This window comes from Pipistrellus kuhlii, unplaced genomic scaffold, assembly GCF_014108245.1.
Source record: "Pipistrellus kuhlii isolate mPipKuh1 unplaced genomic scaffold, mPipKuh1.p scaffold_m20_p_60, whole genome shotgun sequence".
In the NCBI taxonomy this organism is placed as follows: Eukaryota; Metazoa; Chordata; class Mammalia; order Chiroptera; family Vespertilionidae; genus Pipistrellus; species Pipistrellus kuhlii.
Window position 1 is genome coordinate 1,382,625 of NW_023425563.1, and position 121,896 is coordinate 1,504,520.

Sequence of the window (121,896 nt, forward strand, 5' to 3'; positions counted from 1 at the left end):
AGTGCCCACAGCCAATAAGGAGGGAATATGCTAATTACTGCCATGCCCTCAAAGATGGCGGCACGTACAGCACAAAATGGTGGCGCCCAGTCCCCTCAGCCCCACCGGGGTAGCAGACACGTGGCTCGGCATGGCCTGCCCCCAGGCGGGTCTGGCCGCTCCATGAACCTGCCTACAGAGTCTCCAGTCCCCTCAGCCCTCCAGCTGCCCAGGGCCAGCCTGAGGCACAGGCAAACCTCGAATGGTGGCTGCCCAGCTGCTCTTGGCTGCCCAAGGCTCAGGTAACCAGGGCCAGCAGAAGCTTGCGCTGCCAGCAGTGGCAGCAGCAGAGGTGTGATGGGGGTGTCACCTTCCCCTGATCACTGGGTCCCCTCCCGCCCCTGAGGGCTCCCGGACTGTGAGAGGGGGCAGCTGGGCTGAGGAACCCCCCCTCATGCACTGGACCTCTAGTCCTAATAATAAAAGCCCAGGGTTGCAACTTGTCACGACTGATCATGACCAAAGGCTGACCAACCGGAAGTCAGTGCTGGGTTGCCGTTGTGAACTTCACAGCCGCTGTCACATGCTGTGGGCTTGACTGATTGGCTCTCCCCAGCCCATAGGAAACTGGTGAGCTGCAGCTGGTGAAAAGCAGTGAGCTCAGGTCGAGCCGCCCCACAATTACGGGGTGAACAGGCCAGGCCGAGCAGCCCCAAGATTCCGGGGCGAAGAGCCCAGGCTGAGCCGCCCCTCAATCACAAGGCAAATAGTTTAGGCTGAGCTGCCCCATAATCCCAGGGCGAAGAGCCCAGGCCAAGCCTCTCCTCTATCATGGGGTAAACAGGCCAGGCCGAGCCGCCCTGTCATTACAGGGCAAACAGGCCAGGCTGAGGCTGGCCAAACTGCCCCACAATCCCAGGCGAAGCCACTCTGCTGACCAACCTGCACTGGGGACCTGTTCAGATGTGTGGCACGGAGTGTGGGGCCTCTTGCCTGCAGCCACGGGAAGTCTCTCTCTCCAGAGTTAGGAGCACCAGCCCAAGTCCACCCAGCGGCCTAGTCCTGATTGCAGGCGGTAGTTCCTGCAGGCTGGGGCTTGATCCCCACGCATTAGCAGTAGAAGACAGTGCCTTTGTTATTGCTGTGTGTCCGGGTTTTAATTGGACAACTGCCCGGCGTCCAGGGCGCCAGCTTAGCAAAAATCTTTTAGGAGGAGAATTCTGTCTGGGTTTCCTCAAATTCCCTCAGCCCCTACTCACCCCTCTGAAAAGGCGAAGAACAAGTGAGGCCCTTAAAAAAAAATCAGAGGTCCCAGCAACAGTGGGCCTCTCTCATCAGTCATTTGGACTGGATGGCATTTGAGTATTTATCTAGGCACCCTGACAGAGAAACACAAGCTCAAATCATGATCTCTGCCCTTAAAAAATTTACAATCTTATTAGAGTGAGCGGATGATAAAAGCACATTAATAACATCAGAATGTAAGGCAACAATTCAGAGAGGAACAGAGGCAATTGCTGGGATGATTTTCCAATAATTAGTACAAAGAGTATGTGCTGTGAATTAAATAAAAAAAAAATGTGTGGAAGTAGCTGCTTCATGACTATTTTAAAGGAAGCTGAGTTCCATGTGAACTGTGCACTATGCTATGATACTTGAGGCACAGGACAAGGGAGGCCCTAAGTGTACTATGCTTTGATATTTGAGTTATTCTTTATTGTGCAATGTGATTATTTCTGTAAACCTCAGTTTTATAACAGTTTAATTACTAGAATAACACATCTTGCTATAAAATATTTATAGAAGATCAAATGAGCAGGTGACATTTATTGTTATTTTCTATAAATGAACACAATTTCTGGTATGCTAAAGTGACAGGTATTATAGAAATATTCAGCTAGGGAGACCTACAGGCTTGATTATAAGTGAGGCTTACTATCACAACCCAAATTTATTGCTAAAAAAAAAAAAAAAAAAAAAAAAATGCAGGGAGCCAACTAGAAACTGAACCAAATATAAGCCCTTGAAGGGAAAAACGTAAACTGGATAAGCTTCACTATTACAAGAGCAAGAAGAAAAAATTCAGATGCAAGAATGAAAACCACATTGCATCCACTCTAAGTAGCTGTTAAAGAAAAAGAATGGTATACTATGAAAATACTTAATATAGATTGTAAAGACATTTGTTCAAAGATGATTCCTAGAGTAGGTGACATTTCAGTTAATTTTTTAAAATGTGAAGAGGTTAGCTAGATAAGAAAAAGGTGTAGGGGTCCCAAATTGCAGAGGGTGCAGGCAGGGCTGAGGGATGCCCCTTCGTGCACGAATCTCCTGCACTGAGCCTCTAGTGTGTGTGTGTGTGCGCGCACGCGCGCGCATATATATATATATATATATATATATATATATATATATATATATGCATGCCTAAGAGACCTAACCACCGGCCAGTAGCTATGTTGAGCACTGACCACCAGGGGATAGACTCTCAATTCAGGACGCACACTGACCACCAGGGAAGTGCCGCTCAGCTGACTGACACACCAGACACTGGGCCACAGCTGGCGAGCACCTCCCACCTCTACAGCAGCCCAGTGGAGCCGGGATGAGTGGGAGTGGCTTTTAGTTTATCGATAAATAAAAACAGCCCTGTCCTAGTTGGGTTTGCTCAGTGGATAGAGCATTGGCCTGGGGACTGAAGGGTCTCTGGTTGGATTCTTGTCAAGAGCACACGCCCAGGTTGTGGGCACATCCTCAGTAGGGGGTGTGCAGGAGGCAGCTGGTCGATGATTCTCTCTCATCATTGATGTTTCTCTCTTTCCCTCTCCCTTCCTCTCTGAAATCAACAAAAATATGTATTAAAAAACAAACAAAACCCAAGTGTGCAGGGCAGTGTGCTCAGGTGTCACTCGGGCCCCACATTCCCCTTGCCCACATCCCACATTCCATTTCTTATCTCACTGTGGCCTTGGTGACTATGTCATGCTTTCCCTTCCTCCCTATGGAACTATCACGAGGCAAGGACCGGCAGTGGGGGGGGCTCGTGGGGTGGTGGGGGTAGGCTGGGGTCCCCTGAGTTGCTGGCCTCCCACATCTCTGCTGCGGATTGCTCTAGGCCAGAGGCCAGGCGGGGGCACAAGGAAGAGAGAGGGAGGTGGAGGGGGTAGGGAAGATGAGGGGAGGCGATGGAGAGAGAAAAGTAGAGAAGGGAGAAAGGGAAGGGGGAGAGGTGAGGGTGGGAGGTGCAGGAAGCTGTGGGCCTGCATTGGAGGAGATGGATTTTAGCAGGATTCTGAGCAGGTCGGATCTGGGGAAAATTCCCCATCCTCCTTCATGTCTGTACCCAGGGTCACAGCTTGGGCCAGGGCCTGAACCAGCTCTCTGGGCCTCCCAGCTCCTTTACCTGCCTCGTGACCCCTTCAACGCCAGCTCTGACCTCCCCGCCCCGCCACTGCAACCCTCAGCTCCCTCCCATTCCTGGCTCCAGCTCCCAAGGTGAACATCTGTCCTCCCTGGGCAGGTACTGGAGGAGGAGGGGACAGGCCAGGTCCTGTCTCACTGGTTCAGCCCTACATTCAGACCACTGCCTTGATTTCTGCTTGTCTGTGGGCCACCTACTATTATTACTTTAAAAAAATTTATTGATTTTTAGAGAGGAAAAGAGAAAGAGAAACATTGATGTGAGAGTGGAACATGGATAGGCTGGCTGCCTCCTGCACACCACCTACTGGGGTTGAGCCTATAACTGGGGCATGTGCCCTGACAGGATTTGAACCAGCAAGCTTTGGTGCATAGAACAATGCCCAATCAACTGAGCCATACTGGCCAGGGCTGGACCTATTTTCAACATTTCTTTAAATCAATTCACCTGTTCTGTTTTCTCCTCCTAAGCAATACCTGTGAGAACAATGGTCATCTGGTCATTCTTCCTGAAGTTGTATGTTGTCACCTGCTGCAGGACAGTGGCTGTGTGACTCTAGCTAGACTGGTGATGACACCCAGGACAATCACACCTGCTTTTCCCCTCTTCCCTTTTAATCCTCATCCAAGGAACGATGATTTCCATCAACTTCCAGAAACAATGGAAGGAAAGAAGAGGGAGAGAGAGATGTACACATTCAACAGTTGCCTCCCGCATGCAAATCTGAAACCCAGGCACATGTCATTGATTAGGAATCCAACCTGCTACCCTTTACTGAGCCACACAGGCCATGGTGCACCTGCTTTTATTAGGGACTGCTTCTCCTCCTACATACAGTAGGCACTTAATAAGTGGCCCAAAGTCGCAGTGAAAACCTCGCCAGCTGTCTCAGTGGTCCTCTCCTTACCAGATCTCTGATGTGTGGGCCCCTTGGCCTCTTTTCAAACCCCTTTACAGGACTGTATTCTGGGGTCCTCCCATCCACCAGGGAGACAGGTAGGTGAGCTATAAGCTCCATTTGGTAAGTGGAGAAACTGAGGCAGGGAGCCTGACCTGCCCAGGGTTTTTCAGCTTCTCACCTCATCTCTCTACACCCCTTTAGCTCAAGACTGGCTGGGCACCATGAAGAGCTATTTAAGGTGAAGGTGTTTGGTAGGTGTGTCCTGCCTGGAACACAGGCCACATCAATTGGCTTCTGGGTTAAGTTTAGGTCCCAGCCCAATTGCTCCCCTTCTGGGACCTTTGGCATTCTGGGCAGGACACCACAGGGTGAATGGGAGGACCAGTGTTCCGGGGCCTGTGTGCCATGTCTATTTTAAGCATCTGCCCTGCCTAGGTATTTGCTCTGTGGCCAATGTCCTCAGGAAGCCACCTGGCTGCACCCACACCCAGGAGCCTTGTGAGCTCTGAGTCTCTAGGAACTGCACCCCGCCCTGGTTCTGGGGCTCTGGACCCAACTCCCTTTTCCAAGATAGAATCAGCTCCTGCTAGTGAAGAAAGCAGCCTACCCCAGCACACACAGCAACTTTGGCTCAGACACCAGAGGCCTGAAAGAGCATCCTTGACCTTGGGCAAATCATGTTCTGGTCCTGCAAGTGGGGGGAAGGAGGATGTGAGATGCTCTGGAGAACCAGGGCTGCACCTACTCCGAACAGGCGCACCCCTGGGGAAGGGTGTGCTGTGCTGAGGGAGGCCCATGTCATTGATCTCTCACTGGGGCTGGGTGACTCTGTGGCTAGGCTGCTCCTTTGCCAGTGAGTTTCCAGGAGCCAAGAAGCAATTCTGGAAAATACAGGTACATTTTGGGAGATAAATTTTGAAGATGTTTCCCTTTTCTCAAACTCATTACTGTTCTCCTACTAGGTATTGCTGGGTGCAGGAGACCAGGGTTTACAAAGGGCTGGAGCCTGCCCCCCTCAACTATTCAGGAAAAGGGGAGTCAGTATGCCTACCTTGCTTAGTAGGTAAGTTCTCTGCCACGATTCCCCCTAGTACTTACAAATACATTCACCTCTTAAGCAAGTACTTAAATACTATGTATAAGCAAAATAACTGTTTCACAAAGCAAAACTCTAGTATTTTCTTAGTCTGTTTTATTTTTATAAAATACTAGTCATTACCCAAATGTTTTATTCCAGGACCCCAAAGCAGTCCCTGATCTGACGTGCACAGTCAAAAGAGAGAGAGGCAGACAAAGAGTGAGCGCGCACATGCCCTAACTGGTGTGGCTCAGTGGATAGAGCCTCCGCCTGTGGACTGAAGGGTCCCAGGTTTGATTCTGGTCAGGGGCATGTACCTAGGTTGAGGCACATCCGGCAGGAGGCAGCTGATCGGTGTTTCTAACTCTGTATCCCTCTCCCTTCCTTTCTGTAAAAAACAATAAAATATACTTTTTAAAAAATTGAGTGCACATTCACTAATGGAGCTGAGCGCTGGACGGGAACGTGACTCCAAACGGACTGAGGGCAGCCACTTCACAGCCGGGGATCCGGCCAGGCTGGGGCAGCCGGGGCAGGCCCGGTCAGGCGGGTTCTGAGGCATCGGTGGCGGGTGGTATGGGAACGCAACCCCAGGTTTGGGAGGGGAGCAGGGTTCAATGAGAAGATGCGTTCAGCTCCTTCTATTCAGCGGCTGACGCCCCCAAAGTGCTCTTTACCGCAGCCGCCACTGAACCCCAGGCCGCGAGAGCCACTCTGGGCCTGCCCTCAGGACAGGGCCCTTCTCCCGTCTTCCCCCCACCCCCACAGGGGCCCCAGCCTTCGTCCCGCGGAACAGGAACCACCCCAACCTGGCTTCACCCCCGCCCCCAGGACAGGGTCCCGGCGTCGCCCCCCAGGACAGGGTCCCGGCGTCGCCCCCCAGGACAGGGTCCCGGCGTCGCCCCCCAGGACAGGGTCCCGGAGTCACCTCCAACCCGGCATCACCTCGCCGCGCATCCCAGCCCGCAACCCCGCCCCGCGCACGCGCGTTCCGCACCCCATTTCCCCGCTCCCTTAACTCCCCCCGCCGCGCCTCGCGCTGCGGCCCCGCCTCAGTCCCCCGCGCAGGGCCCGCCGGGAGCCGCCGCGAAGGGCGGGGAGAGGGAGAAAACCAGCTGGAACTGGCGCGCCGACTGCGCAGGCGAGCGGCGAGGCCCGCCCCAGGCAGCGGCGCGGCCATATTTAAAGGGGAGGCCCCGCGCTGAGCCAATGGGCGGCGAGCGTGCGGGGCGGGGCGTGGCGAGGCCCCGGATGTGGCTGTGCGGCCCCTCCTCCCCCGCGCTCCTCGGAGACCCCGGTCGCGCGGCTGCTCGCCAGCCGGTCTCCACACGGGCCCTCGGCGGCGGGGAGGCGGCACGGAGGCAGGGCGGACGGCGAGGCGACCGCACGGAGGCGAGCGGGCCGGGCCCGGCCGGGCGGCCGTCGCCATGAGCGGTTCCTCGGGCACCCCGTACCTGGGCAGCAAGATCAGCCTCATCTCCAAGGCGCAGATCCGTTACGAGGGCATCCTCTACACCATCGACACCGACAACTCCACCGTGGCGCTCGCCAAAGGTAGCGACCGCGGGCGCCCCAACCGCCCGCCCCCGCCCGCCAACAGCCCGGCCCCACCCCCACCCCGGGGTCCCCGCGGGGTCCCGGCCCGCGTCACCCCTCCGGCCTTCACTCTGAGCCCTTCCCCCCGCGGGCCGTCTCCCGGGCAGCCCCCACCCTCGGCCATCTTCTCCCGGGCCCTTCTTCCCGGCCTCCCCTCCCCCTCGCAGGGCACACCCCCTGCCCGTCCCCTCCCCGCAGGCCCTCCCCCTCCCGCCACCCCCTCCCTTCGCCCCTTCATTCCGCCCCCCGCCCCGGGTGCCGCTTCCCTCCCAGGCCTCCCCTCGGAGCTGCGCTCGCCGGCACAAAGGTCTCCCCGCCCCGGCGTCATTGTGTGCCGTGGCCGCCCCGCCTGCGGGAGCGGGAGGGGGGCGGGCCCAGCGCGGTGCCGCCCCCTCCTCGCCGCCCTCCTGCAGGTGGGGGTCCGTAGCCGGGCCGCCTCCTCCCCACCTGGCTGAGGGGCAGCTGCGCCCGCCGCCCGGTCCCGGCGGGAGTGGGGCGAGGGCCAGAGGCCCCTCCCTCGGCCCCGGCCTCCCCTGGAGGGGAGAAAACCCGGCTCTGGGAGCCCTTCTGGAAAGCATTAAGCAGCCGTGGCCTTGAGCCTGAACAAATACCGCTTCTTATCGGAACCTCCTGTCAGCATAGAGCCTTGGCAGCTGGGTGCCCCCTCTAAAGTGCTTGCTGACCTACCCCAGGCGTGGTCTGTGGGCTTGCCCTGTAGTGACAGATCGCTCCCTGGGAGCGCTGGGAGCCACACTGAGCCTCCGGGACACTTCTGGAAGGAAGGTGGTGGAGGCAGGAGGTGGCCTCAAAGTTTCTTTGTCTACATCCTCCGAGAAAGATGGCGAGTGCAGCCAGGTCTACAGAATCCCCGTTGGTTTGGACCTGGATAGGCCAGCGATACCCCCAAAGGCCTTTCAGCGGGCAGAGCCCCCTCCATGCCAGGGAGCCCGGGCCTCGGGGCTCACACTCCTTAAAGCCTAGTGCTCCAGGCTGGCGCAGACTGCCCTGCGCAGGGAGGTAGTTAAGTGTCAGGAAGTGCGCGCTCCCTTGTACTCCGCAGGCACTTTGCTACATTAATATGACATTCCAGTTGGAGAAACAGACCCAAAGTCGCCCCTGGTCCGCAGGAGTTATGCTCAGATTAGATAGAGGGCGCCGAGATGTAAGGAGTCCTGGTTGGGCTCCAGCCCGTGGGGATAGAGAAGTCCCTCCAATAGACACAGGAGCTGGTGGGGTGGGTCAAGTTCTGGAACCCCTCTCTGAAGGCTCCGCCCAGGCTGGTGTGGGTAGGAGGGCGGAAACGGAAACGGTACTGTCAATGTATCCACTGCTCTCCCAGAAAAGGGGGACTGCCCAGGGCTAATGTGTCCGCAGGTTCCTATCAAAAAGCAGCTGTCGGGCTTTGACTGTCAAGTGAGATGTGACGGGGCTCTGCAAAGCCCCTTGTTCTACTGTGAGCACATGGAGCTTCGTGTGGCTGCCGGGCCCCGGAGTTGTTCCTTGTGGTTTTTGAGACCTAGAACTTTTTGGTGCTTTGCCAACTGGGGTCTTCCCCGTTGAAAATTGGAGAGGGGAGTAGTTGAAGTGTGGAAACCGGGGCTGGGCTATGGGTGGCACCCAAGGAAGGGGGTTGAATGTGCTTGGCTAGGACAACTAACGCGTTTTCTCCTCTGCTCCTAAGTGAGGTCCTTTGGTACTGAAGACCGTCCCACAGATAGGCCTGCCCCGCCCAGAGAGGAAATTTATGAGTACATCATTTTCCGGGGAAGCGATATCAAAGACATCACAGTGTGTGAACCTCCAAAAGCTCAGCACTCTCTCCCTCAGGACCCTGCCATCGTCCAAGTGAGTGCGGGCTCTGGGCCTGTGGGACCGTCTCTGAGGGCGCTGGAGGCCAAATGGAACTTGGTGTCGACTGTTAGGCCAGAGCGCTCAACTCGAAGGATGGCCTTTTAATGAAAAGTTGTTTAGTTTTTGTCAAGGAAAGCCTTAACTCCTGCAGCATCAGTTTTGTGTGTGGAGTGAGATAATGCTGTGGGGGGGGCAGGTGGGGGGGAAGGGGCAAGAGAGTGCGCCCAAGGAACTGGTGGTCAGTCTAAATCCCCAGCACTATGGTGTGCATGGCATAAGATGCTAGCAGGGACAGCAGGACTTGTTCTGTTAACTCTGCCCAGATGTTAAGTTGCAGTGCTGTGTTATGGTGTGTTTTGCCCCGGATTACCAGAGAGCCCAGGTTAATGTTTTCTCCTGACTTGTAAATTAAGTATTCACCAACTCCTTTGGAGCACCAACTGCAGGGAGAAACCCCTAAGTGGGCCTGAGAGAATGGGGATTCTTGGCCTCATTCCCTTTGGGGGCAGGGCCAAGCCAAGGATGGTGTGTCTTCTCTCTTGCAGAGCCCAGACTACCTGGTGCAGGCAGTGGGGAGCCGTAGAGGGCTTAATTAAGTTAGGGGAAGTTTGAGTGAGGATTACCTGGGCAGGTGGGGCTGGGGATAAAATGTGGAAAGGCAGCTGTAAGCTCCCTTATATCATCCTGGGAGCTTATCCCCCTTAGGGTCACCCAAGCTTCCAGGAAGCAGGCTGGCAGACTGGGGTGTCTGTCCCTGTCTGAACCGGCTGGGTGACGGGGGTCTGGCGCTGCTCTTACCTGTGTATCCCCTTGCTCAGTCTTCCCTGGGCTCGGGCTCCTCTTTCCAGCCGCACATGCCTTACAGCCCCTTCAGAGGGATGCCACCCTACAGCCAGCTGGCCGCCAGCTCCCTGCTCAGTCAGCAGTACGCAGCTTCCTTGGGTCTAGGTGAGTAACTTTTCTTTCTGCTAACCTGCCGTGCTGTGGCCTCCAGGAAGTGGGCTTCCGCTCCTGATGGGGACACTGTGTCCTTCGAGTGCTAGGCCGTTCAGTGACTACTCACTGAGAGTAGGAGAGGCAACAGTCTGGGTCCTGGAACAGGTGAACCAAATCCATGTTCAGTTGGTGTCAGCCCAGGTCTGGGGGAGGCCTGGTACATTGCTTCAAAGACCTGATAACTTCCAGGTGTAATCACATGCGTCTGATTCCTTGCACATTTGTAAGCCTGCAAATGTGAAACTTAAATACAGCATTGCCAGGTTACTTCTTCTTCATTCTCCTGTCGATGCCTCACTCAATTGAAAAACCCTGGAATAAGACTGTCCTAACCGTAGTGAGGGTCTGCCTGGGCCTGGCCGAAGCTCTTCTGAGCAGTCAGGCCGTGGGGTTGGCAGCCTCACCCACCTCGCTCCTGCTCTGACGATAGGGTGTGATCAGGCCCTCAACGGTTGTGTGGGTCCCTTGCTTCTGAGTCCTGTCGTCTTGGCTGCTGCTCCTACTGGTGGCAGTGCCCTCTCGGCCCAGCTCCTTGTGTTTCTAGAACAGGTTTGTGTGAGCAAAGTGTCCTAGGAGAGATGCTTGGCTCTTTCCAAGCCTGCTGAAATGCAAGACAAGTATCTCATTACTTATCTGTGCCCTTTCTTTTTGCTCTTTTCTCCTTTCTCTTCTTTTAGAGAAGCTGGTAAGCCCTCCAGCCTCAGCCGCAGCCTCCAGCCCTAGCTCCTCTCCATCTCCACAGCCCGTGTCAGAGCCTGACATGTCCTCAGAGCCACACCAGCTCACTTCCAAGGGTAACGGCAGTTTGGGAGAACTGCACGCTGTCTTTCCATCCTGAGAGCAGGGGGGTAAACCATAGATAGCCCAGAGGGACACTGGCTGTGACAGGATTGGCTGAGCCTGTGGATCAGCTAAACTGTGTTTCTGGTTCAGCACATGGTCCTGCCTTAGGAACTCTGGTTTTAAAGAAGGGCTAGAAAGCCCTTCGCTTGCTGTGCTGTCACTGCCACGTGTGGGCACTGCCCTCTGCTCAGGTCCTCCGTGGTCTGGATTGCTGGGGAAGACTGCAGGGGAGCCTGCTGAGCAGCTGCATGCAGCTCTGGGACCTGGGAAACATTCCTCACTCACAAAATTGGCCTCACATGGCTGAGTATGACGAAGCCACTTTAAAGCTGGGTGACCAACCCGAGCTCTTGACAGGTGAACAATGTGGGCTGATGACGGCCTGTTAATGCTGGTGGTGGGGGTTTCTGGCCTTGCCTGGCATTGGTTCTTTGCGTTTGCTGGGGGTCTGGAGTTGACATGCATGACTGGAGGCAGAGCTCTGTGCACACCGTGGAGACTCACTAGTCCAGGATAGTGCCTGTCAGCCTGTGTTTTGCATGTGCCCTGCACGGGCGCCAGTGCACTTGCGGTACCAAGGAGTGATGCTCTCCCTCCTTAAATGTTACGCAGACACTCTGTTCTCAAAACCCTGAGAACTGCGCCTAGGCAAGATGGCATAACTGCTCCACCGGTGTCAGAGAAGGCCAAGAGGCCCACGGTTCTTAGAGTGTGAGGACTCAGTTGGGCTGTGTGGCTCAGGAAAGGTTGTGCTGGGGAGGTGACAAGCCAGAGGAAGTGCTCTGGGGCAGTGCCCATTGTAGGGACACTGCAGTTGCCTGTGACAAGGCTGTTCCAGTCAGCCCCTGGAAGTACTTTGATCCGGTGACAAGGAATTCGTCACAGTAATTTCTCTGGTTTTTTGTCCCATTGAAAAAAAAATTTGTAATCTTCACTTATCCGGGCCACCCTGTCAGTCTAAGGACCCCAAGGTTAGGGCTGGTCTTTTCTGCCTCAGACCTTGGTGCACTTCCACCCACAGACCCAGGACCGGGTGAGAGGGGAGCAGACAGCTGATTAGTAAGGCACATCCCTCTGTCCTCTTTCTTTAGAGGACCCTCTTGTAAGGCTCTGTTTCTGAGCATTGGTGTCCTGTGCTCAGGGCTGGGAGTGCAGCTCCATTGCCCAGGGCAACCTGGAAGCCTTTGTTCTTCAGGACAAGCCTGGACCCTCAAGAACACCGCAGGCTGCACTCCTCTGTAGTCAGCGCTGCTAGTCTTTTCCGCTTTGTTACGCCTTACGCAAAAATAACAGTATCCTAAGACTTAACTCCAGTGGCTGGCCACTATGTTTTCTGGACAATCCCAGACTGGGATGGCTCTTGCTCGGTGGGGGCCAGTGTGGAACAAATCCTCATACAGCATCTTGGGATCACAAAGCCCCTTGGGGTCAGAGCCATTTCTAAACCACTGGGAGGGGCTCCTTGTGGCCGGGTGTTGTCCCTCTGTGGGGGTTTCCTCACAGAGCCTGGGGCTCAGCTTCCAGGCTGAGCTGGCCTTGCTGCTGGAGCTGCTGCAGAGGTGTGGCATGCTGAGGGGGCTGGGACTGGGTTGGGTAGACCCCTTCTGGGTTGTTGCCTCTCCCCCTGCTTGAACAGAAGTGTCTTCGGGGACCAGGGAGCTTTCTCCTTTTCTCTGTTGTCAATCTGCCTTCTCTCCCCAACTCAGGAGCTGGTTTTCCATCCATCCCAGTTGGCAAGAGCCCCATGGTGGAGCAGGCTGTCCAGACTGGTTCTCTTGATAACCTGAACACCAAAAAGCTGTTACCTGGTGGCAAGGGCACTGTGGGGGTGCAGCTCAACGGGCGCCCAGCCCCGCCAAGCGGCAAGAGTGCCAGCGGTACTGAAACACTCGCTCCCTGGGTGTGCTCCCTCTCTCACCGTGCACACTGCTGCCTGGGGCTTTGTAAAAGGAATTGCACCCCTCCTAAACCACGTGCATTTGCAGGGCAAGCCCCTGTCGCATGTCCCCTGGGGTGGTGCCATCTGCTTCCGTCCCAGCTTCTGCTCTGGCAGGCGCTTGCCTTACTATCCCCTTTTGCGCCTTAGATGTAGTTCAGCCAGCCGCTGTGCAAACGCCAGGGCAGGTGAACGACGAGAACAGGAGGCCCCAGAGGAGGAGATCAGGTAACAGCTGCTGCCACATTTTGGCGTGCTCTCCCCCCTGCCATCCCTCCCCGACCCCCCCGCCTGCTTCTCTGGGCACAGTTTCAGGGGTGCCAGGGCTTGATGGTGGCTTCAATGTGCTCTCTTCTCTTTTCCTCTCTTTGTCATCTGTCTCACACTCAGTAATATGTTGGTGGCTCATCAGCCATGTCTCGTTTCTCCTCAAAGGGAACAGAAGAACAAGGAATCGCTCTAGAGGGCAGAGCCGCCCAACCAGCGTCAAGGAGAACACAATCAAGTTTGAGGGGGACTTTGACTTTGAGAGTGCAAACGCCCAGTTCAACCGCGAGGAGCTAGACAAGGAGTTCAAGAAGAAACTGAACTTCAAAGGTCTGAGTCCTCGTGTGGAAATTGCCCTTGTTCTTCATGGAGTATCCACAGAGTGGGTCAAACAGCTGGAGCTGTGAAATGGGGGGGGAGGGGGTGATGGGGGCCAGTGGGGGAGCTGTGCCCCGTAGGGTGGGTGGCATGGGCTTGGGGGGGAAGCCACTTAGCCCAGAGCACTCATTTGGCTGCTAAGTGACAGCGGCCCTGCCAAGACAGAGCTGCTTTTCCTGCCTCCAGCATTTCAGTGGGCTCCACTTCTCTGTGCAGATGACAAAGCTGAGAAGGGGGAAGAGAAGGACCCAGCAGTGGTGACCCAGAGTGACGAGGCGCCTGCTGAGGAGGACCACCTGGGGCCCAACTGCTACTATGACAAGTCCAAATCCTTCTTTGACAACATTTCCTCTGAACTCAAGACCAGGTCAGAGGGCGGGGGTGAGGGGTGGAGGTCCGGGTGAGCTGGTGGGAAAACACACTCTGCCTCAGTTTCTAGGACTGGGATGCACTCTCTTGTTGATCACTCAGCTCTCAGGTTTGGGCCCTACTCACATGTCTGCCACAGTGGACACATCAGTCCCCGTGGTGGCAGCATGGGAGGCCCTGGCAGTCACAGGCCCCGAGCCACTCTCTCACTTCCCTCCTGGTTTCTCTGCCCTGCCCATGGAGGCTGGGCTGGCCCCACACCCCAGCTGAGTGACTATGGACTTACTTCCTGGTTCCCAGCTGACCCTGGAGGCCTGAGGTCCTTGCTACCTGAGTCAACTTGCCTGAGTGTCAGGAGTGTTCTGTTCCGGATGCTCTTTCACCTGACGCTTGAGGCTGGGACCCCTGGTGTGGTATGTTTTCAGCACCTGACGGCTGGTTACTCAGGTGTTGCCCGTGAACAAGCTGGACTAGGAGAGAACTCTGCCGAGCTAGGCATGCTGCAGAAACTCCGATCCATCTCCTGGCAAGCAGAGTGTCAGGCACACTGCTGAGCATGGAGGGTGCAGCAGAAAGCAAGCTGGGCTCCGCACTGCCCTGCGCTGGGAAAGTGGATGAGGAGAGCAAGATACACACACAAGACTGAAATGCATTGAGGAGAAGCGAGTGGTGACTCGAAATGGGCTGCGGATGCTGTGGGCCAAGAGAGCAGGTTTCCAAACCTGTTCCAGTGGGCAGGGCCGGCAGCTGTCAGGTTGGGAGCCCAGGATTGAAGCCACCTGACCTTTTACCTCGTGGGTCTTCGGTGAGAGTGGCTGCAGGTGGCCGCTTCCCAATAGTTCAGGTGTCTCACCTGGGGCTGGTGATAGAGAGAGGCTTGGCTTCTGAACTGCTTTGAAGGTGGAGCTAGTGGTTTGCTGGCAGGATATGAGGAGAGCCGGGTGGCCTCAGTGGCAGCTGGGACACAGCTGCTGTTTCTTTAAATGAGAAGGGTTGTTAACAGTTGTGGGTCTGTACTAGAGATGCTTGGGGAACATGGGCTCTGGAGCCGGGCTGTGCTGGTTCCCAGCACCCATAAAGTATAAGCACATTCTCAGGGGACCCTGCCTATTTAGCCCAGCCCCTTTCTCGTCTGGTAGAAGCCTGTTTGGAGGGCTCATGGTCTGCTCCAGGACTTGGAGACCGTGCAGGCCTGAGCCCAGCATCAGGGAGGCTTCCATTGGAGTACAGTATGCCACGGGCTTGTCTGGGGGACAGGCATGAGCTCTGTGCCCAGCAGCCTAGTTCCGTGAGCAATGGGCCTGGAGCTCCTGCATTGTTGGGTGTCGAACTGCAGGGGACTAGCTGGGTCACCCCTCCAATGGCTCCAGGAACACAGTGTCTGTCTGTTCTTCCTCACAGGCCCAGAAAGTTGGGATGGCTGCCCCGGCAGTCGGTTTTCACAGCCTTTGTCTGGTTCAGTTCCAGGCGGACCACGTGGGCTGAGGAGAGGAAGCTCAACACAGAGACCTTCGGGGTGTCGGGAAGGTTTCTTCGTGGCCGTGGATTCCGAGGTGGACTGCGAGGGGGCAGAGGCAGTGGCACCACCCGGCGCAATCCGACTTCCCACAGAGCCGGGACTGGCAGGGTGTGAAGAGCAGCCAGAGGTGGGTGGGGGACCTGAGGGTCCTCTAAGGGGGGGGGGGCATGGGGATGCAGTACCCCCCTTCCATCCCCCCCAGCCTCTTCAGGAAGAGTGCAGAGCCGAGGGCCGCCCTCCAAATCTCCAGGGGGCTTTTGGGGACCCCAGGCCCAGCTTTGTCAAAGTGGGTTCCTGTGCAGGAAGGTGGGTGCTTGCTCCTCAGGGGAGGGTCATCCAGGAGAGCTTGACAAGCCAGGGTCTCAGTGCAGCCTGGCTCTGGCTTTTTCACGAGGTCCTAGGTGACGTGTACGCCCCTAGGATCTGGTGGTAAGTGGGTCTTGGTGGATGGGACCCAGAGCTGCCTGCTGCGGCATGCGTACAGGAAGAATTTTCCTGGTGGGCTGTGATGGAGTTTGGGAAGCCCTGGCTGACACGGGGGACGCCTGCTGAGAGCACTTACATGGTGTCATGTTCCCCTCAGGCTCCTGCAGAGGCAGCGGCAGAAACGAAGCTGAGTGAGGACGCTGCACTTGGACAGACAGACGATGGGTCACCGTTTATTATTTGTTTTGACGTCATGGAACTTGGACATGGTCTGAGTTAGAACTGCTCACGTTCGAGAGTGTTTGGGTGACCTCTCTGAGGTCTCTGGATCTTTCCTCTTCAGTTATGCACAGTCTAACCTAAGGTTTTGGTGTTTTGCAAAAAGTTTTCTAGAGTGAAAGCTTGATCCTCACTTTGAAAATTTTTTTTTTACAACTTTCACTATTAAAGTGGACCGTGTGGCAGCCAAGCACAGCTGTCACCCAACTGGCCCGGTATCCCCACTGCCACTGGTGAGCCTCAGGAGCAAGGTAGGGCCAGCCCAGGGGGTGTGGGGTCAGGTGGGCCCCAGTAGGGAAAGTGGAGGTCCTGCAGATCATGTGTGAGCAGACAGACCACCTGATGTCCAGGGTGGCAGTGTCGAGGTTGGGACTGGCATGATGACACACTTGGAGGCACAGTAGGGGCCTGAACATGAGCTGGGAGCTGTTGCTCAGCCTGGCTTCCACAGGAATCAGGGTTGGGTTGGGGTGGCCTACCCATCCTTTCTGTCCTGCCAGCCCCTGCCAGACAGTGTTGGACTCAGGCCACTGTTCGAGTCTGATCCACTTGGAAATGAGTCAGTCTTTTTTGCAAGCTCGGCTGATAGAGCTCCGAGTTGTAAATAGTTTTGTTTTGTAGGAGGGTGGAGGGAGGTGGGATGTAAACTGTTGCATGAGTCAATGGGTCACCTTAGTACAAGCATGCTCCCCCCTGAAGACAGGGCATCTTGGTGGACAGAAGCACCTTGGTAACTAAATTCCCTAGATAGCTGTAAAGATTTTGGTTCTGTATTAAGTTACTGTAAAAGCTTGGGTTTATTTTTGTAGGACTTAATGGCTAAGAATTAGAATGTAGCAACGGGGCTGCTCTGTTGGAGTAATGTATATTGTAATTAAAATAAACACGCAAACTTTAAAATTTTCTTCTTTGCTTTGAAAGTAAGTGGTCCCATTGATTCTGCCTGAATCCCGTCATACCTGACAGGCGGACCTTAGAGGACCTCTGATGCTCGTCTCAGCTGGACTGGGCAGTGTCAGGCCCATTCACTGTGGGCCACCCTTTTGGGATGAGCGGCTCTGCCTTCCTGACACAAAGTAGTTTCTAAAACTCAGTTCACAAATGAACCTGATTCAGAAATGGTTCCTTGGTCCATCCCTTACACAGCTTCTAAGCTGCCAAGCATCCCTGTTCTCAGTGCTTTCAAACCTGTTCTAGGGCTGGGCCACGTTTTTGGCAAACTTCCTTTTTTTTTTTGGACAACATCCTTGACCAATAAAAATAATCCTCCCAGGTGTGCACATGCTAGATTTGAAATTAGTTGGGAACAGTTGGACTAAAGTATTTTCTGTGCTGAGATTCTACATATTGTCAATTCTGTTACCATATGTAACCAACCTTGCTGCTCAAGTCTTGAACTGAAAACCATTGACAGTTGCGTTTTAGGCTGAACTAAAATATCTTGGCCTCTTGACTCCTTTTCATAAGATAGATTACATGTGCCCTCAAGGGGAATGTGGAGTAAGAAAGCTACTGTTGGAGGCAGAAAGGGGGACCCTAGAATCCTAGCAGAGTTGTAAGGGGCAACTGCCCAGGGGCCCAAAGGCCACCTGTCACAAAAACCAGTAGCCTCCAGAGTGGCAGGCCAATGTGCTTGTTAGGGTTTTCTGTAGGGACATTAAGACTATGACTTACACTGCTAATGGCTTAGAGCACATGTGTCAAACACAAGGCCTGCGGGCCAAATCCGTCCTGCCAGGCCTTGCAATGTGGCCCGCACCGCGCTGTCATCACTGCACTCCGCTGCGTTTCCATCACAATGACAGTTTATGACTGTTGGCCTGCGATTTAGGCTGGATTTTAGATTTTGGCCCCTTCTCTGAGTTCGACACCCCTAGCTTAGAGGCTAGGATTACAGGCTTTCTGGTAAAAAGTGAACAAGGCACTGGGTGGCTTGGTCGGTTGGAGCTTCATCTTGTACACTCAAGGACTATGGGTTTGATTCCTGGTCAGGGTGCGTGCAGGAGACAACTGGTCCATGTTTCTGAACACTGCCCCCCTTCCCCTCTCTCAAAATCAGTGAACGTCTTCAGTGAGGATAAAAAGATTAGAAAGTGAGAGGGTGATAACAGTAAGCACCAGAAGTCTTAAGGGAGACAATATGAGAAATGTTGACTTGACCTAGAAAAACCATAAACACAAGGCTAGTTCTAAATGCAACTGCTACTATGCAAAATTCTGAGGTAAACACTTTAACAGTGCTATTTGTGCTCCTGTCCTTGACCTTACGTTAATTAGGAGCTTGGACAAAGGTCAGAAGAACAATCAACCTATTTGGAACATGAAAAGGAGGGTTAGAAGTGCCAGGTGCTCCTTCCTACTGCAGCCCTGACACCTCTGGTACTGCATGCGCTCAGACTCCTTGCAGCCCTTCCACAGTCCCCAAGGGACAACCCCCACTCAGCCTGTGGCTGCTGTCTTGGAGCCTGGCAACAAAGGGGAGGAAAGCTTTCAGAGACTGACCACGAGGCGTCAACTCCATTTCCTCAAGAGCTACGTACTAGAATTCCAGGCCTGGCCGGGTAGCTCAGCTGGTTAAATATGCCAAGGTTGCAGGATGCCAGTCAGGGCACATACAAGAATCAACGCATAAATAAGTGGAACAAATTAAAGCTTCTCTTTCTCCCACTCAAGTCGATAAAAATAATTTTTTTTTTTAAAGTAGAGCTATCATAAATCCACCCAAAAGACACGTGGCTTGTAAAAAGGCAAGGTTAAAAACATGGAATTTATTGTGGGACACAGACGACGGGATGTCAGGGCCTGCGAGTTGCTTGGTTCTCACATCAGCCATGATTTGCATTTAAAAATTGCTCCCCGCAAGATTTGATCATGATGCTTTCTTTTGTTTCTTCTTTTCATTTTCTTCTTTTTCTTTTTCAATCTCAGCCACATATTTCTCAATTTCTTCAGGATTTAAAATCTACCAAAAGAGAGTTTCTGGTTAGCCCCTCAGCCTCGGAGGTGCCCCAGTGCAGTAAGGTCCCACCCTACAGCTGCTTCAGGATGACAAGGCCATGTGGCTGGTGGGGATTAGTGAGAAGCAGAAACCAACCTGCACAGCTGCTGACAGCTTGTCCATGTGCCAGGAGCACACGTGATTCCCCATGTGTGACCATGCCGTCAGCCCTGGCGTGCTTGCTTCCCACCCATTTGTGAGGAGCCTTGCCTGATGCTAAAGCCACAGCAGCGTGAGCCAGCACCGCCCTGCCTGTCCCAGGAGCGCTCCACTGTGAGAACAGCAAGAGACGTGGGTTTACCTTGAGGGGCTGGTCTCGCCTCATGACAGCCAGCTCAATGTTTTTGCCGCCCGACTGAACCACCTTGGGAGGAGAAGAGGGCGAGAAGAGAGCATTAGATAGCCAAGCCCACCCCAGGACCAAATAGGGTTGCCAACCAGTGGCCCATGAGGTCCAAAAGGTTGGCAGCCGCTGCTTTAGACAATCACCTGTGCACCCAAACACAGCACTGCCGGGCACACTGCAGTCCCAGCACCCACAGCTTCTGCGCTGCCTCCTGCCTCCTGGCAGTCAGACCTTGGCTGGGTCTCTGGTCCCTGCTCCTGCACAACAGCTGGGCTCCTGACACCAACCCCCTGCTCTCTACCCCAGCCTAGCCTCCAACTAGCCCCTCTCTGCCTCTGGCTTTACCCTTTTTAGCATCTGTAAGATGCTAGACCCTACAACTCCCAGCAGTACTCCTAATTTCTGCTCTCCCAGTAGCCGGAGCCCCAGGAAGGCTGAGTGTGGTTGTAAGCTGTGCCCTGACTCTGCCAGTCACATGTAGGAGCTGGCTGAGCAGAGCAAACCCTTGTAGCATGCCACCAGGGAACACCTTTAGGGCATGGGTGTCCTCACCGGCTTGCCCAGATGCAAAGGCACACTTACTTCCAGGAGGGCCTTGATCACCAGCTTGATGGTCAGATCGTCCGTCTCGATGGCTTCGTCAGTGTAATTCTTCTCCAGAAACTCACGCACTGACTTGGCACCCCGGCCTATGGCATTGGCCTGATAGGGAGTATTCTACGTCACAGGACAACCCAGACCCAAACCAACAACACAGGACAACCCAGACCCAAACCAACAACTCTGCCACTGTGTGGGCCAGCCAGCTGCCCCTGTGCTGTGCTTGAGGGCAGCCTGGGCTCCCGGGCCTGCCCCGATTCTCCCCAATAGTAGATACCGTATCGGTGCTGACAGACTCGTGGCCACTTCACTTTAAGCCATGAGTCCTTACAGCTCACTGCCCTTCCCCCCAAACAGTGCTGTTCCATAGGCTGTGTGCACGCACACCCTGGAGGGAGGCAGCCCGCAGGGCCTCCCAAGCCCCTTTACTGTGGCAACACAGCCTGCAAGCCCTCTCTGCCGGGGACTCACCTTCCAGGCATGGTATGTGCCCGACGGGTCAGTCTGATAGAGTCTGGGGGTGCCATCAAAGTCGAAACCCACAATGAGGGCTGAGATGCCGAACGGCCTGCGCCCATTGCTCTGTGTGTAGCGCTGACAGGAAACAGAACACATCACTGTGCCATCTCAGCACCACAAGCCCGCCCACGCCCATGGGAAATCTCCGCTGCACTTAGGGACGAGGACAGCCCCGGGTCCCCTCCTCAGCTTACTTCTAAGGATGAGCAAGAATAGCAATCGCTCCCTCTCTACTTTTCTGCATTCTCATCCATCCAGCCAGGCTGGGCGCAGGGCCGCCCCATGGAGCACAGCTGAGGCTGTGCGGAGGGTGAGACAGCAGACACACATTCTGGCTGCACAGCTGGTGTGAAAGGCGACCAGCAGTTCACTTTAGGGCAGGGGTGGCTTCCAGCCCCTCCCAAGTCCTTAGTGACCATCACTCAGAATGGCAAGATAAAACTAACCCTTCCCTCCAGAAATAGGCATGTGGAGCCCCAATCCCATCAACAAGAACGATGCCACCAACATGGGCAAGTGACAACAAACACATGCCCCAGACGAGTGCAGGCCTCAACCTTCCACAGTGACGTGTGCCAGCACCCACACTAACAGCAGGACACCCTCCAGGACCTAGCGGTGCCCACACGTGTCCAGGCCGAGCCGCAGTGGGCCTACCTGCTTCAGGCTGGCGATGTAGCGGGTAATGTACTCCACGGTGACCGGGTCCTCCACTGTCAGCCGGTGGCTCTGGCACTCCACCCGTGCCCTGTTGATGACTATCCTTGCGTCAGCGGTAAGGCCTACAGGACAGCAGAGCATCACCGTGTGGCCATGATCAGAGACACAGATCACATGAGCAGACAGCAAGGGTTCCAAAACCAGTCCTCTAAAGCAGTGGTCACCAACCGGTGTCCACGGGGTACTGGTGGTCCGCGAGGTCCGAAAGGCAGGCGACCATTGCTCTAAAACTCAGCACGGGGTCCACTGGCAGCACCGACCCCAGACTGGGTGGACCGCTCAGCCTCTGGGCTGACCAAGAGCTGTGTGTGCCAGGCCCCGTGAAGTCAGGCAAGTCACCCTCGTTTAGCACAGGGTAACTGGCATGTTCCCTAAATGGACCCACCAAGGGAGGAGAGCTGAGAACACAGTTCCCACCAGCCCTGCTACACAGGCGCAGTAGCTGTAGAAAGCCTGACCTCTCTCTAGACTAGGGGTGTCGAACTCAATCAGAGAAGGGCCAAAATCTAAAATCCAGCCTAAATCGCGGGCCGAATGGTTTACTGAACAGTCATAAACTGTCATTGTGATGGAAACGCAGCGGAGTGCAGTGATGACAGCGCGGTGCGGGCCACATTGCAAGGCCTGGCGGGACGGATTTGGCCCGCGGGCCTTGTGTTTGACACATGTGCTCTAGACAGTAACTATAATCAGGGACATGGCGATGACAGTGGAGCTGATGGCAAAGCCATATGTCCTGGGGTACCTATTCCTGCAGCCTCTGCTCCAGCCACCAGGGGCAGCGAGCCTCCTCACCAAGAAACCACCGCCAACCCTTTAAAGGCCCAAACCCATTGCTTTAAAGGACGTGGGTTTACCCAGTTCACACGTCTCTCAAAGCTCCGCTTGGCCCCAGGCTCACCTGCGAACGCCATGCAGACATTGTCGTCCAGGGCACAGATCTTCCGCACTGTCCTCTCATCCTGCAGTTTGGCCACCGACTTCTTTTCCACACCAAGAACAACAATGTCTTTTCCTCGAACACCAACCTTCAAGAAAAACCAGCACAGCACTAAGTGACCTGAGGGTGTGCAGCAGGCATGGAGCTCTGAGCAGGTGTTCAGGGTCCTGGGTCACGGCTGTGGGTGCCACGCTGGCCAACCACGCTACTGATCTGCTGTGGTGGAGCTCCCCAGCTGTCGTGACTGTGCCCAGACCTGTAGCTTCAATGACAACACCTGTGGTGTCACCAGTGTGTATGCGTGTCACTCAACCCACTGAATCAGTCATACAAAAAGGCTCGCAGCCCGAGATCCTAGGACCAAGCCAGGTGTTCTGAAAGTCGTGGTTCAATGCTTATGACCTACACTACAACCCACCCTTCCCTTTGAATGTGTGCAGGACACCTGTGCCAACTATTCCTGGGAGGTTAGCACCGCTTATGGCTGGCATTGAACAGGGAAGGACACATTAAAATTACCACTAACCCCTGACCCCTGGCAATGCATGTGAAAGACAAATGGGGTCAATCCCTCAGAGAAGCTTAGTTCAGAGCAGGGCTCCTCAGCCTGGGAGCTGGGGCCCTGGGCTGGCTCACTCTTTGAGGTGGGGGCTGCTGTGCTCTAAGGTGTTTACCCCTAGATGCCAGAGGCACCCTCTAGTCTTGCACATGGAACAATGTCTGCGCAGGCTACCGAATGCCTCTGGGGGTGCAAAATGACTGGTCTGCCGTGTCAGATTTCAAGGCGCTTTCTTCAGAGCTCCCAGGACTGGCAGGCCGGCCCTGAGGTGCTAGGGGGTTAAGCAAAGCCAGCCTCATCATATGGGGGGGAGGGAAGGGTCAGTAGACTCTCACTCCAGTGCTCTTTAAGCTGAGTTAGGTCACAAGATGGATTCCGATCTTAATTTCAAAAGATGTTCAAGAAACAGAAACACCAAAATTCACAGAACTGTGTGCTTTCTTTGTTTTGCTTGCTCACATCTCTGAAATACCAGATAATAAAAGGAAACCTGGCCAATAAGCAAACTGACAATGATGTGAAGAATTTCAAACCGAGAGGAAGGCTCAGGACAGTGGGTCAGCGCATTGCCCCGCTCCTTACCCAGGAGAGAACCTCCAGCTCAGTGGAAACTACTCAGCTCATACGGAGAACCTCGCTTTTTTCTGGAAGCCCACCTGTGCCTGAGGACAACGCTCTCCCTAGTGGGGAAGTCCCCTAGCTGGGACCTATCTGGATGCACTTAAGTCACCTGCGTACTTAACGTTCACGGAGCCAGTGAGCAGCCAGCCCCGCCTGCTCACACGCAGGGGCCTCGGCACAGCCCACACCAGCCACCCGGGTTCAAAGGCAGGGCGGGGCGGCGCAAGATGGCCGGCACCTCCCGGCCCGCTCTGCGCTACCGGGAGGCAAGAGGAAGGTGGCACTGTGAAGCTCATCAATCGCACCCTATTTGCTGGTTTGCAAAGCACCTGACGGATCACCATTAACACCCCCTCAACGGCCCTTGTTGCGAACCCAGTGTTCAGAGGGCAGCCCCATCAGACTGTCCCGTCCTGCCGTTCCCGCCCGGCTCCACAGGGCCCAGCGTGCCCTTTCCGTTTCCTTCAGGGGTCCCCACCCTCGGCCCCTGTGACCAACTGACGCCCATCGGACACAAAGCACTGGCGGCAAAGAGGAGCTTGTCAGCGCGGCCGGGCTCAGTGGCAGGAGCACCGGGCCTCCGGGCCCCATGGGAACGCTCCGTCCACGACCGGGTCCCGTTCGATTGGGGGCATCCTCCGCCCCGGCAGAGACCGGTCCGGGCCTCGCGGATTCCTAGGTGCCCCCAGTCCGGGGCCTCCCCGATCCCCCAGCCGAGGCCCTCCGGCTCCCCGCGGCCCCGCGGCCCGGGCCGCCCGCTCCCCGCTGCACCCCGGCCCGCCTGCTTCCGGCCGCCAGCGGGCCCGGCGCAGAGCGCGCGCTCACCGCGGTGGAGCCCTTCTTCACGGCCTCCTGCGCGTACTCCACTTGGAAGAGGTGGCCGTCGGGCGAGAAGACGGTGATGGCGCGGTCGTAGCTCATGCTGGCGAGCGGCGGGCCAGGCCGGGAAAAGCGCACACTCACCGCCGCGCGGCCCGCGACACCCCTGCGCCCGCCGCCCCGCCCCGCCCCGCCCCGCCCCGCCCCGCGTCCGCAGCGTGCGCGAGCGTGGCGGCGTCGGCGGCCGTGCGCGCCGGGGCGGGGCCGGGCCGAACCACCGGCGCCGGGGCGGGGGGCGGCGAGGCGGCGGCGGGCCGCGCGCGGGGCGGGGGCGCGGTCCCCCGGGGGCGGCGCGCGGGGCCGGCCGTGGGGCCCGGCGGGGCGGGGGCGGCGCGGCGGCGGGCCCGGGGGCGGCGCGGCGGCGGCGGGCGGACGAGCCCACGGCGGGCTCCCCCGCGCTCCCACCCCCAGCGCCTGCGGAGAATGAGCACCTCGGGCCGCCGAGCGCAGCGGGAGGAGAAGCCCCGATGATCTGGTGCTGAGCTCGCGCCGCGACCATGTCGGTGGCCTTCGCGTCCGCCCGGCCGAGAGGCAAAGGGGAGGTCACGCAGCAGACTATCCAGAAGGTAGGCGGGCCCCGCCGGCGCGGGCGGTGCGGGGCGCGGGCGTGCGCGGCGGGGCCGGGACGCGGGCAGCCGGCGGGCTCGGGGCGCGAACAAAGCCGGCGCAGCCGATGGCCGTCACCCCGCCGGGCCCCACGAGACCCCGCCACCAGCTGCGCCCAGGTGGGCGGGGGCTGCGGTAGGGGTGCTGGGCGACGGGGCCGCGCGACCTGGGGGTGGTGCCCGAAGGGTCGTGCTCGCGGACGCAGCCGGGCGCAGTGCGAACCCGCCGCCTTCGGGCACCCGGCGCCGCGGATAGGGGCTTAGGGCGGCCGGGATGGTGCCGGCGGGGTGCGGGTCGTGGGCTAAGCCCGGGGGTAGCCGGGCCATACCAGGCGCAGAGGGCTTTCCGTCGGACTGGCTGAGGCTGTGGCGCAGCCCCGCGGGCGGCCCCTGGCCCCGGGGCCCAGCTTGGCGAGTGGAGGGGGCCCACAGCTGGCCACACTCACCCCTCAGTAAGGGCCGGCACGTCCCGAGTGTGCGATGCCCTTCCGGTTCGGGCTCCTCCGCGGCCCTGTGAGGAGTGCTGGCCGCCTTGAGCTCGACCTGCTGGCCACGCTTTGCTGCGTTAAGCGCGTGTCCAGTTGTTTTCCAGCCGGCACCCTTACCTGTCAGAAACTGGACGGGTTCGCTTTGTGACCTTCTAGAGATAACGTCTACATGGAGTTGGGGCACCTTTAACAAAACCCTTAAATTTTGAAGTTAGATTTAGTATTTTCTGCTGTTTCTCCAGCGTTTTTGGTAGATTTGTTTATTTCTTTCTAAGCTTGGAATTCCTGGGGGTAACGGCAGTATTCCTTGGTTCCCAGGAGCCTCTCCTTTCCCTGAGGGGATTCACCCCAGTGCCCTGCCCCTCTCCTTGATGATGCCAGGGTCTGTGAACCTTGTTTGCTTGGCTGGTTTTGACAGATGAGTCTCAGTAAACTAACCAGGAAAGAAGCTAGTTGAGAAGCAGCAAAAACACATACTTTAAAATCTGGCATTTTTGTTTGACATTTTGTACTTACGTGGTGCTTACTGATACCAGGCACTGCTCTAAGGCTTTACAGATCGTGGCTTATTTAATTCCTGTAGTAGTTACTATCATTCTCATTGTATAGATATGGAAACGGAGGCAGAGGGAAGCCAAGTGCCTGATGGTTAGTGATGGATCCAGGAGTTGAACCCAGACAGGCTTCAGGATTTGCCCCAACCATGACACCTGATGTGGGAACACTTGGTGCAGGTCAAGTGCTTGCTCAGAGACACACTCGGCAATCACCAGGGCCTCAGTGTGAAGAGCAGAGGCCAGCTTTTGCCTTCAACATTCATCCAATTATTTACACCTTGCGCTCCCTTCTTAGTAAAGCTCACCACATTGCCAGGCAAAGCTCTGCTCCTGAACATTAGGTCAGAGAGAAGGGAGCTGCTGGTTGGAAATGGGTCTTCAGTTTAGGTTGTCATCTGATTTGACCTGAGTAAGCCAGCGATGTGTAGACTCACCGTGGTGTGTTGACAGTGAATCTATGTACCCAGGAGTCTTTTACTTGCAGTGTGAGAAAGCCAAAGAGTTATGTGACTCACACTCACAGGAGCTGTGTCCACAGCGTGTGCTCATGCTCAGAGCATTGAGAAAAGCTAGGGTTTTTCAGAAGCTGCTTGGTAGTGAGAAAGCAGGAAGAATACAGCTTGTCCTTGGAGCATATTTGCATAGAATTCTGCCAGGCAAACTCCTACTCAACCTTCAAGGCCCTACTCAAATGTCCCTTCCCTCATTCTCCTTTGGCAGTCATGTGCTGGGTTTTGACACATTGCCTGGGCTTGCACGTTTGCATGTCACTGACTTATTTGCAAAGTCCCAACCTGTCAGTGCCCAGTGTCCATGACACTGGATCTGTCAGGGGAAGTGTTGGGATAGTAGATGGATTTGTTCTTTTGGCTGCTGTGGCAGGTTACCACAGACGGGTGGTTTAAAACCAGAAGCATTTTCTCAGTTCTGGAGGCTGGAGGTCAGGGCTGGTTCCTGTGTGGGGGTCTGGGGGAGGATCGCTCCCATGCGTTCCTCTGAGCTCCAGTGGTTCCTGGCAGTACTCCGCGTCCCTCCCTGCTGGGTGTGTCACCCCATCTCTGTCTTTTCTCATGTGGCCTCTCTTCTCTGTATGTCTGAGGGTCCAAATTCCCCTCTTCTTGTAAGGACACTTTTCATGGGATTTAGGACCCACCTTAATCTGGACTGACCTCATTTATCCGAACTTCACTGTGTTTGCAAAGACCCTGTTTCCAAATGAAGTCGCATCTACAGGCACCAGGGGTTAGGGTCAAACCTATTTTGAGGGTCACAATTCCACCCAGTACAGAGGCTGTATGGAGAAGGGGTGTTCCAGGCAGGAGAACTGAGGAGCAGAAGCAGAAGGGTCTGGAAGATCCAGGGAGTTGCAGGTGGTCCTGCCCATGGTCTTCATAGAGCAGGCATGAGGTGCAAATTAGAGGTGCAGGCAGTGCTGCTGACCTGGGGAGCGGCGGGTGCAGGTGGTAGCCTGAGGTGACAGACAGTTCTGATGCAGGTGGCACTGCGCTTTGGTGAGAAGCACAGGGACCCGGAGGTGGAGATGGGCGGGGTCCCAGCAAAGTCTATGGCCTGCGGGCCAGGACCTGCCCTGCACGCTCTCCCTGCTGTCCAGGGCTGTGCTCCCGACACCTCTAGCCGTCTCCCTGGACTGCGAGGCTGGGTTTGGGCTCCTTGGAGGGCCCCTGGGCACTAGGCCTTGACTGGCATGCAGGTGCCTCCTTGCTCCTTAGCACAGGCAGTAGAGAGTGGAAGAGAGAGGGAAAGACAGAAACGTCAATGTAAGAGAAACACATAGATTGGTTGCCTCCTGCATGAACCCCAACCTGCCCAGACCTTTTGGTCTTCCTGTTGATACTCTATCCACTGAGCCAAACCGGCTAGAGCTTCCTGAGTGTTTTTAACTTAGCTGAGACAATATTCTGTGTCCTACTTCTTTCTTTGTTTCCTTTTCTCTGTCTGTCTTAGTATTTTGTAACATTTTCTCATGGTAACAGATTTTGTAACATTTTCTCATGCTGATAAACTTTATAGCATTTTCTCATGCCCTTAAAGACTAAAGAAACATTTGTAATGCTGCTGAGCATCGCCCATTAGCTCCTCCACACTCAAACATGGGTGCAGAAACTGTTTCAGTCCTCAACTTGGTGAGGTCCTGGGAGGGAATTCTTGCCGGGGGGCTGGAGCCTTCCAGGGAAAGAAGCTCTGTTCCAGTGTTTTCCTGTCTTAACTTATCTGGAGGAAAGAGTCACAATGTGTGAAGGACCGGAATGCCTTTCCTGGTGCGTTTGAGCATCCTTCACCCCTTCACGGGTCCCCAGGTAAGCGTGGCAGGCAGTTCTGGGCTCACAGCGCCCCCTGGTGGCTCCCCGTGTTGGCAGGCTGCTGGGTCAACTTGGGAATTGCTGTACTTGGGGCCCCACCTCCACAGTGGGGACAGAGTGGGAAAGCCAGGGGAGGAGGAAGTTGTAATGTCAATAAAAATCAGTCTGGCTGAAACTGGTTAGGTTCAGTGGAATATCGGCCTGCGGACTGTGTTCGATTCTGGTCAAGGGCATTTACCTTGGCTGTGGGCACATCCCCGGTAGGGGGTGTGCTAGAGGCAGCTGGTCAATGTTTCTCTCTCATCAATGTTTCTAGCTCTCTATCCCTCTTCCTTCCTCTCTGTAAAAAAAATCAATAAAATACACTTTTAAAAAAGATATAAATAAATAAAAAAAGAACCTTCTTCTTAAAAAAAAATAAAAATCAGCCTGGCTGACGCGGCTCAGTGGTTGAGCATCATCTATGAATCAGGAGGCCACAGTTCCATTCCAGGTCAGGGTATGTGCCCAGGTTGCATGTGCAGTGGGGGCGTGCTGGAGGCAGTTAATCACTGGTTCTCATCAATGATGTTTCTTTCTCTCTCCTTTCTGAAATCAATAAAAATGTATTTCTTAAAAAATTAAAGAGAGGAACCAGCCCTGAGGACTTGGAGGCTGAGGGGCTGCTGACCGTAGCCCTGCAGTGTGCTGGGGCCTGGCCCCTGCCTCTTCTTCAGGCTCCAGAGGATAGGATCACTAGCAGAGACCAGTGAGGGGCATGTGGCACACTGAGGGAGTGGCGCTGGGGTCCTGTGCTGGCGCCAGCACAGTGGCAGGTAGGTGGGCCCCTCTGCCCCCTCACTGCAGGGCTTACCCGCTCAGCGGCCAGCGGAGCTGAGCCTGCCTGGAGGAACCACTGGGGCCAGATGACTGGGCACAGCCTGGTGGGAAGAAAAGGCTTTTCCTCTGGCGATAGTCTCCGACAAAGGCCTTTCTACTGGAAGTGGCTTGCTGTGGGCTATTATGCTGCTCCTTCCCAAGCAGGGAGGGTCCTGAAGGGCAGCCGGGAATGACCGCATGTTTCTCCATCTCTTCACGTCCAGGCAGAGAATGGTGCCCTGGATCCACCCCTGGCTGGCCTATGTGCTCACCAGACATTGCACCTGCCAGTACCTGCCCCAGGGCCCTCCCCTCCCACCCTCTCATCCCCGTTAGGCCGTCCTCCCTCTCCCTCTCCTTCCATCACCTTCTCCTGGGTCCCCCCGGTGGCTGTCCTGAAGAGGTGGCTCTTGTAGGTCTTTGTGACACTCTGTGGGGATACAAGCCGCCTCCCCTGGGAAGGACGGCTGTGTGGCTGGCATTTGTGGACCTCACACCCTCCAGACAGGTCAGAGGGTCCCCACTCCCTGTTGTAGGTTTTTAACACCCCCTGCTGGACACATGCTCCATGCTCTGGGCCCTAGATGGAGGAGGGGAGCGTCCTGGGACTGTGGGACCCCATCTGCAGGTGACGAGAGAACATGGGACCGCCCCTGGAGGGGGCGCTGTGGAAAGGGCTCGACTGAGGTCACACAAATGAGTGGCAGTGTGTTTGTAGAATGCTGACAGCAGGCATTGTCACATCGAGTCAGCGACTGAGCCCGCACCCCCAGCCTCCGGCAGGCACCGTAGATGCACCACATCCTGCACTCACGTCTGCTTCTCCCTCAGATGCTGGATGAGAACCATCACCTGATTCAGTGTATCCTGGACCATCAGAGCAAGGGCAAGACGGCCGAATGTGCCCAGTGAGTGAGCTCTCCCGCAGCTCAGCTGTCAGGCGGTACAGACTGCCCAGCGCTGGAAATGCCTCCTGTGGGGGTGCTGAGTGGCCTGGGCATATTGGGCTTTGGAGGTCACTTAAGCCACTGAGCGTCACCCCTGGAGGGTGATCGCATTGCCCCCCCAGTTGCTCCCCAGAGAGGTGAAGGGAAATGGAAGTATGGGAGGAGAGGGCCCCTGGCACCTCTGTGAGCAGTTGAGGACACACTGGGGACAGGGGGCTCCATCCAGGGAAGACCTCCAGGGCTGGACACAGAGTCAGTGCACAGGCTGGGCATCAGAGCTCCCTGGCAGGAGACTTGTGTGAGTGGCCATCACACCCCCTGGGCACTCCTCCCAACGCCTGTATGCCAGGGGCATCTGCAGAGGGCTTGTCCGTACCTCTGAAGAAGCCGGGTCCCCCTTGGCCACCACCTTGAGTTTGTTGTTGGACGGGCACCCACTCCCCACCTGCCCATCTGGGACTGCAGAGCACTGCTGCTTGCCTTGTCCCCAGGTGCCCAGTGTCCCCGGGCGGATGCAGGGTAAGCTGTCCTGGGTGAACTTTGCTTTGGGTTGGCCTGCGGGCTCCCCTGCTTACCACACGCCCCTTGCCTGCAGGTACCAGCAGATTCTGCACCGGAACCTGGTCTACCTGGCCACGATTGCGGACTCCAACCAGAATATGCAGTCCCTGCTGCCCGCCGTGAGTGCCCAGGGGGCGGGGCGGCTCCCACCCTGCCTGGCACAGTCAGGCACTGCCTCAGACCGCCAGCGAGGGAGCATAGGTCTGAGGTCTTGCCTGGCATTGCCAAGGTCACCAACGGGGTGAGAAGGGGCAGGCCCTCCCTTGATGAGGGAAGTCAGCTGGACAAGTCCCTGCAGTGACTGCTGGTTGGTGGTCGTTATTTGAACTGACCCTCCTCCCCGTAACCTCCTTTTGCCCACAGCCGCCCACCCAGAACATGAACCTGGGCCCCGGAGCGCTGTCCCAGAGCGGCGGCAGCCAGGGCCTGCATTCCCAGGGCAGCCTCAGTGACGCCATCAGCACCGGCCTCCCCCCCGCCTCCCTCATGCAGGGCCAGATCGGCAACGGTAAGCACCCTGGTTTGGGGTTAGGGTTTGTGGTTGGTTCTGGCAACAGTGTCACCAATGCAGGATCCCAGGCAGCCACCTGGGACAGAGAAGGAGGCCCCTCTCTCCAGAGGCTCTGGCTGCGGGCCAGCTGCAGTGCCAGGTGCAGGGGCGGGGTGACACTCAGTCCTCCTGTCCTCCTGCTGAATGTGCACCTCAGGTTAGGTCCCGAGGGACTTTCTGGGGAGAATGGGCATGCTCCTGTCTGCAGCAGCACTGCTGGCCGCTGGGGCTGTTAGTGACGGCACAGGGCGTATGCCTGAGGAAGCGGGTGCCGGGCAGAGAGCCCTGGTCTGCCGTCAGCGGTGGCTTTGGGAGGGCTGAAGGCATCCTCACCTGTCTCTCCTGGCAGGTCCGAACCATGTGACCTTGCAGCAGACAGCACAGAGCACGCTGCCCACAACCTCCATGAGCATGTCCGGCAGCGGCCACGGCTCCGGGCCCGGCTACAGCCACTCCGGACCCTCCTCGCAGAGCGTGCCCCTGCAGGGCCAAGGTGCCATCAGCAACTACGTGTCACGGGCCAACATCAACATGCAGTCCAACCCAGGTAGCACCCCGCCCGGGCCCAGCCCGCGTGCACACCCGTCCTCGGGGCCCTCCAGAGCGTGCAGGTCACACACAGACTGCCCTGCTAGGCGCGGGCTGGTGCTGAGGGGGAGCTCCCCAGGGTCGGGGGTTGGTGAATACAAGTCAGGCAGTGCCCAGCTTTGGGGGACTGGGAAGGCTCTGCAGAGCATGCCTGGGTTCTGCTGAGAGGACAGGACCGGGCTCACTTGGGTGGGGGGAAGGCACAGTGGGGCAGAGAACTACAAAGGCAAAGGGGTGGCCAGGGCCCCCAGAGCTGGGCTGTCCAACATGGTGGCCTCAGGTGCTGAGTACTCCGGGAGCATCAGGTGCAAACAAGTGTCCCATGAGAATCAGACACGGGTTCCAGAGCCAGCCCAGAAAAACGGTGTGAGGCGTACTCAATGTGCTAGTAATAATTATATATGGACATGATCATATTTCGGGTCTATTAAGTCAGATGGAGCCTATTACTAAGACATAGCTCATCTGTGTTTTTCCACTCGTTTGTTAATCCTCACACAGAATATTTCCCATTGGTTTTAGAGGGAGTGGAAGGGAGGTGGACAGCAGTGTGAAAGACATTGGTTGCCTCCACGCGGGCCCCTGACCTGGGCTGGGGATCAAAGCCGCAGCCCAGGGACATGCCCTTGACCAGGAATTGGACCTGTGACCCTTTGGTCCACTGGCCAATGCTCTGACAAGTGAGCAACACCACCTAGTTAGGGGTCTCTTAGCTTTTTTTTGTTTTAATTCTCACCTGAGGACATTTTTCCACTGATTTTTAGAGAGTCAAAGAGAGCGGGAAAGAGAGAGAAAAACTTCTATGTGAGAGAAACACTTAGATTGGTTGCCTCCCACATGCACCCCGACCAGGGCCTGGGCCGGGGAGGAGCCAGCAACCGAAGTTAGTGCCCTCAACCAGAATTGAACCCAGGACCCTTCAGTCTGCAACCAACGCTCTGTCCACTGAGCCACACCAGCTGGAGCTCTTTTCACTCTTGACGTGACTCACATCCGTTATGCTGGGCGTTGCTGAGGGAGAACTCTGAGCAGGGTGACGGAGTGGACAGGCAGGTGGTGGGTGTCCAGATGGCCTGGGAGCCTGTGGCATCCTCGGAATGTCACCGGTGAGAGCTGGTGCAGAGGCTAGCTGGTAGGCAGTGAGACAGGGAAGAGAGGAGACCACCTCTAGGTAGGCAGTGTCCCAGGGGTTCCGGGAAGGCTTGCCTGGGAGAACAGCGCCTTCGGGCCTGGGCGAGGGGGTGAGTGCTGCCCTGGGAACTTCTCGGGGTTATTCGGGTCTGTCGTGTCGCCCAGTGTCCATGATGCATCAGCAGGCTGCCTCGTCCCACTACAACTCGGCGCAGGGCGGGAGCCAGCACTACCAGGGCCAGCCCATCGCCATGATGGGCCAGAGCGGGCAGGGGAGCAGCATGATGGGGCAGCGGCCCATGGCACCTTACCGGCCCTCCCAGCAAGGTACCACCATGCGCCCGCAGTCCATGTTCTCCCTTCCAGTGTGTGTGTGTGTGTGTGTGACGCCACACGTTTTTGGTGTTGCACAAGGAGGGTGCCGTGAAAGAGTGTGTGTGTGTGTGTGTGTGTGTGTGTGTGACGCCACACGTTTTTGGTGTTGCACAAGGAGGGTGCCGTGAAAGAGTGTGTGTGTGTGTGTGTGTGTGTGTGTGACGCCACACGTTTTTGGTGTTGCACAAGGAGGGTGCCGTGAAAGAGTGTGTGTGTGTGTGTTTGTATGTGTGTGAGACACCACACATTTTTGGTGTTGCACAAGGAGGGTGCCGTGAGTGTGTGTGTGTGTGTGTGTGGCACCACACGTTTTTGGTGTTGCACACGGATGGTGCCGTGAGTGTGTGTGCGTGTGAGACACCACACATTTTTGGTGTTGCACAAGGAGGGTGCCGTGAGTGTGTGTGTGTGTGTGTGAGACACCACACGTTTTTGGTGTTGCACAAGGAGAGTGCTGTGAGTTGGAGCCTCGCGGGGCCAGGAAACATGGAAGTTTGAAAGCTGTCTCCGCAGGGGGTGGATGAGGCTGGAGCGCTCAGTGGGGTCACGGGTGGCTGGTGGCTGCAGAGGGGTGGGCAGCTATGGCTAAGCCACAGCCCAGGGTGTGGAGGGCTGCGTGTGGGGCAGTGCATGGTACCCCCAACGGCAGTGTGGTGGGGCGTCTCCACGTGTGGCCCGTCGAGGTGGTGTGGTGTGTTCGCTCACAGCCCGCCTGCCCGCAGGCTCGTCGCAGCAGTACCTGGGCCAGGAGGAGTACTACGGGAGCGAGCAGTACGGCCACGGCCAGGCAGCGTCGGAGCCGCTCAGCCAGCAGTACTACGCTGATGGTGAGCCCCGGCACGCCTCTGCCCACCGGCATCCGGTCCCTGTGTCTGAGTGACGGCACCTGTCTCGGCCACTCGCCTCCGTGGGCTGCTGGTCCCTTCCTCAGAGACGGTGAAGCAGGGCAGCTGGGGGACACGGAGCAGGTAGCTGCAGCTGCTCCAGGGGAGGGCGCAGTGGCCTGGGAACTGCCTCCAGGAATGTGATGGGCCGGCCGCTGCTCATGTCTGTGACACTCGGCTCCCAGCTGTCAGTCTCTTCCCGCCGAGGGTTTTCCTCTTCATCGTCCTCTCAGTAGTCCCGGTGTGGCAGGTGGCATTACGGGGTCGGAGGGGATGGCTGGGGAGGACTCCCAGACAGCCAGCCGGCAGGATCAGGTTGGGGTAGTGGAGACTAGCACGGGGCTAGCCAGGCTCGCCACATAGCGTCAAGGTCTGCGGGGCACAGCACCCCAGATGGGATCCCCCATAGCAGACAGCGGATCTGGTGCCAACGGCCATGGTGCCTGCCGAGACTGAATGTAGTCAGTCCTCAGGGCACCGAGGGCCGTGTGGCCATCTGCGTTTCACTTACAGGGACCATCGGTGGGCTCCGTCATGGGCTCCGTCTGTGGGAAGCTGATTGTGCCCGGCTCTGGCCACTACCCCACCCCAGAGCACTGCCCGCCCCTGGTCTGGTGGGTAAGTCCCTGACTGCCAGCCGTCCGTCTGCTTGCAGGGCACAGCGATTATGCCTATCAGCAGACGTCCTACTCAGAGCAGAGCTACGACCGGTCCTTCGAGGAGTCCACGCAGCACTACTATGAGGGCGGTAAGCACAGCACCACGCGGGAGGGTGGTGTGCCCTCTGAGATGCTGGTTCACGGGCACCGGGCATGCTCAGAGCAAGGCCAGGGCTCTGTGGGGCCACATCGACTTCTGGAAGTGGGTGGGCAGGCGGGGTCCTGCTCGCCTAGTGTGGTCATGCAACAGGAGTGTTGGCCACGGGGCCAGGGAACCAGGCTCTGCTCTGTGACAGGCTGTGTGTGCAGAGCAGCCCCCAAATGCTGGATTTGCCAAGAGACCGAAGAGAAGGCAGACGAGGCCAGCTGAGGGTCAGTGGTTTCACAGGGTACTACATGCAGGGACAGGTCCTGGATGGCTGCAGGGTTTTCAGATCTTCGCACCCCGCACCCTTTACCCCAGTCCACCCACTCGATGCCCCTGGAGATGGAACCACAGGTCAGGAAAGCAGTGTAGAGGGTCGGAACCAGGAAGCCAGGTTCCGGAGGCCCTGGCACCAGGGTGACCCAAGAGGTAGATGGCTAAGGGATCTGCAGCCCGTCCTGCTGCAGACACCGCTGCCTTCAGGCCGCCAGCATGATTCTCCAGACGTGGATTTGGGAGGAAATACTTGAGTTGGTTCTCGGGTGGGTGCCCGCTGCCCGGCGCCACCTCACACCCGAGAGAGGAAAAGCAGTGAACTCCCAGGGGGTGTGGCCTGGTCTGGTGGGTAAGTGCCAGGCTTCCTGCACCGGAAGTCAGAGTGGGGAAAGCAAGGCTCCTGACAGCCCCGACAACAGCAGAAATCACCCGCGTCTCCTCCACTCTGCAGGGAACTCCCAGTACAGCCAGCAGCAGGCAGGCTACCAGCAGGGCACAGCCCAGCAGCAGGCGGGGTACCAGCAGCAGTACCCCAATCAGCAGAGCTACCCGGGCCAGCAGCCAGGCTACGGTAAGAGGGCGCCCAGCCCGCACCCCCTGCACTGACGGGTGGTTTAGGGTTTATTGTGGGAGAGTTGTCGTTGACAGTCACACTAAGGGCCCGTGTCGGCCCACAGTCGCAGTCCTAGCCCTCGGGGCTCAGACCTCACTGGTTTCCCGGAATGTCCTTTCTGGCCGGTACCCGCTGGGCCCACAGACTCCCCGCTCCTCTGGGCTCCGACAGTCACTCCGACTTTCTCTTTGATTTTTGTTTTTTGTTTTGTTTTAAGTCCTCTCCCGTGGATATGTGTTTTTTTATTTTTTATTTTAGAGAGAAGAAGGGAGAGAGAGAGAGAAACATTGATATGAGAGAGAAACAGCAATTGATTACCTCCTATACTCGTCCTGATCGATAATTGAACCCAAAACCTAGGTGTGTGCCCTGACCGGACCCACACCCGCAACCTGTCCTTGGTGTGCGGAGCGATGCTCAGCCAGCCGCCCGCCAGCTCTTCTCTTCCCGCCGGCTCTCCTCTTCCTGCCGGCCGGCTGTGAGGCGGGCCGGCAGGGACTGTGCAGTGTGTCCCTCAGGCTGGGTTTGTCTGATGTTTTCTCAGGACGAGACTGGCCTGTGGGCTTTGGAAAGACCATGGAGGTGAGGTGCCCTTGTCACCTCCTGTCAGCATGACGCCTCCGATGCTGATCTCGGTCTCTGGGGTCAGGGGGGCATCTGCCAGTTACAGCTGCTTCCTCCCCCTTCTGTAATATTTGGGAGTGAGTCCCCAAGTGCAGCCCACACTCTAGGGGGGGTCTGCATGGATTATTTGGCATCCTGTCGGGAAGGTCTGTCTCCTCCACTGAGCCATTAATCACCATTTATACAAAGACTACTTCATGATCAGGCCTTGGGGGCACTTTTAGTTAAAACAGAAATGTCACAAAAATCAGTCACATGGAGAAAATGCAAAAAAAAAATAAAAAAAAATGAATTTGTAAATATAAATAATTCTATGTAGCACATTCTCAGATTATAGCGAAGTAACACTCAAACTATAACAAGGCCAGGCTAGCATGGCTAGGTTGAGCATCGATCCAGGAGCCAAGAGGTCACTAGTTCAATTCCCTGTCAGGCACATGCCTGGGTTCTGGACTCCATCTCCAGTGCAGGAGGCAGCTGATCGATGACTTTCATCATGGATGTTTCTATCTCTTCCTTCCTCTCTGAAATTAACATTTTTTAAAAGTAGTTCACACACACACACACACACACGTATAGTAAGAATGGAACTAAATAGTGAACAACAATGTAGAATGTTTAAAATTCTCATAAGTTACACCCAGGGGTCAGGGAAGAAATGCTATACAAAAATTACAGAATATTTTATAATGGAAACATAAAGAATTTCATAATATATGAAATGCTGCCATGTAAATGCCTGTGAGAGAGAGAGAGAAATATAACAAACTAAATCTCTAAATCCCTTTAAAGGGAAAGCAACCCACAAAATATAGAAATAGAAAAGCCAGATAAAAATCAACAAAACAGCCCTAACTGGTTTGGCTCAGTGGATAGAGAGCATCAGCCTGCAGACTGAAGGGTCCCAGGTTCGATTCCGGTCAAGGGCATGTACCTTGGTTGCGGGCACATCCCCAGTAGGGGGTGTGCAGGAGACAGCTGATCAATGTTTCTCTCTCATTGATGTTTCTAACTCTCCCTCTCCCTTCCTCTCTGTAAAAAATCAATAAAATATATTTTAAAAATAACCAGCAAAACAGAAAGAAGTCGTTATTTGTATTAGGTGACGTGGATGTTGGTCTCACATTGGGCTGTAATTCCGTGCTTATTTATTTTGTGTCCACGCCATCCCAGCGCTGGCTGCGGTGCCTGTGCTTTGTTTTCCGAGCACTTGCTTACTTACTTGCTCACAGCCAGTCTGAGCTCTCCCAGAGCTTAGCGTCCACTGTCTGCACATGTGCTCACTGGTTGCTGTGAGCGCATGTGGACCACAGGGACCACCGTGACGTGAAGCTCTCGGGGCAGCAGGCCACGAACTGGACAGCAGCTCAGCCAGCTGAGCGCACTCGCTACAGACTTGCCCAGGAGGCCTGGGTCTGCTGTCTGGAGCCTTCCAGGGGACTGGGCGTGGTGGGGTGGCTCACCACAGCTGGTGTGTCCCCAGGGCCGGCCCAGGGAGCCCCCTCACAGTATTCCAGCTACCAGCAAGGACAAGGCCAACAGTACGGGAGCTATCGGACGTCGCAGACTGGCCCGTCCGCGCAGCAGCAGCGGCCGTACGGCTATGAGCAGGCAAGCTTTCTGGATGTTTCCCCACACGTAGGTCTGCATGTCTGTCAAAACATAACAGGTTCTTCTGTGGTCACGAATAATGAGGTGGACCAGCCGTCTTCCAGGGCCCCTTCCAGGGTGTTATTCTCTGACACTGTGATGTTTTAAAAATTACCTGGTCAGACAGCTGGCTTTGTGCATGCTCAGCTCACTCAGGGTCTGGCGTTCTCTCCTGCCTCGGAGGCTCACATGTGCCCTCTCTGTGTGCCAGAGACACGGCAACTAGACACAGGTGGCCACACTTGTAGAGCTTGGGTCTCATCCCACAGAGCTGGCTGCTTGCGAGCAGGAAGGAGCCGGGCAGATAGTGCTGGAAGAGGACCTGGGGGGCTGAGGGCTGGCTCAGACCACCATAAGGCCCTCTGCTGGGAAAGCCAGTGGCTGCCCTGCCCGCTTGTTTGCCTGTTACACCTCCTTCCTGTCTCATCCTGCACAGTGGCTGGGCGGGCCTTGTGCGTGTGTCTGGGAGTAATCTCTGTCCTGGTCTCTTGCAGGGCCAGTATGGGAATTACCAGCAGTAAGGACAGCGTTCTTGTGGAGCCTTGCAGCGGTGTGTCCATTTGGCATGGACGGACCTGTGGCGGTTCTGACAGACTGTGGCCCATCAGTTCCCCCTTTGCCCCACATGTGTCGCATGTGAAGTGTGCACATTTCATGCTGGGTATGACGCCGAGTGTGCCAGAGGCTTGGGACTGCACACCGATGGTGTGATCTACCTGGTGCTGAGTATGACCACGTGGTGAATGGAGACGTTGATGTTTCTAGCTAGCTTTAGGGTGCTCTTGCCGTCGGAGTATTCTGTGCCCAGCGACGGAAATCTGTAAGATGCCATAGTCAGTGTGTCATGTAAACAGGTCGTAGGTCCAGCTCTCCTCACGCAGGGTCACATGGGTTGTAAAGCTGTCACTGGGACCCCGCAGCTGGACATGCTCACACAGCCCTGGGTGCAGCCTCTTCCCGGCCTCAGTGGGGAGGGGCTTTGTCTGTGTTTGGGGTCTGTTTCTTGTTTCTTTTAAAGGCTGCGTATGTTTCATGCGGAGAAGCTGCGAACAGCCAGGTACCTCTCGGAGTTCATTACCTATGTCTCTCACTGAGTCCATCTATCCAAAAAGTGACCTGCTCTCCTTTTAAAGTGTGAAGCTGCAGATACGAGTCCATGAAGGCAGCCATCTTTAGCCTATCCCCAGGAGGCAGTGCCAGCGGGCAGAGGAGCTTCTCTGACATGGCTTGGGCTCCAGCCCATGTTTACCTGATGGTCATTCTGGGGGTTTGGACATTAAATGTGCCCATTCTAAATTTTTCCACACAGTTGGCAAGTTCGCTTTGTTATTTCTTCCGGGACTGCTCGTGTAGGTCTGCAGGCAAGCCTCCTTTTCTTTTAGGGACGTCTGAAATGCACGCCTCATTTTAAAAAGAACCCCACTGAAGGTATTGTGGTGTTCCTAGTGAAAAGGAAAGTTTTTACATAGAGAAATGTGAATAATTTTTACGTTCCCAGGATGTTAAATCCTATTTAAATTCTCGGCAAGCATTACTGATAGCTCACTTGGAAAAGGCTGGTCAGAGGAAAAAAAAAATCCTACTTTCACTAAGTAATACTGACATTTTATCAATCTCAACTTGGGTGATTCCTGCTTTTACTGTGAATTCTTTAAGAACATCTTTGGGTGAATGCTGACATTTCCAAGAACAACCAAGAAAATACAAAACATATCCAATTCTTGATATATCAGCTATACTAAGATAGAAGCGTTTATTTTAGAGGTATATTGGTTTTAAAAACCCTAAACACTTGTAAGGGCTTAAAAATATATATCTATATTAAGTGGCTGAGATGAGAGTTCTTATTTGGTAAATGACACAGACATTAGTAGTGTCATCTCCTTTGATTTTGTTTTGTTCTTCCCTGACAGTTGTCATAAAACTAATTTGTAGACACAATCAGGAACTAAAATTTCCCATTGAAAATGTTAAACATTTTAGATAACAGTGAAACTAGGTTATTTTTATTTCTTGCTATCCTGGGAATATGCCTTTTATGTGTGTAGGTTGGCTTTTTTTAAATGAACACTTTTTTGAAAGAAAAGGACACTTGAAAGTTATCCTGAAACTTCAAACTGAAATGTCTTACATTAAGAATTTCTTGAATGTTGTGTATATATTTTAAAAAGCACTTTGTGAAATAGTTTGTACATTTATTTCCTTATTTATACATGATTTTTGGTGTTAATATATTTAAGGAGTAATAACAGAATGTTTATTTAATGCAGGGGTGGGGAACGTCTGGCCCAAGGGCTGTATAAGGTCCGAGAAATCATTGGGTCTGGCCCTGCCAAGGCAATCAGGGGGGAGTTAATTAAATGTTTGACCAAATAGAGCAGGCTGATTTTTAAGTTGATAATTTTGCATGGCCTGTGAATGATGTTATAAATACCCAGATGGCCATTGGCAGGAAAAAGGTTCCCACCCCTCGTTTAATGTGTTGTCTGTGTTTATGTGACATTGTAGAGAAAAAGTGATGCCAGCAATTCGTTGTTGTTAGCTGTGTAATATTTTCTCTTCTGTGATGTGACTGTTTGCAAAAATTAGGCTAAAATGAACTGTCTGTGCAGTGGGCGGGCTTTGTTTTTATGATTACTTCTGCAGGTCAATGCGAGGCAGAGGGAGATGTGGGAAGGGGTGCTGGTCCTGCCTTCTGTTGTTCCTGACACTCAGCAGGTCTTGAACTTGAAAAATGACCTCAGTTTTCAGAAGTGCCGACAAATTCATACTGGTGTGCAAAAGCTCAGCACCCATTGGGGTTTGTTTGGGATCCACAGGTGCTGAAAGTACTTGGAACTCATGTGGAGAATCGGGGGCCTCACATCGAGGTGTGCATGGTCTCCAGACCCTCCAGGGACGCCTTCCTGTGCTCCTGCTGTTGGAGCCTAAGTGGGCCTCGGAGTTTGCCAACGTATATATGTATTTGAATATTGGGCACCCGCTCAGAATTGCACAAAATGGAAGACCATTTTCATTTCCATTTTAAAATGTTTAGCCATTACTTCATTTCTACTTACTGAACAGGTCAAACTCATCTGTGAGCACAGGACTTTTTCAGAGATCATCCTTATTGTGTGTTTTTTTCCAGCCGGCAGAGTTTGGTGTATAAATTGTTTATGCTTTTGGTGTAATTAATAAACTGTTTCTTCAAAAGTCACTCTAAAAAGTGAGTTTTCATGACGTTAATGGGATGCTGCGTGACTTGTAGCTGGACCCAGGCGTCTGTCTCCATGCTGAGTCACCTTCCTGGGAAACCTGTTACCTGGGTGCTGTCCAGCGGGCACCTCCGGGCAGGCTGTCCTGTAAGGCCTGACAACCACAGCGGCAGGGAGCTGACCCAGGACACTGTCGCATTGTCCCCTACAACGGCACCCCTCCCCGGAGCTCCGGCCGGTGGTCAGAGGGAGGGGGATGCTCGGAGAGTGTGAAGGTCGGGTATGCGATGGGAGGGCCGGTAAGGTCATCGGAGACCACACCCAGACGAGACGACGGAGAAGGTTGAGACCGGCTGGTGGGCCGGGTCCAGAGCAGATGCCCGGAGGTTGGAGGGACACCGCTCCGCGGGGCGGGATACGCGCGGGGAGGCGCTGCGCGTGCGCAGTCCAGGCCGGCCCCCGGAAGGGATTCGCGCGGCCGCGGCCCCGGAAGTGACGAGCCCTCCCGAGTAGGTGAGTGCGTGCCAAGCGGCCGCTACCTCGGGAGCCCTGGCCGGGGGCGCCGGGAGGAGGGAGGAGGCCGTGAGCGGCACCGCGGCCCGAGCAGGCGACCCCCCAGCCGCGTCCCGCGTGTGGCGGGTCAGCCGCCGGGCGTGAGCGCGGCCCTGGGAGCCGGCGGGCGGCGGTGCGCACGTGCGACCCGCCCGCGGGGCCTGCGCAGGCCCCGCTCCTGGCCCCGCGGTCAGGCTCCGGTTTAAGGAGCTCAGATGTTCTTTTTGGCGCACGGACCTAAATACCAAACATTGTCCTCTGGGTGCTTCTTTGTATGGTTGTGGCACAGAATAACGTCAGCAGCACCTGTTCTTAGAAACATTTCATTAAATTCTTGTTGCAAGGGCGGTTTTCCATGAATTCCCTTACCACGGCCGCCCTTGGCGGAGGGAGGCGGTGCAGTTCCGCTCTATGGCCGTGGGCGGCGGTCTCGTGCTCACCCCGCGGGCGGGCGAGGATCGGCGTCCCAGAGGCGGTGCCTTTGTTTTGTGCAGGAGAGGACCCCGCGGAAAGGAGGAAGGGGAGGCAGAACGCGATTCTCCTAAATGCAAGTGTGCTTTCAGACCTGTGTAAGCAAAAGCTGAGAAGCGGAACACTGGTTCCTTTGAAGTTACCTTGGGAAATGGCTGTGTGTGCACACTTCATTTTGAAGATTCCTGCTGTGAGTACAGGCCCAGCGCCCTGCCGGTGAGGCCAGAGGTCACTAACTTTGGGCAGGTCGCGTCACCTCTGAGCCCCAGCCTCTCCCGCTTTAAAACTGGCATTAAAAATGTAAGCTCAGGAATCACGGCCCCATCACATTGGATAATTTAAGGAGGTTTATAAAGGGAGAGGAGGGAAGCGGTAGAGGTGGTGTTTCAACCTGGAGCAGTGACATTGGAGTTGCTTCCACCACTAGAGGCCAAGGCAGAAGGGGCGGGGCAGTTACCGGAGACAGCAGGGATTGAAGGGGGGCAGGGAAGTCACCCTGCTGGCCTCCTGCTCCTCCAGTCTCTGCCAGAGAACAGGGCAGCCAAGGGCAGGTCCCTGAAGCAGCAGGATGGGAAGTGGGTCTGGAAACCCAAACAGGGTACCCGCTCATACAGTTGCTGTAAGGAATAAATATGAAAATTTCCATACAACAAGGTTTAGCAGAGGTTCTCATGGCCCAGTAGAACTGAACTTCACACTCTAGGGAATAAAGTAGTTGTATCTGAAGCATAGCCCTTGCTGAGTTGACTCCCCAGTCTTCCTTAAAAAAAAAAAAAAAAAAAAAAAGTTTTTTTTCATTTCAGAGAGAAGAAGGGAGAGGGACCCTGCGAGGGGTAGAAAGAAACATCAGTGATGAGAGAACCAGCTGCCTCCTGCACAGCCTTTCTCTGCCCTGACCAGGAGTGCTCATCGATGGAGTCATGAGCCACAGCAGCTGGCGCTCTAGTGTTTCTAAAGCCTCACCCTGGGGTCAGAGTTGGTCCAACTTGGATCAGGCTTTCGTACACAGTCTCATCTTTTGTCCTCTGCCCCCTGGCCCGGTAACGTGTGGAGGCAGACTCATTCCCATCTGTGCTGTTCCGTTTGGCACCCACCGGCCACATGTGATTACGAGTGCTTGGAATGTGGCTTGAATGACAGTTTTTACATTTTCAAGTTTTTAAATTGATTTAAAGTTAGTAGCCACATGTGGCCAGTGGGTAGCTTCCTGGATAGCACAGGTACAACATTAGAAGGAAAACGAAGCCGATACCGGTTTGGCTCAGTGGAAAGAGCGTCATTACAGAATTGCTGTGAGGACTAGATGACCCAATTCCTGAAAGGCTCCAACGATAGAATCCCGCAGACAGCGAGGCAGGCGTTTCCAGTGTTGATCATTGAACTTATGTCGGAACTTTCTGTAACTATATATAAGAATACAATTGATTTTTTGTGTTAACCTTATAACCTGCAACCTTTCTTGGCTCATTTATGAATGCTAATCAGATTTTGTAGATTTCTATGGAAACAACCAGACCTTCTATATATTGTCTTTCCTTTTTTAAAAAGAATTTCTTTATTGCAGCCCTGGCCGGTATGACTCAGTCCTCTGAGTGTCATCCTATGCTGAGAGGTCCGGGGTTGATTCCTTGTCAGGGCACATGCTAGGATGTGGGCTTGATCCCCAGTAGGGGGCGTGCAGGAAGCAGCCAACTGATGTTTCTCTCCCTCTCTTTCTAAAATCAGTAACAAAATATTTTAAAAAGAAAGAAATTCCTTTAAAAACTTCTTTGTTACAGTGTCTAAAAGACAGTGTCGCACAGAAGGGGTCCCAGGCAAGGGCATCCGTGCCTTCTCCTCCCGGGCGAGCAGCTCAAGTCTTTCTCCAGTCATTGTGGTGTTGGCTGTGGCTTCTGTCGTCCCCTTCCATTCCCAGTTACATCCCAGTTCCCTGCTCGGGAGTCGGTGACTTGTACCAGAGGGTGTGACAGTCAGTGTGGCATCCACTGCTGGTGACGCCTTGTGTCCCAGCGGCCACCTGCTTGGTCCTGCGGTTGATGTGCAGGCGCAGCTGGACACAGCGCTGGCGGGATTGTGTGCCTCTGTTCTTGATGGTTTCCTTTCCGTGTGTCACATCTGGGGCCTGGGGCTTCCTGGCCGCAGGCCATGGCTTGGGTGCAGTCCCTCTCCTGTTGCCTGAGAAGGTTCATGTGAGATTGCTCTGACTACTTCTGGGATGTCTGATGGAGTTTACCGGAAAGCTGCCTGAGTCTGGAGTTATGTTACAGAGAATGTTCTTTAATAACACATTGATTCCTTTAGTAGTTACGGGTAATGGACATTTTCTGTTCTCTGTTTTCTTTGTGGGCTTTTGGTGTTGTTTTTATTTCTTCTTGTATCTTTGTGCATCTTTTAGGAACCTGCTGAGTTTGAGGCACAAGTGGTTCCTTGGTGTTCTCTTGCCCTTTGATGCCTGTAGGACTCAAGTGGGTGACTCTTTTTGTTGCTTGTTAATCCTCACCCAAAGATATTATTTTTTCTATTGATTTTTAATTTTTTTAATTGATTTTTTACAGAGGAAGGGAGAGTTAGAAACATCAATGAGAGAGAAACATCGATCAGCTGCCTCGTGCACACCCCCCACTGGGGGTTTGCCCACAACTGCGGTACATGCCCTTGACCAGCCAACGTTCCATCCACTGAGCCAACTGGTTCAGGGCATATTTTTTCCATTGATTTTTAGAGAGAGTGGGAGGGAGGAGGGAATGAAAAAGAAAAACATCAGTGCGAGATAGTTTGTACATTTATAACATGGAATTGGTTGCCTCTGCAGGAGATCAAATTTGCACTCCAGGTATGTGCCCTGTCCTTGACCAGGAATCAAACCCGAAACCCTTTGATGCGCAGGCCGATGCTCTCACTTAGCCATTCCAGCCAGGGCTCGGTGACACTTCTTATGTTTCTGGCCATGTGGTTTGTGTTCTCTTCCTTAATCCCTCTAGCGTGTGGGGTTTGGCCACTCTGCTTATATTTTATTTATCTATTTTTATTGTTTATTTTAGAGTGTGTGTGTGTGTGTGTGTGTGTGTGTTAATCCTCACCTGAGGATTTCTATTGATTTTTTTTAAAAATTTTTATTCATGCCTTTTTAGACCTACTTAGATGCATTGTTTTTATTTTATTTTATTTTTTAATATATTTTATTGATTTTTCACAGAGAGGAAGAAAGAGGGATAGAGAGTTAGAAACATCGATGAGAGAGAATCATCGATCAGCTGCCTCTTGCACACCCTCCACTGGGGATGTGCCCGCAACCAAGGTACATGCCCTTGCCCGGAATCGAACCCGGGACCTTTCAGTCCGCAGGCCGACGCTCTATCCATTGAGCCAAACCGGTCCCGGCGATTTCTATTGATTTTTAAAAATATATATTTTTAATTGATTTTAGAGAGGAAAGAAGAGGGAGAGAGACATAGAAACATCAATGATGAGGAAGAATCATTGATTACCTGCCTCCTGCATAACCCCCATTGGGGATAGAGTCCGCAACCTGGGCATGTGCCCTGAACAGAAATTGAACCTGGGACCCTTCAGTCTCCCAACTGAAGCTCCATACACTGAACCAAACCGCCTAGGGCTAGTGTTTATTGTTACTAGAGGCCCGATGCACGAAATTTGTGAAGAGTAAGCCTTCCTTACCCCGGCTGCCAGCACCAGGTGCCCGCCGGCACCTGTGACCCGGCCTAGGCTTCCATCTGGTTGCCAACAGGTACCTGGGAGCCAGGCTTCCCTTGCAGCCCCTGCTTCGTTGGGCAGGTCATCCATGAGGACAATCAGTCTAATTAGCATATTATGCTTTTATTATAATAGAAGACTAGGTTTCATACCATTAATTCATTTAATCCTCACAATCCTACAAGGTTAAGTACCAGTTATGATCCCCATTTTGCAAAGAACGGAAGCACAAGCACGTCATCCCGTCAGCTGTGCGCCCGGCATCATGTTTTCTAGGGCCGCCGTGACCAGGAGCCAGACCTTTGTTCTCTCCTGGTCTGGATGTCAGGGGCCCCAAGTCAGGTGTCAGCAGGGCCATGCTCCCTTTAAGACTCTGGGCAGAGCCGAAACCGATTTGGCTCAGTGGATAGAGCGTTGGCTTGGGGACTGAAGGGTCCCGGGTTCGATTCCAGTTAAGGGCATGTACCTTGGTTGCGGGCACATACCCAGTAGGGGGTGTGCAAGAGGCAGCTGATCGATGATTCTTTCATCGATGTTTCTAACTCTATCCCTCTCCCTTCCTCTCTGTTCAAAATCAATAAAATATATTTAAAAAAAAAAAAAAAGGCTCTGGGCAGAGCCTTGTCCGGTGGCAGCAGCCTTGCCTGGCGCTCCTTGTCTCAGCTGAGCTGCCCAGCCCCAGCCGCCCTCACCCGTGACCAGGTGCTTTTCCCTGTGTGTGCAGCGGCAGGCAGGGCTCCGTACGTTTTCGGTGGTCGGGTTTCTGTTTCGTTTGTTTTTGGTCTTTATTATTTCTCTCCTTCCGTTTACTTTGCTTTTCTCTGGTTTCTGGACATAGAACCTCACATGTGACGACACTCTTTAAGCCCTTCGTCACTAAGAGCAGTGTTTACAGCTATGGTGGCTGCCCCTTACCCACTTTCACTTTCCGAGCCCTCAGCTACCCCAGGTCAGCTGACATCCGAATGTTAAATGGAGGCCTGGTCATGTTGCTCAGTGCATAAGCATCGACCCAGGAGCCAAGAGGCCGTTGGTTCCGCTCCTGGTCCAGACCCATGCCCGGCTTGTGGACTTGATCCCCTGTAGGGGGTGTGCACGAGGCAGCCAGTCCATGATGTTTCTGTCTCATCGATGTTTCTATCTATCCATCTCTCTCTAAAAATCAATAAAAATAAATTGTTCAAAAATAGAATTGGTTCTCTCTCTTTCTTTTTTTTAAATGTTGCCTGGACAGTGTGGCTCAGTCATTGAACGTTGACCTAGGAGACAGCTGATTGGTGGTTCTCATCATTGATGTTTCTATCTCCCTCTTCCCCTTTCTCTCTGAAATTAATAAAAATATATTTTAAAGAAAGAAACGTTAAGCCCTGCTTGGTGTGGCTCAGTGGATAGAGCGTCAGCCTGCACACTGAAAGGTCCCAGGTTTGATTCCGGTCAAGGACATGTACCCTGGTTGCAGGCACACCCTCCATGGGAGGTGTGCAGGAGGCAGCTGATTGATGTTTCTCTCATCAATGTTTCTGACTCTCTAAACCCTCTCCCTGCCTCTCTGTAAAAAATCAATAAAATATATATTTTTTAAAATGTTAAATGGAAATTTCAGAAATAAACAATTCGTAAGTTTAAATTGCAACGTGTTCTGAGCAGTGTGATGAAATATTTTGCTGTAGTTTCTTTCTGCCCCACCCCCTTTTCTAGCTCCACACTCCCTATTAGTCACTTAGTAGCCGCCTTAGTTATCACAGAGACAGACACCACCAGAACCACGTCACATGACCTTATTACAGCATTTTGTTACAATGATTCTATTTTATCATTATTGTTATTAATCCCATACTGTGTCTAATTTAGTAATTGAACTTTATCATAGGTATGTATGTGTATATATATATAGAAAGAAACATAGTATCTATAGGGTTTGGTACTATCCAAGGATCAGGTGTCCCCATGGATGGGGAGGAGGGACAACTGTGAGCACTACATTACCTGCATCCCATAAACTTCAGTCGCTCGGGTCAAAATATTTTGATTTTGACTTATTCTACCTGTTGGCTTAGTTCGAAGAGCTGTTTCATTTCCAGGTTGACATTTAAGCTGCACAAGATAAGAGCACAGCATTTGCATAAATGGGTGCTTTAATTTTTTCAGTAATTTTTATTTTAGGCTCCTATTTCCTGTCATAGTTTCATTTAGCAGATACTGCATTCGATGGGGGAGTGTTTCCAGGGTCGAGAGAGGTTTGCTGACATTCCCTGTGTACACAAACCTGGCCCCAGGTAGCATGTAAGCCAACGGGTCACGTGACTCCTCGTGACTCGGGGTCCAGCATGGCAAGTGAGGGGAGAAAGTCATAGCCCGCAGTTTATTTATTTGTTCCAAAAACGCGCTGAGGTTTTAGTTTGTGTGACGGCATGTGTAAACCAGGGGCTCATTTAGCCAATGTGGCTTTTGTCAGGGAGCCATGATGTCTGGGAGGCTGTTCTCTGCAGGACCACGGCGTGTGCTGGAGGGCCTGGGGCGCTGGACTCGGGCCCCATGGGCAGCCCTGGGCCGGCTCCCCCTGCAGCGCCCCGCTCCCCGGCTGCTCTCGCTCAGTTCTGCGGACTGCGCCAAGGAACCCTCCAGAAAGAAACTGCTCTCCGAGAAAAAACTGGTGAGACTTCTGACGGGGAGGGAACTTACGGAAGCTTCCCTCTCACAGGCATTATGAGTTCTCGTCCTGTCTCCATCTGTCCTGTTGTCTGATTGAAGGGACACAGGTAGCACTTGAAAATGATGAAACTTAGGTAAAACATGAACGAGGAAAACAAACAGGAGTGGCTTTACTTTAATTCACGAGGCGCCATCCGTTTCCTCCTAATGGGCTCCAGGCCAGCAGAACTTGGAGAAGCGCCGGTGCTCAGAGCCATGTCCGTAGCATCGTCTTTGCCCAGCGGGGAAATAGAGCCAGGCTTCACCTCCAGTGCTCGTCAGTGTGCATGTTTTCATTGATGTCAGAGAGGAAGGGAGAGGGAGAGAGATGGAAACATCAGTGATGAGAGAGAATCATTGATTGGCTGCCTCCTGCATGCCCCCCACTGTAGATCGAGCCCACAACACAGGCATGTGCCCTGACTGGCAGTTGAATCATGACTACCTGGTTCATAAGTCGATGCTCAACCACAGCCACACCAGCTTGCCATCCATTGGATGGATTTTAATGTTGGCATACAGCAAAATTATATGCTAAGTTTTTAAAAGAGTAATTCGTGTTTTTTCTATGTGTGGTGCCAAAAAATCTGAAAATATTTGTGTTTTCTTAAAAAAACAATCTGTGTTGCCCTAACCGGTTTGGCTCAGTGGATAGAGCGTCGGCCTGCAGACTCAAGGGTCCCAGGTTTGATTCTGGTCAAGGGCATGTACCTTAGTTTCAGGCACATTACCAGTAGGGAGTGTTCAGACGGCAGCTGATTGATGTTTCTCTCTCATCAATGTTTCCAGCTCTATCCCTCTCCTTTCTTCTCTGTAAAAAAAAAAATCAATAAAATATATATTTTTAAAAACCGAACTGTGCATCAGGTGGAGGGGCAAATGCTCTGGGTCTGGCGGAGGGCCGGGTGCTGGCCAATCTCTGTGCACACAGCGCACAAAGCAGGTGGACTCCCAGGACTGGATGGCCTGCCGGGTGGTGCCTCGGTGCCTCGCCCTGGCTTCTCGGGTAGCTGAACTTGTTGTTGGAACCAATAGCTATTCAGCAGTCACCTGCTTGGTTTCAGTGCTTTAGCTGAAGAGACCTGGAGAGAAACACCCTCCCATCGGCGCGCTCTGCATCGCTGAGCTTACAAAGGAGCCCTGTTCGGTCAGGCCCAGAAGATGCCCTTTAGTGATGTGCTTCTGTTTGAAGAAGCTGAGACAACGCTGTTTCAGGAATATTTTCTAAACAACCCTGTTTCCTCCAGTTGGGCACGTTGAGTCTCATTGAGTGTGTTTTCCTTACCGGCCACTTCTCACATCTGCCGGGCTGTTTCTTAGATTTGCACTTTAGGAGAGGTTAGTGATAGTAACATCATTGGCCTCTAATTTTAAAGCCCACGTAGGGAGGAGAGGCGCTCCAGGAGCTGCTTGGTTAGAGGATTGCAGCATTCGTGACGAACCGGATCTGTGCTCTCTGCAGAAAAGCCATTTCGTGGACCATCGCCGGGTGCTTGTCCGAGGGGGACGCGGAGGCGACGGGGTGAGCTGCTTCCACAGTGAGCCCCGGAAGGAGTTTGGGGGTCCCGATGGTGGCGATGGAGGCAACGGTGGCCACGTCATCCTGAGAGGCAGGTGCTCTGGGCAGCTGGCGGGACCACTCTCTGCACACGTGGGCAGGAGTTCCACCTCATCCTGAGAGGAGTTTGAATTCAGAAGTTGATGTATGGATATCATTTTGTTACATTATACGAATGTTTACATTTAAAAAATGCACCAAAACCCAACTTTTATAGTGGGGTTTAAGAAGAATTCCAGGTACACAGAGATAACATAGTCAGAGGGGAAATGTATGTTACCATCTAGGCAAGTGCTGGGAGGGTATTGATTATTCCGTACCTTTTGAGCACAGATGCTAGTAAACTGGAAACTTAGTAAATATCTGAATAATAAAATGTAACTACTTTTAAATTGGAAACATTTCCAACTAATAAAATGTAGCTATTTAAAAATTTATAACAGGTAATTTTGAATTTTTCAGAAATTATAATATTTTTTGAAAGAAGATAAGAATTTATAGCTTTTTAAAATACCACTTTGCTACTTTAGTAACTTCTGCTATAGCTTTGTTCTGTTTCCATGTGCATGCCTAATGTTTCTGAACTAGACAAAAGAAAGTTAACAATATGCAGCCGATTTTTTTTAAGTAGACTTGTATTTTATTTTATTTTTATTGTTGGCACTATTATTATGGAGACTTTATTTTTAGTTTTTGTTTTGTTTTGAAAATATATTTTTATTGATTTCAGAGAGGGAGAGATAGAAACATCAATGATGAGAGAGAATCATGGATCGGCTGCCTCCTGCACAACCCCTGCTGGGGATCGAGCCTGAGACCCGGGCATGTGCCCTTGGCGGGAATTGAACCTGGAACCCTTCAGTCTGCAGGCTGATGCTCTGTCCACTGAACCAAACCAGCTAGGGTTTGTTTTTAGTTATTTTTTAATCCTCACCCAAGGATAATTTTCCATTGATTTTTAGAGAGAGTGGAAGAGAGAGGGAAAGACAGAAATATTGATGTGAGAGACCACATCGATTGGTTGCTTCCTGCATGAGCCCCAATCAGGGCCTGTGGGGGAGGAGCCAACATCCGAGATACGAGCTCTTGACTGGCATTGAACCAGAGACCCTTTGGTCCACAGACCAACACTCCATCTACTGAGCCAAACCAGCTAGGGCCCGATTTTGTTTTTAACACAAAGAAACATGTAGGTTTTCTCTTTTAGTCGACCGACAACTCAAGTCACTGTCCTCAGTCCTGTCCCAGTACCGGGGCTTTGATGGAGAAGACGGTGGCAGTAAAAACTGCTTCGGGCGAAGTGGCGCGCTCCTCTACGTCCGGGTAAGCCCCAGCTGCAGAGCATGCCCTGCCCCAAGTCCAGGCCTTCAGGCTCCTCAGGCGCCGAGCTGTGGTCCACAGCGGCCCGAGGCCTGAACCATAGCCATCTCCCACAGAGCAAACCCAGCCTGAGCTTTGTACCGATTTTTATACCATGTGTGTATGACCTGTTCAAAAAGTCACAGAAAGCGTCCTGGCAGGATCGCTAAGTGGTTAGAGTGTTGGCCTACGGACTGAAGGGTTGCGGGTTTGATTGCTGGTCAAGGGCGTGTACCTTGATTGCAGGTTCAGTTGGGGCTCCAGCAGGAAGCTACCAATCTGTGTGTCCGTGTGTCTTTCTCACATCAATATTTATTTGTCTCTGTCTCTTTCTCTCTCTCTCTGCCCTAATCCCCTCTCTCCCTCTACCCCCTGTTCCTTCCACTCTCTAAAAATCAATGGAAAAGATATCCTCATTCCTCTGGTGAGAATTTTTTTTTAAGTCTCAAAGTCATTACATTTTACAAAAAGGAAACCCACAGGGTCCCCGTCTGTCTCACCTTGGCCCAGGAGCCCCCTGAGCACTGCTGCTCTCACGTTAGCTCGGCGTTCCTGCTGCTTCCGCTCACCTCCTGGGAGAAACACTGAAAGCTGTGTGCACAGTTCTCTGGGGAGTCCCCAGCCCCGTGAAATCCTTGGAGGGCTGGGACCTTCCTCCTGGAACTCAGTGGCTCTGGGGGGCTCCTCTCCCAAACAGGAAACACCTGGTCTGGCCATTGTCTTCCTGCTCCCGGACAAAAGCTGCGTTATTTTTCAGGTCCCCATGGGCACTTTGGTGAAGGAGGGGAACGAAGTTGTGGCCGACCTCTCACGCCCCGGGGAGGAGTATGTGGCTGCTCTGGGGGGGGCAGGAGGAAAGGGCAACCGCTTTTTCCTGGCCAATGACAACCGCGCGCCCGTCACCTGCACCTCCGGGGAGCCTGGGCAGGAGCGGGAACTCTTCCTGGAGCTCAAGACCATGGCCCACGCTGGCATGGTGGGTACCGCTGGGAGCCCCGGTGGGAGGAGGGGGTGCTTTGCACACTGAGCTGTGGAAAGCGGTTTCTAGTGGGTGGGGCATGTAGGGGAGAACAACTCACCCCAGTTGACGTCCTATGACCTTGAACGTGGCTGGGCCCTGACCTGTGTGGTTCCCAGTTCTGAGAGTCACCGATTTCTGTCTGTCCCAGCGGAGGGAATGGTAGCACATCCCCCTGTCTTGCAGGTCGGATTCCCCAACGCAGGCAAGTCCTCGCTTCTCCGGGCCATTTCAAACGCGAAGCCCGCCGTGGCTGCCTACCCGTTCACGACCTTGAACCCTCATGTGGGCATTGTGCACTATGAGGACCACCAGCAAGTAGCAGGTAGACCTCCCAAAGGTGGGATTGTGAGGTGGGTCATTCGGAACCGTTAGCAAGCAGCTTTCTGCCTAGAAAGCAGCAGCATCTTTCCTAAGTTAGCAGTTGTGATTCTGTGGCCACAGTTAGGGTTTACACTTTCTTCCCACCCCATCTGACGCCTGGGGGTGCAGCCAGAATTAGAATGTAAATTCCTGACCTGGAAAGGCTGTTCAGCATGCCAGTCATGGAGCCCACTGTGAATTTTAGAGCTTTCGTGTTAACATTCTGAGATAGAGAAACTTTCCCCAGAAGATAACGAACCCATTAAAAATAGCAAGCCCGCTGGTAGGTAGCTCTGTGGCACTTTCCGTTCGCCAGGAACTCTGTGATAATCAAATCTATCAGTAATCGAGTTATTAATGGGTTACAGAAAGCTGGGTCCTCCTCTTAAAATCATTTTTGAAGCCAGAAAGATTGGAATGTGTAATTCAGGTGAATAAATATTCCTTATTAGATGGATCTGTCACTGTGCCTGTTACCCAAATATTTCCAAGCATCTTGTGAAATGTCTTCATGGCAGTTGGCCTGATGAGTCACCGAGACAATAACTGGATTGACTTGGGGTTTAGGTGTTCCTTGAAAGGGAAGTCTCAGACCTCGGGGAACGGGCCGGAGGCGGCCCGGCCCTGCTCTGTCTCCGCAGTGGCGGACGTGCCGGGCATCATCCGAGGCGCACACCAGAACCGCGGCCTGGGGCTGGCCTTCCTCAGACACATCGAGCGCTGCCGCTTCCTCCTGTTCGTGGTGGACCTGGCCGTGCCGGAGCCCTGGACCCAAGTCGAGGACCTGAAGTATGAGCTGGAGAAGTACGAGCAAGGCCTGTCTGAGCGGCCCCACGCCGTGGTCGCCAATAAGATTGACCTCCCTCAGGCGCGAGCCAACCTGCCCACGCTGCAGGCCCGCCTGGGCGGGAAGGCCATCGGCCTGTCGGCGCTCACGGGGGAGAACCTGGAGGAGCTGCTGCTGCGCATCAAGGAGCTGCATGACGAGCACGTGGCCGCCAGCCGGGCGCAGGGCCGCCAGCTGTTCCGGTGGTAGCGCGCGGCTTTGCGGTGGGAGCTGCAGGTGCACCTTCCCACTCAGCTCCGGCCGCCTCAAAGGCCCCGGCGGCCTGCTCCCGGTGCTTCCCGCGCCCTCGGCCTGTTCTCTGGCCCCTCAGATGGGCTTGTCCCCGAAGTACCCCTGAGTAGTAGGAGCCACGCTGCTCTGTGTGCAGGGAGCCAGCACAGCCAGATCCGAGCCAGAGGCACTGGTCCGGCTCCTAAGCGCCAGCCCACACATGAGCGACTGTCACGCTGGACCTGAGAGACCTTGGCTGTCCCCACGCCTGCAGAGCGGCCGGGGACAGGCGCGTGCTGTGTCGGATGCCGCCATCTGAGCAATGAGGTGCCTCCCCTGTTGTCCTCAGACTGCGCCGAGCTCTGAGAACTGAACATAGCATTGGCTTCACGACTGAATGCACCCAATATCCGGCCAGAGACGCAGCTTCTGACGCTCATCTGTGCAGAGAGTTATTAGCTGATGGTGGCCGGGCTCCGAGAGGACATGGGCCGGGTCCCCCCTGCGCTGTCCCTGCAGGGATCAGAGACTCCTGGGCCTGTACCAACAGCCTATTGTCAGCGCATAGAACCCCAGGGCCTGGCCAGCTAGTCCATGGAGATTCTGTCTGCTGAGTGGTGGCAGCTAAGAGGCTGGTGCTCCATAAGCCACCCGCCCACAGGCTGCAGGGGTCGGTGAGGGCGGCGTGGCTGCCCACTTGCTCATCTACCAGAGCACACTGCAGCCACTGTTTCCCCAAATAAAACCTAACGCTCTGACTTGTCCCTGAGGGCCCTCCGGGGAGGGAGCGGAGGGGACAGGAGGAGTCGGGAGAAGGAGCACACTGAATGGGTGTTCAGGAGTTCACGTGTGCCGGAGAGCATGCGCCCGGTCCGCTCCCCGTCTGCACGCCCGGGCCCTGCGTTCTAGAACCAGCGGTGGTGTTGGCGTCTGGTGGCTCGCTCAGGCCCACAGGCTTTCCCAGGACACGAGGCCCTTGTCCAAGGCCTTGTGTCTCGGTGGCTGCCAGGGAGATGTGCCTTCCCTCCGGGAGCACGCTGTTCAGCTGTGTCCCCGCAGCTTCGGGACCCAAGGACCGTGCACGGCAGGACAGCCGTTTGGGGAGTGAAGGTGTGAGTGAGGGCTGTGTTAGCTGTGTCCAGGCTTCCTTTACTGGGAAGACACTTGTAAAAGGCAGGTGGTGGGTGCCGAGTGGCTCACATCCTGTGCCACCGCTGCTCCTGCCCCTGCCATCCCTCCGGCCGTTTCTGGGAGTCATCTGTCCTGAGGCTGCTCAGCGGGGCACCCCGTCCACATCTCATCCATGGACAAGGACGTGCCCTGCCCCTCGCCTGGTGACGTGGTGTGCGTGTGAGGCTGGCCGTGTGCACGGGGCAGGGCGCAGACCTGGCCCGGAGCTGCCCCGCGTTTGCTGCCTCGTTTCCTCTGCCTCGGGGTGCTGTTTCTGTCCTCGGTGGCCATCGCCTGGTTGCCTCTCTGGAAGCAGGTCTGAGGATGGGGACCTGAGCTTCAGGATGCAGGGTTTCCTAAATTCCCGTTTCCAGCCCTAATTCCCAGAGTGTCTAGCTGCAGGGCTCCCCAGGGGCCAGCAGCTGCCTTGCCCTGTCCCCACTCCCCATGAGGCCCCCCTGCCCGTCCTGGAAAGCTCTCTCATTCCTCCCTTGTGTTCTGAGGAGGCTCATGCCTTCCTCACACCTGTTGTAGTGGGGCCTCAGCAGAAGCCGTGGCCACACAGGTGTCCCCTGGGCCTGGGAAAACCAGGGGAGAGCAGCCTGCTCGCTCGGAACTAGAAATCTGTCTCAGGCCGGAACTGGATTGGCTCAGTGGATAGAGCGTCGGCCTGCGGACTGAAGGGTCCTGGGTTCGATTCTGGTCAAGAGCATGTAACTTGGTTGCAGGTACATCCCCAGTGGGGGGTGTGCAAGAGGCGGCTGGTCGCTGATTCTCTCTCATCGATGTTTCTAACTCTATTCCTCCCTCCTCTCTGTAAAAAATCAATAAAATATATTAGAAAAAAAAATCTGTCTCAGCTTCAGCAGATACAAGCAGGGCCAGTGGCACGCTCTGCCCTTCCCATCCTGCTGGGCGCCTGCCCTGCCCTGACATCCAGGGTGCGAAAGCCACTGCCGTCCCCACTGAGGTGGGCCTTGCCACCCCCCTTGCCTGGCCATGAGGTGAGGACAGCTTGTTGACACCGTTCAAAGGAAGCCCAAGGACCCTGGACCCTGCGGGTCACAGAGAGGCCGAGAGGAGCGCTGCCTGGCCACCTGGCCTCGGGAAGCTGAGGGACCAGCTGGGCGGGAAGAGGGAGAAGGCAGAGGGCTGCCCTCGCTCCTGCAGCTCAGCTCTGAGCTAGGTTTGCTGGAATTGCTTTTAAAGATCATCAATTTGGGCCGAAACCGGTTTGGCTCAGTGGTAGAGCGTCGGTCTGCGGACTGAAGGGTCCCAGGTTCGATTCCTGTCAGAGGCATGTACGTTGGTTGCGGGCACATCCCCGGTGGGGGGTGTGCAAGAGGCAGCTGGTCGATGTTTCTCTCTCATCGACGTTTCTAGCTCTCTATCTCTCTCCCTTTCTCTCTGTAAAGAAATCAGTAAAATATATTTTTTTTAAAATTATAAAAAAAGATCATCAACTTGGTCCCGTTTAAATCTGGGAACTAAAGTTTGGAGTGACTTTGGGGGTCACAGATGCATTTTTTTAGTTCATTGCAGTTCCCAGTGTCACCGCTCCATCCTCATCCAAAGCCACCATTCTCCCTTCTCTCCTTTCTTTCTCTTTTGAATGACATTTTTGTCTCAGAGATTTGTTTGACAAACTTCCCACAGGGGCTCTAGCTCTGGACACAATGCCCATGTCCCTGGGGCAGTGTCCTCCCGTGAGCCCCACAGCCTGGTCCCAGACACTTTGCTCCCCATTGAGGGAGGGGCACAGAGATGGTCCATGCGAGGACACAGTGCGTGGGGACCACCTCATGGTGCCCAAGGGAGGACCCAGTGGAGTGGGCAGGTGGAGTCCCCTGACTGCTGGGTATGGGTGCATCACCCTGTCTCTGAAGCCCAGTTTTGGTGTCTTTGTAGTGGATGGGGTAGCTACAAGGATGGGGTGCTCCAGTAAATGGTGGAAAGATTTCTTGTACCCCCAAGCCCAGGCGTGAGGGTCTGGCTGGGATTGGGGATGCAGGGAGGTAGTGGTCAGCCACATGGCTCAGGCTCCAGAGTACCTGCTCCCTCATCGTGGCCCTGACTCCCCAAAGGAAGTGTTGGTTAACTGTGCCTTTTTTGAAAGATCAGGGGTTGCCTGCTGGGCACCCTGAGAGCTAGGGCCTTTAGTCCAGGCTGGAAAGGACCCTGACCCACATGAGCTGCTCTGGGCACCTCCAGAGCCAGCACCAGGGCACCTGCAGCCAGTGCCAGCCCAAGGGGCCCAGGCAGGAGGATGCTATAGGCTGTCTGGTCCCGGGCTGACCCTCAGCCCCTCCAGCCTGGCCACAGCCCCTCCTGCATCTAGAGAACTGGCAGGGCCCTGCTGGGAGCCAGGCCACCCACTTCTCTCAAGGCACTGCTGAGCTCCCCACCCTGAGCCTCTGGAGCCCAGGGAACATGGGGGGAAGGAGATGTCAGCCTCCGAGAGGCTACCTGGGGTTGTGAGCTGGACCACCCTCCTCTGGGGCCTCTGCCGTTTACAGCCCTGCAGCCCCCAACCCCATGGACATGGCCCCACTTATCTGCCTGATGTTTGTTTACGCGTCTCCTAGCAGCCAGTCCGGCACACAGTAGGTGCCCAGTAAACATCCGCTGCAGGAGTGGGCGGTGGGAGAAGGGCTTTGTCTCTGGCCCAGTGTGGGATTCAGGAGAAAGGCCCCCTGGCTTGTTTGTTTGCTGCTGGGCAGGCCCAATGGGCATGGCGACTTTCTTCTCTCCTCCCCCATCCCCTTGCGGAGCAGCACTTCCCAGAGATTGAAGGCAAAATTGCTTGAAAGCCTGTGCTTTTATCCTCCAATTTGTAGCCATTTAGCAGGGCTGGGCGGAGGGGCAGTGAGGGCTGCTGCAGAGAACGGAGAACGAGTCCTTTGTCCTCGCTTGGACAGCCCTGGGCTGGGGGCTCAGGCTGGGGCCTGTGGGGCCTGCGGGGTGGCCAGTGGCCAGTGTGCAGGCAGCATCAGCCTCCAGAGCTACCTGCCGGCTTCCCTGAGCTCTGGCCCCCACACGGTGGTGTCCACTGTCCCTGCACCACCTTCCCCTGCAGCCGCTCCAGCCTCTGCTCATGCAGCACCCAGCTCCCAGGGAGCCCCTTTCTCTGGTCATTAGGGAGGGGCCTGCCTAGACCAGAGGGTCCCCATGGTGCAGGGGAGTGTGAGGGCGGGTGCCAGCTGGAGGAGTCTCCCGGGCTCCTGGGAAATGAAGTGCAGTCACCTGGGGTGGCACGGAGTCTGCCGGAGGGCTGTCATCTTCATGTCTCCAGGCGGCTCTCTGACCTGCCTGTGCTGTCACTGTCTGCGTGGGGAGCGAAGTGTGGGCAGGGCCAGCTCCGTGGGGACAGAGGAGGAGCTACCTGTGAGGGGCAGGGAGGACCCTGTGGCTTCCCATCCGAGTCTGCATCTCCTGAGTCGGGCTGCCCTTGCCCCTTTCCTGGGCTAAAGCCGAGGTCTGCCGCCACCGGAGCCCAGGAATCATGCAGGTCCTTCTCCACTGTCACCCTGTCCTGCCTCCAGGCCTTTGGGCAGGACGCCTCCTTTCCCAGAGAAGTCTCCCCTCTCTCTGACCTCCCCCCTCCCCGCCCCTCCCTCAGCTCCAGCCCCAGGAGCAGGGAAGCTTCCCAGGTGGAAGTCATGGCCAAGAAAGATGAGAAGCTCATCCTGGGGGCAGGCAGGCTGGTGGGTGGGGCTTGGGGAATGAGTCCCCTGGGCACTGCTGGGCACCTGCCCCTTACTAAGATTAAGCCCTGTTGTGCCAGCCAGGCTGCTTTCTCCCCACTGCAGTCCCCCACTTAGAACACTGAAGCCAGGGGAGGGGCAGGCCTGGGTCTCACACCCAGAGTGACCTGGTGTCTCCCTAGCATCCCACTTCAGCCCACCCCCCACAAAGTCCTCAGGAATCAGCACCCATAAAAAAATACACTTTACTGTGGACCTCAGAGTCTACAGGGCCGCTGGACGGTCCCGGGGCGCAGAGCATGCAGGATGCCACGGTGCACGGAATGTGGTGAAGGGACCCTCCACTAGACACGGGCCTGGTCCCTCTGACTGCCCTGCAGGCCTCAGGGCCATCGGGGCAGAGCTGGCCCTTGGGCCCGTCAGCCCAGGAAACACTGATTGAGCAGAGGAAGTGGGTGGCAGCCTGCTGACAGCAGGTGTCCGGGCTCTGGCCACTCTCAGAGCCACCAGTCGGGCCCAGCACCCAGGCCGGGGGCAGGGTGGGCAGAAGCAGCTGGTGCAGCTCAGCCGGAAACAGCAGCACGAGGACAGGGCGTGGGAGCCCACACCTGCCAATCCTGCCCTGAGCTCCTCTGCAATCTTGTCTCTCTTGATTAAACATCCAAGGAACATCGAGTTCACAGATGTGTGCTCTTCTTCTTTGTCTTCCTGAAACACCCAGAATGGAAAAGCAGAGAACAGCAGCAAGCTGTTGGCACTTTGGGGACAGACAGAGTTGGAGGAAAGAGGGCTGCAGGAGTCGGGCCGGGCATAAGAAGGGGCAGGTGGCCGCAGGGCCAGTGGCCCGGGCTTGTCTGGAGCAGGGGAAGGTGTGCAGGTGTGCGCACATGCAGAGCAGACTGCGGGCAGGAAGCATGGAGCACACGCCACGCGCTTGCTTTGGGAAGAACACCACGCGGTAACAGTTGCCACACTGTCTGGGGAGGTTGGCATTGTGGCTGAGACCCCTAGATTGTCTCTCCTGGGGAAGTTAGGATTTGGGCTAGCCACTCACACTCCAGTTCAGGCAGCAGGGTCCTCAGCCAGCCCACCAAGCTGCCCCTATGGCAGGCAGGTGGTCTAAGAGAGGCCACACGGAAAAAGTGTGGGCCGAAGAGGAGGCGGCAGTGGCCCAGAAACCAGGGTGTGGGCAGAGGGGCCCTGGAGGGCCAGCTCACTTCCAGCAGTGCTCCAGAGAGCTGTGAGGCTGGACCTTGAGCTTGTGGGGGCACAGCAGCTTGGTGAAGGCCCGGCGAAAGCTGTAATGGCACAGCGGGTAGAGGACTGGGTTGACTGCCGAGTTGGCCCATAGTAGCCAGAAGGACGTCTCATACCAGTAGTCGGGGACGCAGTGGCCGTGGCAGGCAGCCCGGATGATCATGAGGAGGGTGTACGGGGCCCAGCAGAGTCCAAAGATGCTCACAATGATGGCCAGCGACTTGGCCACCTTCTTGTCCCGGGACAGCCGGAAGCGCTGGGTGAAGCCCTGGGACACCATCTTCATGCGCTTCTCCAGAGATGCGGAGGACGCCGAGGGCTTGGAGCCCCTCTTGAGCGAGCGAGGCCGCTCTGTGCCCCGCGAGGAGCTGCCTGAGCTGGAGGTGGGCGAGTCTGCGGTGCCCCCACCACTGCCCCCCAGGGCTGCCTCCCCTGCCTCAGTGCCAGGGGCCGCCTCGCCGATCCTGGGGCCATACCTGTGCAGTGGCATGGCCTCCCTGTGCCCCTTCTGCCAGCAGCCCCAGCAGCCAGGTGCGGCTGGCGGGGAGGGCTGGGCCTCCGGTGGGGGCTCCAGGCCAGTGGCCTCTCGGACCCCGTCCAGCCGGTCACGGGTGCGCTTCTGGATGTTCAGGTAGATGCTGAGGTTGAAGAAGGTGACGCTGAGGAAGGGCGTGAAGAACTCGAGCGTGGAGGCCGTGATGAGGAAGTACCAGTTGTAGAAGAACTCTGCGTAGCAGTGGCCCTCGGGGATGGAGCTGCTGCCCGACAGGTGCTCCCAGCTCAGGATGGCCGGCCCGTACAGCAGGAAGGCCAGCACCCACACCAGCGCCATCTTCCACACCGCCTGCCGCGTGTTGCCCTGCTGGGCCCGGTAAGAGACCTGTGGGGGACATGCTGGTCAGGCATCTTTGGATATCATCTCAGTCTTTAAACTCCCCATTGCTCTCCCACTTCCTCTCTGGATGGCTCAGGAGGGAGGGGCAGACCAGGTGGATGGGCTAAGGGGGAAAACTGGGGTTCAACCCAGGCCTACGGACCTCAAACCTGTGCTCTTTGCACTCTGTCCCATGCCCTTCTAGATAGGACACATGTGGCTCCTGAGCAGAGAGCCCCCGGGGTGCCCAATAAATCCACCAAGGAGAAGACATATGGGCAAGGAGACTTCAGCTCCAGTGCGCCAGCCTCAGTGCCCATGTGGTACTGTCATGGGAGCCCAGGTGGCCCAAGGCCCCAGCTAATGGTGGCCACTCACACCAAGGGGAACTGGTGGAGCCAGGACCTGATGCCTGTCTTCTTGGGATGCAGAGACACACAAACACACACACAGAGACATACACAGACACACACACATGGGGCAGAGGGGGGTGCCACCAAGGGCCTCTGGCTCAGATCCTCCCTCAGCTCCAAAGACTTTGCACCTGCCCCAGAAAGGGGGCTGAAGTGACCCCCTTCCTTCAGGAACATCTGATCCCGGGGTCAGGTGGTGCCTCCTGCCAACAAATGGCTACCAAGTGGGCAGCTGGCTGTACAGAGTGCCTGGCCTGCCAGATTTGAGGCAAGTGGGACCAACCTCACCTGGCTCTGCCTGCATCCCCTGCTGGTGCCTTCTGGGCCACTCCTGACCACTCCCCCCAAGAGAGCATGGGCACCTGCCTCCCAGACTCACAGCGCGGGTGACCGACAGGAACCGGTCATAGCTGATGAGCACGATGTTGAAGACGGAGGACGTGCAGAGTAGGTAGTCTACCACCAGCCACAGCTTGCAGAGGCCCCTGCCAAAGGGCCAGCGGCCGGTCAGCACATAGGGCACATACAGCGGGATGCAGAAGGCTCCTGTGGGAGAGCAGGGCCAGGGCTCAGAGCCAGACCAGGGTCTGTGGTCAGACCCTCCACAATGCAGACAGGCAGCACCTGTCAGTCGCCACCCTTCTTGGCAGCAGCCTCACGCACCCTCTGACCTGTCCACTCTGTCCATCCCTCCCAGCCCCAAAGAGAGGAAGAGGGATAATCTCCCTCCCTCTCGCCCCCTGGACCTCAGCCCCTATCCTGGCTTTGGACGGCCTTTCCTCTTCAGTTCAGAAACCAAGAAAGCCTTCTTCCCGATTCAGAGGGCACTCCGCCACTGCCACGCCACCGCTCCCGCCGCCCAGCCCCTCTCCCAGCGCCTGGCAGACGCACGCGCAGCCCCAACAGGTGTCTGGCGCTCCAGCCCCCTCCGCGCCGCTGCAGCCGCAGCAGCTCCCGGACACGTGAGAGCGCTCCCCGCCCCCTTCCCCATGCCCCCTCCCCCCGCACGGCTCTAACCCCATCCCGTGCCCCTCCCCCAAACCTTCCCCGGCGCCCGCCACAGTCCCAAGTCCCCCACAGCCTTTGTTTGCAGGAGCCGGCGCTGAGCCCGAGGCCGCTGCGCCTGGCGCCTCGAGCGCCCGCATGCCCGGCCCGTTCCCCAGACCCTCACCCCCGCCCCGCAGCGGGCGGCGAGGCCAGGAACTTCGCCGCGCCCATCGCCCTTCGCCCCGCGAGTCCCGGGCGCCCCCTCCCCGGGCCGGCCCGCCCGCCCCGCCCCCACCAGGGCGTGTGCCCGTACGAAAGGCGCCCAAGTCCGGCGCTCCGATCCCCGCCGCTCCAGGGCTCGGGCGGGGTGGGGGGTGGGGGCTTTACCCACGAGAAAGTCGGAGATGGCGAGATTGAGCAGAAAGAAGTTGTTCTGGGTGCGGAGGCTCGAGTCGGCCACGAAGGCGAGCATGACCAGCGCGTTGCCCAGCACCGTGGCCACGATGAGCAGCGCCATGAGCGCGGCCAGCACCGCGGTCCAGGCGGCGGAGAAGCCGCGCGCCCCGCCCGCCGCCGCCGTCGCCTCTCCAGCCAGAGCCCCCGACGCGTTCAGCGGCCCGTCGGGCGGCGGGCGCTCCATGGCCCTGCGGCTCACGCAGCGCCGGTGCTCGGGGCAGGGCGCGGACCGCCGGCGGGGCGGCCGGGAGGGGCCAGAGCCCTGGAGCCTGGGGTGAGAGGGCTTTCAACCCAGCCGGGGTCCCCGGGGGATGCCCGGCGCATGGTCCGCGGGCACAGAGGCCGGGCGGGCAGCGCCGAGGAGGTCCAGGCTGTACTCCAACCCGAACCGGGCCGGTGGCCCAACCGCAGCGGCCCGAGCAGAGCCGGAGCCCGAACCGCTGCCGAAGCGTCTGTGCGCCCCAAGTGCAGCGCGCCGCCAAGTGCGCCCCGTGCCCAGCCGCCGCCCCCAGCGCCCGGCGCCTGGCTCCGCGCCCGCCCCATTGGCTGCAGCCCGCGCCCCGCCCCCGCCCCGCCCCGCCCGGCGCCGGCAGCACCACGGACAGCGCCGCGTGCCCGCCAGCCGCCGGCCCAGCCTGGTGCGCACCGCCGCCGGCTGGGAGCCGGGCCAGGGCGCGAGAAGGGCGGGGCTGGGAGCCGGGCCAGGGTGCGAGAAGGGCCCAGCCTGGTGCGCACCACCGTGCTGCTCTGGAGCCGGGCTCTGGGCCGCTTGGCCTGCCCCGTGCCCTCCAACCGGCCTCATCAGGAGTCGGGAGCCGGATGCCTGAGGGGCCCTTGAGTAGGAGTAGGGGAAACACCTGCACCCTCGCGACCTCTCCTCCTTCATCCTTGGTGCCAGCGAGTCTGAGGGGAGGAACGTCTTAAAGAAAAAAAAAAGGAGGAACATCTGAGAGCTTGTGCTCTGGTCAGGGTCAGCCCCCAGCCCCCCATCTGCGTGGCACTCTGGGTCTCAGTCTCTCCGTGGTCAGGGCCCAGTGAGGCGGGCAGGGTGACCTACAAGGCTCAGGCAGATGGGGAGTTACATAAGGAGAGATGGGGAGCCAGTGGGCCCTGCCAGGAGGGGAGCTTGCCCACCAGGCGCTCAGGAGGGGCCCCACGTTGAGGGGGGAGTGTCCCGCAGCTTGGAGCCCACGGTCCCCCTGGCGGACAGCACCGTGAGGTGGCAGCACTGCATGGACAGAAGAGGTCACTGTGCTCGCTGGCACAATCAAGGCACCGGTAGCTGCAACTGGTGGGGGAGGAGAGGCAAGGGAGGGAATGCCCCTCCCTCCAGGGACGTTCAGATAGACAGGGTCAAGGACAGATTCAGCTGGAGACACTCACAGACAGACAGACATGCCCACACGCAGATACACAGACACCCACACCGGGGAAAATCACCCAGCATCAGTCTGGGGCCTCAGAAGGGCAGCTAGACAGACACTCACACGTCTGACAGTGACAGCAAGGGGAACAGGGCCTGAGGGGGGAGCAGGGCTCCTCCTGCAGCCACACCTCTGCGGGCCTGAGGACAGAAACGCAGTGTCCGTAGGTGGGTGAGGGATGGGAGACTGGGGCAGAGGCTGCAGGCCGGACCCCAGGCTCAGGCACTCCATCCTTACAGCAGTTTCCGGATCCTTCGGGAACTACCCCTCCCACTAGCCCCGAGAGGAACTTCAGAAACTTTGAGGAGTGGGGGCGGAGCTCCCTCTGCCCTCTCTCAGAGCCGGTGTTGGGAGGGGACCTGCACTCTCGCTGCAGCAGACCCACTATTCCACAGCTGCTTGCAGCGTGTGCTGGGCATGTGGGGCTCCAGCTCAGGCTCCCAGAAGCCTCGCTGAGTACCTGGCCATGCCCCTCCTTCCCACCAGCAGAGCCTGCTCCTCTTCCCAGCGCCCCCAGCTCTCCCTCACGGCACCCAAGGTGACTGGTGGACAGCTCTGTGCCAGGACCAGGCACTAATTGGTGGTGACACCAGCAAGGTGACGAGTTCCTGGAGTGGTCAGTGAGGGCTGCTGGACCCATCATCTCATCACCAAAGCCTTCCTGTGCCTTTGTGCTGGGCCAGGGCTCGCTGTCCATGCTCCCGTGGGATGGACTCCACCAGGCCCTGCTCTTCCCCAACCCTCCCGGGGCTGGCTCTGGCTAGAGAAGCTGATGCCCCCACCCCAGCCCAGCCTTGGGAGATGAAGTCAAATGGGGTTTCAGAGGGGGTTCTGGCTCTCCCACTCACTGGCTGGGACCCTCCTCCCCAGGCTCCGTGGAGGAGTATGTGTCGCTTACCATCCAGGATGGAGAGCCCATAAAGGGGGCGTCTGTGTAGTTGTTGGCTCCTTCAAAGCCTCAGTGACCCTGTGGCTACAAGTATTCTGGAGATTTCCCTGGTGGACTCACCCCACCGCAGCTGTGGTGGGGGATGGACTCAGTCAGACTCGGGGGTAGTCTTCCTCTGAGAGGCTGGGCCAGGGCTGGGCCAGTGGTTTGAGAATGGCCGTGGCCCATGTGGAGAGCACCATCATTACATGTATGATCTTATTAACCCCCTATTCACTCTATGAGGTTGGTAGGACCAGTGTGCCCTGTACAGAGCTGGACACCACTGCCCAAGGTCACACAAGGCCAGGCACCCCTCTCTTAATGGCCACCATCCTGGCCAATTCCTGAGGTCAAGGCCCCTGAGGCCAGCAAATGCACCAACCGTTGGGGCATAGGATGCCCAAGGAGTGGGCATCCAGCCCCAGATGGTGGGGAACCCTGGGAAAGGCTGGTTGAGGGCTGGGATAGAGGACAGACCCCAACTTTCCACTCACTCAGACCCCCAAACAGAGGGGCTCTGGTTTCTCCATTGTTGAAACAGTTGACATTTGGGGTGAAATATGTCCAGTCCAACAAGGAGGCCATGGGGGAAGTGCCCCATTCACACCAACCCTAGGCAACTAGCAAAACCAGTGCCTGCAAGTTCTCATGCAGGAGGAAGCACACCCGCTGACTGAGTGACCCTCCGTCCATCCATCCATCTATCTATCCACCCATCCACCCATCCACCCGCCCAGAGCTCTTACTGCCAGTCCTCAGCTCCCGGCTGTGCTGTGACAGAGGGTATGAAGTCATAAGTAGTGTGTGTGCAGCACTAACTGCGGGCTGGGAGGAAGGAAGCAAGGCCGGGGATGGAGAGCACAGCACAGACTCCCCTTCAAGAGACAGCCCGCCATGTGGGGTGAGGTGAGCTGGCAGCCCCTGGTGGCAATCTGGCCTTTAGGGTCTGCTGTTGAGCTGGAGCTGAGCAAAGGACACATCTTCCCAGTGGGTGGGACTTGAAGCTCCTGGTCATGCACCTTGTGTGGGCAGGAAAGTGGCGCAAGTGAGAATACCCACGCGTTCAGAGGCCTGGAGAGCTGGGCAGGGCGTGGAGGGACAAGGACCTGGTGGAGACAAGGGGTTTGGGGCCGGAGCCATGTGAGTGGACATGTGATTGTGGGCCCCAGCATGAAGGCCCTCATATCAAATGCAAACACCCACCAGAAAGCTTCCATCTGGAAGAGGCGGTGTAACAGGCCCCTGGCACCGACCACCCGGAACTGGCATGAGGTGGTCACGCTGGAAGCCCTGCTGGGGTGAGGAGTGTGGACTCCCACCTCCCCAGGTTGACCTGGCTACTGCCCCCTCTGAATGTCCACCCCACCAACCACAGCCAGGCCGAGCCCCCACGGTGGCATGTTTTCCAGGAGAAGAAACTACCACCTGGTGGCGAGTTGACCACATTGAGCCCTTCCTCACATACCTGCTCAGGTGTGGGCCTGACCCTCTCTGCCCACGAGGCTGCCCCAGCGTCCAGGTGTGGAACCCCCGACCTGGGGCCACTTCCCAGACAAGGATGCACTGGTTGCACTGCCTGGCACACGTCCTGGAGCCCATGCTTCACAGGTCACGGCACAGGGGCAGCAGTTTAACAGGAAGTACAAGCGTCTCATCTCCAACAAGGAGGGCTAAGCACCTGGGGCCGAGGTGGAGGTGGGCCTGGGCCCACTGGCCCCTCCCAGTGACCCACTGGGGAAATTGTGCCTCCACCCTCTGGGCTCTGCAGGGTTAGAGGTCCCTTCCCCAAGGGGTGCACGCTGGCCTGGGCACATGGTGTCTTTTGCAGCTGACGTATGAGAGGTATGGGAGACATCAAGGCTGACTACAGGGTTTTGGCTCAGGCATCTCTGAGGATGGTGTTGACAGGAATGAGCGGGGAGTCTGTGGGTGGTGCAGGCTGAGGGATGGTGCAGTGCTCTGACTGAAGTGTGTCCAGCTTGATGCTGGTTGGACATTCTGGTGGGGAAGTTGTTAGCCCCCCGGTCCAGTCCCGGGCCTGGAATCAGAGCTTGGGCCCGCAGCTCTGGGACCAGGGGCAGGGGGCTCTGCACTGGAGACACAAAGTTGGGGTCACCAGTGTCAGGCCAGCAAAACACTGTCCCACGCGTCCTGTGCTTCTGCACATCCTGAATGTCCGGCGCTGTCATGGGCAGCAGGCTGTGCTCCACGCTCTCACTGCGCTGGAAGCTTTCTCCCCAACCAGCTGCCGCCACAGTGCTCTGCCCTCTGCGTGGGGACATGGTCCACTAATGAGAGGAGCCAGGAGGCCGAGCCAGCTGCCGGCAATGGTCCTGCCAGCATGGCCAGGGTCAGCGCTGTGACCACTCTGAAGGAACCGATGTTTGCTTTCTCCTTCTGTGGCAGCTCATTTAAATATGGAAATGCAGATTTTTCTTTTTTTGTCCCTTGTCTTTTTTCCCCCTAGTGACATTCTGAGCCAGCTATGGGTGCAGCCTGATGAGCTCAGAGTTCAGGTGTGATCAGAATGGCTCCTGATGCCACAGATTTGAAATAAAAGCCAAGTCTGATTTCCCTGCCTTGAGGGTCAGGGCTCAATTGGGCCCAGGCCTCGTTGGCAGGAAGGAGAGAGAGGACAGGAGAACCAGGGGCACAGTTGCCATGGTTTGGCCACAATTCAGAGAGGCTTCAGGAAGGGAGTGTTTCTTGTTTGCTGTCCACGGCGGGAACATCAGGAAATGGGCTTCAGGCACAGCTGCATCCAGGAGCTCCCATCTGTCTTTCCCATGTTCACCTCCTTCCCAGCAGGGACTTTCTCCCTGCGATCTCTCCCTGCAGCTCCATTGCTCTCCCAACTTTTCCTTCACTCCCCAGGAAGCCCTGCTCAAACAATCCTGGTGGCTGGCTTGCACATGTAGCAGTGTGGGTCTTAGGTGGTCACTCAGTGTCATTTAACCACCCTGTGGATGGAGGGGAGGCTGTCCGTCAGGTGGAGCCACAGTTCTCCCAGCAGCTGCCCTGGGGGTCCTGTGAGGGGCCTCTGTCTGCCCTTCCCCCAACAGTGTCTTTGCTGGCAGTGCTGAGGAGCCTGGGCACTGGGCCTGGGCCCTGAGAGCTCTAGAGGAGACCCCCAGGGGAGGCCCAAACTCCCTGCCCTCAGCCTTGGTTGGGTGGTGGCCCAGCCATTCTTCTATCTGGACTCTTGGCCAGCCCCTGGCCCATTGCTGGCTGCCATCGCCTGCCTTTGGAGCTCCTGCCCCCACTGGGCTCTGAGCCCTCTGCCCACAGTCCACCATCACAGCAGTTGGAGCAGCCTGACCATCCACAGCCCCCCCTCCCTTTGGGGCTGCTGTCCCGCCCTGGGCCTCCCTGCAGTGACCAAGCTGGATGCCCTGACCACATGCTGATGAGGTGAACTGGGCCTGGTGTCCTGATTACTGCGCAGACCTGCCCAGCCCAGCCTGCATGCCTCTCCCAGCACACACACTGGTAACCCCCACCCCAGCCCCGCCTGGCAGGAACAGCCCACCTGACCCCTTCCCGCCTGGCTCTCAGAACCTTCAGGACTCCCCAGGCCTCTGCAGTCCTGCCCGTGCTGTTCCGTGCTGGGGCCCAGACCGGCATCTGCTCCTGCATGTGAATGTGCCTGTGGCGTGTGCCTAGTCCCAACCCCTGGGCAAAGGGGCAGCGCTGACCCCGCATGTCATCCTGGGCTACCCTCCCTAGACTCTAGAGTGCAGAGGCAGCCTTTGGGGGCCCGGGGCTGGAAGGAGGGCCCCTCAGAGAGCGGCTTCCGGCAGGAGAAGGCAGAGCTTGGCCCCAACACGTCTGATACTCCCCCAGGTCCGGCAGCTCCCCGGAGAGCCTGTGCCTGTCAGGAAAATAAAGAATGAGGCGACCCCCAGGAGCAGGGCCAGTTGTGTGTGTGTCTTTGTCTGTGGCTGTGTATGTCTGTCTGCCTTTATGTGTGTCTATGTATGTGCATTTCCGTTCGTGTGGATGTGGGTTTGGCTGTTCTCGTGTCTGTGGGTCGGTGTGTGTCTCTGTGGCTGGTTTCTGACTTGGCCAGGAGCAGGGCTCCTGGAGGAAGCTGGTGCTTATCTCCTTCCGCCTGTGGGGACAGGCCAGGTCAAAGAGGTCCCCCCTCCACAGCGCCCTGGCTGTAGGACCAGGTCGTGGGCCAGGGCAGAGGTCAAATGATTACTCCCGAATTAGGGTCTGGGCACGGCTCTCAGACACTCACTGGCCACGCACACTCTTACAGCAACCGAACAGGGGAAAAAGGCTATGCCTCCTGATACATCCTGGATGCCTGGGGGCCCCCAGGCCAAGACGGGGCGGGAGCTCAGCAGGCGGAGGGGCGGAGTCAAGGGCTGGGGTCCCCGAGCAGCCCTCCTCCAGCCTCGCTGGGCTTTGCTGAGGGGGCTGGCTGTGTGCTCGGGACCTGTCTGGCCTGGCCAAGTGGCTTTGCGCCCCTGTTCCTCTCACCCGCAGCGGGAAACCCCGGCAGGGCCGGGCAGACAGCGCAGCTCTGGCTGTGGACTGAGGACATGGAGCCCCAGCCCCAGACCAGAGCTCTGCCTTCCTCGCTGTCACAGAGGGCCACCTAACGTCTCCCTGTGGCCCTGGGTAAAGGGCGGCTTGCCACTCCAGCGGGACCCACTACCCTCTCCCCAGCCCCTGCCTTTCCCCACACCCTGCCAGGCCTCAATTTGGGCCCACCTTTGCCGGGCATTGCCTTTTCCTTTCAGTTTCTAAATTTGCTCAGCAGATTCAGGCAGAGCTGGAAACACTCCTGTGATCAGTAATGAGGTTCACGGGAGGCCCCTCTCTTCCCGAGGCCCAGTTTTCCCATGTGTGCGATGGCGTGATACCGGATGAGCCAGGGGCTAAAAGCCACCTGGGAAACACCTGGGGCTTCCTGGAGTCTGTCCTTGAGTGACTCACCTGGGAGGGGGTGTCCCAGCCTGGGATGTCCTGATGGAGGAGGAGGGGTCCAGAGGCCTGTCCGAGCAGGTGGCTATTCTCCTTGTGTGTGGAGAAGAGGGCATAGAAACCATGCTTCCACAGGGCATACATCTGACAGTACACCGATGGTGTGTCTTCTTCAGGCATGGCTGGATCCAGGAACCAGATAACTCCCATCAAAGCCTGCCTTTCAGCCCTTGGCGCAGGCCTGCTTCCCGTTCATGCAGCTGTCCCTCAGGGTGGCACCTCCAGCCTGGCATTCCACAGCTCTCAGTTCCAGATCAGATGCAGGGCCTTGTGCCCAAGCCCACGGCATGCCAATCATTCCAAAGTGATGTGCCAGGTGCCATCATGTGCCCCTGTCTGGAGTTAGAAGTGAAGTCAGCCTGGTTGGGTGGGGGTCCCCACTGGAGAATTTGGGGCTGTTCCTAGAAGACAGGTGGATGCTGGGCAGAGCACCAGATGTTTGTCAGGGGGCCCAATTCCATGTCCTCTGCCTCCAAGTCCCTCCTGCATGGGCTTTCTCTCCAGGAGACTTTCCATGCCTGACTTCTCGGCCTCACCAAGCCCTGGGGATACTGAGTCTAAGAAAGTGGCAGAGCCTGGACTTGCACGAGGTTGCTGGCTCCATCTGACCCTTGGTCATCTGCCCAGATCAGACCATTGCACCCATCTCCTGCAGGCATTTACTGAGCACCTGCTATATGCAGCTTGACTAGGAACCCAGGAGGTCGTGTTGTTGTTGAGGCCAGTGAGTGATTGGAGGTGCCAGCTAGCTCTGCCTCCAGGGGGTACCTTGGAGAGGATCCAGCCCTAGGGTCCCCTGAGCCCGGGCTGTGGGATTCCGGGTAGACTGCCTTCCTGGGCTGGGGCAGTGCTGGCAAACTGGCTAGCATGAGGCCTCTCATCAGCCCCTTTGCCTTGTCCCCAGAACAAGCCTGGCCTGCTCACCCCCTGCCACCCTTACTGAAGGGGTCCCCAGCTGGCGGTGAAGCCCCGAAACTGGAGAGCAGCACCCATGGCCCCTGAGTCCTGCACTGAGCCCCCTCACTTAGGATGGCTACAGAACTGGGGACCCTCCCCCAAGTTAAGAATTTCAAATGGTGACAGCAGAGCAGTCAATTGAGCACAGAGCCCCACGAAACCACACAGGTTGCAGCCCTGAGGCCCTGGCACCCCAGCCCGCACTCCAGCCTACTGGCCCCCTCTCACCTCTCCACTGTGAGGGCAAGTTTGGGGTGTACCTGGCAATCCTCTCCCCTCCCCTGCCTTCCTCTCCCATGGATGGGATGATGGAGGGGGAGCACGCCTATCCCCAGAAGGACCCAAATGCCCGCTATTTCTTACCACACCCTCCAGAGAGGGCACTCCTACCACAGTTCCCACTCTGCCTTCCACAGTCACAGGGACCCCCTAAGTTGTCCTCATGGCCCTGGGGAAAGAGATGGGCTTTGTTTAAAAAGCTTTCCCAGACCCACCGGCCTCCTAAGCAAAGGCCCGGCAAGGCTAAAGGAGGGGCTGCTTCAGGGTACCCACCCTGCCACACCCTTGACACCCTCCCCCCCCAGCTCCTCCACCTGCTGAGTTCCCATCCCGCCTTGGCTTGGTGGCCCCCACGCATCCAGGGTCTGCCAGGAGGGACAGCTTATTCCCCGTGTTTTCTTGTGTGAGTGTGCGTGGCCAGTGAGTGGCTGAGAGCCGTGCCCAGACCCAGAGAAATGGATCACTGCTCCCCCCCATACCTCACCCGTACTCCCCAGGTATGTTTAAACTCCCCCTCCCCCCACTCCACCCTGCACCGGGGCTAGCCCCATCTGGAAAGTTAAAGCCCTCTCCCTCCTGCCTCACTGGTCCCTGCTCGGATGCGCCTGCCACCACCAGAACGCCTGGGCAGGGTGGAGAGAGAAGGGCAGAGGCCCCTGCTTGCCCTGTGGCCCCCAGGTCTGAGTGCTCATGGGCACGCACACCTGCCCCATGCAGGGCAGCAGGGCAGCGGGCAGCAGGTGCTCAGCAGGCACTTGGAGAGGAAACTAGAGCTCAGGGCGCAGCCTCCAGCGCTTCAGCGCCCCGGACAGCGCCGAGGCTCCACCCCACAGGCTGCTGGAGCAAGGGTGTCAGGGCCTGACAGCTGAGAGTTCTGCCTTGCACCTGGCCCCACCCCACTTCCCAGGCAGTGATGTGATGGTGAACCACACCTTGAGAGGTGTCCACCTCTGGGCCTGGCCTGGACGAAGCTGGAGGACACCTGGAGGCCAGAGGCAGGCAGGCCTAGGCGGTATCCGGGGTCTGCACAGGTCCTCTGACAAATGGCCACCCACGATCTTCTCCCCGAGTCCTCTGTCTTATTCAGGCTGGCAATGCACTCAGTAGAATGCTGCTGTTGCGCCAACAGCAGAAAGGGGTGAAGTTCTAGCCAGTGAGATGTCAGCAGAAGTGCTTGGTGTACCTTCAGGGACAGATACACCAGGGAGCTGACTCACGGGAAGGGGGGGGGGGGGGGTAGCAGCACCTGTGTGCTTGTTCTTTCCCCCTCTCCTTCTTCCTGGCCAAATGCACATGTGATGGCTGGAGCACAAGCAGCCATACTGGGCCATGAGGTGACAGTGAGAATGGGAGCCAACACTAGGAGGGTGGGAAAATAATATAGAAACTGGGTCCCTGATGTTGCCTGGCACCTTACCTGCCTGCAGCTCTAAGGAATTCTAAAGGGCAAGCAGCCAAGTGGGCTCAAATGTCCCCCCAGCAAGGTGGATGACCACTCCAGCATCCTACAAGACATTTCATAGGAAAGTCTCCCAGGTTTTAGTTTGGTAATGATTTCAGAAAGGAAGAGAGAGGGAGAGAAAGATAGAAACATCAATGCTGAGAGAGAATCATTGATCGGCTGCCTCCTGAATGCAACCCAGGCATGTGCCCTGCCCGGGAATAGAACTGTCACCTCCTGGTTCATAGGTCCACGCTCAACTGCTGAGCCACACCAGCCAGGCTGCCTCTCACTATTGGTGTTTCTATCTCTCTCTCCCTTTCCCTTCCTCACTGAAATCACTGCAAATACATTTTTTAAAAAGTTGGCAGAATTTAATGGGCACAGATTGCTCAGGTCCCGAAGCCATGGGGAAAAAAAAGAAAAAGCCCTTTGAGGCTGCTATTGATAACTTGTCTCTCTCTAGGTGGTGGGTTCAACACTAAAAATACCCTCTTCTGACAACAGGGCGCCAAGCGCTGTCACGTTGCACAGGAGATTGGAAAGTTGTGTGGGAAGGATCAGCTTGGGCCAAGTGAGGGGCAGGGCCGGGCTGCAGTGGCCACCGCCCTGTGCTGCCTCCAGGTTGCAGCCTCCCCAGCAATCCACAGAAAGGAGTTGGGGTGACAGGAAGAGAAGTGAGCCTCAGGCCATGCTCCCGGGGGGCAAAGGCCAGCTCAGCAATGCTGGGCCCCAGCATTCTTGGATGCCCAGCCCTGCTGGAGAGCAGGAGGCAGCTCTGGCCTCTGGCCACAGACAGAGATAAGAAACCTGCTGAGAAGGTAAGAGTGGAGTTGGGGAAAGGGCAGTGGGTTATGGGCAGGGCTGGCATCGCTGATCTGCTCTGCTGTATAGGCCCTGAGCAGGCTGTTCCACTCTCTGAGCCTCAGTTTCCCCATCTGAAGTGGGGAGCAATTGCCTCTGCTCAGCCTCCTTGAGGATGATGGATGTGAATGTGCTTTCTCAGGGCAAAGCCCCGGCATGCATTTCCATGTGGCTGGAATCTCTGAACCCAGCAGCCAGACCTCAGCCCACAGGGTTCGCTGGCTGCCTTCCAGGAAGGGGGGGGGGGGGGCAGCCATAGGCCATTATAGTCCCTGATTCTGATAGGAAGGAATTGTGACAAGGAGGCTCCAATCATCCCTGCCTCGGGAGTCACAGACTGGCAGGACTATGGGGTTCACTCTTGAGGCTGGCCTGGTCTGAGAGCAGTTCTGGTGGAATAGTCACCCCAAAATGATTAGACCAGCATGTCTCAAGCTCTGAGGATTACATATGGATGGGTGCCTGGGGTCCTGAGAGGACTCTGGGACCCTAGCCAGCCCCAATGCTCTGGATGGAAGGGGACACCGTGATGACACCCCCCCAACTATGTAGCAGGTCATCAGTCAGTTGATATCATGACCCATGAGGCCCTAAGGTCCCAGCCACCTGGAGCACCAGGCATCTTGTTCAGGTGCGGATCCCGGTCTGGGATGTGTCGGGGCTACTTCCGCAGAGCAGGGCCAGTCGTCTCCGCATCTGCAAAGTGGGAATGGTGACACAGTGTCTACCGGTCGGCTGCTGCAAACGTGAACCTGGATGAGGCATAGGAATCACAGGCCCTGGATAATGTCCGCTGCGACTGTTGTCATGTCATTACTGCATGGCCCAAACCTCTGTCTCCTTTTCCGCTCCTGTCCTTCGTCCCATTCCTGCAGAATTTTGCTTCTGGAATTAGCCTCTTCATTTAGCAAAGATTATTAAAATGTTCCTAAGTTGGTCCTAAGGCACCTTCTCTCCAGCCTCCGCCTGCGGGAGGGTTCACACCCAATCCTGGCCTCGGGGCCAGGAAGAGGCAGCAGTGGCTGGGAACCCAGCATATTGCTTCTGTTTAAAGGGGGTAGCATGAGGTGATCCGTGGGCAGACTGGAGGCTCACTGGACCCCAGCCTCCTCTGGCCTCAGCTTACTCACCTCCAAGGTCATGGCCAAGGTTGGGCTGATAAATTGAGCCTCTCTAGGGTTGGCCCCCTTTTTTTTTCTTAAATATATTTTTTATTGATTTCAGGAAGGAAAGGAAAGTGAGAGAGAGACATAGAAACATCATAATGACAGAGAATCGATGATTGGCTGCCTTCTGCATGCCCCACAGTGGGGATGGAGCCTACAACCCTGGCATGTACCCTGACTGGGAATCAAACTGTGACCTCCTAGTTCATAGGTTGACGCTCAACCACTGAGCCACACTGGCTGGGCTAAGGCCTGTCCTTTGAATGAGGGTCAGAGACTTAGGGACTAGTCAGGGTGAGGGGTGTGGAGGGTGGTGGTTTTCCAGGACTGCCGGGTCAGGGCCAGGCCTGCAAGGGAAGCTGCAAGCATCTCCCTGGCAACTGTCCTTGTCCTTGTCCGGGCTTGGGGGCCGGCATGCACTCCATACCCTTCCCTCTCCTGCTGCAGTCTGTTTCTTCAAGGGTAACCATGGAAACACCTTTGTTTCTGAGGCCCAACCCCCCCTCCCTCTGATTCCTCTCAGCAGCAGAGGCTGGGAGAGATTCTTCTCCAGTTCTGACTGACAGTGGGCCCACCAGTGACCTGGCCCTGCCTGGGGATGGAGTGACTGGCTTTCTGGCCCCAGACATGCTGCCTGAGCTCCACCCTTGCTACAGAGGCCCTGCCGCTCACTTACACCCTACTGTTTACAGGGACCACAGTGTCTGCCACTGAGGCCTCTCCTGACCCCTTGTCCCTTGTCCTGCTGGGGCCAACATGTGTGTCATTCCCCACTGCCGGACATGGAGACACACAGGCTGAGGAGGGAGTGCAGAGGCCCAACAGGGGCTGGCTTTGTGGGACAGGTAGCCGGGAACAGGGCCTTCAGGATGCGCTCTGTGACCGCAGGGACCAGCAGTGCCCTGGAGGTCTATTCACTGGCTTTAGCAGAAAGGAAACGGTAGCTGGCCAGATAACGGAAAAGTCTAGAAAACAGCATACTTAAGGTGCAGCGGGTCCCAGGTGACTCGGGGTATTTGGTCTTGCTTTCTCCTGGGTTGGCTTCATTCTCAGGTGCTCTCTCCATTCATGGTGACAAGATGCTTCAGTAGCCCCATACTTATCGGTACATCTTTCTGTCACTTCCCTCAATTCTGGGAAGGTCTGTGAGCAGATGGGAGAGTCTCAGCCATCCCTCTGACCTGAACTCTCTGATCTCCAGCAAAAGCCTCAGAGCTGACCCTCCTTGGCCAGTACAGGTCACCTGCTCACCCCTGAGCCAGCCTGGTTCGCGTTACTCCACCCCCCCCCCCCCCCAAATCAGACCCAAGACAAATGGACTAGGGTGGGAGACACTGATTTGCAAAGGAAAATTGCCGTGCTCATAAGCTCAAGGCCACACAGCTAGTAAGGATGCAAGCTGGGGTCTCACTCCAGAGCTCTTGGGCTTAAATATGGAGCACTGCAGGTCAGGAACTCCCAAAGATTTCAAACAGGAAAGGGAATGGTCAGGAATGCAGCCGGGGGAAATAGGCGCCGGGTTTTGCTGAGCAGTGAAGGGCATGCCAAGGAGTTTGGGCGGTGGGGAGGCCTGCAAGATGCTTGCGTTATGGGAGGCACCGCCCGCCCTAGGAGGTTGGGAGCCTTGGGCACAGAGCCCGCGCCAGCCACCTGACTCGCTGTTTGTAAACTCAGCTCTCCAGGCCTCGCCCCTGCCTACCTCTCGCCCGCCCTCTTCGGGTCAATATCTGCATAACCCCGCCTCTTCATGCTATGACTGGCTGTCCGCGCCGTCACTCCTATGTATGGGCGGGGCCTTCGAGGAGCGTAGACAGTGTCACTCCAGCGAAGTGATTAGTATAGTCCCGCCTCCCAGTGCTGCTCTCGGGTCGAGCGCTGATTGGGCCGGCGGCGGTCTACGCAGTGGCGCGGGGCGCCTCAAGTGGCTGGCGCGGGCTGTCAGTCTGCGGGGCGGCTGGCCGCACTTCCGCCTCGGTGTCAGTGGGTCGCGCGGGCCTGCGGGGCGGGGCGGGCAGCGAGGCTAGGCGGCCGCCGGGCGGACCGCGGTCCAGGTGAGTGACCCAGCCCAGACCCCGGCCCGGACCCCGCATCGCCAGGAACGGCTCCCGGCACCGGGCGGTCGGGCGGCAGGGAGGCCGGACCGGGCCCGGGTAGCCGGAGCCCGGCGCCCACCCCTCGGTGAGCAGGCCCCGGCCCTGCAGTCTCGGCCTCGAGGGAACTTGGGAGGAAAGTTGGTGCCGGTGGCGGGGCGTTGGGCCTGGGTCCCGGGCGGCAACCGAGACCCTGCGTCGCCAGGCAACTGTGGCCCCAGCCGGACCTGCCGCCGCAACCGGAAGTCGGGTTCGGGGTGAACTCGGAGGCCCGGGCGCCTGCGGGCCTCTGCGCGGTCTGGGTCATCAGTACGGTGGGCTCGCCGGCCGGGGCGTTTGGGCCCCTGGCTTCTCTCCATGTTTGAGGTGAGAAGTCGGTCCCGCTGCGGGAGACCACCCCTCCCCTGGGGTGACCACCTGTGGCGGCTTCCCCAAGGTTTGTCCCTGTGTCCCCCCATCCTGCTCTGCCTTATTTTGTTTGTCCACCGGAGCAGACGCCGCGGGCTGTGGAAGGCTCTTACCTGACGCGCATGTTAGCTAGACTAGACAGGGCATCAGATTTTAAAAAGTCCCTTCCTTCAGCTACAGCGCGGAAACCAGGAGAGTAGGACTTACACTTGGTAAGTTGTAAGCGCAGATGGAGGCCGGTTTTCAAAGGTTCCTTCCTGCTCTATAGTTAAATTCAACAGTGGGTCAAAACCCGGTGGTTGACTTTATAAGTTGGTGAGCCCAGAAGCTAGGTGGTCCCTTGGTTCAGGTCGCTCCTGAGTGTGTGTGTGTGTGGGGGTAGTGTGGGGGGGACACACCTCTCAGGGAGCTGTGCTCAGGTTTTTGGGTTTTTATCCTGAAGCAGCTCTCGCTTTAGTCCCCATCCGGACATGGGTCGCATTGTCTGTGTCCCCGGAGATGACAGTTCACAGCTAGAGAGCAGAGGACCCTCCTGACTGTGCTGGGCTGGCCATCTCCCTGGCCTCGGTTCCTTTCTCTGTGACAGTACACCCCTGTGGGCTGATCAGAGAAGAGGATGTAATGATTGTCCCCTGCAGTCTCTGGCACATGGAAGGTGCTCCAAATAGTTAGTTCCTTTCCCTGGCTGAAGACAGGAAACTTACTGGCTACACTTCCTCCTTGACTGGGGCTGGTGTTGTCATTTAAAACATGACTGTGAGTGATGAGTAAACAGACGGATCTCCTTAGTCAAATTTACCTCTCCTGTTTGCCTCTGTGCCCTCCTGTTGGCAGCTCTTACCTGAGGGGAGGGTGCCATGGAGCAGTTGTGCCCGGGTGGCTGGAAACACCTATAGTTGCTTCATCCACGTGGTCTTCACCACAGCCTGCGAGACAGTGCTAACAGGAGCCTCCTTCACTCGTGTGGAAGCTGAGGGGCAGAGAGGCTGAGTGACTTACCTGCATCCCACGGCAGTGAGCTATGGAGCAGAGAGGCAGTCTGGCTCCAGTTCACACTCTTTGTTGTTGCTGTTAATACTCACCGGAGTCGGGGAGAGAAATACCGATGTGAGAGAGACACATTGATGGCCGGAGCTCCAGTGGTGCAGTCGGTGACATATACACACACACACAAAAATTCAGTTTAGAAGTGAAGTCAAATAAGTCTTTGTTAGGCAGATGTGCATTCTTTGAATGTTACCGTGATGCTTTATAGCAATGTTACAGTGATACTGTATAATAATGATGACTATAAAAAGACCCCTGGGCCTATGGGGACCTGCTGTCACTCAGCTGAGGCTCTGGACAGTATGTGGACAGTGTGGGTGTGGCTGTCTTCTGGTCACTGCTGTACTTCCTGCTGGAAGGCTGACTTCATAGAGTTTGTTTGTTTATTTTTTATTCCTCACCTGAGGATATTTTTCCATTGATTTTTAGAGAGAGGGAAAGACACAGAGAAACATTGATGTGAGAGAAACACATTGACTGGTTGCTTCCTGCACGAGGCCCAACCAGGGCCCAGGCTGGGGAGGAGCCTGCACCCGAGGCATTTGACTGGAATTGAACCTGGGACCCTTCAATCCACAGGCTGATGCTCTATTCATTGAGCCAAACAGACTAGGGTGGTAGAGTTTAGCACTAACAAGGGCAAGGCTTGATTCTGAAACTCGGTGTACTTCAAGGTTGATCTTTAGCTTATCGAGACTGAACAGAAGTTAGTATTTGAACATGACTTAAGTATTAAGAAATACTTAAATCCTAAGTGTTAATATTTCAGGGATTAGTTCGACACTTTAAATGCAGTTTCCATGGATAGTGGTTAATTTGTATCTCTGCTATAATTTTATGTTTTCAAAGTGTTTTTGATGGTAAATCTCAGGTGTTGGCCCTGCCAGGGTCAGGCCCACGGTGGACACATGGTGTGGAGAACCCACCCATGCCCGCAGCTCTCCTTAATGACCATGTCGTTAAACGGTCACCTAGCCATGCCCATGAACGTCATGGTGCTTCTCTCCTTTTCTACCCACGTTCAGAAAAGAACTTAGGGCCAAAGCCAGTTTGGCTCAGCGGTAGAGCGTCGGTCTGCAGACTGAAAGGTTCCAGGTTCAATTCCGGTCAAGGCATGTACCTTGGTTGCGGGCACATCCCCGGTAGCGGTGTGTGCAGGAGGCAGCTGGTCGATGTTTTTCTCTCATCGACGTTTCTAGCTCTCTATCTCTCTCCCTTTCTCTCTGTTAAAAAATCAATAAAATGTATTTAAAAAGAAAATAAAAGAGCTTAGGGTCCATGGCAAATCTCAGAGCGTGTTGCGCTGTCACGGGGACCTGCTGGTGACACAAGTACTCTACCTGTGCCCTGGGCTAAACTGCAGCACGCCTTCCGGAAGGACTGAGCAGCAGGGCCGCTTGTAGCCTTTTGCCTGGTGTTTGCGTCTGTCTCTCCTTGCTTTCTCTGCGTGTCAGGGGCATCTTGCGGGGTTGTTTTGAGACATGGACTCTGGGATTGTGCTGACTGAGATAGCCCTGTCCGGCAGCGGGTCTGAGAAGGGCAGGGGGAAGGTGCGCTTCTGCTGACCTGGGCATCTATCTCCCTCCCACGGCTCTGTCGAGTCACGCCGGCATGGGGACCCCTGAGTGGCTCTTGGTTGGGCAGACTGTCTGACCTGAGCTGGTTCCTTGACAAGAGGGTGGAAGCGCTGGCCTTAGAAGCTTGCTCCAGCTGGTGTCAGGTGCTTGGGGAGAAATGGTCTGCGGATGGTTTGTGGGAAGTTGTCCTGACTTCGGGTTCCAGAGAGGACGATGGCAGCCAGCGGGGAGGGCAGGCTGTGACACACCGCTGGGACTGTGTGTCCCACTGAACAGACAAAGGCTGCTCCCAGGCTGAGAGAAAAGTCACTGTCATCTGGCACCTGTACTCTGGGCTTGGCTGGAAAGTGACTTCCACTAGAGCCTTGGTTTCAGGGTGGCTGTGTCTGATGTTCCCGCAGCAGCTTTCAGGACTGCAGTGGTGGCACATGTTAACAGGCACCTGTCTGACACCCAAGAGGGGCCAGGACCACTTGTGCTGAGCTCGGGGTGAGTTAGGCTCCGAGTGCCGGGATTCCACAGATAAATTAGCGAGGGAATGTCACACCACCCGAGGAGCAGGCAGTGAGGAGGGAGGGCATTGTGGTTCCCGTGCAGATGCACACCCAGTGTTCCACGTTCTGTTTGTAAGGCAGTTCTGCATGCATAGAGTTGACTGCCGATGCTCATCAGGGTTCACCCGGCTGCTGGGAACCTCATAAGAAGTGCAGCGTTGGCCCGGCTGGTGTGGCTCAGTGGTTGAGCATCGACCCATGAACCAGGAGGTTACCAGTTTGATTCCTAGTCAGGACATGATTCCCCATGGGAGGCATGCAGGAGGCAGCCTATCATGATTCTCTCTCATCAGTGATGTGTGTGTGTGTGTGTCTCCCTCTCCCTTCCTTTCTGAGATCAATAAAAATAAAAATATATTAAAAAAGAAAGAAGTGCAGCTTTGGGAGAGAGGGCCAGGGATGTGCAGCATATCCCACCAGGTTGCTGTACCTCGGCCATGCTTGGACACCCTGGTGGGGGTCTTAACCCTATTCTGGGTCAGCGATCCCTTGGAGAACCTAGTAGAGAGTCTGAGTCATCTTCCTGGGGAAAAACGAACACATTTTCCCTTTTTTATTTTTCTCTTTTTTGGGGGAGGGATTTTCCTGACCTCGGTTTAAACCCCACGCCCATTAGTGCTCAGGAAGTGTAGTTGGGAGTGAGCAGGCAGGTGTCATGTTAGGATGACCAGTTTCTCAGCACAGTGAAACTGGTTCAGAGGCTGAGCAGGTGGAACTCGTATGAGAACTGACAAGGAAGGACCTGGGGTGGGAGAGGCAGCAGGTGAAAGGGCGAGGGTCTCAGACTGGATTCTGTCAGATGGAGATGGCATCCGAAGCATCTGGCCTGGTTGCATAGATGCTTCAGGCAGGGCAGCGGGGGATCTGGGGGTAAGGGTAGAAGCGTGGGCATACTCCATGCCTCCCCCCTCCCCCAGGGCTTTCCACTGCCCCTAGGGCTGCAATACTGGGTCTTCCAGTTGTCCAGCCACCACCTGCTGGTCCAGGGCTCTGGTTCTGCTCTCGGAAGTGGACAAGTAGACAGCAGTGGCCCTACTGATGGTCTGATTCCTCTGATTGCTCCGCTGCTCTTAGGGCGCATGGTGCCTGGGTGGGCGGGGCTGCTGCCCTGAGCTTCCTTCCTCTCCCTGCTTTGGACCTGCTCTCTCTGCTCTAGGACAGGATGACGAGATTCATCGACACAAGCACTGCACGGGAGAGCCTCCAGTTTGCCTTGTCGTGGTTTCGAAGCGCTTCGTTCTGGATTGCTCTGGGTTTATGTCCCTGTTCCTTCAAGTATCGAGTGTGTCTCTGGCACTCACTGTTTTTTTTTTTTTGTTTGTTTTTTTAATCAATCTTTATTGTTCATATTGTTACAAAGGTTCCTCGTTTCTTCCCCCCTCCACCAGGTTCCCACCCAACCCTCCGCCCCCTCCCCATCCCCCATTGTCCTCATTTATAGGTGCAGTTTATGTTCAGTCTCTTCCTCCCTCCCTTTCCCCGATAGTAAATCCCTTTTCAGATAGTAAATCAGTTACTTAGCATTTTCTCATATCAATAATACCACCACATGCCCAATGATACATTTCACACAAAAGACATTTCCAAATAGGTCAACCAGCCTCATCCAGGCCCCACCCAAGGCACTCAAAGATCAACACCCCAGCCCTATACTAACTCAACACATCCAGATCTAAGCCTTCATCACTTGATTCAGCAGACCCTCAAGTTCCCACAAAAGTTTCCAGCCATGTCTGAGAGGCCGCCGTGGGGCAGGGGCAGGCGAGAAGCGAGCTGTTCCGGGCCTGGCTGCTTCGAGCCTGGCCTCTGTTGCTCTGGTTCGTTCCACAACCAGCTGCTCCGGGTCTGGTCACCGCCACTCCCAACCTAGTTGCTCTGGACCTGGCTGCTGCTGCTCCGGGCCTGGCCGCACCCGACCTGGCTGCTCTGGGCCCGGCTGCTCCGGGCCTGGCCGCTCCCAGCCTGGCAGCTGCTGCTTCGGGCCTGGCCACACCAGACCCGACTGCTCCGGGCCTGGCCGCTCCCAGCCTGGCAGCCGCTGCTCCGGGCCTGGCCGCTCCCAGCCTGGCAGCCGCTGCTCCGGGCCTGGCCACACCAGACCCGGCTGCTCCGGGCCTGGCCGCTCCCAGCCTGGCAGCCGCTGCTCCGGGCCTGGCCGTACCAGATCCGGCTGCTCCGGGCCTGGCTGCTTCCAGCCTGGCAGCCGCTGCTCCGGGCCTGGCCGCACCAGACCCGGCTGCTCCGGGCCTGGCCGCTCCCAGCCTGGCAGCCACTGCTCCGGGCCTGGCCGCACCATACCCGGCTGCTCCGGGCCTGGCCGCACCCAGCCTGGCAGCCGCTGCTCCGGGCCTGGCCGCGCCATACCCGGCTGCTCCGGGCCTGGCCGCGCCAGACCCAGCTGCTCCGGGCCTGGCTGCTCCCAGCCTGGCGGCCGCTGCTTCGGGCCTGGCCGCACCAGACCTGGCTGCTCTGGGCCCGGCTGCCCCAAGCCCGGCCGCTCTGAGTCTGGCCGCTCCCAGCCTGGATGCTCCTGGCTTGGCTACTGCTGTTCTGGACCTGGCTGCTCCCAACCCAGCTGCTCTGGGCCCGGCTTCTCCGGGTCCGGCCACTCCGGGTCTGGGTACTCCTGGACTGGCCACCCTGGGCTTGGCTGCCTCCGCCTCAGGTCTGGCTGCTCCAGCGCTGGCTATTGTTGCTATGGTTCTGGCTGCTGCTGCTCTGGGGCCTGGCCGTTGCTGCTCCGGGCCCAGTTGCCATTGCTTTGTGCCTGGGCACTCTAGGCCTGGCCGCCACTGTTCCAACATTCTGTCCTTTTTTTTTTTTTTTTTTTTTTTTTAACGCATTTATGTTGCAATATTGGCTGGTGAGTTGAGTTCTGACTTAGTCTTTGATTTTTCAAGATCTTCTTTGTATTCTTTCTTAAGTAATTTTACTATCTTTTGCTCTCACTTGATTTCTTCACATTGAGAACTTTGGTTTCTTCCTCCTTGTCCTGGGAGCTCAGCAGGTTGGCCTGTGTCACCCCTTTGTTCTCCGCGGGCTCCCGTGCTGCTCCAGCCTGTTGCCGGGGTCAGCGCTGCCCAGGAAGCAGCCCCCGGCCTTGGCTCCATTGCCCGCGCTCAGAGGTCAATGGCTCGGGGGCACCCCCCCCCCTGGGGGCCCCGTCGCCCGGCTCCCTGCCGGCTCCCGGCTGGCTGGTGTCCTGGCTGGTGTCCGGCAGGGGCTCCTGCTCCATGTCGCATTCCTCCAGCCTGGAGCTTTTTTTTCTTCTCCTTCCCACTAGGGGAGTCTAGGATCAGAGTCAACAGACTGTCCTCTGCACGCAGTGCGCGCGACTCTGGGCGCTCCACTTTTCGCTGCTCCCCTGGGCTTCCGCCTCACAGCCCCGTCTCCCCCTGCCCGAGCCTGGGTCCCCAGGGTCTGGTCCAGGACTGGGGTTCAGAGCAGTCCGGACTGAGGCTCAGCGCCGCCAGAGGCTTTGTTTCTTCTGGCTAGGGTAATCCAGCATCAGAGTCAACATTCAGTCCTCTGCGCGCAATGTGCGCGCGACTCCGGGGGCCCCGCCTTTCGCTGCTCCCCTGGGATTCCGCCTCACAGCCCCGTCTCCCCCACCAGAGCCTGGGTCCCCAGGGTCTGGCTCATAACTGGGGGTCAGCGCTGCTGGTTCGGGGGTTCAGCCCAGGCTGGGGGTTTTATTTCCTTCCTGCTAGGGAACGCCAGGCAGCACCCAGCCCTCTCCTCCTCTCCGGCTGTGACCTCTCCGCACACGCATGCGTGCAAGCGCGCAGCATGTCTCCGTACCTTAGGCTTTTTTTCAGCTTCTCTGATTTTCCTTCTGGTTTTCTCTTTCCTTCTTGTTGTAGAATTTTCAGTCAGTCGACTACCTGTAGCTCTGGGCGATGTCCACTCTACATTTTAGTTGTATTCCATTGAAATTGTTGTGTGCTGCTGCTATTAGGTGTCTACCTGAGCAGCCATCTTGAATCCTCCCTGGCACTCACTGTTGAATATCAGTTTCAAGGGGAGGAAGGGACTTGGGGAAACTTGTGGATGGTGGGGCTCTAGGCCATCTCCTGCTGGGTCCTTACCAGAAGTGCTGGCCCCTTGGCTCCTTGGGTCAGGCTGGGGTCCCTCTGCCTGCCTGTCAAGGCCACCCTGTTGGCCATTTGTGCATCTTCCTTGGTGAAATGAAATGTCTATTTAAGTCCTTTGCCCATTTTTGAATCAGGAAATTTTGTTGTTGTTATTGAGTTTTGATGTCTTTCATTTCTTTTTCTTGTCTGATTACTCTGGCTAGAACTTCCAGTACTACAATCCATAGCATTGGTGAGTGGGCATCCTTGTCTTGTTCTGAAATTTGAGGAAAAGCTTTCAGTCTTTCACCTTTGAGTGTTTTGTTCCCTGTGGAGTTTTTATCTATGGCTTTTATTATGTTCGGTAGTATCCTTCTATTGGTAGTTTATTGAGTGTGGGGTGTTTTTTATTTATATCATGAAAAGTGTTGAAGTTGGTCAGATGATTTATCTAGATCCATTGAGATGATCATGTGTTTTTCATTCTGTTAATGTGATGTATTACATTGATTGATCTTCCTGTGTTCAACTATCTGTGTATTCCAGTAATAAATCCCATTTGGTGTATAATCCTTTGAGTGTGTTGCTGAATGCATTTTTTTTTTTTTATTACAAATGTTACTCATTTTTCAATGGGGAGTGGGGAGGGGGCGGAGGATGGGGTGGGAACCTGGTGGAAGGGGGAAGAAATGAGGAACCTTTGTAATAATATGAACAATAAAGATTGATTTATTAAAAAAAAAAAAAAAAACCCAAACAAACAAACAAAAGAACAAATGTTCCTCATTTTTATTTTTCCCCTCCATTGCTCCCCTTCACCATTTTCCCACCCCTCCCTCTGCCCTTCTCCCCCCCGCCCATTATCCTCACCCATAGGTGCACATTTTATGTTCAGTCTCTTCCCGCACCCCCCACTCCCCTTTTTCCCGAGAATCGTCAGTTCACTCACCTTCCATACTTCTGATTCTATTATATTCACCAGTTAATATTGTTCATCAGATTTTTTTAAATTCCCTTGGTTTTTAGATTCACTTGTTGATAGTTAGGTATTTGTTGTTCATAATTTTTATCTTTATTTTCTTTCTCTTCCTAAAGAACCCCCTTCAGCAATTCATATAATTCTGGTTTGGTGTTGATGAACTCCTTTAGCTTTTTTTTATTAGTGAAGCTCTTTATCTGGCCTTCGATTCTGAGTGATAGCTTTGCTGGGTAGATTATTTTTGGCTGTAGGTTCTTGCTATTCATCACCTTGAATATTTCTTGCCATTCCCGTCTGGCCTGCATGGTTTCTGTTGAGAAATCGGCTGACATTTTTATGGATGCTTCTTTATAGGTAACTACCTGCTTTTCTCTTGCTGCTTTTAATATTCTTTCTTTGTCTTTTGCTCTTGGCATTTTAATTATGATGTGTCTTGGTGTGGTTCTCTTTGATTCCTTTTGTTTGGCGTTCTGTGCTCTTCCTGGACTTGTAAGTCTAATTCTTTTCCAGGGGAAGTTTTCTGTCACTATTTCTTCCAGTATGTTTTCGGTATCTTGCTCTCTCTCTTCTTCTGGGACCCCCATAGTTCTGATGTTGGTTAACTTGAAGTTGTCCCAGAGGTTTCTTACATTATCTTCAACTTTCTGGATTCTCTTGTCTTCTTGCTTCTGTGGAGGAATATCTTCTCGTTCTTTATGTTCCAAATCTTTGACTTGATTCTTGCGATCTTCCATTCAGTTTTTAGGACTCTGTATAATATTTTTTATTTCAGACAGTGTATTCTTTATTTCTAGTTGATCCCTTTTCATCTTTTCATAGGTCTCGTATATTTTATCGGCCTTTTCTAGAAAATTCTTGAAAAACCTTATAAGCGTGTTTTTGAACTCTATATCCAGTCGCTTTTTGTCCTCCATTTCTTTCGTTTGTGATCTGTTTCCTTGTCTCGGCATTTTCGCAGCTTCCCTGAGTTGGTAGCCTTAAAAGTTTCTGTGTTCAGCTTGGATGGGGCAGAGTTTCAGGGTGGAGCCTACAGCCTTGGCTTCCTCAGCCCCCCCCCATGAGGTTCCTGAGTTTCAGTGTTCCTCAGTGTCCTTTGGTACTCGCTGCAAGCACCTCTGAGAGAAAGGTGCCCTCGAGTTTCGTCTGCTACCAAACAGTCTAGGCTCTCCCCCAATGAGCCCGGAACTGGGGTTCACTTCATTTGGAAGTGGGGTTGGAAGTGGGATTCAGAGCATTTTGGAGCTTTTGTCTCCTTCCCGCTAGGGCAATCCAGCGGCACAGTCAACCGTCTGTTCTCTGCGCGCAATGTGCGCGCCTCTGGGATTGCCTTTCGCCGCTACCCTAAGTTTCCGCCTTATAGCCCAGGCTCCCTCGGTATGAGCCTGGGTCCCCAGGTTCTCGCCCAGAACTGGGGTTCAGTGCAGTCGGAACTGGGGTTCAGCACAGTCCGGAGCTTTTATCTCCTTCCCGCCAGGGAACACCAGCCAGGCACTCCGCCTCCCCTCCTCTCTGGCTCCGTCTTCTCCCCGCGCGCACGGTGTCTCGGTACCTTAGGCTCTTAGGCTCTTGGTTTTCCTTCTGGTTTTCTCTTTCCTTCTCGTTGTAGAATTTCCAGTCAGTTGACTTTCCTGTAATTCTGGGTAATGTCCATTTTGTATTTTAGTTGTATTTTTTTGAAATTGTTGTGAGTGTGAGAGGCTGCAATTAGGTGTTTACCTATGCCACCATCTTGGTTTTCTGCAGGGATTCACTGAATGCATTTTTAAAAATATATATTTTATTGATTTTTTACAGAGAGGAAGGGAGAGAAATAGAGAGTTAGAAACGTCAATGAGAGAGAAACATCGACCAGCTGCCTCTTGCACACCCCCTACTAGGCATGTGCCCGCAACCAATGTACATGTCCTTGACTGGAATCGAACCTGGGACCTTTCAGTCTGCAGACCGACGCTCTACCACTGAGCCAAACCAGCTTCGGCTCGCTGAATGCATTTTAATGTATTTAGTTTGCTAGTATTTTGTTGAGGATTTTTGTATCAATGTTCATAAGGGATGTAAGTCTGTAGTTTTCTTTTTAAAAAAAAAATATTTTATTGATTTTTTACAGAGAGGAATAGAGAGTTAGAAACATCAATCAGCTGCCTCCTGCACACCCCCTACTTGGGATCAGCTGCCTCCTGCACACCCCCATTGGGGATGTGCCCGCAACCAAGGTACATGCCCTTGACCAGAATCGAACCTGGGACCTTTAAGTTCGCAGCCCGACGCTCTATCCACCGAGCAAACCGGTTTCGACATGTAGTGTGTTTTTTTTTTAGTGTCTATATGGCCTTGGTGTCGTGGTTGTGGGCTGGCCTCATAGAATGAGTTAGGAAGTTTTCCCATCTCCACATTTTTTAAAAAACTTTGAGGAGGTTTGATGTTATTTCCAATTGAAATAGTGGAATTCACCAGCAAAGCCATCAAATACAGGGCTTTTCTTTGTTGGAAGCTTTATTATTACTGACTAGAGGCCCGGTACATGAAATTAGTGCATGGGGGCGGGTGTCCCTCAGCCCCGCCTGCACCCTCTTTAATCTGGGATCCCTCGAGGGATGTCTGACTGCCCATTTAGGCCTGATCCTTGTGGGATCAGGCCTAAACGGGTAGTTGGACATCCCTCTCACAATCCAGGACTGCTGGCTCCCTACTTCTCGCCTACATGCCTTCCTGATTGCCTTTAACCGCTTCTGCCTGCCAGCCTGATCACCCCCTAACCATTCCCTTGCCAGCCTGATTGATGCCTAACTGCTTCCTGCCAGCCTGGTCATTCCTAACTGTCCTCTCCTGCAGGCCTGGTCCCCCCAACTACCCTCCCTTGCAGGCCTAGTTCCCTCCCAATTGCCCTTCCCTGCAGGCCTGGTCACCCCCAACTTCTCTCCTCTGCTGGCTTGGTCACCCCTAACTGCCCTCCCTTGCTGGCCTGATTGCCCACAACTGCCCTCCCTTGCAGGCCTGGTCCCTCCCAACTGCCCTCCCCTACTGGCCATCTTGTGTCCACATGGGGGCAGGATCTTTGACCACATAGGAGCAGCCATCTTGTGTGTTGGGGTGATGGTCAATCTGCATATTACTCTTTTATTAGATAGGATAGAGGCCTGGTGCATGGTAGGGGCTGGCTGGTTTGCCCTGAAGGATGTCTTGGATCAGGGTGAGGGTTCCCTTGGGGCATGGGGCAGCCTAGGCGAGGGGCCTGTGGTGGTTTGCTGGCCATGCCCCCTGGCAACCCAAGCAGAGGCCCTGGTATCTGGGGTATATTTATCTTCTACAATTGAAACTTTGTAGCCTGGAGTGGAGCCAAGCCTTCTGCTTGCTCCATGGCGGCAGCCATTTCTGTTGGGACTTATGTATCTTCTTCTTCTTTTAAATATATTTTATTGTACAGAGAGGAAGGGAGAAGGAAAGAGAGTTAGAAACATCAATGAGAGGGAAACATCGATCGGCTGCCTCCTGCGCACCCCCTCCTACCCCCCACTGGGTATGTGCCCGCAACCAAGGTACATGCCCTTGATTGGAATCGAACCTGGGACCTTCAGTCCACAGGCCGACACTCTATCCACTGAGCCAAATCAGTTGTGGCTTATGTATCTTCTGTAATTGAAACTTTGTAGCCTTAAGCAGAGGCCTGGGCCGGCCAATCTGTGCCGAAAGCTTGGCTTTCTCCATTGCTGGGGGCAACCCTAGCCTCCTCCTCTTTCCAGCTCCATGGCTGCTGTCATTTCTGTTTGGATTTATGTATCTTATGTCATTGAAACTTTGTAGCCTTGAGTGGAGGCCTAGGCCCGCAAGGACAGGCGGAAAGCTTGGCTTCCTCTATTGGCGGGGAAACCCAAGCCTCCCTTCTGCTCTCTGTGGCCATAGCCATCTTGGTTGGGTTTATTTGCATATGTGCTGCTGATTGGCTGATGGGTGTGGCCTATGGGTGTAATGAAGTGATGGTTAATTTGTATATTACTCTTTTATTAGATAGGATTCAACCACCTTGCTTTTGTTGTTGTTAATCCTTATCCAAGGATATTTCCCTTGTGATTTCTTCTTCGATCCATGTTTAAGAGCATGCTATTTAATTTCTACTTCTTTGTGGGCTTTTCAGATTTACTTTTGTTGATTTATAATTCATCCTTTTGTGGTTAGAGAAGATGCTTTGTATATCTGCCTTTTAAAATCTATTGAAATGGATCTGTGGTCTCATATGTCCTGGAGAATGTCCTGTGTGCACTGGAAAACGCATATGTTGCATGTGTCTACCAGATCTCATTGGGTTAGTTTGTTGTTGAAGTCCTCTCTTTATCCTCTGTCTGATTGTTGCTTGCTAATGCATTTTTAAGTTATTAAATATAATTTATATTATTTTGAACAATTCAAATTCAGAATTCATAGTTAACCTCCAAAAAGGAGCCAGAGTGTTTGTATCATTGGTGAACTCTCTGTGCTGTGTGAAGATTACATCTCGGTTGCCTTGCCCATTTTTATAGAGAAGAGAAAGAACATGCAACCCTGCTCTTTAGTGAGCTGACTGTGGACATAAACCCTCCAGGTCCACAAGCTCTTAGCCAGTCACCTGATTCCCAAGTGATTAGATCTGTTTTTCTAAGAAAAACATAAAGGTGCATTTGTTAGACTTGAGAGAGAATCATTGATTGGCTGCTTCTTATATATGCCACACTGGGAATTGAGTACACAACCTGGGCAAGTGCCCTGACTGGGAATCCAACTGATGACCCTCTGGTTTATAGGTTGACACTCAACCATTGAGCCATGCCAGCTGGGCTGAGTCAAAATAATTTTGAGGAAATTTCAGTTGGTTTCGGTTTATGCTGATAATAGCTAACTTATCTATATAGCAGCTTCTCCAGAATTGAAAATTGGCTTGCTGTTGATGTGAAATAAATATTTTAACATAATTTTTCATTTATAACAACCTGCCTATTTGGAGAAAGAATTCAGCACAATCCCTGAGCCGTGTCTGGACTCTGATGTGGGAATGGAAACTAACCTGCTCTTGTGACTGTCCCAAGCCAGTCGTTGTACTATTTCTTATACAACTTGGGTGATGGTTTCATTTTTAATTTACTTTTGTTAATACTCACCCGAGGACATTTTTTCCATTGATTTTTAGAGAGAGTGGAAGGGAGGGAGTGAAGAGGGGAAGAGAGAGAAAAAAACATGGATGTGACGGAGACACATAGATTGGTTGTCTCCCGCACATGTCCTGACCAGGGCCAGCAGCTCAGGTATGTGCTCTTGACCAGGAATCGAATCCAATGCTCTAACCACTGAGCACATCAACCTTGGCTGTAGATGAAGAGGCTGTAGATGAAGATTTTAAAATAAAAATAACTTCAAATAATGATTACTTATTGATGTATTCATTGTTGGATATTTGTATTATAAATGTTTCCTCTCATATTTTTTGAGATGAATTTTGTTATTTTTTAAAAAATATATTTTTATTACTTTCAGAGAGGAAGGGAGAGGGAGAGTGATAGAAACAATGTTGAGAGAGAATCATTGGTTGTCTCCTGCATCTCTCCACCCCCCTATGTCCTCCCCAGGGATCGAGTCTGCAACCTGGGCATGTGTACTGATCAGGAATCAAACCTGACCTGGTTCATAGGTCGATGCTCAACCACTGAGCCATTCTGGCCAGACAAATTTTGTTTTTTTAATTTGACAGTCTGCTTGTTGCTTTACTGTCTCTATATCTATCTTTTGGTTCATCAGTTTATAATGTTCTTTATTATCCATAAATGAGTGAGGTCATGTGGTATTTCTGTTTTATTGACTGGCTTATTTTACTCAGCATGATGTTCTCCAATTCTATCCAGGTTGCTGCAAATGATGAGAATTCCTTCTTTTTTATGGCAGCATAGTATTCCATTGTGTAGATGTACCATAGTTTTTGGATCCAATCATCTGCTGACAGGCACCTAGGCTGTTTCCAGATTCTAACTATTGTAGATTGTGCTGCTATGAACATAGGGGTGCATATATCCTTTCTGATTGGTGTTTCTAGTTTCTTGGGATATATTTCTAGGAATGGGATTACTGGGTCAAATGGGAGTTCCATTTTCAGTTTTTTGAGGAAACTCCATACTATTCTCCACAGTGGTTGCACCAGTCTGCATTCCCACCAGCAGTGCACAAGGGTTCCAAATTTTATTATTTTTGAAGATTTTTGTTTAATTCTCGCTGAGGATATGCTTGTTTGTTTTTCTTTGATTTTTAAAAATTCTCTTTTAAATCATGTTTTTTTTTTGTTTTGTTTTAAATATATATATTTTTTATTAATTTCAGAGAGGAAGGGAGAGGGAGAGAGAGAAACATCAATGATGAGAGAGAATCATTGATTGGCTGTACCCTGCATACCCCCTACCAGGATCAAGCCTGCAACCTGGGCATGTGCCCTTGACCTGAATTGAACCCAGGACTCTTTAGTCCAGTGTTTCCCAAACTTTTGACATATGAGTACCCCTTCAATAATTTTTGTAATGCTGAGTACCCCTCGTCAAAAGAAAATGGATGTATTAGGCGCAGCTAAGCACGGTGCAGTGCATATCCCCACCAAACTCCGGTGCAATGCGTATCCCCACCAAACTCTTCCCGTACCCCTGGGGGTTACCTTGTACCACACTTTGGGAAACACTGCAAGTCTGTAGGCTGACATTCTATCCACTGAGCAAAACCAGCTAGGCCTGTTTTTTTATTGATTTTAGAGAGAAGAAAGGAGAGAGAGAAACTGATGTGAGAGAATCATTGATCAGTTGCCTCCATATGTGCCCTGACCAGAGAGTGAACCCACAAACTAGTTATATGCCCTGACTGGGAATCAAACCTACAGCCTTTTGTGTTGGTGATGATGCTCCAACCAACTGAGGCCCCTGGCCAGGCTCATGCATTTGTCATAAAATTATTAGTTTATTTCTTTGCTAAGATGTAATTGAGATTGATTGAAAAAATGACAAATGGTATTTGAAAAATGTTTCTAAGCCATAAAACTTCTGAAAGTTAAGTATGTCAAAATGTTTCTCCTCTTAGATCTCCACCACCTATTGGATTTTACCCCCAAAGCTCCCGTGTGACACACCTGACACCGTCAATGTAGACCCGGGCAATGATTCAGTAGGAGACTGCAGATCGGGGCAGGGCTCCTGGCTGCCCAGCATGAACGGGGACGAGGAGTTCTTTGATGCCGTCACAGGTGAGCACAGAGAAAAGGTCCATCATTCACTAGTTCATGGAGCGCAAAGCCCCCACCCGGGCCTGCAGATTGAGGATGGTCAGGAAAGCATGTTTCCAGGCTTGACTCTCAGATCTGGGGAGAAAGCTCAGCTTTAGACAACAGGAAGTAAGAAGAAAGGGCAATTCCGTTTTTAGTCTTTAAAGGAATTGCTCTTGCATGTAAATGCTCAAAGTTCAGTTATTTTCCATTTCCCCACAGCCTTTCTAAGTGGCGGCACAGAGCCTGTAGTTGGAAAGCTGCTTGGTGTGCCCAAGTGGAAACAGCATTGATGGGAGTGTTTGTATGAGGGCAGTAGGCTGGGTCACTGGGCTGGGTGGGACATATAAACTTTGAGCAGCCCCTTTCCCCCATCACAGTGACCACTTGAGGTCCAAAGCTATTTTTTAAAATATATATATATATATTATTGATTTTTTACAGAGAGGAAGAGAGAAAGGGATAGAGAGTTAGAAACATCGATGAGAGAGAAACATCGATCAGCTGCTGCTTGCACATCCCTTACTGGGGATGTGCCCGGAACCAGGGTACATGCCCTTGTTCAGAATCGAATCCAGGACTTTTCAGTCCGCAGGCCGACGCTCTATCCATTGAGCCAAACTGGTTTCGGCAAGGTCCAAAGCTCTTAAAGTTCAAGACAGCCGCTTACTTTCTACCCGCCACCCTCGCAGCCCACTTTTGGAATCTTGTTTTGGGTACCCAGGTGTTAGTGAGTCTTCCCAAGTGCAGTCAGGGGGCCACCTGTGTTACTGCCAAAACGACATGGAGCCCAGCACAGCACAAGGTTCTTTGTGACCACTGTCACTGTCTCTTGGCCTGCTTCGCTGTCCCCTGAGCCTTGTCAGCACCTTCTTGGGGTGTGCTTCCATCACCACCAAGCTTCTCTTTCCCAAAGGAGGAGCGGGGGCCAGTGCATGGACAGGCAGCCCAGATTACTGATTCATTCCTGTGGCAAACCCAGGAGAGAGGCACTGAGCACGCCGCCATCCCTCATGGCCAGGTGCCTCCCAGAGGTGTGTCTGTGACTCACCTGCTCTTCACACTTCAGCTCCTGATGAGACTGAGCCCCCACTAGTGGCGGGTTTAGGGGATTGCCTTCAGGCCTCCAGAGAGGCTGGCCTCCATGGGTCCCTCTCTCCTGGGAACCAGTGTGACCAAGACTGCTGGCCATCTGAGTTTCTGCCTGAGGATTTTCCCGGAGAGGTCTGGAACTCCGTGGTGTGGTGTTTGGGTGGTGCCTCTCGTCTGTCTGCACAGCAGCAATGCTCTGCATGGACTCAGGAAAGGGGGAAAAGGCAGGTGAACTGATTTGTCACCTCCCTCCTTTGGGTCCAAAACAGACAATGGAAGGAATGACAATGGGAAGGGTCCCCCTGCAGTGAAGTAGCCACAGCGATGCAGAGCAGCCTGCTTCACTGTCTGGAGCACTGGGTTCCCCTTTAACTCACCTAAAAAGTCTCTGAACCCAGCAGTTATTAGAGGAACAGCTTCAACAGGCAACCACTTCTTCCAGGAAGGTCTTCAAGTCCATGAAACCACGTACAGACCGAGGGCTAAAACTTCCCGAACTGGCCTGTTGGAAGGGGTTGTCTCTGAAGGATCAGATCACGAGTGACTTCAGGCTTCCCCTTTTCTACAGTAAATACATGTTGACAGAGCACTGGCCTAATTTGAGGCAAAACCTTCACATAATTGTCAACGACATGTGGCCTGTTTTTGGGCACACGTCCAGCTGTAGTCGAAGCAAACGGTCCACATAAAGCTCTCAGCACTGAGGGAGGGTGTGGAGATGGGCCGCCTGGCACAGGCAGTGGGCAAGCCCTGCAGACATTCTCTTTAGTCAGGATGCTCCAAGCTAAGTGTAGACTGGGCGTCAAGTAGATGTGCTTTTGGGATTGGCCGTGAACATTAGAGGCTCTTTCAGAAGACAGTTGTCAGTTAAGAGGTTCATTTCTATTGTATTCTTTCAAAATCATTGTGCAATTAATCTCACTCCGACATTGAATAAATTTGTCAACATGGGAGAATATGAAAGGATATTTGCTATTCTCAGGGAGGCTCAGCCGCAGATGTTGTACTAGGTTTGGGGTCTGACAACAATTAGCCCCTAGCTTTACACCTGGGCCTCGCCTTACTTTCTGTGAAATGGCGGGACCTTGTGAGCGCAGGCCCCTGCTGAAGTAGTCTGGGTCGTCCTGGCACCGGCAGGAGCCACCTCGCCCTGGCGGCCCAGTCCCTCTGCTTTGCTCGGTGCACCCGCTCTTCCTCATGGGGCAGAGCACGCCTGCCTTCCCCACCGCTGCCTGCTTCGTGGAGGGGAGCCCTTTGGGGGAAGGGCCCTGGAGCACATCCCAGTGGGCGCTCTTCTTGAGTCTGGGTGGCCTGGAGAACATATTCAGCTGTAGTTTATGTGAGGCCTAGCTGGCTCCTTTCCCCGGTTTTCTATGCTGTGGAGGAGTGCTCTAGTTAAACCAGTCACTCACTCTCAGAGACCGTCAGTCCGATCGGTTCCGGCAGTGGCATGGCACAGTGTCTGCCTTCCTTAGAAACCAGCCCAGGGGGTTGGATCTGGAGAGGAGGAGTGGAGGGGGACTGCAGATCTTGTGCAGACAGGACACGCTGCCTCCTTGAGGCCCAGGTTAGAGTGTTGTAGAGGCTCCGGCCCAGAAGGGCGTGAGCCATTGAATAAAGCCACAGGAACCCTGTTCTGGGTCCCTGAGGCTGAACCACAGATCAGCGACAGTGCCCAGCAGGCCCTAAGGAACCTGGTGTATGTGAAACCCTGGTCAGAGTGGGCGGTCTGTCTCCCTTGGAAGCTCCCGCAGTGCTCCTGCTTCTCTGCCTTCGTTCTTGGGAAGCAGACTTAATTAACCTGAATGTGCCCATAGAAGCAATCTAGACCGTCAGGTATTCTGCTTGCACAGAATTCTGGGAGGCAGGCTTTTAGCTTCCACGTTCTGCAAAAATGACCACTCTGTTTGTCTTGCGCAGGCTTTGATTCTGATAACTCTTCTGGGGAATTTTCAGAGGCCAGTCAGAAAGCCCCCGGAAGGCTGCCTGTGGACACCAGCAAAAGCAACGGCATTGGGGAAGCTGGGGAAAGGCCCCCACAGGAGAATGGGATTCAGAGGCACAGGTATGGTGTTCCACGTGTGTGATTTAGAATCTTCAGTGTGTCCGTGACAGCCGGAGGCCAGAGGGCCATGTGGGCCAGCTCCTCTGACAGAACCCGGCATCTGTGCAGCTGAGACTTCCAGTCAGTGATGGCGCTTGTGCGACTCCTGTTCCCGTCATCTGTAGAATGGCAGGATGGCCACCCTGCCCCACAGTGCTGGGAAGCCTGAGCGCGGCGGGCGACCTGGCACCACACCTGGGGCCTGGCACCCTGCAGGGGACCCTCCTCCTTCAGTGCAGGGAGACCGCATTCCAGGCTCCTCTCAGTGTTTCATTCACAGGCCAGGAGATTCTGATGACCGTGACCCAATGCGTCAGCGGGGTCAAGCTCGTGAGGTGGTGTCAGTGGAAGGTGGGCCTCTGTCCACCCTGATCTGGCTTGCACCTTCAGCCTGACCTTTCAGAGCTTTAGGCCCAAATGCTTACCCCACGCCTGGCCTGGAGGACTCATACTTTTACTTGTTCAGTCGCTTGCTCGGTCGATGTTGTCACAGCTCCTGCATGCTAAGGTGACCTGGCCCATGCAGGCCCGATTTCCGCTGTCAGCCCCTCCTCCGCACCCCGCAACTGGTCCATAGTGACATTGGCGAGTCAGCCCAGAAGCTTCCCCTTTTTCTCCCCTTCCCATTTCCCAACTCTGACACACGCCTGGGCCCCTTCAGTCCTGACTGCTGTCACATCCACCCCATCCCCTGGGTCTCCTGCAGTCACCCTGTAACTGCACCCACACCCCCTCTTTCTTCGTGCTGCAGCAGTCACTTTTTCAGACAGGTCTAACCAGGCCACGTCCACCCCTCACTTAAAACTCAGGTGGGCCCTGGATGGTAGCTCAGTGGTTAGAGTGTCAGCCCAAGCACCGAAGGGTCACAGGTTCCATTTCCAGTCAAGGGCATGTACCTGGGTTGCAGGTTTGATCTCCAGCTCTGTCAGGGCACATGCATGAGGCAACCAATCCAAGTCTCCCTCTCCCCCTCCCTGCCCTCCCTTTGCTCTCTCTAAAATGGAAAAAATATCCTCGGGAGCCCTAGCTGGTTTGGCTCAGTGGATAGAGCATCGGCCTGTGGACTGAAGGGTTCTAGGTTCAATCTGGTCAATCTGGTCAAGGGCACATGCCCGGGTTGTAGGCTTGATCCCCAGTAGGAGACATGCAGGAGGCAGCCGATCAATGTCTCTCTCATCATTGATGTTTCCCTCTCTCCCCCTCTTCCTGCCTCTCTGAAATCAATAAAATATATTTATATATATATATATATATATATATATATATATGTATATATATATATATATATATATAATTGATTTTTTTACAGAGAGAAAGGGAGAGGGATAGAGAGCTAGAAACATCGATGAGAGAGAAACATTGATCAGCTGCCTCTTGCACACCCCTCACTGGGGATGTGTCTGCAACCAAGGTACATGCCCTTGACTAGAATCGAACCTGGGATTCTTCAGTCCACAGGCCAATGCTCTATCCACTGAGCCAAACTGATCTCGGCAATAAAAAATATTTAAAAAATATATATATATCCTTGGGTAAGAAATTAAAAAAAAGAAAGAAAACCATCTCAGGTGGGTGTTCATATGGTGCCCCTCCTTGGAATTCGAGAACAGCAGCCTTTTCCTCTTAGAAGTATCTCGATGTGGACAGTGAACTCTAAGGTCACCTCCTCTAGGCTGAGGGCCTGCATCCTCTCCTCCTCTCTGGCCCCCTCCCTGCTGTCTCTGGGCCCAGCCACAGTGGCTTCTCTTGGGTCCTCCAGGGCCCCCACATCGGGCTGTGGTGTCTCCACCTCCTCCATCTCTGCTGTCTCCTCTCCCCTCCTCTTTCCGTGCTCCCTTCTCAGCCCCCTGCAGTCTAGCCCAGATGACAGTTGCCAATTGACCAGGTGTCAGTTGCTGGCAGCCTGGCATGTGGCGCTCTATAAATGGCAATTTTTCTCATTTTGTCTCCAGCTGCCTCTCTCTTTTCCCTCCCATCCCTAAAAATGAGCAGTGTGCCCTGACTCAGCTGCCCTAACTGATATCCCAAGGGGGAGCTTGGGGTCCTTATGGGGTGAGAGCAGAGTGCTGGAGCGGAGGCGCCGGCTCATGTCCTCCTATCCTGAGAGCACTGCCCCGTCCAGGGAAGCACCGGGTGGTGCTCAGTCTTCAGTCTCTGGTCCATCTCACTTCCTGCAAACCCGCACCTCTGTCCCACTGGGCACCCCTCCCTCCCAGATGGAGTCAGGGTCTCATCCCAGCTAAATTCCCAGAAGGGAGACCAGGCCCCACTTGGGTCAGGGGTTCCCCATCCCAGTCTCCTGTGAGCTGGGTCTCATGGAGCAGACCTGCCTGTGGGGCTGCCTGTGGTCTGCAGGGAAGTCACAGGGAATTGCCTCAGGAACACACACACATTGAAAGGGGCAAACAGTGCATTTCTGAAAAGGTTTTCTTTCTTTTAAACTATTTTATTAAACATTTAAAAAAATATGTGTTGCTTTTATTAATTTCAGAGAGAGGAAGGGAGAGGGAGAGAGGGAGAAACATCAATGATGAGAGAGAATCATGGGTCAGCTACCTCCTGCACACTTTCAACTGGGGATTTAGCCCGCAACCCGGGCATGTGCCCTGATGCCCAGTCACAGAGCCACGCTGGCTGGGCTGAAAAGGTTTTCTTAATGTAGTTCCCTCTTGGGGACCTTGTGGCCTGGCCTCTGTCCATGGTTCCGCGGTGCTGCAGGCGGCTGGCACACTGCTGCTCTGGGAATAAGGCAACCCGTCCCCAGGTCTGGAAGGAGAGTCATTGGTGTGGTCACAGTCATTTTCTCCCAGGGTTCCTCCCACAGGTCCATTTGTTTGGGACTGAGCTAGTAGGCTGATCTTTTTCTCCCCAGGCATGCCAGGAAAATGAGAGAAAAATGGTCATTGAGCAAAATCACCAGTCATAAGGGAACCTCACGTTGGATTAATAATAACATGTGTTGCTGTGGTTACTGTTTTTCAGGACGTCCTTGCCGGCCCCGATGTTCACCAGGAGTGACTTCAGTGTGTGGGGTATCCTGAAGAAGTGCATCGGCCTGGTGAGTGGGCAGCCTGTCTGAGCTCAGCGTTAGACAATGTGAACACACAGAAGGGTTCACTCCCCACATTTTTTTGCTTTGTTTTGTTACTCATCATTCAAGGGTTTTTAAAGGAAGTGAAAGGGAGGGAGAGAAACAGAGAGAGAGAAACACTGATGTGAGAGAGACACATTGATTGGTTGCCTCCAGTGCCAGAATGAAGCCTGCAATCAAGGTACCCTTCAGCCCATGGGCCAATGCTTCGTCCAATGAACCAAACCGGCTAGGGTGACTCTGCAGATTTATAAACGGCATGGAGTAAAGATGATGAGACCGGGAAGGCACAAAGATGTAAGGGGAGGGGGTGAGGAAGCGAGGTTACTGATGGACAGGAGGAAACAACTCTATAGGTTAAACTTGGGACGTTTCCCTCAGTGTTCTGTGATGTGCTCTTGGTAATCGGTATGAAATGGGGGTGTTTGTGGGGTTCCTGGACACACAAAGAGGGTGAGACCCAGAAGGCCATCCATGAGGGCTGCAGGCAGAGTTCTGATGCTTGGAGTCTGAATTGTTTTCTCGTGCCTCATCTCACTTAATCCTCACAGAAGTCCTGGAGTGGGTAGATAGGAGACTCGGTAGAATCCTATTTTCTTTTCATTAGCCGGAAAACCGATTTAGAAAGCTTAGAAACTTGACCTGGCTAAAAAGAAGTAAGAAATGGTAGACCTTGAAAATGACTTCAGTCTTTGTCACTGCTGCAGTTAAATATTTACCCTCTGTTTTCCCTGTGTGATCTACAATAATAATCTGCTTCTCATTGATATTTCCTGCTGTGTTGCTGACAAATACCTGAAAGAGAAGCTGGGGTGCTTCACTGGGCTGGAAAAAGTTTAGCTAAATCAGAAAGCAGGTCTAATTAAGCAAATTTATTCTATATCTATAAAAGACTAAGTTGACTTGTGCACGTGTGATACATATAAACCTCTCGCTATCGCCAATCACATGCATGTGTTTCCATCTGTTATTGTTCATCATGAATTTGGTTGACACTTCTATTATAGAGAATGGGTGAATAGCGATACTAAAATACTTCTTCTAATTAATTTCCTTTCAATGTGCACGAATTCGTGCTCCAGGCCACTAGTGTGTGTGTGTGTGTATATATATATATATATATATATATATATATATATATATAAAAGGCTAAGTGGCCATCTGTCCATCTGGCCAACCCACTGACCAGCCGGTACATATGATGCACACTAGCAATTTAAAAATAAACATTGAGCCAAAGCCGATTTGGCTCAGTGGTAGAGCGTCGGTCTGTGGACTGAAGGGTCCCAGGTTCGATCCCGGTCAGGAGCATGTATGTTGGTTGCGGGCACATCCCCAGTGGGGGGTGTGCAGGAGGCGGCTGGTCGATGTTTCTCTCTCATCGACATTTCTGGCTCTCTATCTCTCTCCCTTCCTCTCTGTAAAAAATCAATAAAATATATTTAAAAAATAAAAAATAAAAATAAACATTGATTCATGCATTCGAGATACATATAAAGGACTCTCTGGTGCCAATTGCATGCATGTGTTTTAATCTGTCATTATTAATTGTGAATTTGGTTGTTTTTGTTGACATTCTGAAGCTGAAAGAAAGTGGTATTGTCAACAAAATATCTCTGAAGACCAATTATTGATACTTCTATTATAGAGAAAGGATGAATAGCAATATTAAAATATTTCTTCTAGTTAATTTCCTTTCAATGTGCATGAATCTGTGCACTGGACCATTAGTATTTCCTATATTTTGCTGAAGGATGGGGCTCTTTTTTAAAGTATATTTTTTCATTGATTTTTTTTTTTAGAAAGGAAGGGAGAGGGAGAGGGAGAGGGAGAGAGAGACAGAAACATCAATGATGAGAATCACTGATTGGCTGCCTCCTGCACGCCCCCACTGGGGATCCAGCCTACAACCTGGTCATGTGCCCTGACCGGGAATCAAACTGTTGACCTCTTGGTGCATGGGGTGACACCCAGCTGCTGAGCCACGCTGGTCAGGAAAGATAGGGCTCTTTTTAAACATGACTACCATGATACCGTCAGGTGTGCACTCTGTTCAGGGTTCCTGTTATCTCTGGTTTTGCATCTGTGTGTGGGGTCCTTCCTTCGGGAGACAGCTTGTTGCTCTTGCTCTGAGTTTAAGAGCTGCTGGGCTCAGTGCCAAGACCCATGCACTCTTTAGGGCTGCAGGCCAGCGCCACACTGACCCACCTCACATACTACCTGGGCTGTCTGCGGTGAGTGTGGTGTCATTAGGAGGTCAGCACCAATGGACGAATCTTCCTCAGAGTCTTCAGATTATGTGTTTGATTCACTACCATCACCAAGTATGCTGGCATAAGTGAGTAGTATGTCTTTTTAATTTTTAAATATATTTTTAGTCATTTTAGAGAGAGGAAGGGAGGAGAGATAGAAATATCGATGAGAGAGAAACATCAACATCAATCAGCTGCTTCCTGTATGCTCCCTACTAGGGACAGCCCACAACCCGCGCACGTGCCCTGACTGGGAATTGACTGGTGACCTCTTGATGTATGGATTGATGCTCAACCACTGAGCAACACTGGGCTCTTTTTTATGTATTTTAAACGAATAGGGTTTAATCTGCTGGACATGCTCCAGTGCATCTGTGGCTGTGAGAGCCTCTTCAAGGCTCCAGCTCACTCTGTACCTTTATTGTCCCAGCCTGCAGCCAGCCACTCGTGGGGAGAGAGGCCTCAGGACCCTGCTTGGCCCTGGGGAGCTGCGGGCTTGCTCTCGTCCCCAGGCTTCTTTACGTTTTCTGTGGGAGACAGCAGCTGTGCTTTGATTTGTTTCAGGGATGACAGGATTGATTTGACCTCTTCTGGCTCACATATGTTTCTCTTCTCCCCACACACCGACACTTCAGGTGTTGACGCTGGTGCTGCCTAGTGCTGATGGTTGAGCCTAGCAAGTAACCAGTGACTCCCTCACTTTATCCCAAGTGCAGGGCAGCTCTGGGAGCAGGATCAACTCACCCAACAGCGTGTTTGCCCCGAAATCCAAGTCCTTGGGTGCCCCTATCTTGCCGTCCTCGGGGTGCATCTCCTCTCCCTGCTTTGGGGAAGGGGCTCCTCTGGGGTTGTGCCCAGGGCGGTTCCATTTTACTCTCCATGCGTGCAGATTGCTTTCCTAAACAAAACTTATTTTAACATTGTAAGTCCTAAGTCACCGCTCTCAAACAAGACTATCCCTCTATATGCTCATTCAGCTTCCTGCCCCTGTCCCTCCCTGAGAGGCAACAAATAAAGAAATTCTGTGCTCCATCTTTCCAGGAATCATAAAGTGATGTTGTGTGTCTCCTCCCATTTTCCTGGATAACTGCAGGCTTCCCACCACCTTACCCACCCCCAGTGCCAGGGCTGCCAGGCTGCTTCTCACTCCTTCTGCCCTCCCTGCTATTGGGTGCAGGCTCATTTCTGGACCCAGGGTAGTGCACGTGCAGCTCTGCCCAAGCAGCAAATCTGGGGGAGGTGGGGAACACCACTGCCCTCCCACCAGCAGGTGCGGGGCTGCCTCCCACTACCGCGCCCACAGCAGGTGTCGGGTTCTGATGAGCAGGTGAGCAGTGGAATCTCATGGTCACTATTTCCTCTCCTGGCGTGAGCCAGGCCAGCATCTTTCCTGAAATTACTGTCTGTGTTTCTTCCCTTCCTCCCTTGTCCTCCCTCCTCCCTTCTCTAGCCCCCCTCCCTGTCAGCAGCTTCCTGCTGGAGGGGCCTCTGCCTTGTCTAAGTCTGTCGGACCTCCTCTCTACAACGCCCCTAGAGGCCCTGCAGTGTCCGCTGCTCCTTTGCCTGAACGATGCCCGAGGGCAGCTGTCAGAGGGGGTGGTCTCCCTTCCCTGCCTAAGGCTTCCAGTCACCCTGGACAGGATGGGAGGCTAGTGAGTCTTTTGTTTTTTATTTTATTTATTTTTTAAAAATCTTTATTGTTGGGAGTATTACATATGTCCTCTTTTTTCTCCTATTGACCCTCTCCAGCCCGCCCCCACCCCCAGGGCTTCACCATTGTCTGTGCCCATGGGTGATGCATAGATGCACACCACACCTCCCCTCCCGCCTTCCCTCTGAGATTCCCTCTCTGCTCCCTGCTTCCGTGTATCTGGACCCACTCCGTTCATCAGTTTATTTTGTTACTTAGATTCCACATGAGGGAGATCATGTGACACTTGTCTTTCTCTGACTGACATGTCACTCAGCGTGACACTCTCCAGGTCCCTCCATGCTGTCTCACAGGGTAAGAGCTTCTCCTTTGTTACTGCTGCCTAGTATTCCATGGTATAAATGTACCACAGCCTTTTAAAAGATATATATCTTTATTGATTTCAGAGAGGAAGGGAGAGAGAGAGAGAGAGAGAGAGAGAGAGAGAGAGAGAGAGAGAGAGAGAGAGAGAGAAACATCAGTGATGAGAGAGAATCATTGATCGGCTGCCTCCTGCATCCGAGAGAGAGAGAGAGAGAGAGAGAGAGAGAGAGAAAAATCAGTGATGAGAGAGAATCAGAGAGAGAGAGAGAGAGAGAGAGAGAGAGAGAGAGAGAAACATCAGTGATGAGAGAGAATCAGAGAGAGAGAGAGAGAGAGAGAGAGAGAGAGAGAGAGAAACATCAGTGATGAGAGAGAATCAGAGAGAGAGAGAGAGAGAGAGAGAGAGAGAGAGAGAGAGAGAAACATCAGTGATGAGAGAGAATCATTGATCGGCTGCCTCCTGCATGCCCCATACTGGGGATCAAGCCCGCAAGTTGGGCATTTGCCCTTGACTGGAATCGAACCCAGGACCCTTCAGTGTGCAGGCTGTTGCTCTATCCAATGAGCCAAAACAGCTAGGGCTGTACCACAGCTTTTTTATCCATTCATCTACTGATGGGCACCTGGGCTGTTTATAGATCTTAGCTATTGTAGGATGTGAACATAGGCATGCATACATTCTGGGGGGAGGGCCACTGGAGGCTGCCATCTTGGTGTGCACGTGGTCTGGAACAGGGCAGGGGGCATGAAGTGGCAGAGGACTGGGAGCCATCCTATGGGAGACAGAGTGGAGCTCACCGTGTGGCGGGAGGGCCTGGCTTCCCTTCCAGGTCGGCTCACCCAGCTCAGCGGGTTTCAGATCTTGTTCCCACAGACCTTGGCTGCTCCAAGAAGTGACTGACTGCGTGGGGCAGGCCGGGGCTGTGCTTTCTGGGAACCGCCTGTGATGTCCTCGCTGTCCCTCCAGGAGCTGTCCAAGATCACGATGCCCATCGCCTTCAATGAGCCCCTGAGCTTCCTGCAGCGGATCACGGAGTACATGGAGCACATCTACCTCGTCCACAGAGCCTCCCGCCAGCCCAAGGCCCTGGAGAGGATGCAGGTGGGCGGGCCCTGCGCTGGGGGGAGCCAGACCGCGGCAGTGAGTGGATGTGACCCTATTTGACTGGGCACCTCTCCAGGGGAGAAGAGGCAGCACAGTGCACACGCACTCTGGGTGCTGTCCTGCCAGCAGCTGAGACATTTGTGCTGGGCATTTCTCCACAGGAGTGCATGGGGCCTGCGCCTCAGCTCCTCCCAGTCATTTTAGCACCACACCTGTGCCTGTGCATGTATGCGCGAGTATATGTGCTTGCCTGTCCACATGTGTTCCCGTGCGTGTATGAGTGTACCTTTGTGTGTTTATGCCCATGTGCATGTATACAGCATGTGTGCCATGTGTATTCATGTGCCCATGTGTGTTTAAAGGGGATAAACGCATGGCCCTTGCCACAGGGCATGCTGAAGGACTGGCTGGGACCTGGAAAGCGGCAGGGCTCCTGCTGTCTGTGATTTTGAGGAAGTGGTGGTGACAAAGGACACTTCCTGGAATCTCTGTGACCTTGGGCACGTCACAGGGGAAGACCGAACAGTCACTAGATAGTGAATCCTGATGCAGACATGCCAGGTGCCAGCTGCTCCCTGCAGCCTCGGGCCCTTCCTGGTGGGGACTGCTCACGGCCTGTGTGTTGTTTGCAGTGTGTGGCTGCCTTTGCAGTGTCGGCGGTGGCTTCCCAGTGGGAGAGGACCGGCAAGCCATTCAACCCACTCCTGGGAGAGACGTACGAGCTGGTCAGGTAAGGCCAGGTCTGAGTGCCATGCACGGTGCTATGGAGGACGGAGGGTGCAGTTCTTCCTGCAGCATGATTCTGCCCTCTGACAGCCGGCCCTGTGGATGGCAGGTTCACCGAGGGGCCTGGAGCACTGCCGGGGTGAGGGGGGTCGCATATGGGGGATGTCGGGTCGATCTGTAACAAAACCCTAGTGCTGGGAAGTAGAGTTGGAAATGTGATCCTGTGTTGGACTCAGGAGTGGAGAAGAGAGTCTGTGAACAAGCTTGTTAGCTTTGGTGTGAAGTGGACCAGGGTCCCTGCCTCTCATGCTGTGTGGTCACTCAGAATGAGCCTTGGTCCAGGCGGCCTGGCTGAGCGTGCCACCCAGAGCTCACAGGCAGGGTGTGGGCCCCCAGGCCAGAGGGTCACAGCCTGGCCGGCTTCGGAGCAGTTGGTGGCATGTATGTATGGACTTTCCTGTTTCGCCCACCCTCGGGTCCCAGGGGGAGCCTCTTGCAGTCCTTTATTAAATGCTAGTTTGTCTTTAGTTATGACAGTGTGCTCTGCTGAGGAGATGTGTACAGTTAGGAAAAGGGAGGACGATGAGTGGGACATCTGTGAGTCGGGCTGAAGTCTGGCCAAGATCCTCTCCTGTGTGCGCACACGTTTCCATAATGCAGCAGTGCTCGTTTATGTCCTTTTCCATTGAACCTTATGCACATCACTTCCCCGTGATTATTGAAACTTTTTCTAAATGTAGTATTCATTGATGACAAGACATTTTTCATGTTTTAGCATTTCTGTCCTAGTTTAATTTGCAGCATTTTTTCTTTCTTTTATAAAATAAAATAATGGTGTGTTATTTGGTCAGTGGCATCTTGGGCTCAGAGAAGTGTAGTTTCTTTGAAGTTTCTAACTGAGGTCGCCAGCCCTTTACTACACATGTGTTGTGATGATCAGGTGAGTGAGTGGCTGGGGAATTGGGGTGTCTGTCTGCTTACAATGGCGCTGAGGTGAGTAGAGGCTGCGATGGTGTGTGCAGCTGTGTCAGCTCTGGTCACAGACCATGTGGGGGCAGAATCATTGTTTGGAGACGCGGGCAGGCCTGGGCACCTGCAGGCCCCCGCTCCCTGGTGTGACATGGGTTAGTGGTCACACCCAGAGGCAGACCGGTGTCTCACTCGCCCGCTGGTGCAGTGGCTGTCCTCCCCTGGCTTCACTGGTATGGGAATGCTGTCTGGATTCTCGGTGGGGCTGCTGGGCTGGTGGCGAGCAGTGGTCTCGAAATCTTGCTAAGTGGAGAAAGCGGGATGTGCTAGCAGAGAGCAGCAGTGTGTGCCTCCCTGGCTTCTTTGCCAATGACAGGTGCAGCAGGTGACCATGGGCTACAACATGCCACAGCGAGAAAGACGGTGAGCAGCCCTGTGCCTTCAGTTTAGATACGGGGAAACTGAGGCCCAGGTGCCCGAGAGTCACTACTAAGGGGGTCTTTTATTGGAATCCAGTAGCGTTGTCCTGATACTTATGCTGAGCGGGTGTCTGCCTCTGTCTGCAGGTGTGGGTGCCCGTGGCCGGGATCCTGCCTCAGCTAGTTGCGAGCAGAGGGGTTAGTTAGTATCTCGGTACATTCCGAGTGTCATTGAAATGTCTTGAACAAAAGGGAGTCAAGGCATGGCATGAACAGAACTTTGGCAGTGGAAATAAGCCCCATGGGATGAAGGAACATGGACTAGTGCTGAGTGCTGGGTGAACACCTCATCTGCACCCCTTCAGGCCCGGACCACCATTCCACGCCGGACAGAGAAAACTCACGCTCTTTCTAAACCCCAGTTCACGCTCCCATCTCAGTCCCAGGTTCCCGCGTGCCCGTGCCTGTGGCTCATTGTGCGTCAGGACCCTGGGACCTGAGCGGCCTTCCTGTTAGGGAGCCACAGATCCTCCTGGGCTGCTGCTGAGAAAAGACTGCTTTGCTTAGACAGGCATTTATTGTGTAAATTACATGCCTTGGCAGGCAACCTTTAAAAATCTATTTTTCAACTTTTTTTCCTCTGTGATGGTTGGAAATTCAGATTCCAGTTAAGTTAGTAATTATGAGGTTGAGCTTTTATAATGATTAAACTACAACTGTAGGTGTATTCACAGATCCGGAATAATTAAAACATGACATTCTTCTTGAACAAGAGAGTGTACTAAAAATCCTATTTCCTGGACAGAAATATCTTAGAGCGTGAGACATCTCATCACCCACCTTACAGGAGCCTAGAGGAGATGGAAGAGGAGCCCCTGGGAAGGCTGGGAGTCATGGCTCCTGGCGGGGGTCTGCCCTGGGTGCACTCAGGCACTGGCTAAGCGTTCGCCAACCTTTCGGACCTCACGGACCACCAGTTGGCGATCGCTGCTCTAAGAGATGCTTCAGACCTCCGTGTGCTGGGTGGCCCCGTGGAGCACACTTTAATGCATGCGTGTGGTGTCAGCATTAGGCAAGAGTGACACCAGAGCATATTTCTGTGTTGCATATTTCTGCCACGTGTGGCAGCGTGGAGTGGTCCCCATTTCCCAGGGCCTCTTCGGGACACGAGGGCCCTGCAGTCCCGTGCGCGTGGCCACTGAGCTGACAGGGACGCCGTGCTGCCTTTATGGGTTTTGTTGTCACTAACGGGCTCCCCCTCTTTCTCTCTTTTCGTGCCTAGGGAAGACCTAGGGTTCAGGTTCATATCCGAGCAGGTCAGCCACCACCCCCCTGTTAGTGCGTTTTACTCTGAAGGACTCGGTCAGGACTTCCTGTTCCACGGCTCCATCTACCCGAAGCTCAAGTTCTGGGGGAAGAGCGTGGAAGCGGAGCCCCGGGGCACCATCACTCTGGAGCTTCTCAGGTGAGCCTCCTGGGCCAGAGCCGCCTCCCTCCCCTCCGCTGTTTGTGGAAGGAAACCTCTTCCCTGGGGCTCTTCTCTGGAGGGAGGGGCCAGGCTGCCCCCTGTCAGTGCCCACCTGACCCGCCCTAGGCGGCCTGGGCGTGCTCCCTCGTGGCCTGCGCACACTCCGGGCACTGTTGTAGCAGTGACCTATCCTGTGCGAAGACCCCACTCTGCAGCTCAGGAAGTGGTTTCTGAGCAGCCGGGACTTGCGCAGGGTCATGCTGGGCACCTGGGAGTTGGCGTCAGGACTTGGGCACACACCTGTTTCCCTGGCAGTTGGTGCTGACGTCCCTCAGAGCCGGGTGTCCAAGGGGAGAAGCCACCAGGAGGGAGCCAGTGTCTTTTATGACCTGACCCAGAAATGACTCAACTGTACCTTCCCCCACACTGTGCTGTTGGTCACACACCCGCCCTGCCGAGTGCAGGCCGGGTGAATTCCGGAGCCACAGCAAGGGGCACCTTGGAGGATGCCCCACCCCTGTCCAGTCTAAATGTGCATGCCCCGATCTGATATCGATAACACACCGCTAACGTAAAAAACGTTCAGCCTGTGAAGAGTGTTTGCGAGCTTATTTGAGCCAAACTGTGGACAATTGCCGGAAGCAGAACCTCCAGTGTGGAGACAGGGCTCTGGAGAACAGCGGGCTGCACCTTGTTCATGCATCACTGTCACAGGAGGGCGGGTGGTCACAGGAACTCCATTGGTGGTGGGTGAGGGGGCGGGAGTAAGCACAGCGGGAGACCTCTGGGATTGGATAAGAAGTAAAATGATGGACACCTGCTTCTTTTACCCAGGGGGTGCGGGATAGGGAACAATTAACTCCATGACGGGGGGGGGGGGGGTTATGTCTCCGCAGAGTGGTGCCTGTGCTCTGAGGGGTCCAGAAAAGGGAAATTACTCTGACCTTCCGGGATAGGCTGTCTGATTTGCAGAAAGACAACAGGCTCAGCTAAGGTGGAGAAGGACCTCGTCAGGGAAGAGACTCACCTAGAACAGGACTTCGAACGGTCACTGCTTTTAGTTTAAAAAATTTAATTTCAGACCATCCTGTGGTTACTGAGTTTGCAACACCACCATGTAGGCCTCCCTGAATTAGTCAGGTTAGCATGTGGCCTCTTTTCGTCCACACCTCAAAGCAAAAGCTCAAAAGCGGAGTCTGTAGCATCCGCAGAGCCATCAGAGTCCAGGCCACAGTGGGGGAGGGAGGGGCTGTCCTGAGCTGCGGCAGCGCCGTGGGAGCATTGGAGGGAACCTGTTCCCTGTTGGCCCTGCCTGGCTGGCTGCCAGGGGTGCATGGGAGCCTCGGGGAGCAGCTCCTCCGGGAGACTTCGCGGTGGTCTTCACTCTCCTGGAACGAGGCGAGGCGGGTAGAGTTGAAAGGTTGCAAGCCTTGTTGGTTCAGGTGTCTGGCTTCCAACTGGGAGATTCAAGGCATTGCAGATATTTGTCTCGAAATACCCTGCACCGAGCTGATGTCGCAGCCTCCCTGGGACACAGATCTGGCAATCCGCTCCCTTCATGTCCGGGGGCCTCTTCTTCTGGGGTCAGGTCACGGGAGGACGAGGAACAAAAGGGAAGGTGTGTGCAGTGCTATTGCAAACTGCAGACCACGCATCCCACTGGGAGCACCTGGCGGGAGGTGGTGGCTCTCACATCCTCACAGCAGAGCTCTTTGTCTCAGTCGCATTGATATCAAGTAGAAACCTTTGTTGTTGCTACAAAGGAAAGAAGAAATAAATTTCAAACGAATGCTAAGTAAGGAGCCGCTGTTGGAGGGAGTTCAAAGCAGTGCTCTCTGCTGCGGGTATTAGGGCAATTACTCCCTGCTGCTGCTTTCCTCTGTCCGCACCCGGTGTCTGCTGGCTCTGACAGGCGTGCTTTCTGGTCTCTGACAGACACAATGAGGCCTACACCTGGACCAACCCTACCTGCTGTGTGCACAACGTGATCATCGGGAAGCTCTGGATAGAGCAGTACGGCACGGTGGAGATCCTAAACCACAGGTGCCGCATGCCGCGTGGCCCGCACACTGTCCTGGAGGCTGGCTGTGATCTCTCCACCTCGCTGTCCAGACGGAGCCCCGGGCCCGCGTTGGTGGGAATTGGTTCTGGTCAGCGTGAGGCACCGTTCACGCTCTGTGTTGAAAGTTTTCTTTCTAATCACAAGTTAACTTATTTTGAAATTTTTAAAAATATATTTTATTGATTTTTTTTTACAGAGAGGAAGAGAGAGGGATAGAGAGTTAGAAACATCGATGAAAGAGAATCATCGATCAGCTACCTCTTGCACACCTCCTACTGGGGATGTGCACATGCCCTTGACCGGAATTGAACCTGGGACCTTTCAGACCGCAGGCAGATGCTCTATCCACTGAGCCACACCGGTTTCGTCCTAGTTTGAAATTTTAAACTACAGTGATCGTCCTCTGTCCTGTCCACACTGCGGCCTGTCATTCCTTCTCCCTGGACATCTTTGACACCAGTTCTGTTTTCCACAACCTCACTGAGATGTAATTCACATGTCATGAAGTCCACCCAGTAAAAGCGGGCACCTAGGGATAGAGTGATATGTACTAAGTCCTGGACTGGGCAGCTGTCCCCGCGGGCACTGCCGGGGCCTTCCCCACCCTGGAAAGGTCCCTGTGCCCTTGGCTGTCACTCCCCAGCCCCAGGCAGCCTCTGCTCTCCCTCCTTCCCTGTCCCCTTCCCTCCCTCCCTCCCCCCTCTTGCTTCCCCTCCCTCTCCCACTCCTGTTCTTGCTCTTCCTCTCTCACCTTGTCTCCCGCTCTCTCATCTTTCTGGACGGCTCAAGTCCCACAACCGAGGCCTGTGCTTCTCCCGCAGGACTGGAGACAAATGTGTGCTCCACTTCAGACCCTGCGGGCTGTTTGGAAAAGAGCTTCACAAAGTGGAAGGACACATTCAAGACAAAAAGTAGGTCCGCGTGCGGGTTGGCTCAGAGAGCATGTGTGCGCTTCAAAGAAGGTCATTAAACAATGATGTCTGTTCAGGGCAGGAAAAATTAGGACCCCTTTGTACCCGTTCTTTACTTAGAAAACCATTTCATAATGGAGCATAACAGGAGGTAAAAGCAGCTTTAGCGTCACTCCAAGGGTGGGGAGTGGCGGGGCCATGTGGACAGGCAGAAGCAGGAGGGCTCCTGAGATGCTGCTGCAGTTTGCAGACCGCGTGGCTGGAGTCTGGCCCCACATCCTCCCGCACCATGCGTGTGTGCGTGTGTGCGTTGCAGGCAGGCGGTAAGCTCGCGTGGCTCTGTGAGCTTCACTGCACAACGCTGGTTCTGCCAGTCCGAAAAGGGGGAAGTTTAAAGGCTTTGAGCAGAGAAATGGTTAGTATCGTTTTAACACATTTTCTGAGTTTTCCCTTCTTTGGTTTAGTAATCTCGTTTTGGGTCTCAACTTTCTCATTTTCCCCATAAGTAATTTGGGCCATGTAATGGCCAAGACTCCTTTCCGCTCCTTGAATCTGTCCATGCTCAGTAGAAACAAGCTCCTGCGAGCAGCAGGCCTTCTGCCCAGGCCCACTCAGCCTGGGAGCCACTGTTCCTGCACCCTCAGGACAGCAGCCTGGACCTCCCCCAGAGGTCCAGCGCCCACTGCTCCGGTTTTGTTTCGAGTGAGCGTTTCCTGACGCTGGCCTGTTAGTGACAGTGCGCGTCCATCGAGCTGTCTCCTGAGAGGGGTGCGGCCTCCAGGCTGGGCCTCTGCGGACGGGGCCCCGGCCCTGCCTGCAGAGCTGCTTCCCCAGGGGCTCGGGGCCCATGTGCTCTCCCAGAGGCTGCACAGGAGCCCCCGACGCTGGCTCTGCTCCTTCGGGAGCCAGCAGGAGGCCCGTCTGGGAAGGGCCCAGAGGTGGTTGCTGCCTGAGGAAGCAGGTGGCAGAAGGACGCGGAATCCGCCTGCCAGTGTGCCTGGAGGATAAAGCACGCTCCGCAGACGGGGCCTGTTCCGGGGTTTATAGAGAAAGGGCTCGAAGTCAGCGCGCTCACGGGGGGTCGGCACATGGCGTTTTACATCTGAGCATGGCCTCTTCGCCTGTCTCCACCCTCATCCACCCTGTTAGCTATTGCCCTTCCCTCTTCCTTCCTTTGGTATTCGGTATTAGGACCATCAGTGTCGAATGGCAGAGCAGAGATCCTAAAATGCAAGTTTTCGTCTTTGCGTCTTTGTGCAGAGGTAGCCTAAGATTGTAAGAGGACAGCCAGGCAGGACTGGCACCGCGGTGGAAGGGGTGCTGCACTGGGGTGGGTGGTCTGTCTGAGCCTGGCTTCCAAACCCCTTGGTTCCAGCAAGAAGAAGCTCTTCATCATCTATGGCAAGTGGACGGAGTGTCTGTGGGGCATAGACCCTGCAGCGTATGAGTCCTTCCGGAAGCAGGAGCGGAGGGGGGAGACCCCGAGGAAGTCACAGTCGGTAAGGCGCTGCCGGGCTCCTACCCGACTCCCGCCCCACTCCCGCCCCGCTCCTGCCCTGCTCCCACCCCACTCCCCACTCCCGCCCCGCTCCCGCCCACCTCCTGCCCCCCCCCCCTCCCCCGCCCCGCTCCTGCCCTGCTCCTGCCCCACTCCCGCCCCGCTCCCGCCCTGCTCCCGCCCTGCTCCTGCCCCGCTCCCGCCCTGTTCCCGCCCCCCTCCTGCCCCCCCCCCCGCCCCCGCCCCGCTCCCGCCCTACTCCTGCCCCACTCCTAGCACTGCTTGGCAGAGGCTCTGGGAACTGGCCATGACCCCCAGCAGGGCCCTGTGGGAAGACGAGGCACAGAACCTGCTGCCAGTGAAGCTACTGTCTGTTGGCCTCTGGGTCGGGAGGGTGTATCTGCACTCTGACTGCGGGAGGGCACAGGTCCTGTGTCACAGCGTCTGTCTGTCCCCCAAGTCAAGCAAAGTAGAACCAGGCACTTCCATTTCCTTCTGGATATGCCATGTTCTGGATGCCTCTTAACAAACCTCCTGTCTGCCTGCCCTGTCAGCTTAGACCTGTTCAGGCGAGTGAGCGTCCTCTGCTATTTCAGTTCTGAGTCCAGACGATGCCCACAGTCAGGGCTGTGCCAGGCAGGGGGCTTCTCCCAGGAGCCTGCATCCCGCTGCCCTAAGGCCTCGGAGCTGAACCTGGAAATGCACTTACAGAGGCGCCCCGTGTTCTAGATGACACGCCCCTCTCAGGCAGCACAGGCCTTCCCCGCTGTTCCATGTCTTCATGTGGTAGTTCCCATGTGCTGGCAGTGTGGCTTCCATGACCTGTGTCACTCTGAGAAGTTAAATTCCACTTAGAGACTGTGCAGACTGGCGTGTTAGACCCTGGCTGATGTCTTCGGTGTGCACTGAGCTTCGCTGTCCTGGGCAGCCTGGAGGGGACAGAGTGAGGTTTAGCTCTGGACCTCACTGTGTGCCTGCTGTCAGGCGGCCGGCCCTTAAGCTGCGTGGGTCACACGGACACTTGTCACACCAGCACACTGTCCCCAGCAGCTGTGTGAATAACCACGCTCCGTGTCCAGGCCCCCTCGGGTTGGAAAGGTAGCCGCAGGTGGCATATCTCTGTAAAGGGTTTGGTCTCCAGTGGGGTGTGGTCTAGGTGCTGGGATATCACGCAGTCACCCATCTGGAGCACGTCCTTATTGAGGACAGCACGGAGGGAAGTGCCCCTCTCAGAAATGAGCTGTCCAGTCCCCTTAGCTTAGATGAATGTGCTCTTGATGGTGCCAGTTCCTCCTTTCATGGTGCCTGACTCCCAGGAGGACAGCCGTGCCTGCCACTGACTCCGCTCCCTGTGTTCGGGGCCCCTGTGCAGGAGCCTGGGCAGGGGGAGGGGAGCCCAGCCTGTAGGCCACAGCGGGGCAGCGGCGCCTCCTTCCTCATCGTGCTCTGCGTGGGCTCAGAACGGGGTGAAAGGCACCCGAGGGCCACTCCCTCCGGCTGCCGACCAGCGTGCTCTGTGTTTCAGGCCATTGGCGTGGAGGACGCTGACACTGAAGTGGACGCTGTGCCTGAGGTCCAGGACACTGTGCAGGTCATTCCAGGCAGCAGGCTCCTCTGGAGGATTAATACCCGGCCCCCCAACTCTGCCCAGGTCAGTGCTTCCCCCCACCTGCCCTTCCAGCCCCATGTGCACACCAGCTACCTCAGGCCTCTGTCCCAGAGCAGGCAGAGGACCATCTATCCCCTGATCAGGCTGAGCTCAGTGTGAGCCTCCGAGGACTTCCTGTCCCGCAAAACCTCCAGCGACACAGCGATGCTCTGTCTGCATGAGTCATGGCATGTTGACACAGAATTGGCACACATGTCTGCACACATCACAGTATCACAGTGGCCCCGGATTCTCCTGGGTAGAGGTGCCTCGGGACACACCATGTACCCTGGAAGGTCTATACAACCACATCTTACCCAAAGGGGTTTCCAGAGTGGCTTGCAGGGGTTGTTTTCCCAGCGTATCAATTTAAATGCGTCAGTGCATTTTGACATTTATTTTTGAAAATTAAACTTACAATTTCTATTACATATAAATTTGTTGCATACAATAATATATATTAAAATACATAATAAATATAACATTATGTAATAAATTATATAGTACTTTTCATATTCTGAATTAGAATAAATATACAATGTATTATAATTTTTTATTGTATTACCATGTCCAATAACATAGCAGAGCATGTAAAAAATAAGCCACTCATCCCTGAGATGTTGGGGAGTCAGACCTACAAGTTGGGCATCAAGTGGGGTGGCCCAGAGGAGCCCGAGGCTGGTGCGTCTCAGGCCCAGGAAGGAGCCCTGCCCCTGCGTGATCCTGACGGGGGCGTCTCCAGGGAGCGTGTCTGTGGCTCCAGAGTGGGCGGTGCCGTCACAGATTTCTGTCTGTCCTCAGATGTATAACTTCACCAGTTTCACTGTTAGTCTCAACGAACTGCAGACGGGCATGGAGAAGATCCTGGCCCCCACAGACTGCCGCCTGCGTCCTGACATCCGAAGCATGGAGAACGGCAACATGGGTGCGTGCCTGAGCACTGGGCAGTTGCGTGGCCGCCCGGGGACGGCACAGCACGCGGACTGCCAGCGTGACGGTTTCAGAGTCCAGCCTGTAGGACTGGACTTTTGTAAATAACAGTAAGGTTAAGTTACTAGAAAGATGCGATGAAGAGGAATACACACCAGTCAAGTCCCAGTACTCGATTCTTAGGTAGAGTGCAGGCTGCCTTTCAGAACCGCATGCTGGTCGATAAAGTCCCCACAGCCGTCGTGTGGGCCTTGCTGCAGGTGGGATGCGACAGTCCTGAGTCTGGCACCTGGCGGCACACGCTGGGCGACCGCTGTGGGGCGGCAGGCGGGGTCAGTGTGACGAGCGGCTGCCTCCTGCTCACCACGCATTGCTCTGAGCGAGGGCAGCAGCACTCCCGGTGCCTATGCAGGGTGCGCCTGCTGCGGTTTGTGGGTCAGCAAATTGCTCAGGGATGTGTGTGGAGGGCAGGGCAGTGGGTGGGCACCTGTGGTCGGGTCCTCAGTCCTTGGGACAGCACAGCCGCTGACCTGAGGGTTAAGGTTGATGTGACAGTTGGTGCAAAGGAAGTGGCTCCAGGGTGGGACCCATGCCAGGGCTGCTGACATTGCCCCTGTGGGTGACATGGCCCAGGAGCTGAGCACCTGCCGGGGCTGGTACTGCACTAGGACCCCATTGTCCCTCGACGTCCCGGGCCAAGGCCTTTGGGTTTGGTTTCCTGACGACAGTTACTCTCCATGGTTCTTGAACGGTGACAGGAGCATCACTGTCCACCTGACTCCTCACCCAGCCGTGTGCTTGGGCCTAGATCTGGCGAGCCAGGAGAAGGAGCGGCTAGAGGAGAAGCAGAGGGAAGCCCGGAAGGAGCGTGCCAAGGAGGACACGGAGTGGCAGACAAGGTGAGACCCTGCGTGGATGAGGGGACAGTGAGGAGGACCACACTCCTGGGGACAGTGAGGAGGACCACACGCCTGGACAGTGAGGAGGACTACACACACCTGGGCACAGTGAGGAGGACTACACACACACCTGGGGACAGTGAGGAGGACTACACACACCTGGGCACAGTGAGGAGGACCACACTCCTGGGCACAGTGAGGAGGACTACACACACCTGGGCACAGTGAGGAGGACTACACACACACCTGGGGACAGTGAGGAGGACTACACACACACCTGGGGACAGTGAGGAGGACCACACTCCTGGGGACAGTGAGGAGGACTACACACACACCTGGGCACAGTGAGGAGGACTACACACTCCTGGGCACAGTGAGGAGGACTACACACACACCTGGGCACAGTGAGGAGGACTACACACACCGGGCACAGTGAGGAGGACTACACACACACCTGGGGACAGTGAGGAGGACTACACACACCTGGGGACAGTGAGGAGGACTACACACACCTGGGCACAGTGAGGAGGACTACACACGCCTGGGGACAGTGAGGAGGACTACACACGCCTGGGGACAGTGAGGAGGACTACACACACCTGGGCACAGTGAGGAGGACTACACACACACCTGGGCACAGTGAGGAGGACTACACACGCCTGGGGACAGTGAGGAGGACTACACACACCTGGGGACAGTGAGGAGGACTACACACACCTGGGCACAGTGAGGAGGACTACACACGCCTGGGGACAGTGAGGAGGACTACACACGCCTGGGGACAGTGAGGAGGACTACACACACCTGGGCACAGTGAGGAGGACCACACACACCTGGGGACAGTGAGGAGGACTACACACACACCTGGGCACAGTGAGGAGGACTACACACACACCTGGGCACAGTGAGGAGGACTACACACGCCTGGGGACAGTGAGGAGGACTACACACACACCTGGGCACAGTGAGGAGGACTACACACACCTGGGCACAGTGAGGAGGACTACACACACACCTGGGGACAGTGAGGAGGACTACACACACACCTGGGCACAGTGAGGAGGACTACACACACACCTGGGCACAGTGAGGAGGACTACACACGCCTGGGGACAGTGAGGAGGACTACACACACCTGGGCACAGTGAGGAGGACTACACACACCTGGGCACAGTGAGGAGGACTACACACACACGTGGGGACAGTGAGGAGGACCCACACACCTGGGCACAGTGAGGAGGACTACACACACACGTGGGGACAGTGAGGAGGGCCCCACACACCTGGGCACAATGAGGAGGCCCCACATACCTATGGCTGAGAAGTCATCTCTGCTTCGGCTCCTTGTCCAGGCTGTACCCACCACGCTGATAGGCTGATGCTCCCAAAAGTAGTGCCACCTGCTGGAGTGAGACAGGTCACCTGGGACCCGCCTCCCATTCCTGGTCCCTGGATATTTGACCCTGAGCACTTTTTAAGTATGGCAAATTAAAAAGGCAATGTAGCCAGAGCCAACCCACTGACTGAGGGGAAACAGTTCTCAGAGAAGAGGTACTGTGCGCCCAGAAGCCCAGGTGCTGCTGGGAGTGGCGTGCTATCCCCACATGTTCCCCATCCATATGATCCGGTGCCCCAGTGGCCGTGATGGGAGCGGGCTGGCTGTCTTTCCCCTGCTTGGGAGCACTCATCCCATGGACATGTGAGTGGAGTGCACATGTGTGTGCCTGCACAGGCCTTGACCCAGAGGAGTATCACAAATTAGTTGTCATTTGTTCTTTTATAGTCATAACTAGATGCCCGGTGCATGAAATTCATGCAAGGCCTTCCCCTAGTGCCAGACTGGCTTCCCTCTGGCACCTCGGACCCAGGCTTCCCTCCGGCTGCTACCAGCCTTGGCTTGGTCGGAAGGATGTCCGCTCCAATAAACGTATTACACTTTTATTATTATAGATGTGACAACAGTCCACTTAATAAGGACTTGGTTAAGTACTGTATGTTTAAACAAAATTTAAAGGTACATGTAAGTTACAATTGTAGTCTTAGAAAACTGGTGGTTCTGAGTTGTTAACCAGGATATTTTTGCCTGTCGTGTTCAGGGCCCAGTGAAGTCACCTGGTGACTTTTATGCGGCTATCGTTTTTAAAACTAACTTTCAAAGGGTTGGGCTTCCTATTTAATATTATGCTCTTAACTACAGGCCTGATGCATTAAATTTCCCCCCCCCCCAGTGCATGAAATTTGTGCACTCGGGGTGGGGGTGTCCCTTAGCCTGGATTGCGAGAGGGTGCAGGCCAAGCCAAGGGACCCCATTGGTGCACGATTTGGGCCAGGGAGGGACGTGGGAGGTTGGCCAGCAAAGGAGGGACCACAGGAGGGCTCCAGGGCATGTTTGGCCATCTTGCTCAGTCCTGATTAGCTGGACTTCAGTAGCAGTATAACCTACCAGTCAGACCATCTGCCCCCTGGTGGTTAGTGCATGTCATAGTGATTGGCCAACTACTCGACTGTCTGCCCCTGGTGGTCAGTGCATGTCATAGCAAGCAGTTGAGTGTCCTTAGCAAATCAATAGCATATTACACTTTGATTGGTTGAATGGCCAACTGGACGACGGGACACTTAGCATATTAGGCTTTTATTGTATAGGACTAGTGGCCCTGTGCATGAAATTCGTGCACGGGGTTGGCGGGGAGGTCCCTCAGCCTAGCCTGCACCCTCTCTAATCTGGGACCCCTTGGGGCATGTCTGACTGCTTTTTTAGGCCTGATCATTGTGGGAGCAAGCCTAAACTGGCAGTCGGACATCCCTCTCACAGTCCGAGACAGCTGGCTCTCAACACTTGCCTGCCTGCCTGCCTGCCTGATTGCCCCTAACTGCTTCTGCCTGCCAGCCTGATCACCCCCTAACCACTCCCCTGCCAGCCTTATTGATGCCTAAATGCTCCCCTGCCGGCCCAGTTGCCCCCAACTGCTCTCCCCTGCTGGCCTGATCACCCCAACTGCCCTCCCCTGCAGGCCTGGTTGCCCCCAACTGTCCTCCCCTGCCCACCTGGTTGCCCCTAACTGCCCTTCTCTGCAGGTCTGGTCACCCCCCCCCCAACTGCCCTCCCCTGCAACCTGGTCTCCACACCCTCAACTGCCCTCCCCTGCAGGCCTGGTCCCCACATCCCCACCTGCCCTCTCCTGCAAGTCTGGTTCCCCTCCAACTGGCCTCCCCTGCTGGCCTGGTCCCCCTCAACTGCCTTCCCCTGCCGGCCTGGTCACCCCTAACTGTCCTCCTCTGCCAGACTGGTCACCCCTAACTGTCCTCCTCTGCCAGCCTGGTCCCCCCCAACTGCCCTCCCCTGCTAGCCTGGTCCCCCCCAACAGGCCTCCCCTGCTGCCTGTGCCCCCCTCTTCCCCCAATTGCCTTACCCTGCAGGCCTGGTCCCCACATTCCTAACTTCCCTCTCCTGCAAGCCTGGTTGCCCCCAACTGGCCTCCCCTGCTGGCCTGGTCACCCCCAACTGCCTTCTCCTGACAGTCTGGTCCCCCCCCAGCTGCCCTCACCTGCAGGCCTGATTGCCCACAACTGTCCTTCCCTACCGGCCATCTTATGGCAGCCATATTGTGACCATATGGGGGTGGCCATCTAATGGGAGCATGTGATGGTCAATTTGCATATTACATCTTTACTATATAGGGTAGTTTGATATGTGGAATTTGCTGTTTCAGAAAATGATAGTTTGAAAATAGTGTTCCTACATTGTATTTTTTTTATTGTGAAAATAATGACATTTTATCTTGAGAAGACAATTACTTCTAGCTCGCGAGTCCTCCACACCTGCTCCCGCTTCTCTCCACCACTCAGAGGCCAAGGGTGGGTGACGGATGTGCTGGGAGCCTGATGGAGGCTAATGACAGTGACTGGTTTGGCTCATAGACAAGCTGGAGGCCATTGTGACCCTCTCTGTCCTTGATCCCGCCCCTTCCAGTTAACAGACCGTGCAGACCTGGCCATCTCGAAAGGATGGAAATAGCACTGTTACTGTTCTCACTGGAAGGCACAAAGTGGCTTGGGGCTTCTCTGGTGATGGCCCCGCCTGAGTGTTTTCTGTTAACTCACAAGGTTTGTCAGGAAGTGAGGCTGACATTGGGGATGTGTGCAGGGGAGTGTAGTTGTGAAAATGTGATTACTAAGCCCGAGTTGAAGTGGCTGCCTTTAGACACGCACATTTCTGGGTGATGGCTAATTAGAGGATTCTCTGTCCTGCCCGGAGGCCGGCAGCAGTGACTGCCCAGCCGTCCTGAGCCTCGTCTGTGTTGCAGGTGGTTCCAGCAGGGCAGGAATCCGCACACCGGGACCCCCGACTGGCTGTACTCAGGTGGCTACTTCGAGCGGGATTTCTCAGGCTGCCCGGACATCTACTGAGGTCAAGGAGTGCCCCAGGACCCGGCCTCTGCCCGCTGGACTCCGCCACGTGGCTCCTTGAGTTCCGAGTACGGCAGCACCGGCCTTTCTAAGGACCGTGTTCACGGAGAAAGCACCATCCTGGCTGAGGACTCGATCCTAATTAACTTTTGATTGCCAGCCATTCATTATCGTTGCCGTCTCTCCATAAAGCTTTCCTTGGGATCATCATGTTTTCATTAAAACTTGGAAAGGAACATTCTTCACCTCCTATGTGACAGGTCAGCTGAGGCATGCTCACCCGACAGCAGCATGGATAAATTTCAAACTAGCGCAAGGAATAGGAAGGAGGGACCGTGTTCCTCCTTAGAATGCAGCGTCACAGTATCCAAAAGTAGTTTAAATTGGAACCAGTAACAGAAAAGACAGATCTTGAAACTAACCCTGCAGCGAGCTCTCTGCGGCTAGGAACTGCTGTCTGCGTCGGGAACAGAATGAGTGTTTTAGAGCATTGGATTAAATGAAATGGTCGCTGTCAGGTTCTGTGTGTTTTTGCCAACCTTCAATGATGTAAAGATAACTTTTAAATATTTAAGTTAAAGCTGCTTGACTAGGATTTGCTGAAGAGCAAGACATGCATTAATTGCCAACTGTATATGCAAACGGAAACATTGTCATGACAGGGTCCAGAAACACTGCAAGTTGCTGACCAAGTGCCCAGACGGCTCCCAGCCTTGAAGGGAGCCCTGCCTCTGGCCATGTCGCTCTGGTCGCCAGGGCTGCACTGTCACTGCGGGCCAAACCCATGTCACAAACTAGCCACTCGTTAGAACGTTTGGTCTGTCACCACAGCACTGTGTCCTTGTTTTCCCAGCATGCGTGTTTGAAACTCAGGAGACAGGAGGGCCACACCTGGTGTGCACTGGGGGTCAGAGCAGAGGCTACTGAAGGTGAATTGGGTTATTTTACAGAACACGGGTGTACATTCATCTCTGCACATGTCCTGATCAGGTGACTTTCTTTCTATAGAAATATCAACACACAGATCATGGTACCACTCTCTGAATGGAAGACAATCTGCTGCATACGGCCGCACACACAAACACACACATGTGCGCATATGTACACATGCACACGCATGGAGTGGTGAGTTCCCTCTGAGAGGGTGTCACTTTTGTGTGTCCAGGCTTCAGAATCACATTTGTAATTAAAACTCTTTTGAAAGCCAAGACTTGCTCTGAAGACTTGATTTTGTAGCTTTGCACCTGGAAGCCCCGTGTTGTAACAGTCCTGGGTGCAGCCATGTGCCCATGGACCCAGGGCCCGTTTTCCTGAGAGTCCCCGGGAGTCGGCTATGCAGACAGCTCGGCCTGGAGGAGCGTGTCTTGTGTAAAGTGTATATGGTGGGAAGGGACCCACTGGTGCCAGAGAGCTAATAGGGAGCTCAGTGTTGGGGCTGGATGGTTGCATCCGGTGCCTTGGGTGGTGCAGCTCTCTCTCCCAGGAGAGGTGCTGCCTTCCCAGAGGGGGAGGGGTCAAGGTCAGGTGTCACCGGGACCTCGGATTTCATACAGGTGTGGCCTAC

The 121,896-nt window shown here is 54.8% G+C and overlaps 6 protein-coding genes across 19 annotated transcripts; 4 read left to right on the top strand and 2 right to left on the bottom strand.

The window, feature by feature from the left end:
• The first annotated feature begins 6,622 nt into the window (after window positions 1–6,622).
• LSM14B (LSM family member 14B) lies at window positions 6,623–16,743 on the top strand. Of its 4 annotated transcripts, XM_036420017.2 has the most exons (10): window positions 6,629–6,933; window positions 8,657–8,820; window positions 9,645–9,774; window positions 10,500–10,616; window positions 12,372–12,542; window positions 12,752–12,829; window positions 13,037–13,198; window positions 13,463–13,613; window positions 15,077–15,261; window positions 15,718–15,944. In XM_036420017.2, exons 1-9 carry the CDS (start codon window positions 6,807–6,809, stop codon window positions 15,246–15,248), a joined length of 1,272 nt encoding a protein of 423 aa, XP_036275910.1. In that variant the 5' UTR covers window positions 6,629–6,806; the 3' UTR covers window positions 15,249–15,261; window positions 15,718–15,944. The 4 variants fall into 4 exon arrangements, with proteins under 4 accessions (XP_036275911.1, XP_036275910.1, XP_036275913.1 ...); XM_036420018.2 differs by lacking the exon at window positions 13,463–13,613 and having other exon boundaries at window positions 6,623–6,933; window positions 15,718–16,743; XM_036420020.2 differs by lacking the exon at window positions 10,500–10,616.
• Window positions 16,744–18,589: 1,846 nt separating this feature from the next.
• Window positions 18,590–24,174, bottom strand: PSMA7 (proteasome 20S subunit alpha 7). Of its 2 annotated transcripts, XM_036420024.2 has the most exons (7): window positions 23,968–24,172; window positions 21,924–22,050; window positions 20,960–21,084; window positions 20,255–20,377; window positions 19,766–19,885; window positions 19,139–19,201; window positions 18,590–18,801 (listed from the first exon to the last, which is right to left on the bottom strand). In XM_036420024.2, the coding sequence occupies exons 1-7, from the start codon at window positions 24,061–24,063 to the stop codon at window positions 18,709–18,711; spliced, it is 747 nt and encodes a 248-aa protein (XP_036275917.1). In that variant the 5' UTR covers window positions 24,064–24,172; the 3' UTR covers window positions 18,590–18,708. The 2 variants fall into 2 exon arrangements, with proteins under 2 accessions (XP_036275917.1, XP_036275918.1); XM_036420025.2 differs by lacking the exon at window positions 19,766–19,885 and having other exon boundaries at window positions 23,968–24,174.
• Window positions 24,175–24,395: 221 nt separating this feature from the next.
• Window positions 24,396–41,052, top strand: SS18L1 (SS18L1 subunit of BAF chromatin remodeling complex). 3 transcript variants are annotated; one of them, XM_045575008.1, is made up of 11 exons: window positions 24,396–24,587; window positions 29,682–29,758; window positions 30,393–30,477; window positions 30,722–30,866; window positions 31,258–31,455; window positions 32,793–32,954; window positions 33,710–33,829; window positions 34,542–34,634; window positions 35,418–35,537; window positions 37,687–37,814; window positions 38,348–41,052. In XM_045575008.1, the coding sequence occupies exons 1-11, from the start codon at window positions 24,519–24,521 to the stop codon at window positions 38,372–38,374; spliced, it is 1,224 nt and encodes a 407-aa protein (XP_045430964.1). In that variant the 5' UTR covers window positions 24,396–24,518; the 3' UTR covers window positions 38,375–41,052. The 3 variants fall into 3 exon arrangements, with proteins under 3 accessions (XP_045430964.1, XP_036275898.1, XP_045430965.1); XM_036420005.2 differs by having other exon boundaries at window positions 24,399–24,587; window positions 33,725–33,829; XM_045575009.1 differs by lacking the exon at window positions 24,396–24,587 and adding an exon at window positions 24,679–24,746.
• A 557-nt stretch (window positions 41,053–41,609) lies between these two features.
• Window positions 41,610–54,591, top strand: MTG2 (mitochondrial ribosome associated GTPase 2). Of its 3 annotated transcripts, none has more exons than XM_045575002.1 (7): window positions 41,610–41,716; window positions 48,240–48,440; window positions 49,941–50,088; window positions 51,244–51,359; window positions 52,153–52,371; window positions 52,600–52,738; window positions 53,418–54,591. In XM_045575002.1, the coding sequence occupies exons 2-7, from the start codon at window positions 48,249–48,251 to the stop codon at window positions 53,810–53,812; spliced, it is 1,209 nt and encodes a 402-aa protein (XP_045430958.1). In that variant the 5' UTR covers window positions 41,610–41,716; window positions 48,240–48,248; the 3' UTR covers window positions 53,813–54,591. The 3 variants fall into 3 exon arrangements, with proteins under 3 accessions (XP_045430958.1, XP_045430959.1, XP_045430957.1); XM_045575003.1 differs by lacking the exon at window positions 41,610–41,716 and adding an exon at window positions 41,749–42,171 and having other exon boundaries at window positions 48,243–48,440; window positions 53,390–53,717; XM_045575001.1 differs by lacking the exon at window positions 41,610–41,716 and adding an exon at window positions 41,755–42,171 and having other exon boundaries at window positions 48,243–48,440.
• A 4,341-nt stretch (window positions 54,592–58,932) lies between these two features.
• HRH3 (histamine receptor H3) lies at window positions 58,933–63,238 on the bottom strand. Of its 3 annotated transcripts, none has more exons than XR_004984683.2 (4): window positions 62,626–63,236; window positions 61,631–61,797; window positions 59,762–60,844; window positions 58,933–59,415 (listed from the first exon to the last, which is right to left on the bottom strand). XR_004984683.2 is itself a non-coding variant. In XM_036420016.2 (4 exons), the coding sequence occupies exons 1-4, from the start codon at window positions 62,876–62,878 to the stop codon at window positions 59,385–59,387; spliced, it is 1,215 nt and encodes a 404-aa protein (XP_036275909.1). In that variant the 5' UTR covers window positions 62,879–63,238; the 3' UTR covers window positions 58,933–59,384. The 3 variants fall into 3 exon arrangements, 2 of the variants coding, with proteins under 2 accessions (XP_036275909.1, XP_036275908.1); XM_036420016.2 differs by having other exon boundaries at window positions 60,081–60,844; window positions 62,626–63,238; XM_036420015.2 differs by having other exon boundaries at window positions 58,933–60,844.
• Window positions 63,239–76,650: 13,412 nt separating this feature from the next.
• Window positions 76,651–121,537, top strand: OSBPL2 (oxysterol binding protein like 2). Of its 4 annotated transcripts, none has more exons than XM_036420010.2 (14): window positions 76,651–76,802; window positions 92,557–92,719; window positions 95,750–95,894; window positions 98,916–98,991; window positions 104,258–104,392; window positions 105,028–105,125; window positions 107,792–107,974; window positions 109,913–110,020; window positions 110,861–110,950; window positions 112,326–112,449; window positions 113,974–114,099; window positions 114,898–115,021; window positions 115,835–115,925; window positions 120,230–121,537. In XM_036420010.2, exons 2-14 carry the CDS (start codon window positions 92,683–92,685, stop codon window positions 120,330–120,332), a joined length of 1,440 nt encoding a protein of 479 aa, XP_036275903.1. In that variant the 5' UTR covers window positions 76,651–76,802; window positions 92,557–92,682; the 3' UTR covers window positions 120,333–121,537. The 4 variants fall into 4 exon arrangements, with proteins under 4 accessions (XP_036275903.1, XP_036275901.1, XP_036275900.1 ...); XM_036420008.2 differs by lacking the exon at window positions 76,651–76,802 and adding an exon at window positions 76,888–77,207; XM_036420007.2 differs by lacking the exon at window positions 76,651–76,802 and having other exon boundaries at window positions 95,786–95,894.
• Window positions 121,538–121,896: the final 359 nt, after the last annotated feature.

Excerpts from the sequence above, each read along its gene's own strand:
- LSM14B (XM_036420017.2), top strand. The coding sequence starts at position 6,807 with ATGAGCGGTTCCTCGGGCACCCCGTACCTGGGCAGCAAGATCAGCCTC. Across the intron at positions 8,821-9,644 it reads AGGACCCTGCCATCGTCCAA|TCTTCCCTGGGCTCGGGCTC; the intron begins GTGAGTGCGGGC and ends CCCCTTGCTCAG. Across the intron at positions 10,617-12,371 it reads ACACCAGCTCACTTCCAAGG|GAGCTGGTTTTCCATCCATC; the intron begins GTAACGGCAGTT and ends TCCCCAACTCAG.
- PSMA7 (XM_036420024.2), bottom strand. The coding sequence starts at position 24,063 with ATGAGCTACGACCGCGCCATCACCGTCTTCTCGCCCGACGGCCACCTC. Across the intron at positions 20,378-20,959 it reads ACATCGCCAGCCTGAAGCAG|CGCTACACACAGAGCAATGG; the intron begins GTAGGCCCACTG and ends GTTTCCTGTCAG. Across the intron at positions 19,886-20,254 it reads GCACATACCATGCCTGGAAG|GCCAATGCCATAGGCCGGGG; the intron begins GTGAGTCCCCGG and ends ACTCCCTATCAG.
- SS18L1 (XM_045575008.1), top strand. The coding sequence starts at position 24,519 with ATGTCGGTGGCCTTCGCGTCCGCCCGGCCGAGAGGCAAAGGGGAGGTC. Across the intron at positions 30,867-31,257 it reads GCAGGGCCAGATCGGCAACG|GTCCGAACCATGTGACCTTG; the intron begins GTAAGCACCCTG and ends CTCTCCTGGCAG. Across the intron at positions 33,830-34,541 it reads CCAGCAGTACTACGCTGATG|GGCACAGCGATTATGCCTAT; the intron begins GTGAGCCCCGGC and ends GTCTGCTTGCAG.
- MTG2 (XM_045575001.1), top strand. The coding sequence starts at position 42,148 with ATGCAAGTGTGCTTTCAGACCTGT. Across the intron at positions 42,172-48,242 it reads AAGTGTGCTTTCAGACCTGT|GGAGCCATGATGTCTGGGAG; the intron begins GTAAGCAAAAGC and ends GGCTTTTGTCAG. Across the intron at positions 50,089-51,243 it reads TGGCCACGTCATCCTGAGAG|TCGACCGACAACTCAAGTCA; the intron begins GCAGGTGCTCTG and ends TTTCTCTTTTAG.
- HRH3 (XM_036420015.2), bottom strand. The coding sequence starts at position 62,878 with ATGGAGCGCCCGCCGCCCGACGGGCCGCTGAACGCGTCGGGGGCTCTG. Across the intron at positions 61,798-62,625 it reads CATCTCCGACTTTCTCGTGG|GAGCCTTCTGCATCCCGCTG; the intron begins GTAAAGCCCCCA and ends GCTCTCCCACAG. Across the intron at positions 60,845-61,630 it reads TCCTGTCGGTCACCCGCGCT|GTCTCTTACCGGGCCCAGCA; the intron begins GTGAGTCTGGGA and ends TGTCCCCCACAG.
- OSBPL2 (XM_036420008.2), top strand. Across the intron at positions 98,992-104,257 it reads TGAAGAAGTGCATCGGCCTG|GAGCTGTCCAAGATCACGAT; the intron begins GTGAGTGGGCAG and ends CTGTCCCTCCAG. Across the intron at positions 110,021-110,860 it reads GTGGAGATCCTAAACCACAG|GACTGGAGACAAATGTGTGC; the intron begins GTGCCGCATGCC and ends CTTCTCCCGCAG.